Consider the following 144,179-nt stretch of genomic DNA (forward strand, 5'->3'; position numbering starts at 1 on the left):
AGGTGTGAACACACGCAAATAAAGTGGGCATGTGGGTGGAAAAGGGATTTAGGGTTGGCCCAATCCTAGCCCTTGGTGAACCCTATATAAAGGGCAGGAGGCTTCACTTTTTGTAACACAACATATAACACTTGAGGGTGAAGGTTAAGCCAACTTTGGAGTGGCTGAAATAGAAGGTAATATAAAAGCTTTCTATACATCTTCTGCTCTTGCTCTCTCTCATATATGTTGCTATATCTTGCCATCAACTATTTATTTCGTTGTGTATACTCCCCATTATTTTGACACATTAGAAGGGATGAAGAATTTATAAATTGATCACATTACCTTAGGACCAGATTACCCCCCGGAGAAGATACTAATACCTGACCATACCCACATCAATAGAAGGATGTAAATTTTATTGAAATTTTTCTTAATTCTAGTTCATTTCTCTTGTTATGTTAAAACTCTTTATTTTGAAAGTGGTATTTCATTGTCTTTATGATCGTACATGAAGTTGATTTCTCCATTTTCTAAAATTTTTACGAGATGGCATTTGCATACGAAATTTGTCCTATAAACAATTTGTCCTTAGTGAATAATATTTCCAATATTTCTATGCCAAAGTTTTACCTTCCAGATAGTGATTTAAACACTTTACAAGTAAGCTTTTCATCTCTTATCCTACAATAGTGATCATGCGCTTAAGAATTTTATATAGTCATAAATCAAAAGTTATGTATGAATTTATAATCCGTTCACATTCTTTCTCGTTTTTCTTAATGTAAAGTATTATTTCAATTGAATAAATATATATAAAGGTACGTTTCTCTACTCTTGAATTTTGTGTCTATTATGTAAGTTTATGTCAACTTCAAAAGTAGATTAACCTTTAATCATCTTGACTTGTTCCATCTACTTTCGATTTATAATTACACATATCCTTGAGTGTCAAAATTCTTTTGATCGATAATTTCAATGACACCAACAATGGAGGTATGTATACATATTCACCTTCTTTTATATAACTTTTTCATAAGTTTTTCTATAATCTCTTTTTAACCTAATAATCTAATTAATAAACCTTACATTAAGATTAGTTCAAGTTCAATAAAATAAATGAAATTTCTAGATAGAGAAAAATTGTGTTAGAATTTAAGTTTCAGAGGGAGCTGGCCACTCTGCCTCAAACTTTTATTTTGAAGAAGGAAGTGATGTGTGAATTTAATCTGGTGGTATGGGACATCATATTGGTTTCATATACTTACTCCAAACACATTTATGTCTTCTATCTTTCTACCATCCTATGTGTGTATGTACAACGCGCCTATGTGGTATGGGACACATAGACTCGTCTTACATACATTCATTTGATTGGTTCACTGTATATGCATTTTGTGTAAATCTAGTCTTCCACACCAATCATGAAGCAATCCTCTCATGCATTTATACAACTGTATATCAGGGATGCTCGTATATGGTATGCTGCGTGCCCTCGCTGTTTATTTCAGTTGGTTCATATGGAGGGGTAATCCCCTGGGTACTTAAGCCTAGCAAAGATATGTGTGGCTACCTTCACTGTTTGTTTCAGTTGGTTCGTATGGAGGGGTGATTCCCCGGATACTTACACCTGGTAAACATGTGTATGGTTGTTATTTAATTATGTATGGGTTGTCTATATCTTTAGATGACATGGGTACTGTGTGAGTATAGTCCAGCCTCTCCCATGGGTCCAACCACCGTAGTGATGGGATCCAATTAAGAATTTCAACAAGAAGTGTGAGGATACCGATTAAGGTGTCGCACTGCATGAGATGTGCGAGGGTACCGATTGAGGTGTCACACTATACGAGGGTACCGATTGAGGTGTCATATGGTTGGTGGATTAAGAGATCATGTGAAGATGATGATGATCATTTTTCTTTTGTATTAAACTTTTTGTATATGTTATGTTGATTTGATAATCAATGTGACGAATTTTGGTGTCGCACGAGTTTTCTTGATTGGTATTCCATGTCCATGAGAACCTCTGAGCCATGCCTTTATGCCTCTGAGCTATGTTCAGACCTCTGAGTTTACCTTGCAGGTTATGACATCAAAATATTGTTCTTGTGAGATCCCACTACCCCCTCTCCGCACCGGATTCCCGGTTGGTAGCAGCAGAAGCAGCTTCCTCTTGCGCGGGGCAGGGTTTCCCACTCAGGGCCTCGCTCTCGAATGTCCGGGCAGCACGAGACTAATCTGGTGGTCATTCCAAAACCGAAACCGGGAAAATTTCCCATGCCCGGAAAATGGGGACGATTCCACCTTTTTGAATTAACGAATTTTCTAACAGGGTCAAGAGACTAAACTAACCTTCATCTGATTAAACCAGATAGAAGGAAAATTTATAACAACAGAGTTAACTTGAAGGAATCAACGCTTTTTCCCTAATTGAATCAGGCACAACTGTTGATCTATTCATTTGAGAAGTCTTCAGGCTTTTATTTAACTACTCAAGTTCTAAGCGTATTCCTATTAATCAATTTTATTATTAAAACTCTAAACCCCATCCGGCCCATGGGTTACCGCCCAACCACTGGAATTGATAGAACCAGACAAGTACGCACCCACCCATAATTGAATGCCTTTCTTAACTTTAGCTTTAGAAAACAGGATCGCACACACTCCTCTTTAACACTTGAACTTATAAAATGATCCATTGAACAAACAGTTACTGATTACAGATATCATAACTCAAAATTTCCATCCAGTTCCTTGTTTCTAAAAAAAAAATAGAATCACTCTGGACTCTCCGTAAAGACCAACTGGTCAGCAAGAGATCCAGTAATAGATTACAATAAACATTGATCCATCATACAATATCTTCTACGACATACGCATGGGTGTCCTCGACACCGCGAGCCCGTGCATCGCCTGGTCCAGGATCCTCTTTAGGTCTCCTGACACTTCACTCAGGGATCGCTTCGTCGGCCCTCGTCCATCATACCGGAAGCACACCATTTTAACCGTACCGAGGCTGGTCAAGACCTGGGCAGGCTTTGCCACGTGAGCTTTCCTTTCAACACTCCCTACCAGCTGTTGCAACCAAACTTCCCTTGGAAAAACACATATACCAAATGCTCCCTCCAGCATTCTGGCATAAGACAGTCGTTTAGGAAAACAGGATTCTATGCAAGTTTTCAATTTTGATCTTCTTTTGAATACAATGAGTATATCTTAAATCCGTATCCAAGGCTTCTAGATTGCAGGTCTGAATTCCAAATAGAATTCCTCGAATTCTAACCTTGATCCTCAAATCAAAATCAAAAGGGCCTCAACACTTAGTTTCAGATTTGGTGGGTGTTTTGAGTGTATTTTTCCTGAACTGGTCACATCGTCTCTCCTTGTTGAAACTGACGAAGGAGTTTGGTCTTGGTCATAGCCTGATTCAAGATTTGAGTCTTGTAAGGCTCTTATTGAAATATTTTTCTCAAAAGGGGGGTGATATTTCAATCACTATTTTACTGAATTTCATTCATTGAATATTCACTTAACCGATTTCCAAACTAATCACAAATTCCTATGAGGAATAAATTAATCAATTTATCTAAATTTTCGACTTCAATAGATTTTTTGAATTTTTCTCATTACCATCCGAGTGAATTTGAAATGATAGAATTTTCTCTCACAGTGTATTTACTTATTCATTTATCAATTATTCATGGAAATTAAACATAGAATCAAAGAGAACTCTAATTTTGATATAAAACTTCTTTATGCATAAAATCCAACTTTAATGAAAATAACACTTTTATATAAAAGAAAATCCTTTTATTCATCTAATTATGCATAGAAATTAAATCTAATGAAAATCACACTTTTATAATTAAAAAAATATCCAATATGCGTCTTTCTATGCATAGAATTTAAATCTAATGAAAATCACTCTTTTATATTAAAAATTATCCAATATGCATCTTTCTATGCATAAAATTTAAATCTAATGAAAATCACACTTTTATAATAAAAAATATCCAATATGCATCTTTCTATGCATAGAATTTAAATCTAATGAAAATCACTCTTTTATAATAAATTTTATCCAATATGCATCTTTCTGTGCATAGAATTTAAATCTAATGAAAATCAATCTTTTATAGTAAAAATTATCCAATATGCATCTTTCTATGCATAGAATTTAAATCTAATGAAAATCACACTTTTATGATAGAAAAATATTCAATATGCATCTTTCTATGCATAGAGTTTAAATATAATGAAAATCTTACTTTTATAATAAAAAAATTTCTTTTATGCATAAAAATTAATATTGGAAAAAGTAACACTTTTATGATAAAAATATTTCCAATATGCATCTTTCTATGCATAGAAATTAATTCTTATAGAAATAAAGCCTTTATAATAAAAGTATTTTCAATATGCATCTTTCTATGCATAGAATGAAAATAACACTTTTAGAATACACAAACGAAGGGGATTACTCTTTTTGAATAACATAAAGATAAAACTTATTTCCACAAAATTTAAGAAAATTTTGCCATAACCTCCTTTGTATGGCTGACCATTTCTCAATTTTTACATTCTAAATCTACTTAGAATTTACCCCAAGATGAATTTAGCACTCTATTCTAATCAATTCACATTTTTTTGAAGAGTAAACAGTATGAAAAGTTTAACTCTATTTATTTGATTACACATCTTGGATAAAGAAGGGCTGAATTCACAATGAAGAGAAGGGGGAAGCCTTTCCATCAAGGCATAACATCCAATTTCAAATTAAAAGAAGCAAGAAATTAGAAAACCATAGAATAGAATTTTTTAAAAAAAGTAGAATTTCTAACTTACATGGAGTTTTGTGAGCTTTCCTTTGGCTTGAGGGATTGAGGGTTCTACTCTTGCTTGGATCAAGAGCGGCCACCAATTCTTTGTAGAGGAAATAGTCAAAAACAAGTGAATTATCAAGGAATTCAATGTTTTTGGCTCTGGGAAGGAGTAGAGTAACAGTTCATAAAACACTATTAAGCTTCTACAAAGGGGGAGGCTTCTATTTATAGGGAAAAATGATCCTCTAACCAAGCAAATTGATTCTAGAATTTTCGAGATCAGTTTGGTCAATTTTTGACTATTTTTGGGTTAGTTTAGTTCACTTTTTGGATCCAGTTTTGAACTAGGAGAAAGAAGAAATGAATTGTCTTATTTTATTGATTTAGAATTGAAAAGCAATGATGGGAAAAAGGCATCTACTTCATGAGGGGGAATCCCTATCCTGAGGTGTCAAAAATCTATTTTTAAACTATTTTCCTTGGTCCTTAGTCCACTCTTCATCTTATGTGAACATTAACTCATTTTTGGGGGGTTTTCCTTTTATTTTTCAATTTATCTCCTCCCCTACATTCGGATTAATCTTATTGGTCCATAGGAACCTTAATCTAAAATTTTCAGAAAATCTGGACTCTTAGGCTAAGGCCTTTTGAATAGATTATAATTTATTTCTAATGCACCTTATGAAATTCTTTTTGAACTTCTGTTTCCGGAGAATTTATTTTAATAAGAAGAGATATTTTTCCATCCAAAAATATTTCTAAAAATTGAATAATCTCTCTCTAGAATATTTTCTCTCTCTAAGCCAAAATAGGTAGAAACAAGATCTTTTATTATTCTGAAGAGGGGATTGATTACAGGGGAAGATACTGGACATCTTGAGGGCTGGGGAGGAATCTTACATTCTCTCCCACTTGAAAAACGCGAGATGTCCTCATCTCGCAAACTGGGGGTAATCCCGCAACAGTTCAGCTTCTTTCTCCCAGGTGGCATCTTCAAAAGGATAGAACTTCCATTTGACCAATAATTCTCTCCGAATTCTGTTCCTGAGAACATTCTCTCAAACATCAAGGATTTCTTCAGGTTGGAGTTCCATCTGCCCTTGGGTTGAAGAAGTTAAGATTTCATCAAGCACACGATTCGGGCTTAGTACATACTTTTTAAGTAAGAACATTTAGGACGTGAGCTTGATAGTCATCTGCATTCTTTGAGTAAATCAGAATATCATCAAAGAAAACAAGAACAAAATCATCCTAGTATTCTTTGAGAATGTCCTGCATTAGGTGATTGAATGTAGCTAGGGCATTTTTCAATCCAAACGGCATGACCGCAAATTCATAATGCCCATAGCGAGTATTGATGGCTGTCTTCCAGATATCTTGATCATTAATCCTGATCTGGTAATACCCTGATTCCAGATCTTTGTAAAGACCTAGGCTCCATTTAGCCTATCCAGTAGCTCATCAATTCTGGGGATAGGATATTTATTCTTAATTGTCAGCTGGTTGAGACCTCTGTAATCCACACAGAGTCTTAATGTTCCATCCTTCTTTTTCTGAAAGAGAACTGGCGCTCCCCAAGGTGAAACATTGGGTCTTATAAACCCTTGTTCTGACAGCTGTCTAAGCTATTCCTTGATTTCGATGGCTTCAAGAACTGGCATTTTGTATGTGTGCTGGGCTACTAGGAGAGCTCCGGGGGTCAATTCTATCATATGATCTACTTCTCGAATCGGAGGCATCTCAAGTAGGTCTGTTGGGAATAAATCATCATATTCACTCAACCATTCTGGTTCTTTAGCCTTTAACTTTGTGTCTACCATATTCATCTTGACAACATAAATGAGCTGCTTCTTTCTAAGTCCTTTTAGTAACTTAGAAGTTTTTACTAATTGCAGACTTGGGAATCCTGAAATTTCGATTCCTTGAACTTTTTTTCCGCGAAGGTCATGGAAGGAAATAGTTCCATTATGACAGTGAATGTCAGCTTGATTTTTGTGGAGCCAATCCATTCCAAGGATCCCCTCGAAAACTCCCAAAGGTATGACTTTGAACTGACAGTCAATTATATTACCATCTAGATTGAACTGAATACGATATGTCTCATGTGGTGAGTGAAAAGAATCTTCCCACTGGCCAATTAAACATGCATTCCTGATTTCTGGTCTAAGACTAGCTTACGCAAGCATCCTGGGGAAATAAGTGAATGAGTACTGCCTGAATCAATCAAAAGCTTAAAAGGCTTACCCTGATACATACTCAGCTGGAGTATGGATGACGGAGAATTGACGATTTGGCCCTCGGTTTTCAATTGCGGCATATATCTGTCCTCTTTCCGCTTCCACTACTTCTGCTATTGTGACTGCTCTGGCTGTTTGCAGATTGGGGTTGAACTCTCTCTTTGGTTACCCGAGTTCTGGAAAGACTACTCTGAGCAGAGGCAGATGGCTGAGCTGGAGTTCTACTTGGATTGCCTTGATTTTGGTGAGACGGACGCTGATTTGATTGATACGAAGGGTTTGGTCTTTGCACTCTCGGTCCTTGACTTCCCTGTCCCCTTGACATGGCAAGAGTCGGGCAGTATTTCAACATCTGGTGACCAAAACCTTGACATCCAAAACACTTCTGAGCTCATCCCTCTGAATCCTTGAAAGAGGTGGGGCTCTTGAGAAAGTGTTCTGTGGGAAGGTTCTTCCTTCACTTCTGAATCTCCCAGTATCTTGATTTTGATTTGGGCCTTGTTTCCTCTTTGGGGGTGGAAAGTCTGAAGTACTTCCCGAGGTTTGGAATCTTTTAAAGTTAGAGGGTCATGCTTTGGCCGAACCTTAACAACACAAAGGCTTTGGCAAAGTCCTTTGCCATTCTTACAGCTTCGGCCATTGAGTCAGGTTTGGCATTCTTCACTAAGGTGTCCAATGGCTCGCTCATTCCTGGAATGAATCTAGCCATTAGCTGCTCTTCATCCAATTGGGGGAATATTTGAGGAGAAGGGCAAAGGCCTGATGGTACTCTTCAATTGTCCAGCTATCCTGCTTTAGTTCTAAGAGCTCATTCATTTTGGTTTCAAGGAAGCCCGGAGGATAGAACCTTTTCTTGAGGAATGTTTTAAGATTTGACAAGGTCGGGGTATTTTTGTTGAGATGGTTTGTCTTGCAATGGTTCCTCCATGCCACCCTGACCCTTTCCACAATCTTTAATCTGGCGAGAGCCATCTTGCTTCTCTCGTTGTAGCCAGTCACATCAAAGTATTCTTCCATTGCTTCACTACTCCAGTTGGGATCTGTGTAGGGCTTTACGAACATCCGGATTGAACTCTTCCTCATCGGTTAGAGGATTTCGTTGCCTTGCACGGGCCGCGCGCCTCATGATTTTGACAAAACGAGTTTTTTGTCAACTTAACATTGACAACAGATTTATGATTATTTAATTTTTACGATTTATTTTTTAAACAGATAATTATTTCATCATACTTCTTGAAATAAGATTTACTCAGATAATTTTATTAGCCATATTCACAATCATGAAAAAAATTTAGATTTTTTTTTTGCAAAACATCGTTTATTATGAAAAGTTTGACATATATACATAGAGCATCACGGCTCCAAAGTCACTGCCTCAATCGCGTACGCATAAAGAAGCAAAACTGCGAAGGAGACATGCCATGATAAACACAATTCATCACTGAAAGAGGTGCTGTAATTCTACTTCTAGGGATAAAGCAACTAAGAAGCCTAAAAACTTGGCAAGAAATTCTAAAATTCCTTGGTGAATGATTAAAGAGTTGTACATAATGAACAACCCCTAGCCTTATCAAGATCATGGCTAAGGAAATATTTTGCCTGAATCTCTAACGTTGATTGGTATTGACGTTAATACATCTTCCTCTAGAGAACCACATATACCGACGTCGCTCTATAGGATCAGGGAAGTAAAGATCCTCAAAGTGACGGGCAAGCCTCACTCTGCTTACATGGGTTGTAGCGGAGTTGACGAGATGTTTAAAGGCAAAGGTGATCATATCCTGACTCTGGGAAAGTTCACGAAAGCTCGATAGATTTGGGGTATCCATCTAATTTATGAGTTTTCAATTTATGAATTCATTTCAAACATAATCTTAGCAAGTGAAAACATTTTTTTCGCAGATTTACTTTAGAATTTTAGGCAATTTCTACTGCTGTGTCATAAGTTTACGACAGTGCTTTGATACCAGCTGTGAGATCCCAGTACCCGCTGGCGGATTCTCAGTTGGTAGCAGAGCAGAAGTAGCTTCCTCTTGCGCGGGGCAAGGTTTCCCACTCGGGGCCTCGCCCTTGCATGTCCGGGCATGAGACTAATCTGGTGGTCATTCCAAAACCAAAACCGGGAAAATTTTCCATGCCCGAAAAACGTAACGATTCCACCTTTTTGAAATCTTTAACGAATTTTCTAATGGGGTCAAGAGACTAAACTAACCTTCATCTGATTAAACCACATAGAAGGAAAAATTATTACAAACTTAACTTGAAGGAATCAATGCTTTTTTTCTAATTGAATCAGGCACAGCCGGTTGATCTATTCATTTGAGAAGTCTTCAGGCTTTTATTTAACTACTCGAGTTCTAAGCGTATTCCTATTAATCAATTTTATTATTAAAACTCTACTGATTCCAGCCTATCGGGCCCATGGGTTAGCCACCGCCCAACCAGTAGAATTGATAGAACAACCAGACAAGTACTTACCCACCCATAATTGAATGCCTTTCTTAACTTTAGCTTTAGAAAACAGATACACACACTCCTTTTTAAAACTTGAACTTATAAAATGATCCATTAAACAAACAGTTATTGATTATAGATATCATAACTCAAAATTTCCATCGAGTTCCTTGTTTCTCAAAAAAAAAAAATAGAATCACTTTGGACTCTCCATTAAGACCAGCTGGTTAGCCAACGAGATCCAAAAAAAGATTACAATAAACATTGATCCATCATACAATATCTTCCACGACATATGCATGGTTGTCCTCGGCATCGCGATCCCGTGCATTGCCTGTTCAGTGTTGCCATATATATATAGGCAGTGATGTGTGTGAACACACTTAGGACCGCCGGGGCACTTTTTCCCTCTTTAGGAGGTTTTTTCCCTCGGCTTGTATATACACCCATCCTTCTAGGGCTAACTTATCTTTTGTACATTGACACAATCTAACACTTTGTGTTGTGTGCATTCTTGCTTCTTCTTCTCCAAGCTTTGTGTGCTTTCCTGTAGCCCTAATACCAACAATTGGTATCAGAGCAGGCATCGGCTCCCAGGGCTACACCGCCAGCACCCTCCGACTCACGTTCTCCGATTGAGGTGTTTTCGTCATTTTCTGCAGAAATTTTGACACTGCAGTTTTCTGCAAAACAGGCATACGTGTTCTATTGTGGACCATGCTACATAGCACAAGTTGTCTTCTGTTCAGTCTTTGCTTCATTACAGGTAGCTTTTGCATCAGTTTCAGTCAATGGCCATGGCTGATAACAGCAATGATGTATTTCGCATGTTGTCTGCTGAAGACAAACTGGTGGATGGAGACAGCAACTACTTACTTTGGGCATACATGATGCAGCATGTTTTGGTTGCAAAAGGAGTGTGGAACATTGTGCAGGGTACGGATGTACGTCCAGGTTCTGTGGATGTAGGATCTGTTGAGGATGTTGCAGGTTCTAGCAGCTCTACTGTTGCTCCTCTTTTACCCACTACTGAACAAGCTCGTTGGGATGGTAAAGATGCGCAGGCTCATGCCTTGATTGCACTTTCTGTCAAATGTAACATCACCCCACATATTCGTTCAGCTAAAACAGCAAAACAGGCTTGGGATATTCTAGCTGGTTTGTATGCAGGTCGTAACGAGGCAAAAATCGCTTACCTGCGTAAAGAGCTAGAATTAAAGATTATGCAAGAAGATGATGACATGAATGTTTTTCTTGCTCAGATTAAAGATTTCAAAGAACATTTGATTTCTGCAGGTGAGATTATTCCTGATCATTCTCTTGTGCAGACTGTTCTTGATGCTTTACCTGAGACATATCAGACTTTTGCTTCCACGTGGAGACTTCTTAATGAGGACAGACCTGATGCTGTCAAGTATGATACTTTAGTCAACAAGCTCTTGCAAGAAGTGCAGTCCAGACAAAACAGGGCCAGGCAGCGTGTAGTTGATCAAGCATTTATTGCTGCCCAGCAGTAGAGAAGAAGTGGTAAGGCAGTCCCTTCCACTGTTTCTTCTCTTATTAGTAGGTCTGCAACTTCTTTTCCTTCCACAGGTAGCAACAATAAGTCTGAGAAGGCTCTTGATAAAGGCAAGAAAAAGACCAGGTGCAACTATTGTAAGGCAAATGATCATGTCATTAAGAATTACCCTAAGCTAAAGGATAAAGAGGCAAAGAAGAAAGAGTCAAATGCAGCCACAATAGCGGATGCTTCTACAAATGCAGATTCTGCAAATGTTGTGCAGGATACGGTGATAGTATGGCATGGGGTGACGGGGCTTCATAGCTCTGGGGCGTGGTGACGGCATGGCACAGGTTTGAAGTGGGCGGCATGGTTACGGGGCATCATGGGTGCGGGGCCGGGGGGCTATGCATCGTCGAGGTGTGTGACGGAATGGCACGGGTGCCGGGCGGGTGTGTCCCATTGCTTGAGGGCGGCACAACATGGGGCTGCTAGGGGGCGTGACGGGGCGGGGTGGCACAGGTCTAGGGCTGGTCACGGCTCAGGGTTGTGACGGCACCGCACAAGCGGGCTCGTAGGGCGGTGGCGTGTGGCACGGCTCACGGGCGTGATGGTACGGCACGGCGGCATGGGTCCGTGGGTGGCAGGGCTAGGGGGCATCATGGCTTGGAGGCATGACGTGGCGGCACCATGGAACGACGATGACGGGTTCGGGAGGGGGGCGTCATGGTAGCGCATGAGTCAGGGTCGAGGGGCATCACGACAGCATCACGCGAGTTCGAGGCGAGGGGGCATCATGGCGGCGGCAAGACACGAGTCCGGGGCCGTGGGGCATGTCACGGCTCGAGGGAATCATGGCACGGGTACGAGGCCGAGGGGGGGATCATGGCACGAGTCTGAGGTGGGGGGCGTCACGGCATGCGTCTGGGGTGGGGGGGCGTCATGGCACAGGTCCGGGGGCATATGACGACACGGGTCTTTGGATGGGGGTGGTCTCACGGCACGGGTCTTGGGTGGGGGTCGTCTCACGGCTTGGGGGCGTGACGGCATGGTACGGGTTCGGGGTCAGGGGGCGTCTCACGGCTCGGGGGCGTGACGGCACAGCATGGGGGTCTCGGACGACCCAAGGGGCGTGACGGCACGGCACGAGGGTCCGAGGCTTGGGGGCATGCAGGTACGGCATGGGGGTCTAGGGCTCGGGGGCGTGACGGCTCGGGGGCGTGTGGGTACGAGCAGCCGAGCGGCACACGTCCAGGCCGAGGGGCGTCATGGCACGACGCGAGTAGACTCGGCAGGGACGTCTCCATGCGATGGCCAAGGCGTGGGGAGGGGGGCTTTGCAGCCTTGTTCGGCGGGTGATGACAGCACGCCTCGAGGAGGGGTTATTTGTTTGACGGTATGGCCCGGGGGGTTCTTCGGCACTGCCCAAAAAAGGGAGCAGCACCAGGACTTCCCGAGAGGTCACCCATCCCAGTACTGTTCTGGCCTAGGTGAGCTTAACTGCGGAGTTCTGATGGGATCCGGTGTATTAGCATTGGTATGACCGCACCACATCAAGGAAGCGAACCCGAGACACTACAACACAAACAGAGGAGGAGGTTTCCCATATTGTAAACATTCCACGTTTCCAAGGCACCGAACGGGGTGTTCTCGGATGAGAATAGTCCTCCGCGCAAATCCACCCCCCTGCGGGGGACACTTAGACAAATACTCATGCGCACATCCACCCAAGTCTAGCACTGTGCAGAAATTTCGACAAACACTCCTAGGTACATCCGTCCAAGTGCATGCAAGCACGTTTTGAAGTGCAGGCACCGACCCAGCACGAACACTTAGAGATAGCAGAGTCCATTCCACTCATTTCCACCCCACGAGCATTCTCACAATGTCCCCCCTCTACCCCTTACATGGTGGCCAATCTTAATATGGCGGGCGGGTCTTGGGGTGTAGGGGTTACACACTGCCAGTTCCACAAAATTGAAGAAATGAACTAAACCCTTCTCTGATTAGCTGGAGAATGAGTGTGCCATACTTCGGCAGCTTGGGAGGCCGTCCAAAACTCCTTGAAATTTGGCACTGATGTGGATGCCAGCAAGGATAGAAGGTGTGCAATGTTATGGCAATGTGTAAACATCTGAGCACCTAGATCCATTGTGTAAACATGGTGCTATTGGTTTGTTTTTGGTTGAATATGGTAGACGCACTGTCAGTGTGTAAACATGCTGTATTGGTTTGTTTTTGGTTGAATGGAAGACGCACTGCGAGTGTGTAAACCACCCAAGTCTACGTAGAAAAATGACGATTTTGGCAGCTTGCAGTAAAGGACTGTTCTAAGCTACCAAACGTTGCATCGGCTGTGGCATAATGCCAACGTGGTAGCAGAGAGAGTGTGTGTGTGTGGACCAAAATAGCCATAACCCTTTTTTTAAAGGTAATGCGACATTGCGATATGATTTATTGATACCCACGCACATGCTACACACATAAAGTTAGCTTCGACAGGCGTGGCATCAATTGGGCTAGAATTGCAACACTGCAGGTGATTCTACATTCACTAGGCCCACACATATTGCCATGACCCCTGCTGCTGGCAGATATCTCCATTTGCCATCAGCTTTTGAGCGTAGCGCTACAAAGTTGTAGACCTGAAAATGGAATACCGACCCTTTTATTCACGGGGAAAACCAAAATTAAGCTTAGCAAACAAATTTTCCTATTTCTCATATATAAAATTTAGAAATTTTTCCGCTTTCCAGGTTTTGAGGGCCGAAAAGGCCAAATTTCAGCACTGCTGATTAGGGTTTGAACGAGGGTTGTGCATGGCGTCTTGCAAGGTTGCTCCGCACATCTGCCGACTGGGCGCTTCCCTCTTGCACCATGCAAGAGGCTTCTGCCACAAGGTCGATGGTGTCTCAGTTCTGGATCTCGAGAGTCCTCTACCGAGAACATCGTTAAGTCTCCTCGGGATTCTAGAGGAGCACGTGATGGGCTCCGGGAAGCATCTTGTTTCCATCCTGAGGGAACGTCTGAAGGAGGAGAAGGAGAAGCAGGAGAAGGAGAAGGAGCTTCATCTTCTCCTTCAGAAGCAGAAGCAGAAGCAGAAGCAGGTGGAGCAGAAGGAGAAGCATCTCCTTCTCCTTCTGAAGGACAAGGATACGCTGCTGGAGGTGCAGGATTCGCTTCTCAAGAGCGAGCGAGAGCTCCGGGCTAGAGGCAGGTTGGACCTGCTGAGAGCGAGGGGGCTAAACGACACCCGTGGCCTCTTCGAGCTACTGCAAGAGCGCCTGGCCGTGGAGCACGTGATCAAGAGTGCCAGCATTAAGGCCCAACCGAAGGGCACGGATTTGTGGGAAGCGATTCTGAAATCCGATGCTACCTTGGCAGCCAGCATTGAGCGGTGTACCAAGGTACCCGCAGCAAACACGGCCAAGCAAGCGCTGCACTGCTATAATGTGTATGGTGTGTTGTCGCAGCACGTAGACGCCGGAAAGCTGTTGTCTGAGCTCCAGGTCGCCAAAGGAGGAGCAATAGAGTTTGAGAGAGGACCTCTGTCGCCAGAGCAGGTGGAGGTTTTTCTGTGCATGGGAGCGGCGGCGAGAATTAAGATTGCAGAAAACACATCTTCGTATACCAGCAGGTAGACCTACTATTCTTCTTTGTCCTTGTATGTTTATTGTTTCAATGTTGCTCTTATTTGTTCATTGTTTGAATGTTGCCCGTATTCACTTTATTATTATCGATCGGACAGGTGCTTCTGATCAAAGGATGCTGAAGAATGTCTTTTTGTGGCCAGCTTAGGGTGTAGGGTTAATTGAGTAATATTTTTCCTTAAAAAGGGACTCGACATAATACTATTTTTTGCTGTAGTTTTGTACTGTTGTTAGTTTTGCTGTAGTTTTGAAGACCCCTTTTAAGGAGGTACTTATTAGTGGATCTGCATATGTTAGGATGCCTTGACAAGATTATGTTATACACATGTTTTTGATGCTGTATTGCTGATGGCTAGCTGCACAGGTTTGTATGGCCTTTCTTAACATATGCATTTTTTTATACGCTTTGATGTTTTCCCTTAAATATGTAGAGTGATTACGATGTAAGGCTTTGATCGCATGCCGTTTGACTTTGGCAAGGTCTCGCCGTTTGACTTGGCAAGGTCTCGCGCTTACATTTGTTTATGTGGTATGTTCACGCAAAATGGAGCACTTGTCATTACCATTTTTTTGTCCTGCATTTTTTAATGTCTTTTATTTTTTAAATATATTCTCGTGTTGCCTTCACCCTCAAAAGCTCATTGTGCACTAGGGTTGCCTTTTGATGAGTGGCCTTGCCTCCCTTTCCCTTCCATTTTTTATAATTTCAATGTTATTTTTAACAGGCAAAATTAAATGGTGCAGTATAAAATGGCTGAAAGCCCTCCATATCTGCAGAGGCACAGACAGGCCGTCAAAAATGTACAACTTGAAAGAATTTCAAATTTTACAAGCTATAATCATGTATTATATAGTATAGTCACATGGCATTTCATTTTTTACACCTCACTGACTTCTAAATCAGAAGTCTCCTGTGCGACCACCAGGATGGACTCATCCTGCTCTTGTGAAGATGAAAGAACAGGGGGATCATAGACAGCAAGAAAAGCAATCTTGGCATGAGACTTCGTACTCTCCTATGTTGAAGTATCTGAGCCATCTGTCATTGATGAAGTATCTGAGCCATCAGAGGAGGATTGCTGCTTTGCGTGAGCTTTGGCTTTAGCTTTGTGGGAAGCAGCCTGTCGAGCAAAACATTTGGCCACTGAATGACCAAGGCAGCCACAAAACTAATAGGAGTCTTTCATCCTTGAACCTTACCCTTGTCCTCGGTAACAAATGCAGATTTCGGCTTCCCTTTGCCTCTCATCAAGCACTTATCATGTAAGTACCTCAGGACCTCCTCAATAGAGGGGAGAGGTTCACGAAAATATATGACATCTTTCAAAGTATCAAAGAAAGAAGGAAGTTTACCTACTAACTTATGGACGGGGTTATTGATAGCGCTTCTAAATTCTTTAAGTTGTCATATAAGCCGAGAGAACTCCCAAATCTTCTCAGGGACATTGTTGGAATCACTGATCGCCATGAACTTCTTAAGGTCCGTTTCTAACTTGGCAATCTTTATGGAAGAAACAGGATCATACCTCCTCTGAATCTCTAGCTAGGTTTATTGTCCGTCCCTCTCGTAGTCTAATCAAATTCATTCGGTTTAGTTCTAATAACAAGGATTTCCTTCAGATAAACATCTATTTTTTAGTAAATACCAATTTAGTGATTTAACCAAATAAAATATCTAAAGATATTATTTCTACCATTTAATTTCTCAACCTTAATTCCTTAGGTAGAATTATGGTGGAAATTCATCTTTTGACACTAAAAATTAATTCAAATTCTTCTCTTCTTAAATATCATAAAAATTCTTCTTTTAACTAAATATCAAATTTTTTTTTTGAATAAACTTGAAATACCTCCTTGTCCCATTTAATAAGTGCAATCCAAATGTCATGGGAATTTTTATTTTATCATAAATTAAATCTATCTAAATTTTTTTTTAAATTAAATAAAAATATTCAATATTTTAAATATATCAAGAATTTTTCTTTTTTCATTTAAATGATTGAATTTCAAATATGATGGGAATTTCTCTTTCATCATCATTTAAATCTATTCATGCATAAAATAATTTTAACTAAAATTTTTCTTGAAAATTACATAAAAATATCCATTAATACTAATATGATACGAATTTTACTTTTTTCATTTAAATGATTGAATTCCAAATATGATGAAAATTTCTCTTTTATCATTTAAATTTTTCATGCATAAAAATAATTTATCTAAAACTCTTTTTTAATTTTAAATAAAATATCTATTATTTTAATATTTTAGTTTTTCTCTTTCTTCATTGAAATACATGGATCTCCATTAGCATGAGAATTTCTCTTTTATCATAAAAATAAAATTACTAGAATTTTTTTTCTCTAATTAACTATTTATGCATAATCATTAAAAATTAATTTTTCATGAATATGATGAGAATTATTCATTTAATATAGGATGACCAATCCTAAAATATGGTAGGAAGTCCTCTTTTCACATTATGCATAAAAATGATTTATGTGTTAATTTTTAAAAATTTTGTCATAGCTCCGTTGCTATTACTGATAATTTTGAATAATTTTGAAAAGCATAAGGTTTAGTAATACAATATGATAGAATAACTATCATTTAGACCAATATCCAATCTATGGACTTGATTCCTAAGTTTATCATAATTTAGGTAACATAAAAGCATTAAAAAGCCACTTCTTTGACCTCTAGCTTTGACTAGCATAGAGTTGGCTTTTAGATTTGAGAATTGCTTCATGAGAAGCATCATTTGAATATAGAATTGGTCATAAGAATGACCATTTCTTAGGGGAGAGAGAGATATGCTTAAAAAACATTCTAATTAAGCATAAATATAAACTGTTTATGGTTAATCAGTAGAGAGCTTCATTTGCATTGAAAAACCATTCAATTGAATGCTTCTCAAGCTTGAGAGGGGTTGAGAAGTGAAAAACATTTATAAGATTAAGAAAAAAGACCATAAAGTCACACTTTACCTTTCGTTTTGCTTGATTCTCTAGTCTTAAGAGAGGTCCCCAACCAATCAATTGGTTAGTATGTTGAGGAAAGCTCCAAAGAAGGGTGAAGAGAGAGAGAAGCTCCAATCTCTCCAAATTGTAGAGGGTTTTTAGAGGATAATAGAAAGCGATCATGGTGGATAGGTGGCTTTAACTTCCATCTCTCTCCCCCTTCTCTATTTTTCTCACCTTTGATGATGTTGGATCTGTGTGTGTGTGTGCATGTACGTTATAAAGAGCTTCACAAGAAGATTTCTATCTTTACCTGTGCACATGTGCATTATGGAGAGCTTCATAAGTATAATTCTCTCTCTCCATATGTGTGTGTGTGTGTGGGTGTGCATACGCGCATTATGAAGAGCTTCGAATAAGCAGGGGGATGCATAAGGTAATAGAGGATTAGGGTTAGGGTTGAAGGGAGAAGAGAGTGACGGAGAAGAAGGAGAGAGAGAGAGAGAGGAAGGGGGAGGAGGAGGAGAGAGAGAGAGAGAGGGGTCAAAAGAGGGTGCTTGTCGGGGTGAGTTTAGGTTGTCCCCCAATGACACCCGTGTCTATTGTCTCATGATGTTATGCCTTGCTTGAGGGCTAATCAACATGCGTTTGCACTGAACATCATTTCTTGTAGGGAAATCCAACCATACCATGTTAGAGTCTTCCAAAGGAACCAATGAACAAAACATTGAAGTTCCAGGTTACTTTAGATACACTACTCGAAAAATCGATGACGATATGGAATTTACATTCCATGTCACCCTAGATTCCCTTCAGTATGATGTCATCATTGGTGGACCTTGGATAAGTGAAACGTTGTATTCACTCGATGAATTCATGATGCAAACAGTCACCTTGAACACTCCTGCTATATGCAATGTACAATTGCTATTCTGAAAGGAAGAAACCTTGCAAGAGTTGGAACTTCTAACATATCTTACTGAAAAGATCCTTAGGATCTTGGTGGGATTGGAAATTTCAAATGAAATCACCACAGCTCAATCACAACTTTATCCAAAACGAGAACATTGTCTCATGACTCTCGACGAGCTATGGGATTTGTTAGGTCAACCAACACTCACGGCACATCCTGAAAGAATGCCATGTCGGGGGTACTCTAAACACACAATGTATATTGAAACTAACCCCCTCACTTGCAAGTTTTTGGTGGTTGAGTATGTGTTGGAAGCAAATTTGATCTTGGGGCATACATGGACTATTGCTGACCAAGCACCACTGTGCTTTGCTAGTGATAGAGTCATCATGATGGTCAACGACAAAAAGTTGATAGTACCATACTACGATTCAACTTTAATGGATATCTATGATGCTGAACGCAAAAGGATACAAGCCTCTTCCACAAAAGCCCCTCTACACCATGACCTACCATCTACGTCAACAACAACTAACTCCGATAAAGCCTCTACTCCTTCAACCTCATCCTCACCTATGAAGTTCGATGCCAAAACCTTGCAATCAATAGCTATTCCTAAAGAATTTCCCAGAGCTCCCAACCATCTAACTCTAACAGGGAACTCAAAGGAAAGACTCCGACTCCTATGCATCTGCGTCAACAAACCTTCGCTTGCAAAGGAGACAACCACATGCTCCCAGGCCTTGTCATCGACAGTCACTCCACAAGAGACTCTGACCTCATCATCAACAATGCCAATGAGTCTCAAACATGCAACCTTAGTGCCAACCAAAGTTAAGGAGGGTCCCAAATCTTCCACATCAACCCAAAAGAAAACTCCCCCAAGACTACCACAATCAGGATATCTTAATAGTATCAAAATGTGGATGGAGAAGCAACTACTTGTAGCTCAAGGCTACTACGAAGGTTCCAATCGAATTTGGGTGCCTCGACAGTCAAAACCTCTTTCTCAACAAAGCACTCAAAAGCCAAGGAAGAACAAGAATACTCCACAACATCGTCCACAAAAGCCTATGCGAGTTGCGAGTTCCTCAAAGAACTCCACAAATGCAACAAGTGTGGGTGCCAAAAACATTGCTACTGCAAGCACAAGGGTACTACCAAAGAAATACCAAAGCTTGGGTCCCCAAGTGCATCACAAAATCCGCTAAGCTCGTACAAATAAGGAAGCCTCAACACCAAGCACATCGGCAACAACCACATTACAGTGTTGATCAAAGATGGGTCCCTGTGTATGTACTTCAACCACATTACAGTGTTGATCAAAGATGGGTCCCTGTGTATGTACTTCAACAACAAGGATACTATGATGGTAATTCTATCATATGGTTGCCAAAATCGAGCAATGTGAAGAAAACCTCACCCCACCGACCTCAACCCCAACAACTTCACTCACCTATAGTTCGACAAGAATGGAGGCCCAAGAAACAGCAAGCAAATCCCTCAACCACTCTCGTGCATCCAATAGCAACACAAAAGCTTGTCTGTTCAAGCAAACAATCAGCACTCTTCCCTACTACCTTGACATCATTTCAGCAACAAATTCAAGATCAAATATTGAGACTTAAGAGCACATCAAGAAAAAAATAACAATGCTCATCACCCCTCTAGAAATGATAAATGATCTATCCTAAGCAAGTGCAAACACAGTTGGTTAGTCCCTGCAGATTCACGTTATGACTTTCACGTCTGTAATTTCATGTCATAACTTTTACGTTTGTAATTTTACGTCGTGACTTTCACGTTTGTAACTTCACATCATGACTTTCATGTCTGCAACTTCACGTCATGACTTTCACAGTGCAATTTCATGTCATGACTTTCACGGCTATAATTTCCAGTCATAACTTTCACGTCTGCTATTTCATATCATGACTTTCACGTCTATAGTTTCACGTCATGACTTTCACGTCTGTAGTTTCATATCATGACTTTCATGTCTTGGATCTTCACATCATGACTTTCACGTCCGCAACTTCACATCATGACTTTTACGTTTACAACTTCATGTCATGACTTTCACGTCTGCTAATTCACGTCATGACTTTCACGGGATGCAATTTCACGTCATGACTTTCACGTCTTCTATTTCACATCATGACTTTCACGTCTATAGTTTTGCGTCTACTCTTTCACATCTTGGACTTTCACAACTACTCTTTCATGTCTATAATTTCACATCTTAATCCTTCACGTCTAATAATTCACGTCTACACTTTCACATCTGGTCTTTCAGGCCTCAGTGATTCACGTCTTAGCAGTTTATGTGGAGAAAAAAATGAGGTCAAAATTTGTAAATTCAAGGAGTCCATCTCAAGGCTTAAGAACTTGCTCTCATCATGGATTAAGCCATATCACACAATAGCCACTATATACTTGTTAAGTTTATTGCTTTACTATTCTTTTGGCTAAATTAATGTAGCAATTGCTCCATGAGTATGAATCCATAACTCATGCACTGGAGAACATTTGCACCAAAACCTCACCATCAACAACTTCCAGGTACATCTCTGGATAGGGGGGCCATGGTGGGCAAAAGCCTTGTCAATGGTACAACCCATCACCTGAAATTTTCCTTCAAATTACAAACCTCTCCAAATGATGCCACTATCTTCAAAAATCAATGATCTTCAATCCTTAGTGAAGATATCTATATTAGCCTGCAAGTGGACGTAATTCTTTCAATCCTCACCAACAAGTGGCTACGTCAATATAGAGCAGTTCAACAAGAGTCTATATGACTCAATTCTTGGACTTCATGTAAATCTCCTTCTAAGAGCACTTAAATATACATAAAAACATAAAAAGCACATTGGAAGAAGAAGACAGGACTAGGTCCTACTCAGCAACATTTGAAAAGAATCCTGCCACACAAAAGGGACATCATCACAAGCCGTTAACTTCAAATGATGAATGTCGCTTCAATGAATCAAATGAAGAACTAAGAATCACCATCTCGTTCTAATGATTATGTCTACGTTCCTCTGGATCCTTCCCTCTCTTCTCTCCCATTATTAACAGCTCTTAGTGTCCCCACTAACAAAAATCACATGTAACCTTGTCGATGATTGCCAAAAACAACGTGAGCCAAAAAAAACAAACAAACAAACAAATGTTCACACAAATATAAAAATGCAATCACTCGCAAAAACCCCCCACCCTGTTAGGAATTCCTAATACATAACTAACCTCTTCATTCATTAACTAGCTTTTCTTATTCCTTCCAAAGGAACACAGACCATTGAATATCATTCAACATCAAAGCCATCGACAAAGCTTGTTCATTCTCCCCACACAAAGGTCTTCAACACGATCACGACGAGGACGCGATCGTCATCAGGAAGGGGGGAATGTTAATCCTTTTCTAGGAGATTAACAAGAGCTACCTCCATTATCTTACATCAAGGAGTCACGATAGATACACCAAAGGGTCATACATTAAGGATATCAAGCAATAGTGTCCAAAGCCTAAACTTGGACGGGCACTCGCAATGGTGTGACGGAGTATTTATGGTGATTTTCGCTTCAAGAGTGTGTGGTAGCAAGTTAGTATGAAGTCCCAAGTGATGTACTTCATGGATATATTATGAGAGCAGTCATTGTAATGGCATTAGGCCTCCTATAAGCCTAAATTTCCCAGTCGGCCACAGTATAAGTGAGTGTAAACACTTATGGCCATGTATATAAGTGAATTTCTCTCATAATACAACATACTCTCCCATTGTGAAATTGAGTCTTGCTCTTGCTAATCTCTCTCCCTTATGGCCATGTATATAAGTGAATTTCTCTCATAATACAAAATACTCTCCTATTGTGAAATTGAGTCTTGCTCTTGCTAATTCTCTTGCTAATCTCTCTCCCTAATGCATGCTAGTGAGTGTGTGTGAGTGAAGTGAGATGGGAGGAGGGATAAGGACCTATAGTGCAATGCGGCGGTGTGACAATGCTCGCGGGAGACACGGTGGAATTGCTTCTCAAGGAGTTGTAGAGCTTGGAGACCTTGAGGGTTATGAGCTCGGCCATTGGAAAGATCCTCACGACAGTTGCGGTTCACCAAGTAAGCTCTTATTGGATGTATTTCAAAAGGAGGGTTAGGGTGAGCCTTAACAGGGTCACACAATAGCTACAGATGGGCAAGGAGAATAAATGGTAGGAGAGGCCTCTTTGCTTCCTAGCACCCTTAGTCCTGAAAGAGAGAGAGAGAGAGAGAGAGAGAGAGAGATGGAGACATAGGGTGTTACAGGGAGAGAGAGTGATAGAGAGAGGTAGAGGGAGTCTAAGAAAACGGTGGAAAAGGACTTGATTTTTAACAAGCTTCAATTTGCAAAACCTAACCTTTATGAAGCATTTCCTTAGTGCTTTCTTACATCACTTCAAAAGTCGTTCTTTCTTATCCAAAATCAACACATTCCATTTATTTATTGACCATTTTGTACTTTGAATGTATTTCTCTCTCCTTCAGTTACATTACTATAATCATTCTCCTAGTTTTCATTTTTGGTTCTCATAGTAGTCAATAAAAGGAAAACAATATAGATAGGTACTCTACCATTTCATCATAAAACTATATGTTTATCATAGAAAGCATGATGCCTTTCTAGTGCTGAAAAATATAAGCAAAATCCCTTTGCCAATTATAATTGAATACATAAACAATAATTTAGTGATCTAAAACATAATCAAACAGCTCATTATACAAATTGTGATTGAACACATAAACATTAACTTAGTTATCTTATGTATTTGCATCTAGATACAATGCAATTTCATTGTTTTTACAACTATACCATGTGATGAAATATATACAAAGAAGAAGACAACAATTAGAACAGGAAGATCAAGATATTTCATCACTTTCCTGCTCCAAATTCAATATAGTACATATGTACTTTTCCTTCTCATTTATGATTTCTATCATCACATAGCTAGTACAAGCCTGGTAGATTACTCTTAATATAGAAGTTTGATTAAACAATAAGGGAGGCTTTCCCTCAGCACTATATGGCATGGGGTCATTAATGAGCCCTAAGATGGTGGCCTTCTTATCTTATTATACAATTCCTTGTACTTTTTCCATGCTTTGATCCTTTATACGGTCATGCCTTAGCCCTTTTCTTCCATAAGCAAATCATTTCTAAAAATTATGAACCAACATACTACATTTCAAATCTCTATCTAATAGTATAAAATATTACTTTACGTTTTCTATTATGAATTCATGAGACTCTTCTTACCTAAAGCATGTCTAATAACCTTTCATCTTAAACATTATCTTCTTCATATTAACAAAAACAAGTCTATATCTGTACAAGCATACTGAAGTGAGGAATACAAGGAGAATTTAGTACTCAATGACCTTTGTTCTTTCAAACATTTACTTAGTTCTCATTGGTTTGGCATAGTATTCTTTCTGAAAGATGATTTTCTCATGGGTGTTTAACATACTCCTTTGCATCGCAAAATCAAGTGGGCCACCACAATCCCAACCATAGCACCCTTTTGGCTATGGTATCGCCCAAAAAGAGGCCAACCGCTAGTCCCACATGCGCTTGTTCAAAAATTTTGATATTACAAACTATTTAATCCTATCACAAACAAGGTCATTGTTTCAAGGGATGTAGTGTTTGATGAGAATTCAATTCATCCTTTGGTCACAATTATGTCAATGTTGACATTTTGAAGGATTATTTCCTTCTATTCTACCATCTTCTTCTTCTTCTTCTGCCACTCAGTCGGATTTGCAGCAAGGGAATTTTACATCATTTTGAGGCTGCAACACCTTCTACCAGTGCTTTCATTCCAAATCAGCTTGAACCACTTGATGATGAAGCTCAAGACGAGCTTGAAGAGGAAATTTGCAAAGACAGAGAGATAAAAATGAAATAGAGCAGTTAATGCCAAAATGGTTGCATAGAACTTTGAGGGACATCAAATTGACTGCACCACTACCAAGCAAAACAATCTCAAGTTCTCGTACCTAGACAACTAAGTCAACAAACATTGCTTCCTCGTTTTTTTTTTCTTTCTTGTTTTCATGATGCCAACAAGCTTAAGTCTTTAGAAGAGGCTCAAGATGAAACCAAATTGGATGCAATCCATGCGTGCAGAGATTTCTTCCACTAAGAAGAATCAAACTTGGGATTTGGTCAATTTGCTAATTGGAAAAAGGGCAATCAGAACCAAGTGGGTTTACAATGTCAAGAGAAAGACTGATGGATATTTTGATCGTTTAAATGCCAGACTAGTAGCAAAAGGTTATGCTCAGAAGAAGAGCATTGATTTTGAAGAAACTTTTGCTCCCACATCCCAGATGACTACCATCAAGTTAGGTACTGCAATGGCTGCACATTTTGGATGGAAAGCACACATCAGCAAAACAACATTTTTGAATGATGATTTGTAAGAGGAAGTGTACGTAAGTCAACCGACAAGATTTACTAAACGAGGTCAAGATTACAGATCTTGTTGCCTCAAAAAGGCATTGTATGGTTTGAAGCCAGCTCCAATAGCTTGGTACTAGAAGATTCACATGTATTTGACCAGCAAAGATTTCAAGAACAATCCAACAGAAAGAACATTATATGTCTGTAAAGATGGAGATGATTTTCTCATTATCATACTTTATGTTGACGACATGTTTGTCACTAGCACAAAGGAAGATAAGGTTTAGGCTTTCAAAGTAGAACTAAACTCTTCATGTGATATGATAGCTCTTGATCTTTTGCTCTATTCCTTAGGCATGGAATTTGAGCAACATGATGTTGAATTTCAATAAACAAGAAAGGACATCCATTCCATACTTAAGAGGTTCAACATGGAGAACTAAAAACCCATTTTGATGCTAGTTGAATTGATGCTAGTTGAACCTAGAGTCAAATTATGTTTGCATGACAAAGGTAAGCCATTGGAAATAATCTTGTATGCTATTGGATGCCTTATTTTCTTGTGCAACACACGACCAAATATTTAGTATAGTGTGAGTCAAGTGAGCGAATTTGTGCACAACCATGGAACTAAACATTGGCAGCAATCAAACACATTTTTTGGTATCTAAAAGGAACCATGAATTTTGGTTTATTTTACTCCAAAGGGGGTGATTTATCTTTGCTTGCATTCAACGTACTAATGCTCTGTGACGAAGAAGTCGCCTCTGCCAATTAGAATCAATCACATGACCTGGAAAAAAATGAGCATGCTTAATGATAAAGGTGGGCATGTGGAGGAAGGCATGTTACAACTACTCTTATGCAAAGATAGATTTTAAACAATTACAAAACAAATGTGACTATGCACGCTAACATTAAACTATATACTGTTCCAAAATGTTGACTTTAGTTACATTACAAAATGACCCAAGAAGCAAAGACTCTTTCCATTTGATTCTAAAAAGACGCAACAAAATGTGCTAGCACAGGTATCGGAATGTGGTGAAATTAGAATGCATTGATCTAGATCAACCACGTGGTAGAGCTAGAATGCACTGTTCTAGCTCAACCATGTGGTAGGGCTAGAATATTTTTAAATCTAGTTCTACCATGTGATAGAGCTATATCAAAGTATTCTAGCTCGATCCCATGGCAAAATTAGAAATAATATTTGAAGTCCAGCTTTAGCACGTGGTAGATCTGTATCAAAATATTTTAGCTAGACCCCATGGTAGAACTAGAATGGTTTGAGGTCCAACTCAACCATGTGGTGACGTGGAAGAGCTAGAATGCATTGATCTAGCTCTACCATATGGTAGAGCTAGAACGCTTTCAAGTCTAGCTCTACCATGTCGTGGAGCTAGAATGCTTTGAAGTCTAGCTCTACCATGAGGTGGAGCTAGAAGGCATTGATCTAGCTCTACCATAGTCCAAATATGTAGGAATTAAAATCATAAGACAAAGATCAAGCTTCCATACATTTTCAAATTAGGAGGCTCCTTATAGTAGAGTGCACTCCAACATTTATAAAATTATCTGAAGAGTAATACATTTGCCACTACTTTAAGAAAAGGACAAAATTTCTTGTCAATTCATGACTACAAAAAGATAAAATTCCTCCAAAAAAATACAATCCTTGTGAGACGAAATGGCTTCTTTAAGTGATCTCACGCACATCTTCACTCTCATTAAGCTGCAATAAATAAGGGAGCAGCTCATCAATGAGAATATTGTCGACCATCTTTTCTTCATCAAACTTTGCAGGATATATACAATTATTATCAAGAGAAGCACATCCCTTGTATGGAGAGTCATCACAATCAAAACATGAAGCGATTTTTGACAATGGCTTGAACATTGCCTGAACTGTTGGATTATCAGGTCTAGCTATTTTACCACTTTTATCCTTCTCGCAAGCCTCTTGAGCCCAAACTACAAAAAAAGGCAATATCTCTCCTGCTTTGTCTTGTAATATTCTCAATATTTGAAGAACATTACTCTTTGTCGCTGTTGACCAGATCCCAACATTAATATTTTTTAATAAGATCTTCAAGAATTGGATACATCCTGGCCTTAGTACAATATATTGTTTTGAATCCATTTGAATAGTTTCATGTATTGAAGATGGTTGTTGACAACGTTTCAATAGGAGACCATTCAGGTCCAACACAATTGTCAACACTGATTTCTTGGAGATAGCAGTGTCGGTACTTCTTGGTACTTCTTCTTCAGGCTGGAAACTCTCACCCATTGCTTCATTTGTTGGAGATTTAGGTATCCCAATTTCATTGTCAGCATTTGTCTTTAAACCTTCTGGATGGACATCACTGAATGTGTGGGAGAAGCTCTCATCCACAGTTTGATTGTGGCATTCCGTAGCTACTTCACTTGGTGCTACTATCTCAATTTCGGGATCTAAAAGTAAAAAAAGTAACATTGACTCAACAATCTTTCAAACTAAAAGAATTTACAATTATAACACTCACTCTTAACACATGTTTATTGGTGTAATCCAAAAAAAATCATGTTTGGCTACCAATTATCAATTCTACTTGCTCAATCTAGAATTGGAGGGTTTAAAATGGATTTCCAAATACACCCATTATTCTAGCTCTACTGTTTGGTAGAGCCAGTTTTCAAGGGAGCTCTTGTTGGAAGTAGGCCTTGAGATCCACCCTTGAGCTCCAAGGGTAGGTGGAGGTGAGAAACACAAAACCACTCAACTATATGGTAAAGCTAAAATTTTAGATGTTTTAGATTTTCCATATGGTAGAGCAAGAATTTATAAGTCTTGCTTTACCACGTGGTTGAGTTGGGGATCAAGATAGCTTCTTTGTGGGTAGAGCCAGTAGACTTCCATAGGTTCTAGGTCTAGACTTCAATGGGTTCTAGCTCATCGTGCGTGACAAGAACCAAGGAGCTAGAATTGCATTTGAACTAGCTCTACCATGTGGTGGAGCTAGAAATGCATTGGCCTAGCTCTACCATATGGTAGAGCTTGACTTAAATGAAACTTAAATGGATGCTCTGCAAAAACTGTCTTTGGGGGGGTGCATTGGCCTAGCTCCACCACTTTGAAGAGGTGGGTAGACTTTAATGGATTCTTGGTCCACCACTTTGATCAGGAACATGTGCTAGTCCTTGAAAGGCATCTCCCTTGCTGAAAAACACTAAGGATGTGAAGAACTCTGTTGCACCAATGCATCGGTTATCACGTCGAAAATGCAATGCCCCATTATACTGTTCCTTTGCTATGCCACTCAAATTTTTTAAAGCATTTTGCAAGTGAATAAAATCTGTAATATTTAGAAAGCAACACATATTGGGATGGCAAAGATCTACCAGCTGCTGTAATGATCATAATGCCGTTCAAAAGATTGTAAAATGATTCCACATCCCAATGCATATTTCTTCCCAAATCTTCAGTGTTATCCAGAACACATAACCCAATGGAAATTGGATTGTTGAGGTGGCGCTTCAACTAGTAACTCCCGTCGAATGGAAGACTCACAATATAAATACACCAAGGAAGATCCAAGGACAAGGTTGAACTTTCTTTGCTAAGGCTGATATTCCACTCCACATATTGCCTTGCTTCTACTGGAAAATCAATCTTCTTTGATCCAACCTGTAGCTTTGACTTTATATACACATCACATAACTTCAAAAGAACTGAGTATACAACCTCATTGATGCTATAGGAGATGATAGTCAATTCTGACCAATCTTGACATTGTTTGTCCTTGTTCAGAGTGTTGAACTCTACAAGCAATGCATCTTGAATAATTTTATCTTGCTTGAGCTGCTTGATACGCTCTGGCATGTCAATTTACATCTACATCCTTAGTACCCTTTGAAAGAATAATTTTTCCAGACCTGATTTCTGATTGTATTTGTTTGACTTCTTGTTCATCTAGCCCAGCAAGACATCTGAAAACTGTGGTAGTTGGTTTCTTGTTTTGCTTCTCCATGATGTCAAGCCAGCCTTTGAAAACTTCATCAGAGTAAATAACCATGTGAGACTGCTTTGAAATGAAGGATGCTCCCACCGTAATTCTAGCCATTCACAAAAATTTCTGTAAAGAAATAAAAGAAATAAAAGATCAAAATCAAGTATTTTTTTCAAAACATATAATTATAAGAGAGCAAGGGATATGGACATACATCCCAGTCTACACGAGATGATGAGCCCTTTGTTACTCCAGAGGCTGGCCTTGACGGAGAATTATTGAAGATCCACTGACTCCTCAAGTGCTGCAAGACATCATAGTATGGTTGTTTGACATATAATGATTGGGCCTCTTCATTAGCTATAGCAGATATGGTCGCAGATATGGCCGTCGTAACTTGTGGCTCTGGATCTACAACAATTCGAGCCTTTCTTTTTTCATACACTTGTATCAGGTCTTGAGCATGACCATCTTTTTCCATTTCTTGATACCGTAAGAATTTTGCAGCATAGATGGAATGTTGGCCATCAATAATCCAATATGAATACTCAGCGAGTTTCTCCTCTGTTACCTCACTTAGTTTCATTGGAATTCCTTTCTTTTTGCCAGCATTCTTTACAGGCATCAAGTATACACACGCTCCTGGCCTGTTTGCACTTGCACCAAAAAATAACACGCATTTATCCACACGGTGAGGTTCTATTTGACGAGAGTTATAGTGATCAGGAGCTAGCCAGCATTGATCTATAGGGATCTCATACTCTTTTTACTTGAATGGAAAATACTTATAGTATTTTTCCATACCCCTTGTATCACTCTTTAGTGCCTTTTGTACCTCATTTTCCAAAACTTTGCGATCCACAAATCTTATTTTTGTTGAATTTTCCAAGTCTGTTTTCTCTATTGTACATTTAAGAACTGCTTCATCTACATCCATAATACCTGTACTGCTTTTTGTCTTTTTTTGAATTGGATTTTTAGTGGGCATTTTCTCTTTTTTTTGTTTGCCTTTCACACAATAAGCAATGGAAGCTTGCAACTCTTCAAGAGTTATTTCTTGACTTACACAATCTAACTTCCACCCTCGAGAGAACATAGTATCTTGTTTATCTCTTACTATTCGTTCAATAATGAATGCCTTGGGATCTAGTTGATACTCATGGATCCCAGGTATCCCAATATTTATGCATTCAATATCGGGATGAGAATCAACTACAGAAATATAAGATAGAGTCATTGGTCCTAGATCCTCAAATGTATCCACGCACACATCACTAGCAACAAATAGATGAATTTTGTTAAATTGTGAACCCTGAAAACCCCAAATATCTAAGTACCACTGTCGTCGTTGAATCAGGAGAGGCAAAGTTAACACTGTCCGGAACTTCCACCACTTTTCTTTTCTGAGACATCTTTCACCTGCAACAAAAACCACAATTGTTAATTATAGTCATTGTATTCTTACACTTTAAAAAAAACTTAAAATATCATATTCAAAAATCACAATATATATCCATGAAAACACTGTGGAGGAGATGAAGAGTATTTCCATCTTGGAGATCTCAATACATTTGTTAGTCTTGCTCTACCACATGATGGTAGAGTTAGATAAATGCATTCTAGCTAGACTTCAAAGTATTCTAGTGCTGGTTTTTTAATGGATATTATCTCTAACGGGTGGCAGAGCAAGATTAATAAATGTATTGACCAGAACGCTTTGAAATCTAGCTCTACCATGTGGTGCAGCTAGAATGCATTCTTCTAGCTCTACCATGTGGTAGAGCTAGACTTCAATGAATGTAACTAGCTAAGGTTAAATGTAACTGTGGTAGAGCTGCATTCTACCTAAACCACATTGTAGAGAGAGAATGCTTTGAGGTCTAGCTCTACCATGTGGTGGAGCTAGAATTGCATTTGAGGTCTAGCTCTACCATGTGGTGGAGATAGAATCGTAGAGGTAGAAAGCTTTGAGGTCTAGCTCTACCATGTGGTAGAGCAAGAATGCATCAATCTAGCTGTGTTCCATACACATCAACAAAACCAATTACTCCAAGAACAGACCTACTTCACATGACAATAACCAAGGAGCTAGAATTGCATTTGATCTAGCTCTACCACGTGGTAGAGCTGTATTCTACCTAGACCACATCGTAGAGCTAGAATGCTTTGAGGTCCAGCTCCACCATGTGGTGGAGCTGGAATGCATTCTTCTAGCTCTACCATGTGGTAGAGCTAGACTTCAATGAATGCAACCGGCTGAGGTTGAATGTGACTGTGGTAGAGCTGTATTCTACCTAAACCACATTGTAGAGATAGAATGCTTTGAGGTCTAGCTCTACCATGTGGTGGAGCTAGAATTGCATTTGAGGTCTATCTCTACCATGTGGTGGAGCTAGAATCGTAGAGGTAGAAAGCTTTGAGGTCTAGATCTACCATGTGGTAGAGGAAGAATGCATCGATCTAGCTATGTTCCATACTTATCAACAAAACCAATTACTATAAGAAGAGACCTACTTCACATGACAAGAACCAAGGAGCTAGAATTGCATTTGAGGTCTAGCTCTACCACCACGTGGTAGAGCTGTATTCTACCTAGACCACATAGTAGAGCTAGAATGCTTTGAGGTCCAGCTCTACCACGTGGTAGAGCTGTATTCTATCTAGACTACATCATAGAGCTGGAATGCTTTGAGGTCCAGCTCTACCATGTGGTGGAGCTAGAATGCATTCTTCTAGCTCTACCATGTGGTGGAGCTAGAGTTGTAGAGATAGAAAGCTTTAAGGTCTAGCTCTATCATGTGGTAGAGCAAGAATGCATCGATCTAGCTATATTCCATACACATCAACAAAACCAATTACTCCAAGAAGAGACCTACTTCACATGATAATAACCAAGGAGCTAGAATTGCATTTGATCTAGCTCTACCACGTGGTAGAGCTGTATTCTACCTAGACCACATCGTAGGGGTAGAATGCTTTGAGGTCCAGCTCTACCATATGGTGGAGCTAGAATTGCATTCTTCTAGCTCTACCATGTGGTAGAGCTAGGCTTCAAAGAATGTAACCGGTTGAGGTTGAATGTAACTCTGGCAGAGCTAAATTTTACCTAAACCACATTGTAGAGATAGAATGCTTTGAGGTCTAGCTCTACCATGTGGTGGAGCTAGAATTGCATTTGAGGTCTAGCTCCACCATGTGGTGGAGCTAGAGTCATAGAGGTAGAAAGCTTTGAGTTCTAGCTCTACCAGGTGGTAGTCTAAGAGCAAGAATGCATCGATCTAGCTGTGTTCCATACACATCAACAAAACCAATTACTCCAAGAAGAGACCTACTTCACATGACAAGATCCAAAAAGCTAGATTTGTATTTGATCTAGCTCTACCACGAGGTAGAGTTGTATTCTACCTAGGCCACATCGTAGAGCTAGAATGCTTTGAGGTCCAGCTCTACCATGTGGTGGAGCTAGAATTGCATTTGAGGTCTAGCTGTACCATGTGGTAGAGCTAGACTTCAACGAATGTAACCGGCTCAGGTTGAATGTAACTGTGGTAGAGCTGTATTCTAGCTAAACCACATTGTAGAGATAGAATGCTTTGAGGTCTAGCTCTACCATGTGGTAGAGCTAGAATTGCATTTAAGGTCTAGCTCTACTATGTCACTGGAGCTAGAATTGCATTTGAGGTCTAAAACTTTAAGGTCTAGCTCGACCATGTGGTAGAGCAAGAATGCATTGATCTAGCTATGTTCCATACACATCAAGAACACTAATTACTCCAAGAAGAGACCTACTTCACATGACAAGAACCAAGGAGCTAGAATTGCATTTGATCTAGCTTTACCACGTGGTAAAGCTGTATTCTACCTAGACCACATCGTAGAGCTAGAATGCTTTGAGGTCTAGCTCCACCATGTGGTGGAGCTAGAATGCATTCTTCCAGCTCTACCATGTGGTAGAGCTAGACTTCAATGAATGTAACCGACAGAGGTTGAATGTGACTGTGGTAGAGCTATATTCTACCATGGTAGACCTAGTCTAGCTCTACCATGTGGTAGAGCTAGACTTCAATGAATGTAACCGACAGAGGTTGAATGTGACTGTGGTAGAGCTATATTCTACCTAAACCATATTGTAGAGATAGAATGCTTTGAGGTCTAGCTCTACCATGTGGTGGAGCTAGAATTGCATTTCAGGTCTAGCTCTACCATGTGGTGGAGCTAGAGTCATAGAGGTATAAAGCTTTGAGGTCTAGCTCTACCATGTGGTAGAGCAAGAATTCATCGATCTAGCTGTGTTCCATACACAACATCAACAAAACCAATTACTCCAAGAGGAGACCTACTTCACATGACAATAACCAAGGAGCTAGAATTGCATTTGATCTAGCTCTACCACGTGGTAGAGCTGTATTGTACCTAGACCATATCGTAGGGCTAGAATGCTTTGAGATCCAGCTCTACCATGTGGTGGAGCTAGAATTGCATTCTTTTAGCTCTACCATGTGGTAGAGCTGGACTTCAACGAATGTAACTGTGGTAGAGCTAAATTTTACCTAAATCACATTGTAGAGATAGAATGCTTTGAGGTCTAGCTCTACCATGTGGTGGAGCTAGAATTGCATTTGAGGTCTAGCTCCACCATGTGGTGGAGCTAGAGTCATAGAGGTAGAAAGCTTTGAGTTCTAGCTCTACCAGGTGGTAGTCTAAGAGCAAGAATGCATCGATCTAGCTGTGTTCCATACACATCAACAAAACCAATTACTCCAAGAAGAGACCTACTTCACATGACAAGATCCAAAAAGCTAGATTTGTATTTGATCTAGCTCTACCACGAGGTAGAGTTGTATTCTACCTAGGCCACATCGTAGAGCTAGAATGCTTTGAGGTCCAGCTCTACCATGTGGTGGAGCTAGAATTGCATTTGAGGTCTAGCTGTACCATGTGGTAGAGCTAGACTTCAACGAATGTAACCGGCTCAGGTTGAATGTAACTGTGGTAGAGCTGTATTCTAGCTAAACCACATTGTAGAGATAGAATGCTTTGAGGTCTAGCTCTACCATGTGGTAGAGCTAGAATTGCATTTAAGGTCTAGCTCTACTATGTCACTGGAGCTAGAATTGCATTTGAGGTCTAAAACTTTAAGGTCTAGCTCGACCATGTGGTAGAGCAAGAATGCATTGATCTAGCTATGTTCCATACACATCAAGAACACTAATTACTCCAAGAAGAGACCTACTTCACATGACAAGAACCAAGGAGCTAGAATTGCATTTGATCTAGCTTTACCACGTGGTAAAGCTGTATTCTACCTAGACCACATCGTAGAGCTAGAATGCTTTGAGGTCTAGCTCCACCATGTGGTGGAGCTAGAATGCATTCTTCCAGCTCTACCATGTGGTAGAGCTAGACTTCAATGAATGTAACCGACAGAGGTTGAATGTGACTGTGGTAGAGCTATATTCTACCATGGTAGACCTAGTCTAGCTCTACCATGTGGTAGAGCTAGACTTCAATGAATGTAACCGACAGAGGTTGAATGTGACTGTGGTAGAGCTATATTCTACCTAAACCATATTGTAGAGATAGAATGCTTTGAGGTCTAGCTCTACCATGTGGTGGAGCTAGAATTGCATTTCAGGTCTAGCTCTACCATGTGGTGGAGCTAGAGTCATAGAGGTATAAAGCTTTGAGGTCTAGCTCTACCATGTGGTAGAGCAAGAATTCATCGATCTAGCTGTGTTCCATACACAACATCAACAAAACCAATTACTCCAAGAGGAGACCTACTTCACATGACAATAACCAAGGAGCTAGAATTGCATTTGATCTAGCTCTACCACGTGGTAGAGCTGTATTGTACCTAGACCATATCGTAGGGCTAGAATGCTTTGAGATCCAGCTCTACCATGTGGTGGAGCTAGAATTGCATTCTTCTAGCTCTACCATGTGGTAGAGCTGGACTTCAACGAATGTAACTGTGGTAGAGCTAAATTTTACCTAAATCACATTGTAGAGATAGAATGCTTTGAGGTCTAGCTCTACCATGTGGTGGAGCTAGAATTGCATTTGAGGTCTAGCTCCACCATGTGGTGGAGCTAGAGTCATAGAGGTAGAAAGCTTTGAGTTCTAGCTCTACCAGGTGGTAGTCTAAGAGCAAGAATGCATCGATCTAGCTGTGTTCCATACACATCAACAAAACCAATTACTCCAAAAAGAGACCTACTTCACATGACAAGATCCAAAAAGCTAGATTTGCATTTGATCTAGCTCTACCACGAGGTAGAGTTGTATTCTACCTAGGCCACATCGTAGAGCTAGAATGCTTTGAGGTCCAGCTCTACCATGTGGTGGAGCTAGAATTGCATTTGAGGTCTAGCTGTACCATGTGGTAGAGCTAGACTTCAACGAATGTAACCGGCTCAGGTTGAATGTAACTGTGGTAGAGCTATATTCTAGCTAAACCACATTGTAGAGATAGAATGCTTTGAGGTCTAGCTCTACCATGTGGTGGAGCTAGAATTGCATTTAAGGTCTAGCTCTACTATGTGGTGGAGCTAGAATTGCATTTGAGGTCTAAAACTTTAAGGTCTAGCTCGACCATGTGGTAGAGCAAGAATGCATTGATCTAGCTATGTTCCATACACATCAACAAAACTAATTACTCCAAGAAGAGACCTACTTCACATGACAAGAACCAAGGAGCTAGAATTGCATTTGATCTAGCTTTATCACGTGGTAGAGCTGTATTCTACGTAGACCACATCGTAGAGCTAGAATGCTTTGAGGTCCAACTCCACCATGTGGTGGAGCTAGAATGCATTCTTCCAGCTCTACCATGTGGTAGAGCTAGACTTCAATGAATGTAACCGACAGAGGTTGAATGTGACTGTGGTAGAGCTATATTCTACCATGGTAGACCTAGTCTAGCTCTACCATGTGGTAGAGCTAGACTTCAATGAATGTAACCGACAGAGGTTGAATGTGACTGTGGTAGAGCTATATTCTACCTAAACCATATTGTAGAGATAGAATGCTTTGAGGTCTAGCTCTACCATGTGGTGGAGCTAGAATTACATTTAAGGTCTAGCTCTACCATGTGGTGGAGCTAGAATCCTAGAGGTAGAAAGCTTTGAGGTCTAGCTCTACCATGTGGTAGAGCAAGAATGCATCGATCTAGCTATGTTCCATACACATCAACAAAACCAATTACTCCAAGAAGTGACCTACTTCACATGACAAGAACCAAGGAGCTAAAATTGCATTTGATCTAGCTCTACCACGTGGTAGAGCTGTATTCTACCTAGACCACATCGTAGAACTGAATGCTTTGAGGTCGAGCTCTACCATGTGGTGGAGCTAGAATTGCATTTGAGTCTAGCTCTACCATGTGGTAGAGCTGTATTCTACCTGGCTACATCGTAGTGCTAGAATGCTTTGAGGTCCAGCTCTACCATGTGGTGGAGCTAGAATGCATTCTTCTAGCTCTACCATGTGGTAGAGCTAGACATCAATGAATGTAACCAACTGAGGTTAAATGTAACTGTGGTAGAGCTGTATTCTACGTAAACCACATTGTAGAGATAGAATGCTTTGAGGTCTAGCTCTACCATGTGGTGAAGCTAGAATTGCATTTCAGGTCTAGCTCTACCATGTGGTGGAGCTAGAGTCGTAGAGGTAGAAAGCTTTGAGGTCTAGCTCTACCATGTGGTAGAGCAAGAATTCATCAATCTAGCTGTGTTCCATACACAGCATCAACAAAACCAATTACTCCAAGAGGAGACCTATTTCACATGACAATAACCAAGGAGCTAGAATTGCATTTGATCTAGCTCTACCACGTGATAGAGCTGTATTCTACCTATAGACCATATCATAGAGCTAGAATGCTTTGAGATCCAGCTCTACCATGTGGTGGAGCTAGAATTGCATTCTTCTTGCTCTACCATGTGGTAGAGCTAGACTTCAACGAATGTAACTGTGGTAGAGCTAAATTTTACCTAAACCACATTGTAGAGATAGAATGCTTTGAGGTCTAGCTCTACCATGTGGTGGAGCTAGAATTGCATTTGAGGTCTAGCTCCACCATAAGGTGGAGCTAGAGTCATAGAGGTAGAAAGCTTCGAGTTCTAGCTCTACCATGTGGTAGAGCAAGAATGCATCGATCTAGCTGTGTTCCATACACATCAACAAAACCAATTACTCCAAGAAGAGACCTACTTCACATGACAAGATCCAAGGAGCTAGAATTGCATTTGATCTAGCTCTACCATGAGGTAGAGTTGTACTCTACCTAGGCCACATCGTAGAGCTAGAATGCTTTGAGGTCCAGCTCTACCATGTGGTGGAGCTAGAATTGCATTTGAGGTCTAGCTCTACCATGTGGTAGAGCTAGACTTCAACGAATGTAACTGGCTGAGGTTGAATGTAACTGTGGTAGAGCTGTATTCTAACTAAACCACATTGTAGAGATAGAATGTTTTGAGGTCTAGCTCTACCATGTGGTGGAGCTAGAATTGCATTTAAGGTCTAGCTCTACTATGTGGTGGAGCTAGAATTGTATTTAAGGTCTAAAACTTTAAGGTCTAGCTCGACCATGTGGTAGAGCAAGAATGCATCGATCTAGCTATGTTCCATACACATCAACAAAACCAGTTACTCCAAGAAGAGACCTACTTCACATGACAAGAACCAAGGAGCTAGAATTGCATTTGATCTAGCTCTACCACTTGGTAGAGGTCTATTCTACCTAGACCACATTGTAGAGCTAGAATGCTTTGAGGTCCAGCTCCACCATGTGCTGGAGCTAGAATGCATTCTTCCAGCTCTACCATGTGGTAGAGCTAGACTTCAATGAATGTAACCGGCAGAGGTTGAATGTGACTATGGTAGTGCTATATTCTACCATGGTAGAGCTAGTCTAGCTCTACCATGTGGTAGAGCTAGACTTCAATGAATGTAACCGACAGAGGTTGAATGTGACTGTGGTAGAGCTATATTCTACCTAAACCATATTGTAGAGATAGAATGCTTTGAGGTCTAGCTCTACCATGTGGTGGAGCTAGAATTGCATTTAAGGTCTAGCTCTACCATGTGGTGGAGCTAGAATCCTAGAGGTAGAAAGCTTTGAGGTCTAGCTCTACCATGTGGTAGAGCAAGAATGCATCGATCTAGCTGTGTTCCATACACATCAACAAAACCAATTACTCCAAGAAGAGACCTACTTCACATGACAAGAACCAAGGAGCTAGAATTCCATTTGATCTAGCTCTACCACGTGGTAGAGTTGTATTCTACCTAGACCACATTGTAGAACTGAATGCTTTGAGGTCCAGCTCTACCATGTGGTGGAGCTAGAATTGCATTTGAGGTCTAGCTCTACCATGTGGTAGAGCTGTATTCTACCTGGCTACATCCTAGAGCTAGAATGCTTTGAGGTCCAGCTCTACCATGTGGTGGAGCTAGAATGCATTCTTCCAGCTCTACCATGTGGTAGAGCTAGACTTCAATGAATGTAACCGGCTGAGGTTAAATGTAACTGTGGTAGAGCTAGACCTCAAAGCTTTCTACCTCTACGATTCTAGCTCCACCACATGGTAGAGCTAGACCTCAAATGCAATTCTAGCTCCACCACATGGTAGAGCTAGACCTCAAAGTATTCTATCTTACTTACTCCATCTTGGAGCTCTCAATGCATTTATTAGTCTTGCTCTACCACATGGTAGAGCTAGAAAAATGTATTCTAGCTAGACTTCAAAGTATTCTAGTGCTTGTTTTTCAATGGATATTATCTCTACCAGGTGGGAGAGCAAGATTAATAAATGTATAGACCAGAATGCTTTGAAATCTAGCTCTACCATGTGGTGGAGCTAGAATGCATTCTTCTAGCTCTACCATGTGGTAGAGCTAGAATGCATTCTTCTAGCTCTACCATGTGGTAGAGCTAGACTTCAATGAATGTAAGTGGCTGAATGTGACTATAGTAGAGCTGTATTCTACGTAAACCACATTGTAGACATAGAATGCTTTGACGTCTAGCTCTACCATGTGGTTAATCTAGAATTGCATTTCAGGTCTAGCTCTACCATGTGGTGGAGCTAGAGTCGTAGAGGTAGAAAGCTTTGAGGTCTAGCTCTACCATGTGGTAGAGCAAGAATTCATCGATCTAGCTGTGTTCCATACACAACATCAACAAAACCATTTACTCCAAGAAGAGACCTACTTCACATGACAATAACCAAGGAGCTAGAATTGCATTTGATCTAGCTCTACCACGTGGTAGAGCTGTATTGTACCTAGACCATATCGTAGGGCTAGAATGCTTTGAGATCTAGCTCTACCATGTGGTGGAGCTAGAATTGCATTCTTCTAGCTCTACCATGTGGTAGAGCTAGACTTCAACGAATGTAACCGGCTGAGGTTGAATGTAACTGTGGTAGAGCTAAATTTTACCCAAACCACATTGTAGAGATAGAATGCTTTGAGGTCTAGCTCTACCATGTGCTGGAGCTAGAATTGCATTTGAGGTCTCGCTCCACCATAAGGTGGAGCTAGAGTCATAGAGGTAGAAAGCTTCGAGTTCTAGCTCTACCATGTGGTAGAGCAAGAATGCATCGATCTAGCTGTGTTCCATACACATCAACAAAACCAATTACTCCAAGAAGAGACATACTTCACATGACAAGATCCAAGGAGCTAGAATTGCATTTGATCTAGCTCTACCACGAGGTAGAGTTGTACTCTACCTAGGCCACATCGTAGAGCTAGAATGCTTTGAGGTCTAGCTCTACCATGTGGTGGAGCTAGAATTGCATTTGAGGTCTAGCTCTACCATGTGGTAAAGCTAGACTTCAACGAATGTAACCGGTTGAGGTTGAATGTAACTGTGGTAGAGTTGTATTCTACCTAAACCACATTGTAGAAATAGAATGCTTTGAGGTCTAGCTCTACCATGTGGAGGAGTTAGAATTGCATTTGAGGTCTAGCTCTACCATGTGGTGGAGCTAGAATCGTAGAGGTAGAAAGCTTTGAGGTCCAGCTCTACCATGTGGTAGAGCAAGAATGCATCGATCTAGCTGTGTTCCATACACATCAATAAAACCAATTACTCCAAGAAGAGACCTACTTCACATGACAAGAACCAAGGAGCTAGAATTGCATTTGATCTAGCTCTACCATGTGGTAGAAATGTATTCTACCTAGACCACATCGTACAGCTAGAATGCTTTGAGGTCCAGCTAATCCATGTGGTGGAGCTAGAATGCAATTTTCTAGCTCTACCATGTGGTAGAGCTAGACTTCAACGAATGTAACCAGCTGAGGTTGAATTTAACTTTGGTAGAGCTTTATTCTATCTAAACCACATTGTAGAGATAGAATGCTTTGAGGTCTAGCTCTACCATGTGGTGGAGCTACAATTGCATTTCAGGTCTAGCTCTACTATGTGGTGGAGCTGGAATTGCATTTGATGTCTAAAGCTTTAAGGTCTACATTAGGGAAAGGTTGAGGTCTATAGGGGCCCTTTAAGATGCCATGTGATTAAAAGGTTATTAAGGAAAAGAGCCAATCATGTGATGCCATGTACACAAAAATGTTGGGTGATTAAAGGTGGTCAAAAGATTCTCTAGAAGATGCCTTTTTGCACTTTTCATTTCCAAAAAGTGGGGGGGGGGGAGTTTTTGAAATTTCGAACGTCCATAACTTCTACATATGAGCTCAAAATTTGTCGAAGTTTATATATCCAGAATCTACTCGTCGAGCTCTTTCCATAGATATGTCACATGATATAGTTTTGCTCGCTCGATTTCAAACTCAATTTTGGCGGAAAACTTTGAAATTCAAACTTCTAGCCGTTTGAAGAACAAGAAGGTATCTAAAGTCAAAGAAACTTAACATTTTAACAAAAAGTCATTAAAATCATAATATGGTAGCTTAAAGGGTCCCTATAGACCTCAACCTTCCCCTAATGAGCTCTACCATGTGGTAGAGCAAGAATGCATCGATCTAGCTGTGTTCCATACACATCAACAAAACCAATTACTCCAAGAAGAGACTTACTTCACATGACAAGAACCAAGGAGCTAGAATTGCACTTGATCTAGCTCTACCACGTGGTAGAGCTGTATTCTTCCTAGACTACATCGTAGAGCTAGAATGCTTTGAGGTCCAGCTCTACCATGTGGTGGAGCTAGAATACATTCTTCTAGCTAGAATGTGGTGGAGCTAGAATGCATTCTTCTAGCTTTACCATGTGGTAGAGCTAGACTTCAATGAATGTAACCGGCTGAGGTTGAATGTGATTGTGGTAGAGCTGTATTCTACCTAAAGCACATTGTAGAGATACAATGCTTTGGGGTCTAGCTCTACCATGTGGTGGAGCTGGAATTGCATTTAAGGTCTAGCTCTACCATGTGGTGGAGCTAGAATCGTAGAGGTAGAAAGCTTTGAGGTCTAGCTCTACCATGTGGTAGAGCAAGAATGCATCGATCTAGCTGTGTTCCATACACATCAACAAAACCAATTACTCCAAGAAGAGACCTACTTCACATGACAAGAACCAAGGAGCTAGAATTGCATTTGATCTAGCTCTACCATGTGGTAGAAATGTATTCTACCTAGACCACATCGTACAGCTAGAATGCTTTGAGGTCCAGCTAATCCATGTGGTGGAGCTAGAATGCAATTTTCTAGCTCTACCATGTGGTAGAGCTAGACTTCAACGAATGTAACCAGCTGAGGTTGAATGTAACTGTGGTAGAGCTTTATTCTATCTAAACCACATTGTAGAGATAGAATGCTTTGAGGTCTAGCTCTACCATGTAATGGAGCTAGAATTGCATTTCAGGTCTAGCTCTACTATGTGGTGGAGCTGGAATTGCATTTGACGTCTAAAGCTTTAAGGTCTACATTAGGGGAAGGTTGAGGTCTATAGGGGCCCTTTAAGATGCCATGTGATTAAGAGGTTATTAAGGAAAAGAGCCAATCATGTGATGCCATGTACACAAAAATGTTGGGTGATTAAAGGTGGTCAAAAGATTCTCTAGAAGATGCCTTTTTGCACTTTTCATTTCCAAAAAGTGGGGCGGAAGTTTTTGAAATTTCGGACGTCCATAACTTCTACATATGAGCTCAAAATTTGTCGAAGTTTATATATTTAGAATCTACTCGTCGAGCTCTTTCCATAGATATGTCACATGATATAGTTTTGCTTGCTCGATTTCAAACTCAATTTTGGCGGAAAACTTTGAAATTCAAACTTCTAGCCGCTTGAAGAACAAGAAGGTATCTAAAGTCAAAGAAACTTAACGTTTTAACAAAAAGTCATTAAAATCATAATATGGTAGCTTAAAGGGTCCCTATAGACCTCAACCTTCCCCTAATGAGCTCTACCATGTGGTAGAGCAAGAATGCATCGATCTAGCTGTGTTCCATACACATCAACAAAACCAATTACTCCAAGAAGAGACTTACTTCACATGACAAGAACCAAGGAGCTAGAATTGCATTTGATCTAGCTCTACCACGTGGTAGAGCTGTATTCTACCTAAACTACATCGTAGAGCTAGAATGCTTTGAGGTCCAGCTCTACCATGTGGTGGAGCTAGAATGCATTCTTCTAGCTAGAGTGTGGTGGAGCTAGAATGCATTCTTCTAGCTCTACCATGTGGTAGAGCTAGACTTCAATGAATGTAACCGGCTGAGGTTGAATGTGATTGTGTAGAGCTGTATTCTACCTAAACCACATTGTAGAGATAGAATGCTTTGAGGTCTAGCTCTACCATGTGGTGGAGCTGGAATTGCATTTAAGGTCTAGCTCTACCATGTGGTGGAGCTAGAATCGTAGAGCTAGAAAGCTTTGAAGTCTAGCTCTACCATGTGGTAGAGCAAGAATGCATCGATCTAACTGTGTTCCTTACACATCAAAAAAACTAATTACTCCAAGAAGAGACCTACTTTACATGACAAGAACCAAGGAGCTAGAATTGCATTTGATCTAGCTCTACCACGTGGTAGAGCTGTATTCTACCAAGACCACATCGTAGAACTGAATGCTTTGAGGTTCAGCTCTACCATGTGGTGGAGCTAGAATTGCATTTGAGGTCTAGCTCTACCATGTGGTAGAGCTGTATTCTATCTAGACTACATCGTAGAGCTAGAATGCTTTGAGGTCCAGCTCTACCATGTGGTGGAGCTAGAATGCATTCTTCTAGCTCTACCATGTGGTAGAGCTAGACTTCAATGCATGTAACCGCCTGAGGTTGAATGTAACCGTGGTAGAGCTAGACCTCAAAACTTTCTATCTCTATGATTCTAGCTCCACCACATGGTAGAGCTAGACCTCAAATGCAATTCTAGCTCCACCACATGGTAAAGCTAGACCTCAAAGTATTCTATCTTACTTACTCCATCTTGGAGCTCTCAATACATTTATTAGTCTTGCTCTACCACATGGTAGAGCTAGATAAATCCATTCTAGCTGGACTTCAAAGTTATTCTAGTGCTGGTTTTTCAATGGATATTATCTCTACCAGGTGGGAGAGCAAGATTAATAAATGTATTGACCAGAATGCTTTGAAATCTAGCTCTACCATCTGGTGGAGCTAGAATGCATTCTTCTAGCTCTACCATGTGGTAGAGCTAGACTTCAATGAATGTAACCGGCTGAGGTTAAATGTAACTATGGTAGAGATAGAATGCTTTGAGGTCTAGCTCTACCATGTGGTGGAGCTAGAATTGCATTTCAGGTCTAGCTCTACCATGTGGTGGAGCTAGAGTCGTAGAGGTAGAAAGCTTTGAGGTCTAGCTCTACCATGTGGTAGAGCAAGAATTCATCAATCTAGCTGTGTTCCATACACAACATCAACAAAACCAATTACTCCAAGAGGAGACCTATTTCACATGACAATAACCAAGGAGCTAGAATTGCATTTGATCTAGCTCTACCACGTGATAGAGCTGTATTCTACCTATAGACCATATCATAGAGCTAGAATGCTTTGAGATCCAGCTCTACCATGTGGTGGAGCTAGAATTGCATTCTTCTAGCTCTACCATGTGGTAGAGCTAGACTTCAATGAATGTAACTGTGGTAGAGCTAAATTTTACCTAAACCACATTGTAGAGATAGAATGCTTTGAGGTCTAGCTCTACCATGTGTGGAGCTAGAATTGCATTTGAGGTCTAGCTCCACCATAAGGTGGAGCTAGAGTCATAGAGGTAGAAAGCTTCGAGTTCTAGCTCTACCATGTGGTAGAGCAAGAATGCATCGATCTAGCTGTGTTCCATACACATCAACAAAACCAATTACTCCAAGAAGAGACCTACTTCACATGACAAGATCCAAGGAGCTAGAATTGCATTTGATCTAGCTCTACCATGAGGTAGAGTTGTACTCTACCTAGGCCACATCGTAGAGCTAGAATGCTTTGAGGTCCAGCTCTACCATGTGGTGGAGCTAGAATTGCATTTGAGGTCTAGCTCTACCATGTGGTAGAGCTAGACTTCAACGAATGTAACCGGCTGAGGTTGAATGTAACTGTGGTAGAGCTGTATTCTACCTAAACCACATTGTAGAGATAGAATGTTTTGAGGTCTAGCTCTACCATGTGGTGGAGCTAGAATTGCATTTAAGGTCTAGCTCTACTATGTGGTGGAGCTAGAATTGCATTTAAGGTCTAAAACTTTAAGGTCTAGCTCGACCATGTGGTAGAGCAAGAATGCATCGATCTAGCTATGTTCCATACACATCAACAAAACCAGTTACTCCAAGAAGCCTACCTACTTCACATGACAAGAACCAAGGAGCTAGAATTGCATTTGATCTAGCTCTACCACGTGGTAGAGGTCTATTCTACCTAGACCACATTGTAGAGCTAGAATGCTTTGAGGTCCAGCTCCACCATGTGCTGGAGCTAGAATGGATTCTTCTAGCTCTACCATGCGGTAGAGCTAGACTTCAATGAATGTAACCGGCAGAGGTTGAATGTGACTATGGTAGAGCTATATTCTACCATGGTAGAGCTAGTCTAGCTCTACCATGTGGTAGAGCTAGACTTCAATGAATGTAACCGACAGAGGTTGAATGTGACTGTGGTAGAGCTATATTCTACCTAAACCATATTGTAGAGATAGAATGCTTTGAGGTCTAGCTCTACCATGTGGTGGAGCTAGAATTGCATTTAAGGTCTAGCTCTACCATGTGGTGGAGCTAGAATCCTAGAGGTAGAAAGCTTTGAGGTCTAGCTCTACCATGTGGTAGAGCAAGAATGCATCGATCTAGCTGTGTTCCATACACATCAACAAAACCAATTACTCCAAGAAGAGACCTACTTCACATGACGAGAACCAAGGAGCTAGAATTCCATTTCATCTAGCTCTACCACGTGGTAGAGCTGTATTCTACCTAGACCACATTGTAGAATTGAATGCTTTGAGGTCCAGCTCTACCATGTGGTGGAGCTAGAATTGCATTTGAGGTCTAGCTCTACCATGTGGTAGAGCTGTATTCTACCTGGCTACATCCTAGAGCTAGAATGCTTTGAGGTCCAGCTCTACCATGTGGTGGAGCTAGAATGCATTCTTCCAGCTCTACCATGTGGTAGAGCTAGACTTCAATGAATGTAACCGGCTGAGGTTAAATGTAACTGTGGTAGAGCTAGACCTCAAAGCTTTCTACCTCTACGATTCTAGCTCCACCACATGGTAGAGCTAGACCTCAAATGCAATTCTAGCTCCACCACATGGTAGAGCTAGACCTCAAAGTATTCTATCTTACTTACTCCATCTTGGAGCTCTCAATGCATTTATTAGTCTTGCTCTACCACATGGTAGAGCTAGAAAAATGTATTCTAGCTAGACTTCAAAGTATTCTAGTGCTTGTTTTTCAATGGATATTATCTCTACCAGGTGGGAGAGCAAGATTAATAAATGTATAGACCAGAATGCTTTGAAATCTAGCTCTACCATGTGGTGGAGCTAGAATGCATTCTTCTAGCTCTACCATGTGGTAGAGCTAGAATGCATTCTTCTAGCTCTACCATGTGGTAGAGCTAGACTTCAATGAATGTAAGTGGCTGAATGTGACTATAGTAGAGCTGTATTCTACGTAAACCACATTGTAGAGATAGAATGCTTTGACGTCTAGCTCTACCATGTGGTTAATCTAGAATTGCATTTCAGGTCTAGCTCTACCATGTGGTGGAGCTAGAGTCGTAGAGGTAGAAAGCTTTGAGGTCTAGCTCTACCATGTGGTTGAGCAAGAATTCATCGATCTAGCTGTGTTCCATACACAACATCAACAAAACCAATTACTCCAAGAAGAGACCTACTTCACATGACAATAACCAAGGAGCTAGAATTGCATTTGATCTAGCTCTACCACGTGGTAGAGCTGTATTGTACCTAGACCATATCGTAGGGCTAGAATGCTTTGAGATCTAGCTCTACCATGTGGTGGAGCTAGAATTGCATTCTTCTAGCTCTACCATGTGGTAGAGCTAGACTTCAACGAATGTAACCGACTGAGGTTGAATGTAACTGTGGTAGAGCTAAATTTTACCCAAACCACATTGTAGAGATAGAATGCTTTGAGGTCTAGCTCTACCATGTGGTGGAGCTAGAATTGCATTTGAGGTCTATCTCCACCATAAGGTGGAGCTAGAGTCATAGAGGTAGAAAGCTTTGAGTTCTAGCTCTACCATGTGGTAGAGCAAGAATGGATCGATCTAGCTGTGTTCCATACACATCAACAAAACCAATTACTCCAAGAAGAGACATACTTCATATGACAAGATCCAAGGAGCTAGAATTGCATTTGATCTAGCTCTACCACGAGGTAGAGTTGTGCTCTACCTAGGCCACATCGTAGAGCTAGAATGCTTTGAGGTCCAGCTCTACCATGTGGTGGAGCTAGAATTGCATTTGAGGTCTAGCTCTACCATGTGGTAGAGCTAGACTTCAACGAATGTAACCGGTTGAGGTTGAATGTAACTGTGGTAGAGTTGTATTCTACCTAAACCACATTGTAGAAATAGAATGCTTTGAGGTCTAGCTCTACCATGTGGAGGAGTTAGAACTGCATTTGAGGTCTAGCTCTACCATGTGGTGGAGCTAGAATCGTAGAGGTAGAAAGCTTTGAGGTCTAGCTCTACCATGTGGTAGAGCAAGAATGCATCGATCTAGCTGTGTTCCATACACATCAACAAAACCAATTACTCCAAGAAGAGACCTACTTCACATGACAAGAACCAAGGAGCTAGAATTGCATTTGATCTAGCTCGACCATGTGGTAGAAATGTATTCTACCTAGACCACATCGTACAGCTAGAATGCTTTAAGGTCCAGCTAATCCATGTGGTGGAGCTAGAATGCAATTTTCTAGCTCTACCATGTGGTAGAGCTAGACTTCAACGAATGTAACCAGCTGAGGTTGAATTTAACTTTGGTAGAGCTTTATTCTATCTAAACCACATTGTAGAGATAGAATGCTTTGAGGTCTAGCTCTACCATGTGGTGGAGCTAGAATTGCATTTCAGGTCTAGCTCTACTATGTGGTGGAGCTGGAATTGCATTTGATGTTTAAAGCTTTAAGGTATAATTATTAGGGGAAGGTTGAGGTCTATAGGGGTCCTTTAAGATGCCATGTGATTAAAAGGTTATTAAGGAAAAGAGCCAATCATGTGATGCCATGTACACAAAAATGTTGGGTGATTAAAGGTGGTCAAAAGATTCTCTAGAAGATGCCTTTTTGCACTTTTCATTTCCAAAAAGTGGGGGGGGGGGAGTTTTTGAAATTTCGAACGTCCATAACTTCTACATATGAGCTCAAAATTTGTCGAAGTTTATATATCCAGAATCTACTCGTCGAGCTCTTTCCATAGATATGTCACATGATATAGTTTTGCTCGCTCGATTTCAAACTCAATTTTGGCGGAAAACTTTGAAATTCAAACTTCTAGCCGTTTGAAGAACAAGAAGGTATCTAAAGTCAAAGAAACTTAACATTTTAACAAAAAGTCATTAAAATCATAATATGGTAGCTTAAAGGGTCCCTATAGACCTCAACCTTCCCCTAATGAGCTCTACCATGTGGTAGAGCAAGAATGCATCGATCTAGCTGTGTTCCATACACATCAACAAAACCAATTACTCCAAGAAGAGACTTACTTCACATGACAAGAACCAAGGAGCTAGAATTGCATTTGATCTAGCTCTACCACGTGGTAGAGCTGTATTCTACCTAGACTACATCGTAGAGCTAGAATGCTTTGAGGTCCAGCTCTACCATGTGGTTGAGCTAGAATACATTCTTCTAGCTAGAATGTGGTGGAGCTAGAATGCATTCTTCTAGCTCTACCATGTGATAGAGCTACACTTCAATGAATGTAACCGGCTGAGGTTGAATGTGATTGTGGTAGAGCTGTATTCTACCTAAACCACATTGTAGAGATACAATGCTTTGAGGTCTAGCTCTACCATGTGGTGGAGCTGGAATTGCATTTAAGGTCTAGCTCTACCATGTGGTGGAGCTAGAATCGTAGAGGTAGAAAGCTTTGAGGTCTAGCTCTACCATGTGGTAGAGCAAGAATGCATCGATCTAGCTGTGTTCCATACACATCAACAAAACCAATTACTCCAAGAAGAGACCTACTTCACATGACAAGAACCAAGGAGCTAGAATTCCATTTGATCTAGATCTACCATGTGGTAGAAATGTATTCTACCTAGACCACATCGTACAGCTAGAATGCTTTGAGGTCCAGGTAATCCATGTGGTGGAGCTAGAATGCAATTTTCTAGCTCTACCATGTGGTAGAGCTAGACTTCAACGAATGTAACCAGTTGAGGTTGAATGTAACTGTGGTAGAGCTTTATTCTATCTAAACCACATTGTAGAGATAGAATGCTTTGAGGTCTAGCTCTACCATGTAATGGAGCTAGAATTGCATTTCAGGTCTAGCTCTACTATGTGGTGGAGCTGGAATTGCTTTTGACGTCTAAAGCTTTAAGGTCTACATTAGGGGAAGGTTGAGCTCTATAGGGGCCCTTTAAGATGCCATGTGATTAAAAGGTTATTAAGGAAAAGAGCCAATCATGTGATGCCATGTACACAAAAATGTTGGGTGATTAAAGGTGGTCAAAAGATTCTCTAGAAGATGCCTTTTTGCACTTTTCATTTCCAAAAAGTGGGGGGGAAGTTTTTGAAATTTCGGACGTCCATAACTTCTACATATGAGCTCAAAATTTGTCGAAGTTTATATATTTAGAATCTACTCGTCGAGCTCTTTCCATAGATATGTCACATGATATAGTTTTGCTTGCTCGATTTCAAACTCAATTTTGGCGGAAAACTTTGAAATTCAAACTTCTAGCCGCTTGAAGAACAAGAAGGTATCTAAAGTCAAAGAAACTTAACGTTTTAACAAAAAGTCATTAAAATCATAATATGGTAGCTTAAAGGGTCCCTATAGACCTCAACATTCCCCTAATGAGCTCTACCATGTGGTAGAGCAAGAATGCATCGATCTAGCTGTGTTCCATACACATCAACAAAACCAATTACTCCAAGAAGAGACTTACTTCACATGACAAGAACCAAGGAGCTAGAATTGCATTTGATCTAGCTCTACCACGTGGTAGAGCTGTATTCTACCTAGACTACATCGTAGAGCTAGAATGCTTTGAGGTCCAGCTCTACCATGTGGTGGAGCTAGAATGCATTCTTCTAGCTAGAATGTGGTGGAGCTAGAATGCATTCTTCTAGCTCTACCATGTGGTAGAGCTAGACTTCAATGAATGTAACCGGCTGAGGTTGAATGTGATTGTGTAGAGCTGTATTCTACCTAAACCACATTGTAGAGATAGAATGCTTTGAGGTCTAGCTCTACCATGTGGTGGAGCTGGAATTGCATTTAAGGTCTAGCTCTACCATGTGGTGGAGCTAGAATCGTAGAGGTAGAAAGCTTTGAGGTCTAGCTCTACCATGTGGTAGAGCAAGAATGCATCGATCTAACTGTGTTCCTTACACATCAAAAAAACTAATTACTCCAAGAAGAGACCTACTTTACATGACAAGAACCAAGGAGCTAGAATTGCATTTGATCTAGCTCTGCCACGTGGTAGAGCTGTATTCTACCAAGACCACATCGTAGAACTGAATGCTTTGAGGTTCAGCTCTACCATGTGGTGGAGCTAGAATTGCATTTGAGGTCTAGCTCTACCATGTGGTAGAGCTGTATTCTATCTAGACTACATCGTAGAGCTAGAATGCTTTGAGGTCTAGCTCTACCATATGGTGGAGCTTGAATGCATTCTTCTAGCTCTACCATGTGGTAGAGCTAGACTTCAATGCATGTAACCGCCTGAGGTTGAATGTAACCGTGGTAGAGCTAGACCTCAAAACTTTCTATCTCTATGATTCTAGCTCCACCACATGGTAGAGCTAGACCTCAAATGCAATTCTAGCTCCACCACATGGTAGAGCTAGACCTCAAGTATTCTATCTTACTTACTCCATCTTGGAGCTCTCAATACATTTTAGTCTTGCTCTACCACATGGTAGAGCTAGATAAATCCATTCTAGCTGGACTTCAAAGTATTCTAGTGCTGGTTTTTCAATGGATATTATCTCTACCAGGTGGGAGAGCAAGATTAATAAATGTATTGACCAGAATGCTTTGAAATCTAGCTCTACCATGTGGTGGAGCTAGAATGCATTCTTCTAGCTCTACCATGTGGTAGAGCTAGACTTCAATGAATGTAACCGGCTGAGGTTAAATGTAACTATGGTAGAGATAGAATGCTTTGAGGTCTAGCTCTACCATGTGGTGGAGCTAGAATTGCATTTCAGGTCTAGCTCTACCATGTGGTGGAGCTAGAGTCGTAGAGGTAGAAAGCTTTGAGGTCTAGCTCTACCATGTGGTAGAGCAAGAATGCATCGATCTAGCTGTGTTCCATACACAACATCAACAAAACCAATTACTCCAAGAAGAGACCTACTTCACATGACAATAACCAAGGAGCTAGAATTGCATTTGATCTAGCTCTACCACGTGGTAGAGCTGTATTCTACCTAGACCACATCGTAGGGCTAGAATGCTTTGAGGTCCAGCTCTACCATGTGGTGGAGCTAGAATTGCATTCTTCTAGCTCTACCATGTGGTAGAGCTAGACTTCAATGAATGTAACCAGATGAGGTTGAATGTAACTGTGGTAGAGCAGTATTTTACCTAAACCACATGGTAGAGATAGAATGCTTTGAGGTCTAGCTCTACCATGTGGTGGAGCTAGAATTGCATTTCAGGTCTAGCTCTACCATGTGGTGGAACTAGACTCCTAGAGGTAGAAAGCTTTGAGGTCTAGCTCTACCATGTGGTAGAGCAAGAATGCATCGATCTAGCTGTGTTTCATACACATCAACAAAACCAATTACTCCAAGAAGAGACCTACTTCACATGACAAGATCCAAGGAGCTAGAACTGCATTTGATCTAGCTCTACCATGAGGTAGAGCTGTATTCTACCTAGGGCACATCGTAGAGCTAGAATGCTTTGAGGTCCAGCTCTACCATGTGGTGGAGCTAGAATTGCATTTGAGGTCTAGCACTACCATGGGGTAGACCTAGACTTCAACGAATGTAACCGGCTGAGGTTGAATGTAATTGTGGTAGAGCTGTATTCTACCTAAACCACATTGTAGAAATAGAATGCTTTGAGGTCTAGCTCTACCATGTGGTGGAGTTAGAATTGCATTTGAGGTCTAGCTCTACCATGTGGTGGAGCTAGAATCGTAGAGGTAGAAAGTTTTAAGGTCTAGCTCTACCATGTGGTAGAGCAAGAATGCATCGATCTAGCTGTGTTCCATACACATCAACAAAACCAATTACTCCAAGAAGAGACCTACTTCACATGAGAAGAACCAAGGAGCTAGAATTGCATTTGATCTAGCTCTACCACGTGGTAGAGCTGTATTCTACTTAGACCACATCGTAGAGCTAGAATGCTTTGAGGTCCAGCTCCACCATGTGGTGGAGCTAGAATGCATTCTTCTAGCTCTACCATGTGGTAGAGCTAGACTTCAATAAATGTAACCGGCTGAGGTTTAATGTAGTTATGGTAGAGCTGTATTCTACCTAAACCACATTATAGAGATAGAATGTTTTGAGGTCTAGCTCTACCATGTGGTGGAGAAAGAATTGCATTTAAGGTCTAGCTCTATCATGTGGTGGAGGTAGAATTACATTTGAGGTCTAAAGCTTTAAGGTCTAGCTCTACCATGTGGTAGAGCAAGAATGCATCGATCTAGCTGTGTTCCATACACATCAAAAAAATCAATTACTCCAAGAAGAGACCTACTTCACATGACAAGAACCAAGGAGCTAGAATTGCATTTGATCTAGCTCTACCACATGGTAGAGCTATATTCTACCTAGACCACATCGTAGAGCTAGAATGCTTTGAGGTCCAGCTCCACCATGTGGTGGAGCTAGAATGCATTCTTCTAGCTCTACCATGTGGTAGAGCTAGACTTCAATGAATGTAACCGGCGAAGGTTGAATGTGACTGTGGTAGAGCTGTATTCTACCTAGACCACATTGTAGAGATAGAATGCTTTGAGGTCTAGCCCTACGATGTGGTGAAGCTAGAATTGCATTTAAGGTCTAGCTCTACCATGTGGTGGAGCTAGAATCATAGAGGTAGAAAGCTTTGAGGTCTAGCTCTACCATGTGGTGGAGCAAGAATGCATCGATCTAGCTGTGTTCCATACACATCAACAAAACCAATTACTCCAAGAAGAGACCTACTTCACATGACAAGAACCAAGGAGCTAGAATTGCATTTGATCTAGCTCTACCACGTGGTAGAGCTGTATTCTTCCTGGACCATATCGTAGAACTGAATGCTTTGAGGTCTAGCTCTACCATGTGGTGGAGCTAGAATTGAATTTGAGGTCTTGCTCTACCATGTGGTAGAGCTGTATTCTATCTAGACTACATCGTAGAGCTAGAATGCTTTGAGGTCCAGCTCTACCATGTGGTGGAGCTAGAATGCATTCTTCTAGCTCTACCATGTGGTAGAGCTAGACTTCAACGAATGTAGCTGACTGAGGTTGAATGTAACTATGGTAGAGCTGTATTCTACCTCAAACACATTGTAGAGATAGAATGCTTTGAGGTTTAGCTCTATGTGGTGGAGCTAGAATTGCATTTGAGGTCTAGCTCTACCATGTGGTGGAGCTAGAATTGCATTTGAGGTCTAAAGCTTTAAGGTCTAGCTCTACCATGTGGTAGAGCAAGAATGCATTGATCTAGCTGTGTTCCATACACATCAACAAAACCAATTACTCCAAGAAGAGACCTACTCCACATGACAAGAACCAAGGAGCTAGAATTGCATTTGATCTAGCTCTACCATGTGGTAGAGCTGTATTCTACCAGATCACATCGTAGAGCTAGAATGCTTTGAGGTCCAGCTCCACCATGTGGTGGAGCTAGAATGCATTCTTCTAGCTCTACCATGTGGTAGAGCTAGACTTCAATGAATGTAACTGGTTGAGGTTGAATGTAACTGTGGTAGAGCTGTATTCTACCTAAACCACATTGTAGAGATAGAATGCTTTGAGGTCTAGCTCTACCATGTGGTGGAGCTAGAATCGTAGAGGTAGAAAGCTTTGAGGTCTAGCTCTACCATGTGGTAGTGTGAGATCCCTGTCCCCACCACGCGACCGATTCAATGCTAGCAGTGGAATTAGCACATCTAGCGTGGGCCAGGGTCCTACACTCAGGGCCTCGTCCCACGGATATCCGGACAAGAGACTAATCCGTCGGTTTTTCCAAAACCGAACCTGAAAAAACTTTTCTTATCTGGAAAGCACGGGCGATTCCTCCAGGATAACTTTTTACTCTTACGTAGTCAAGACCATTAGTTATCAAACTGATCTGACTGCACCTATAAAGATACTCGGTCAAATCAAGGAAGAAACTTGCACTTCGATCATTGGGATCAACGCTTTTTTCCCCACCATCAAGAGGCACAGTCGTTGATTCCTATCCATAGAACAATTACTATTCGGGATTTACTTCATCTATCGTAATAACAGAATTTGAGTCTCGATTTACGGATCAATGTATATAATTTAAGTCACTGTACTAGGTTATTTATAAAATTTAAATTATATTATAATAGATTTATATAAATTATAAGTTATTTATAAACTTAAATTATATGGGTTTATATATAAATAGGTTTGATTTATATAGCTATATAAAGTCTATAAATAAGTAAAGTATAATTGTAAACTATAAACATGCTTTAAGTTACTATAGTTAACCTACATTTTTAAATATAGCTTTCATCCTATTTAAATAATCGCTTCACGGCCCATCGCTTCACAGCCCATCGCTCGCCTCTCTCTCCCATCCAGGCTGCTGCTGCGGGCTAGGCCAGCCATGCCCTCCGCTCACCTCTCTCTCCCTTGCGATTCTGCCCCCGTGCGCACACATGGCAATCTCTCTCTCTCTCTGCTCCATCTTCCACCGCCATAGCTAGGCTCCTTCATTCAAATTTCAAATTTGAATTTCCCTCCCTCCAGTCAAGGGGCCATTCCCACATGCCACTTCCACAAACACTAGGGTCTTTTCACATTACAATTAAAAAAAGACCTAACGAGGCTTGAAAAAGGTAAGTTGAAGAAGTTATAAATATCTATACCAAATAATGATCAAAACTAGGGCAATGTTCAGTCTCAATACCTGTTAACCTGAGGCTCTTGATCATCAATTAATACACACATAAGCATAAATTTGTTGGTGGTTCTAGATTTAGAAGGTGAGATGGGGCCACGTATCAACTTGACCCATGCCCAACACATGACCTCAAAAACATCATATTCGACACAAGCCTCACCTTATTGTTATAATTATTCCTATGCTTTACAAGGGTTATCACAACCCTTTTTTGCAACCCGTGAGTTGGAATAAGTGCCTATAGGCACGGTGAGTTGGAATAAGTGCCTACGAGCATAAATCCCAAAAAAAAACTTAACCCTCGCCTTCTTAAACTTATCTAGTTTCAATTGGAGCTCCAGGTTCACTAAATCAATTATAGAAATCTTATATGCCCCCAGATACACTTCTAGTGCAAGCATAATTGTGTTTGCTAGGTCACCCATGACAAACAATCGAGCACCCTTAATGCAACCACATGAGACATGGTAATTTTCCACCCACATATAACACCTCTCGGGGATTACACTAAAGGTATGCTTCAAATATTAAACCCATAGGAAGGGGTTGGGCATGTAGGTAGTCCACACAAATTAGAAATCCACATGCAAAACTAACACATATTGCCACATGCATGAACAAATTTGATGGAACAAGAAACAAATTTCAACATTTAGAGTTGTTTGATAACTTTTAGAAACCCCCTTTACATTAACACTTAAGGCAAGGTGATCCAATGGTTTGGATCACCTTTTAGAAACTCTAATTAACAAAATTAAAGTTTCAATTTTAAACTGAATCGCTGCAACCTTATCACAGTATAAATTTGGCAACCACCTTGGAACCAAACAACTAAAAAGTTACAAATTGTAATCTAGTTTAGATTGATGATTACCATTTGGTAACTTTGCACTAGTAAAAATTTACCAAATGATAACTCACCTTTTAAGAAAAATTACCATTAGGGTTTTTCTATAAGCCTATATGATGCATGCTTAACAAGGCTCAAATTGATAACTTGAGGTTCACCAAGTAGAAATCACTATAATATCTTGCTATTTTTTCCAAGTTCTCTCAGTTCTCTCAATAACTGATAGAAATAGCTTTAATTTTTTGAAACTCATACAACATCTAGCATGTATGAAAGAAATGAAGAAATCTTTGGAAACTTTAAGATATAGAAAATTACCAAACTGTAACTCAAAATTTGGTATATGTTACCAATGGTAATTTTATGAAAATCTCTTATTCGTAACCTTATCCAGCGCACGCATGTTCGTGGGGGTGGCTCTCTCTCTCTCTGCAGGTCTTCTCTTACTTGTTTGCATGGCCGTTGTAGGCTTGCGTGGCCTGCCTCTCTCTGTAGGTTTTGTGGGCGGCTCTCTCTCTGCAGCCCCCCTTATGCACATCTTCTACCCCACCTCGTAGGCATACCAAAGTTCCACGGTGACCCCCTTCAGCATCTCTATCCACTCGATGCCTAGCATTATGTACACCTGGGGTTATTTATCTAAGCTTATCCGTCCCTCCACAGCCATGCAATCTGGATTCTAGCAGGTATATGGGCATCTCTAAAACTCTAATTTTCTCATTTTCTCTTCAGACGATAAAAAAGATAGAGCTCGTAGTTTCATTAGCAACCATGTAGAGCATTGTAGGTCATAAAGGGCAATAAACAGGCCATAGGGGACCAAAGGCAACCAGTTGGAAGCATGTAGGTACCCCTACCTAAGCACTAGGTGCCTTGCTCTCCTACGCAGCATATGCTCTCTGCTTGCAGGCAAAGAGCCATCTCTCATGCTTGGTTTTCTTTAGGCATCTCTTATTGCTGAGCATAGTTGCACGCCACATCTTCTAAAGCACCGCAGACAGAGCAGCTAGCATAAACTTGTCTACGCAGGTCCATTCCTGATTTTCTCTTCAGGTTTTTTCTCTTCAACCATTCCTGATTTTTTGAATTCTTGCATGCTTTTATTTTCTACTCTATGTCAATGTGTATGATCTGATTTTTAATTGACATGTTCAAAACTTTAAATCTAATCATAGATAATGATTTAATACGAGACAAAAATATGTGTACCTTGTTGTATCGTTGAATTTGATAATGGATGCGGTGATGTCCAAGTGCTAGTTGTCAATGACAAGATGGGAAAGTAGGTTTGTATTACATAAGCGACATGGACGTCAAGGAAAATTTAAAAAAATAGCAAGACCATTTTAAATTCTTAAAGGGCGGGATAATTTGAATTTAAAATTGGGCAGGATAATTTGAATGCTCTACCACATGCTAGAGCTGGAGAAATGCATTCTACCACATGGTAGAGCTGGAATTGAAATGACTTAAATTAGTGCAAGATTACTTGAAATGAAAAACCATCCATCTAGTATCGTACCTCTATTCATAGCAGCATAGCTTCTCCCTTCTCTCCTTGCTTGAAATTGTACTTTCTTGCTCTTACACTCTAAGCATGAGATCTATGCAAGAGAGCTCTCATAATTATGCAAGATGTAGCTCCTAATGCAAGTCCTAGCTCTATGCATGAGAACTCTTTCACTTTTTACATGAGATCTATCCATGGGAGCTCTTATAATAATGCAAGATATAGCTCTATGTATGAGAGCTCTTATAATAATTAATGCAAGATCTAACTCTATGCATGCAATCTCTATGTATGAGAGCTCTTAATGCAAGACTTAGCTCTATGCATGAGAGCTCTTTCACTCTATACATGAGATCTATCCATGGGAGCTCTTATAATAATGCAAGATATTATAGCTCTATGTATGAGATGTATGTAAGAGAGCTCTCATAATAATTCAAGATCTAACTCTATGCATGTGAGATCAATGTATGAGAGCTTTGAATGCAAGACCTAGCTCTATGCATGAGAGCTCTTTCACTCTATACATAAGATCTATCCATGGGAACTCTTATAATAATGCAAGATATACCTCTATGCATGCGAGCTCTATGTATGAGAGATCTTAATGTAAGACCTAGCTCTATGAGTGAGCGCTCTAATGCAAGACCAAGCTCTATGCATGGGAGCTCTATGTATGAGAGCTCTTAATGTAAGACCTAGCTCTTTGCATGAGAGCTCTAGTGCAAGACCAAAATCTCTATAGCTCTCATGCATGATATGAGAGATCTATGCATATGAGAGCTATTAATGCATGAGAGCTCTTACAATGCAAGAGGGATCTCATGCATGAGACCTCTTAGAATACAAGAGAGCTCCATGCATAAGATCTCATGTATGATAACTCTATATGCATGAGATATATATGCATGACAGCACCCTATGCATAGGAGCTCTCACAATGACTCGCACTTCATAATAGCTGATCTATATGCATGAGAGCACCCTATGCATAGGAGCTCTCACAATGACTCGCACTTCATAGCTGATCTATATGCATGAGAGCTCTCTATGCATGAGATTTGCGATCTATATGCATGGGAGCTCTCACAATGAATCACACACAATGATAGCTCTATATTTATGAGATCTGTATGCATGGATCTCTCATGGAAGAGATCCACGCTTGAGAGCTTTATGTAAGATCTCTCACAATGCATGAAAACTCTCTATGCATGAGAGCTCTCACACCTTGCATAGATATATCCTAGATCTATATGCATGAGAGCCCTCTATGCATAATCGATAGCACATGCATAATAGTAAATAAAAGTATGTAAATAATTCTGTATTGTGTTATTCTCTTGACCTCACGTCCTGACCATGCTTTGGTGTAAGGTCCTCACCACCTACCGAGTTGTGGTAAGCTCTAAACCCAATGCTCTCTTTTTTATGTTGCAACCCATAAGGGTGCTATGGGAGTTTTTTATAAGAGCATTAGAGATCTCATGGCTACGAGAGATCTCTATGCATAAGATATCTTATTTTCATCTATTTGCATTGAGTGTACGAGCTCTCGTGCACTGCATGATATCTCTATATGCATGTGAGTTCTCTATCCATGAGAGCTCGCATTTATTAAGAGCTCTTTTTGCATGAGAGCTCGCATTTATTAAGAGCTCTTTTTGCATGAGACGTCTCATTTGCATCTTTTTTGAGAACCCGAATTCGGATAGTTAGAAGTCGAGGATCCGGAACCCCATCAGAGAACGGACCACACGGACTTGTGCTAGGGAAGTTGCTCTATGTCCACATCACTCCGTGCACGAGAACCCGGATTCGAACAGTTAGAATCTAAGGATCCGGGACCCCATCAGAGAACAGGCCACACGAACTTGTGCTAGGGAAGTTCATCTATGCCCACATCACTCCGTGCATGGGTTTGGGCATTGCAATCACTTCTCCCAGTGCGTCAAAGTTCGGTCCCGACGAAGATAGTGCAAAATAGCCATAACAAAGTTTCGGATCCGAAATGAGTCCGAATCGCATTTGAACACAACAAGAAAGATCCGGGTTGCTTGCCACACATTTATCCATGCATGATTCAATTTTCATGCCTCTTCGGCACCGTTTGGGCTACGGTTGGAAATTTCTGCCATTTAGCACGCTCGTGCATCTTTTTCGAGAACCCGGATTCGGACAGTAGGAAGTTGAGGATCTAGGATCCCATCAGAGAACTGACCACAAGTAGCTCTATGTCCACATCACTCCGTGCATGGATTTGGGCATCGCAATCAGTTTTCCCAGCACGTCAAAGTTGGGTCCCGACGAAGATAGTGCAAAATCGCCATAACAGAGTTTCGGGTCCGAAATGAGTCCGAATCGCATCTGAACACAACAAGAAAGATCCGGGTTGCTTGCCACACATTTGTCCATGCATGATTCGAATTTCATGCCTCTTGGCACTGTTTGGGCCACGGTTGGAAATTTTCGCCATTTGGCACCCTCGTGTATCTTTTTTGAGAACCCAGATTCGGTCACTTTAGAAGTTGAGGATCCGAAATCCCATTAGAGAACGGACCACATGGACTTGTGCTAGGGAAGTTTCTCTATGTCCACATCACTCCGTGCATGGATTTGAACATCGCAATTAGTTCTCCCAGCGGGTCAAAGTTGGGTCCCAGCCAAGATAGTGCAAAATCGCCATAACAGAGTTTCGGATCCGAAATGAGTTCGAATCGCATCTGAACACAACAAGAAAGATCCAGGTTTCTTGCCACCCATTTGTCCATGCATGATTCGATTTTCATGCCTCTTTGGCGCCGTTTGGGCCCCTGTTGGAAATTTCTGCCATTTGGCACGCTCGTGCATCTTTTTCGAGAACTCGGATTCGTATAGTTAGAAGTTGAGGATCTGGGACCCCATCAGAGAATGGACCACATGGACTTGTGCTAGGGAAGTTGCTCTATGTCCACATCACTCCGTGCATGGATTTGGGCATCGCAATCAGTTCTCCTAGTGCGTCAAAGTTGGGTCCCAACCAAGATAGTGCAAAATCGCCATAATAGAGTTTCGGATCCGAAATGAGTCCGAATCACATCTAAATACAACAAGAAAGATCCGCGTTGCTTGCCACACATTTGTCCATGCATGATTTGATTTTCATGCCTCTTCGTCGCCGTTTGGCTCCCTGTTGGAAATTTCTTCCATTTGGCACGCTCGTGCATCTTCTTCGAGAACCCAGATTCGGACAGTTACAAGTTGAAGATCCGGGACCTCGTCAGAGAACCGACCACACAAACTTGTGCTAGGGAAGTTGCTCTATGTCCACATCACTCCGTGCATGGATTTGGGCATCGCAATCACTTCTCCCACCGCGTCAAAGTTGGGTCCCAGCAAAGATAGTGCAAAACTGCCATAATAGAGTTTCGGATCCGAAATGAGTTTGAATCGCATCTGATCACAACAAGAATGATCTGGGTTGGTTGCCACACATTTGTGCATTCATGATTGGATTTTCATGCCTCTTCGGCACCGTTTAGGCCATGGTTGGAAATTTCTGCCATTTGGCACGCTCGTGCATCTTTTTTGAGAACCCGGATTCGGACAGTTAGAAGTTGAGTATCCGGGACCCCATCAGAGAACGGACCACACGGACTTGTGCTAGGGAAGTTGCTCTATGTCCACATCACTCCGTGCATGAATTTGGGCATCGCAATCACTTCTCCCAGTGTGTCAAAGTTGGGTCCCAATGCCATTCATTACACTTGTTTATCTCCTTGGTTCTCGTCATGGTCTCTTCTTGGAGTACTTGGTTTTGTTGATTTACATGGTACACAGCTAGATCAATGCATTCTAGCTCTACCACATGGTACACAGCTAGATCAATGCATTCTAGCTCTACCACATGGTAGAGCTAGACCTCAAAGCAGTCTAGCTCTACCACATGGTAGAGCTAGACCTCAAATGCAATTCTAGCTCCACCACATGGTAGAGCTAGACTGCTTTGAGGTCTAGCTCTACCACATGGTAGAGCTAGACCTCAAATGCAATTCTAGCTCCACCACATGGTAGAGCTAGACCTCAAAGCAGTCTAGCTCTACGATGTGGTCTAGGTTGGATACAGCTCTACCATGTGATCAAATGCAATTCTAGCTTCTCGGTTCTTGTCATGTGAATTAGATCTCATCTTGGAGTAATTGATTTTGTTGATCTGCATGGTACACAGCTAGATCAATGCATTCTAGCTCCACCACATGGTAGAGCTAGATCGGATGCAATTGTAGCTCCTTGGTTCTCATCATGTGAAGTAGGTCTCTTCTTAGAGTAATTGGTTTTGTTGATCTGCATGGTACACAGCTAGATCCAGGTTTCTTGCCACACATTTTTCCATGCATGATTCGAATTTCATGCCTCTTCGATCGCCGTTTGGGCCACGGTTGAAAATTTCTGCCATTTGGCACGTTCGTTCATCTTTTCCGAGAACCCAGATTCGAACAGTTAGAAGTTGAGGATCCAGGACCCCGTCAGAGAACGGACCACACGAACTTGTGCTAGGGAAGTTGCTCTATGTCCACATCACTACGTGCATGGATTTGTGCATCGCAATCACTTCTCCCAGTGCGTCAAAGTTGGATCCCGGGCGGTGAAGATAGTGCAAAATCACCATAACAGAGTTTCGGATCCAAAATGCATCCAAATCGCATCTAAACACAATAAGAAAGATCCGGGTTGGTTGCCACACATTTTTCTATGCATGATTCGAATTTTGTGCCTCTTCGGTGCCGTTTGGGCCACGGTTGGAAATTCCTGCCATTTGGCACGCTCGTTCATCTTTTTCGAGAACCCGGATTCGAACAGTTAGAAGTTGAGGATCTGAGACCCCATCAGAGAACGGACCACACGGACTTGTGCTAGGGAAGTTGCTCTATGTCCACATCACTCCGTGCGTGGATTTGCGCATCACAATCACTTATCCCAGCGCGTCAAAGTTGGGTCCCGTGATGACGAAGATAGTGCAAACTCACCTTAACAGAGTTTCGGATCCGAAATGAGTCCGAATCACATCTGAACACATTTTTCCATGCATGATTCGAATTACATGCCTCTTCGACGGCGCCGTTTGGGCCATGCTTGGAAATTTTCGCCATTTGGCACGCTCGTTCATCTTTTTCGAGAACCCAGATTCGAACAGTTAGAAGTTGAGGATCTGGGACCCCATCAGAGAACGGACCACACGAACTTGTGCTAGGAAAGTTGCTCTATGTCCACATCACTCCGTGCATGGATTTGTGCATCGCAATCACTTCTCCCAGCGCGTCAAAGTTGGGTCCCTACGAAGATAGTGCAAAATCGCCAATTATAACAGAGTTTTGGATCCGAAATGAGTCCAAATCGCATTTGAACACAACAAGAAAGATCCGGGTTGCTTGCCACACATTTTTCCATGCATGATTCGAATTTCATGCCTCTTCGGCCACGGTTGGAAATTTCTGCTATTTCGCTCGCTCGTGCATCTTTTTCGAGAACCCGGATTCGGACAGTTAGAAGTTGAGGATCTGGGACCCCATGAGAGAACGGACCACACGGACTTTTTCTAGGGAAGTTTCTCTATGTCCACATCACTCTGTGCACGCATTTGGGCATCGTAATCACTTCTTCCAGCGCGTCAAAGTTGGGTCCCGGGCGATAGTGCAAAATTGCCATAACAGAGTATCGGATCCAAAATGAGTCCGAATCGCATCTGAACACAACAAGAAAGATCCGGGTTGCTTGCCACACATTTGTCCATGCATGATTCGAATTTCATGCCTCTTTGGCACCGTTTGGGCCCGGTTGGAAATTTCCGCCATTTGGCTCGCTTGTGCATCTTTTTCGAGAACCCGGATTCGGACAGTTAGAAGTTGAGGATCTGGGACCCCATGAGAGAACGGACCACATGGACCTATGCTAGGGAAGTTGCTCTATGTCCACATCCCTCCGTGCATGGATTTGGGCATCGCAATCAGTTCTCCCAGCGTGCCAAAGTTGGGTCCCGCCAAAGATAGTGCAAATTCCCCATACCAGAGTTTCGGATCTGAAATGAGTCCGAATCACATATGAACACAACAAGAAAGATCCGGGTTGCTTGCCACACATTTTTGCATGCATGATTCAATTTGCATTCCTCTTCGGCGCGTTGTTTGGGCCACGGTTGGAAATTTTCGCCATTTGCCATGCTCGTGCATCTTTTTCGAGAACACGAATTCGTACAGCTAGAAGTTGAGGATCCGAGACCCCATCAGAGAACGGACTACACGGACTTGTGCTAGGGAAGTTGCTCTATGTCCACAGCACTCCGTGCATGGATTTGGGCATCGCAATCACTTTTCCCAGCACGTCGAAGTTGGGTCCCAGCCAAGATAGTGCAAAATCGCCGTAACAGAGTTTCGGATCCGAAATGAGTCCGAATCGCATCTAAATACAACAAGAAAGATCCGGGTTGGTTGCCACACATTTTTCCATGCATGATTCGAATTTCATGCCTCTTCAGTGCCGTTTAGGCCATAGTTAGAAATTTTCACCATTTGGCATGCTCGTGCATCTTTTTCGAGAACGCGGATTCAGATAGTTAGAACTTGAGGATCTTGGACCCCATGAGAGAACGAACCACACGGACTTGTGCTAGGGAAGTTGCTCTATGTCCACATCACTCCGTGCATGGATTTGGGCATCGCAACCAGTTCTTGCAGCGCGTCAAAGTTGGTTTCCGGCCAAGATAGTGCAAAATCGCCATAACAGAGTTTCGAATCCGAAATGAGTCCGAATGGCATCTAAATACAACAAGAAAGATTCGGGTTGCTTGACACACATTTGTCCATGCATGATTCGATTTTCATGCCTCTTCGTTCTGTTTGGGCCCCTGTTGGAAATTTCCGCCATTTGGCATACTTGTTCATCTTTTTCGAGAACCTGGATTCAGACAGTTAGAAGTTGAGGATCTGGGACCCCATGAGAAAACGGACCACACAGACTTGTGCTAAGGAAGTTGCTCTATGTCCACATCACTCCGTGCATGGATTTGGGCATCGCAATCAGTTCTCCCAGTGCATCAAAGTTGGGTTCTAGCGCCATTCGACACACTTGTTTATCTCCTTGGTTCTCGTCATGGTCTCTTCTTGGAGTAATTGGTTTTGTTGATTTACATGGTACACAGCTAGATCAATGCATTCTAGCTGTACCACATGGTAGAGCTAGACCTCAAATGCAATTCTAGCTCCACCACATGGTAGAGCTAGACCTCAAAATAGTCTAGCTCTACGATGTGGTCTAGGTTGGATACAGCTCTACCACGTGGTAGAGCTAGATCAAGTGCAATTATAGCTTCTTGGTTCTTGTCATGTGAAGTAGATCTCATCTTAGAGTAATTAATTTTGCTGATCTGCATGGTACACAGCTAGATTGATGCATTCTAGCTCCACCACATGGTAAAGCTAGATCTGATGCAATTGTAGCTCCTTGGTTCTCGTCATGTGAAGTAGGTCTCTTCTTAGAGTAATTGGTTTTGTTGATCTGCATGGTACACAGCTAGATCCGGGTTTCTTGCCACACATTTTTCCATGCATGATTCCATTTTCATGCATCTTCGGCGCCGTTTGGGCCACGGTTGGAAATTTTCACCATTTGGCATGCTCGTGCATCTTTTTCGAGAACCCGGATTCGGACAGTTAGAAGTTGAGGATCCGCGACCCCATCAGAGAACGGACCCCATCAGAGAACGGACCACACGGACTTGTGCTAGGAAAGTTGCTCTATGTCCACATCACTCCGTGCACGGACTTGGGAATCGCAATCACTTCTCCCAGTGTATCAAAGTTGGGTCCCGGCGGTGAAGATAGTGCAAAATCGCCATAACGGAGTTTCGAATCCGAAATGAGTCCAAATCGCATCTAAACACAACAAGAAAGATCCGGGTTGGTTGCCATACATTTGTCCATGCATGATTTGAATTTCATGCCTCTTCGGTGCCGTTTGGGCCACTGTTGGAATTTTCTGCCATTCACCATGCTCCTGCATGTTTTTCGAGAACCCGGATTCGGACAGTTAGAAGTTGAGGATCCGGGACTCCATCGGAGAACGGACCACACGGACTTGTGCTAGGAAAGTTTCTCTATGTCCACATCACTCCGTGCATGGATTTGGGCATCGCAATCAGTTCTCCCAACGCGTCAAAGTTGGGTCCCGACGAAGATAGTGCAAAATTGCCATAATAGAGTTTCGGATCCGAAATGAGTCTGAATCGCATCTGAACACAACAAGAAAGATCCGGGTTGCTGCCACACATTTTTCCATGCATGATTCGAATTTTATGCCCCTTCGGCGCCGTTTGGGCCACGGTTGGAAATTTCAACCATTTGGCACGCTCGTGCATCTTTTTCGAGAACCCGGATTTGGACAGTTAGAAGTTGAGGATCCGGGACCCCATGAGAGAACGGACCAGTCGTACTTGTGCCAGGGAAGTTGCTCTATGTTCACATCACTCCGTGCATGCATTTGGAGATGGCAATCACTTCTCCCAGCGCGTCAAAGTTGGGTCCCGAGACGAAGATAGTGCAAAATCGCCATAACAGAGTTTCGGATCCGAAATGAGTCCGAATCGCATCTGAACACAACAAGAAAGATCCGGGTTATTTGCCACACATTTTCCATGCATGATTTGAATTTCATGCCTCTTCGGCGCCGTTTGGGCCACGGTTGGAAATTTTCGCCATTTACATTGCTCGTGTATCTTTTTCGAGAACTCGGATTCGGACAGTTAGAAGTTGATGATCCAGGATCCATAAGAGAACGGACCACACGGACTTGTGTTAGGGAAGTTGCTCTATGTCCACATCACTCCGTGCATGGATTTGGGCATCGCAATGAGTTCTCCCAATGCATCAAAGTTGGGTCCCAGCCAAGATAGTGCAAAAACGTCATAATAGAGTTTCGGATCCGAAATGAGTCCGAATCGCATCTGAACACAACAAGAAAGATCCGGGTTGGTTGCCACACATTTTTCCATGCATGATTCGAATTTCTTGCCTCTTCGGTGCCGTTTGGGCCAAAGTTGAAAATTTCTGCCATTTTGCACGCTCGTACATCTTTTTCGAGAACCCGGATTCAGAGAGTTAGAAGTTGAGGATCTGGGATCCCATGAGAGAACGGACCACACGGACTTGTGCTAGGGAAGTTTCTCTATGTCCACATCACTCCATGCATGTATTTGGGCATCGCAATCAGTTCTCCCAGCGCGTCAAAGTTGGGTCCCGGCCAAGATAGTGCAAAATCACCATAACAGAGTTTCGGATCCGAAATGAGTCCGAATCGCATCTCAATACAACAAGAAAGATCCGATTTGCTTGCCACACATTTTTCCATGCATGATTCGATTTTCATGCCTCTTCGGCCCGCTGTTGGCAATTTTCGCCATTAGGCACGCTCGTGCATCTTCTTCGAGAACCCGGATTCGGACAGTTAGAAGTTGGGGATCTGGGACCCCATCAGAGAACGGACCACACGAACTTGTGTTAGGGAAGTTGCTCTATGTCCACATCACTCTGTGTACGGATTTGGGCATCGCAATCAATTCTCCTAGTGCGTCAAAGTTGGGTCCCAGCGAAGATAGTGCAAAATTGCCATAACAGAGCTTTGGATCCGAAATGAGTCCAAATCGCATCTGAACACAACAAGAATGATCCGGGTTGGTTGCCACACATTTTTCCATTCAGGATTCCATTTTCATGCCTCTTCAACGCCGTTTGGGCCACGGTTGGAAATTTCTGCCATTTGGCACGCTCGTGCATCTTTTTCGCTCGAGAACCCGGATTCGGACAGTTAGAAGTTGAGGATTCAGGACCCCATCAGAGAACGGACCACACGAAATTGTGCTAGGGAAGTTGCTCTATGTCCACAGCACTCCGTGCACGGATTTGGGCATCACAATCACTTCTCCCATTGCGTCAAAGTTGGGTCCCAATGCCATTCAACACACTTGTTTATCTTCTTGGTTCTCGTGATGGTCTCTTCTTGGAGTAATTGGTTTTGTTGATTTGCATGGTACACAACTAGATCAATGCATTCTAGCTCTACCACAAGGTAGAGCTAGACCTTAAATGCAATTATAGCTCCACCACATGGTAGAGCTAGACCTCAAAGCAGTCTAGCTCTATGATGTGGTCTAGGTTGGATACAGCTCTAACATGTGGTAGAGCTAGATCAAATGCAATTCTAGCTTCTTGGTTCTTGTCATGTGAAGTAGATCTCATCTTGAAGTAATTGATTTTGTTGATCTACATGGTACACAGCTAGACACTATAAAACAATGCTGCCATACACGCGTTTCATACACGCGATAAATTACGAGCGCGTGTATGGTCGCGCATGTATTTGAATAGAATCGGGCACGTGTATTTGAATAGAATCGGGCACGTGTACTTTGGCATTTAAATTTGCGCGTATATTTGTATTTATCAACACGTGTATAAGCACGTTTATATACACGCAATAATACACGCATCAATACACGCTGCCATACACGCATCAATACACGCTTGGTAAAAAAAACTGAATTCCTTTACAAAATTAAAGACTATTTTCTTTAAACCATCTCATAGTACATATAGTATATATCATTACACAATCCCACTACATGCATTTACAACAATGAAATATATTCAAAAATAAATCATGAGATGATAATTAAAAGACAACACATACAATAGAAATGTCATCAATTTAGAACGATACAGTGATAGATTGGTTAGGGTTCGATCTCATCTTCAATACGATCCATCCTTGCCAAACGATCAACATCAATATCCATTTGATCAATTTGTAAGACTACGATTAAATTTATTCCACTATCGATATTCTGTACTCCATTGATAATGGTATCGATGTCCTGATCATCCTCATCAACATCACCATCATCCTCAATGGTAGGGTCATTCTCATGATCATGAGAAATGGCACGCTCATCCTCATTATCATGATCATCTCTTATTTCTTGATCATCGATCACAACATCTTCATTGGCATGTTCGACATCATCTTCATTGCGGCTTGTTACATCCTCCATATGCTCCATATCAGTGAATGTATTATACATCACTTTGGAACGTGGTACAATAGGGATGACGTACCACCATTTAATGTCATGCACCATTGGTAGATAGATAACCTACTCAAATACACATACTACAGTAATTAATTAGCATATCAAAAGTCAAGGGGTACGCGAGCTTAGATATATATGTACATGAAACACATTAGTAAAAAAATGCATACCTCCTCACATTGTTGTGGCAATACGAGCCTATCTTTCTTTATTTGCCAAAACTTTGTAGAGTCAATAGTTACATAGCCACTTGCATGACGTTTTATCGTTGCATCAGGCCCTTTTTCCACCATGTTCATTTGCCATTTGACATCCAAAACATACACAAAGAAGCGATGAAAGTCAAGCCTAAATATGTCTTGGATTGTGCCACAATAATCATCCATTTTTCCATTAGCTCCCTCAAAGCTACTAATGACACCGCAATCTTGTGTATTCCTCTTTTCATCAATTCTTTGTGTTCGAAAATGCTTGCCTTCACACCACATAGCATTGAACATAGTGCACTGGACCAAAATAGAAGCAATATTTGTGTAAGCAATGTGAATAAATATTAAAAGCAAATCACTTACAACTAATGCAAAACATTAGTTCTATGTACCTTTAACATGCATCCTCGTGCATACTCCCATTCTTCTGCCATGATATGCAGCCCCTCGTCGCTCTCTGCTCTCTCCATTTCCTCATGCAACCAATCAACATGGATATCATTCGGAAGTGTTGCTAGATGCTTAGGGTACGCCTTACGAGAGCCATGTTGCCTCCGAGAAAGAGAGCTCTTTCTGCTTGCCTTTTTGTCTTTGCATCCTCATATCTTGTAATCCATCTGCTCATCACATCACTATTAAGGATGCAAGTGAAATTAAGATCATCAATCAATGTTCTGTCAATTACTTTACTCTGTCCTTTTCCTTGAGGCACAATAGAGGTCATCCTCAAGTCCTCTTCATTGCTCCATAGTCGTGGCAAAGAGCTGTCCACCTGACCAAGAAATTCTGAAATATATACAAGAGACTCTTGTATCAACCAAAACCCTCGGCCATGCTTCCTTCAGGCCTTGCACTTTGCCTCACAAAGTCTTTTAAGGTCTTCATGAAGCGCTCTAGGAAGAACATCCAACGTGCATGCACAGTGCCACATAAAGCGATTTCGTCCACTAAATGCACAATGAGATATAGTTGACTTGTGAGAATGGTTCGCGGAAAAGTCTCCTCTACCAAACAAACCACCTCTACTGCCATAACATGCGCATCATCCAACGTGGCTGGATCAATTGCTTTGGAACTAACATATCTGAAAAATAAATAAATAGTACGTTATACCTCATGCACGTTCATTTTGCAAGGTATAATGAAGGGTGATCTGACATGGGTTTTACATACCTCACAAGCTCGCCCATCTTATAAATACATTTTTTGAAACTCTTATTTGCACAATGATTGATGCTAGTAGGTAGTATGAACTGCGCACATAAGAGCACATGTATGTATGGTTTATGGCATTACAAAATTTAATTTCAACGTACAAGACTTGAAAAACACTTACTTGGAGCATCTTGTGCCAATCGTGGGACTTCAACCCATATAGTTGCTCAATGCCTCTTTTCTTAGTGGTTGTAAAGGCTCCCTTCAATGATCTCATGCATCCAGTGGGAGTACGCAAAGTGGTGATGGCCTCCTTTACCTACTTCTCCTCTTTCTTTGATATAATCCATGGTGCAGGCGGAAGACGAACGTGCCCACCCACCTCTCGTGGCCAAGCTTGATGCATATGTCCTGCGACCCGCAAGTCCTCACGTACGCTAACATTGTCTCGTTTACCAATAATATGTTCCCAAATACCAGATCCCACATTCTTGAAGATGTGCATGGGATCAAGAAGATGGTTGATCTTAAGATGGGTCCAATATGGTAGCCAAAAAAAATGGAGTACCTACACAAGGGATTGCTCTATGTGACCTTTAATCCAATTAGAGACTACACAAAACAAGATTGAAAAAACATTACTATACATGTTCATGCCATCTGGAGGAAGAATATTTGTAGACTCCCAAATACGCTTCCAATCTTTTGCACGAAGTGTTTGTGGAAGAATGTTACTCTTACTAGCAACATATTTAGGATGATCTGAGGGGAGAAATCGATGATGATTATCGAATATGGTCTTACACAAACCGTCAGCATACTCATGTACTAACGAAGGGCCACAAACAGGACATGCATGTTTGCCCGATGTTTTCAAACCTGTTAAAATATAAATAAAAGTTAGAATAATAAAGTCAATATTTATAATTAATATATATAGCCAATAGTATTAGAGTAGGGAGGTAATTAGAATTCTGACCAGAACAATCGCTGTATCCTGGAAAGTCATAATGTCCACCACCACAACACCTCTCCATAGTTCCTCCAACTCATCAATCAACGGTTCAAGATAAACATCCATATGCTTGACTTTATGTTTCCCTGGAATTATAACGGATAACATAAGATGTCCCTTCTTGATCGCCATTGATGGTGGAAGGTTGTAATTCACCAACACAACTGGCCATACGCTATATGTGGTGCTTTTGAAACCAAATGGATTCACTCCATCCATACCTAGGCAAGTCTCAAGTTTCTGGGCTCTGTTTTAAAGCTGGGCCACTCATCTTCAATATGCTTCCAAGCACGAGTGTCTGCAGGAATTCTCCACATGCCATCATCCGATCGATGTGAGGAATGCCATGACATGAGCTTTGCTATGGATTTGCACTTGAACATGTGTTTGATGCGAGGAATTATAGAAAAGTGTCGCAAGACTTTATGAGCTACATCAAAACTCTTCATATCTGTTCTATACCTTGCTTCACCACAAGTGGGACAATGTCGAGCCTCCTTATGCGTCCCACAAAAGAGAATGCAATCATTGATGCATGCATGTATGCGATCATAATCCAATCCTCCAAGAGATGTCGCATAGCGCCTCGCTATGTGTCTTGAGGTGGGTAGTCTATTTCCCTTTGGAAGCATGTTTTATAATAGCCTACATCCAATATCATCAATTATAATTAGTCTTAAATCTTAAACCTTAAACCACTAATTCAAATTTGTAAGTTAGAATGCTTACTTCAATAATGCGTCAAGACTTGCATTGCTCCATCCATAAACTGTTTGTATATTGAGTAGTTCAAGTGAAGCAGGTAAAATAGAGAATGTGCACCCTTCAAAAACCGGTATCGATGAAGCCTTGTAAAGATGCTCTTGTTCCATATCATCGTCATTCATACCTTTGGGATCATCCTTAAAAAGATTCTGCACCATATCATCAAACACTTCCTCTTCCACAACTTCGTGGGGTGCAGGGCTATTGTCATCCCTTTCCCACTCATCTCTGACAATAGATCTCGAAGCTCCAGCATCATCTCGTCGACGCTTTGCGTGCTCTCGTCATGCGTAGGGCACCATGTTAGGGTGTGGTACTACATCTTGCTTCAATTAGAGTTTATATATTACAACTCTATTAATTTAATTTGGATAACATGAGTCATTTGAATACCATCAATTTACATCTACTCACCTCTAAACCTGTTTGATTCCATTCTCCATACATGGAGATATGATTCAAGGTAATTCGACGTGCTCGTACAATGCATCCTTGACATCGATTACACATACATTTGATCCGTTGTCCCAACCACACATCGTGATTACGATGTCGCATTGTCTCATCTTCCCCAGAACTGCTTGAGGAGGTTGATGACATCCTATGTACAAACCAGAAAACACAAAATCATAATATGTTTTTAATGAAAGTATAAAAATCGCGTGTATTAACGCGGCTATTTTCTAAAAATTGCGTGTATTAACGCGGCTATTTCCTAAAAATCGCGTGTATTAACGCGGGTAATTCTTGCAAAATGCGTGTATAAACGTAGCTAAATTATCATACACGCGAACATACACGCGACGATCTGTTTAAACTAAAAATAGCCCGCCTTCCCCAAATAAAGATTTTGAAATAACATATCTGTTCTCTTTCGTTTTCGCCTCTTCCAACAGAAACGAAACCTAAGTGCAAGGAGGGAGCAGAGAAGGAGCACACACGGGAGGAAACCGAGCAAGAAAGAAGACTCACTTTTTCAGAGGTGAGTTAGTTTGTCCTTTGCCTTGTCTCCTTTCTCAGATTTGTTTATGCTATTCTCTCTTTGCTTTTTGGGTTTGTCTCCGTCCTTTTGCTTCTGTGGTTGCGATTTTGGGTGAACGATTCTGACAGGGGTGACAATGGGCCTTTTATAAGGACACATTGTCAAAGGTCGGTCGCTTTCAAATTTTTTTTGCACAGGTCGCGTGTAGAAACGCGTGTATAAACGCGTGTATCCTGTCTGCACCACAGACTGTTCACGCGGATAAACACGCGTTTTTGGACGGGTGTATACACGCGTTTTTGGACGGGTGTATACAGTATACACGCGTTTTTTGATGGGTGTATACATGCGTTTTTGGACGGGTGTATACACGAGACTGCGTTTCCTGTTTCTATGGTTTGCAGGCTGATAGGTGACTTGAATGATGATATTTGTGTGAGTCAAGAGACAGCCCATGATGTACATGAGGATTATTTTTACAGATTCTTTATGGATATTCCAGGTTCTTCATCCGATCCATTTGCGTACTGATGGAGATGCTAAATCATTTTGGGCGCCATCTTGGTCTAGTTGAGCTTACAGAGTACATGTATGCCCATCCCCCTCCTTCCATGCCTGGTGTCTATACCCCTACCGCAAGTATCCAGGGCACTCCACTGCCGTCTATGCCTACGAGTCCGATGAGATGGCATGTAGCTTCTCCTCTTCCACGTCCACCGAGGAGACATACCTCGTCCCAGACACACTCACGCACACCCTCCCAAAGCACCATCACGTCAGGGCTCACAGCCACCATCACATGCTCCCTCAGAGCCACCGTCACGTCAGGGCTCACAGCCACCTTCACGTAGACAATCCCCCACTCGTGACTCCACCCACAGCAGTAGGAAGAGTGGGAGTGGAGGATGCGGCAGGTGCTTTGGTGGGGGAGGTGGGGGAGGTAGTAGGGCACGTGGTGAGAGAGGAGATAGAGGGAGAAGAGTTAGAGGAGACAGTTCGAAAGAGGATGAGATGAGAGAGGTGGAGGGAGTGATCTGCTATGATGTGACGGATAGGGGCGGGAAAGTGATGGATGCGAGAGGGAGGGAGGTAATGGAGTACATGCGTGGGGTAGTATCAAACTTGTATAGAAATTGTTTTATTAAATTTAAAGATCAAAATAGCCGATTAGTTGGGGAGGTGATAGAGGCTGTACATAGTCGGTACCCCAATCCCCCACATGCTACATTCTCGGATGTATGGGGAAGGACGCGAATAAGGGAGATCTTAAGTAATAAAAGATCTCACCTTAAAAAACTCGCGTACGATGATGGGCTAAATGTAGCTGCGGCCCTGGCTATCCTGCCGAGAAACCTGCCACCACTGCGCACAAACGCGAGTGGAAGGAGGCAAAGAAATGAGTAGAGGGTGGCATGAAGAGCAGGCAGCATCATGTGGAGGCACGCGGATCCAGATGGAGACCATTGGATCTTCGCATTTCGGATTTAGCGGCGTCGAGTCATGGGAGGCAGAATTCGTAAGTATCTTGCCACTTTATTTGATTGTTTACTTAATTCATTGATTCTATGATTGTTTTAATCTTACAAATTGTGTTGATTATGATACAGCGAGATGGGTTACGGGGAGGAAGCCCACAACCCACGATACTGCGTATGCTCGCCGGCATAGCAGACGTGACATGTGGGTCATCTTTAGAGCCAAGGGACGTATTACGGACGCGCAGTTTGAGATGGCCATGAGACCATACGGTCGACAGGTACTTGAAAACTCTAAACGAATGATTTTGGTTTATTGAATTACATATATATATACTTATATACTATATATTACTTGAACAGGCACAAGCTGGTGATGATCCACCCGTCGCCACTGCAGAGGGTGGACGTGAGCACTACTCATCGGACATTCCGACCGATGTGAGCTCATCTGAGCATGGAGGGAGCACCGAGTCATCATCTGGATCTGAGTAGTACTCAGACTTATAGTATAGATCCCTCTTTTCAAGCGCTTTCCAATGATATGTCACATGATAGGGTTTTGAGAAACTTATAGACATGTTAATCGGGTCCCACCTTTTTAGTATTACAAAAATGGAACTTGGGAGATTCCCAAACTCACGAATATGGTGTTATACATCCTTGTACATTCCTTTCCACCAATATCTTTCCTTTATTTTGGTAAAGGTGGCCCACACACTTCGATGTCCAGCCCAGAGACTCTCATGGAATTCTTTCATGAGCTTCCCTTGAGTCTCTTTATCACATATAACTCTCTGTGGCATAGCATTCCTCTGCTTAGGATGCTTCCACAGGTACCCATTCTTTAGAAAATACCCATATGCCTTTCTATAGATCCTCTTGAATTCTAAGTCAGACCAATTTTCCTGCCTTGTCAAGGTACTCAAGTATTGGCCAATAAGCAACCAATATCCTTCATACATTTCCTCAGTAAAAGACTCAAGTGCATTTGATAAGCAAGCATGGTCCCCTTTTGCATGTGCAGTAGTATAGAACTTTGTGCCTACATCGTCAATGTCACTAATCATCCCTTCTTCATCTTCATACCTGGCTCTTGATAGCATATCTGCAAAACTGGGTTGTCCTTCCCTGCAATATGCTTAAACTCAGGATTTAGTGACTTAATATAGGCAATCCACCTGAGCATAGCGATATCTAGAGTGGTGCAGCTTGCAATCATCCCAGGATAATTTCGTTGGCGAATGCTCAGTACCTTTGCTCCAAACCTGATTACATACCTGTGATCATCCTCATCATCTTGCCCTACTGCCCATCCTATCCCAGTAGGACTAGTATCAATTGTTACAATCACAGGCATGCCACATTCATAATCTACCTTCCTTAGAGTAGGTGATGATTGGAGCAGACATTTCAGCTTCCGCATAGCTTTAATATGTGCGGCACTCCATAAAAATCTCTGATTTTTCCTCAAAAGTTGGTAGAGAGGATCTGCTACATGTGCATAATGTGGGATCCATATAACATAAAAGACACATGCACCAAGAAATCTCCTCACCTCTCTAACATTAATGCATATCTCTTTCATTCTTTGTATCGCATCTATCTTGGCTGGACAAAGTCTGCTCCCATTAGTACTACAAAGATGCCCCATGACTAGTACTTCACCAACCCCAAACACTGATTTCAATCCAGACAAAGTAAGATTCACCTCTTCAAGCCTGGTAAGAATTTTAACACAATCTTTTATATGATTTGCCACAAACTTGCGGCACCCTTTCGAATCCAAATCCCCATCTTTATCTTTTTCATCATAGCCTTTTATGGGCACATCATCGAGAAAAGGCATAGTTATTTGTGGTATGAAGTCTCATAAGACTTTATTCATTCCATTCATCATATGTGCCACTAAGTTGGTGGCTCCCTGTGGTTAGGTGCACATCCTTACCAAACCCAAAGGAGTTCTCATTGTGGTCATGTCCCTGCTTTGTATATCCAACTGGAAGTGATCATATCCCGAATACAGATCACCCATAGAGTATATAGCTTTCCCTGTAAATGCTTCTGCAAACTCGTCCACAATCGGACCTGCTCCCACATTCCTGATTGTGACCTTGTTTACAGGTTGCATGTCTTGAATGAAGCGTAATGCTCCATTTTTCTTTGGCACGGTAAACCATCTATTAGAGTATGGAGCCCATGATGGCTCCAGACTCCAATAGATGGCTCCATTTTTCTTTGGCACGGTAAACCATCTATTGGAGTATGGAGCGCATGATGGCTCCAAAATTCCCATCCTGATCTTTTCTTTTAGTAATTCCATCAGCTTTGGCAAGAGAGCTTTTGGTACTGGAATCGGCCGCTGCAAGTTCCAGGGCACATGTGGAATAGTGAAGATCACCATTGGCGCTATTACACTTGGATCAACACAGCCTATCTCATGCGGCTGAAAAGCAAAGGCCTTCCCATGTTTTACAAGCATCTCCTCAAAGCATTCCTTTTCAACTGGTAACAGGAAATCCTTGTCACCGATCTTCAGCTCTTTTAGGGTTTCCTGTGTAAACTTATGCCCAATTTTCTTCGGATCTCTGAGATTCAGTTGCATAGAGGCTTCATCTATCTTCTCCTTGCTTTCTGGTGGCAGGGGCAAGGCAACTGGTTTCACCTTCTTTGCAACTGTTTTATACTTTGTATCAACACGAGCATCCATCTCACAATACATGTTTTTACATTCCATTCCCTCAAATTCCCAGATTATATCATACATCCCCACAGATGACACTTTTACCATCTCATTTCCACCCTGTAAGCATGCGCTTTCCATGGCAAAAAGCTCACCCATAGTATCCACAAATGACACATCGTCAAGCACACCTGAAATAAACTCATTTTTCTCCAAAAGACCACACTGCTCAAGACTTTTTTGTATATTTTGTACATATCGACGCATACCACGCTTCAAATTCTTGCTTTTTACAAAGACTATTGACCCATAGCTAGAGAATCTCTGAAAGTTTGTTGAAAAGTTATTTACATTGATTGAGTCCTGCGAGAACTCATTGCCCCTTGTACCATTGCAATCCCGCTTTACAATGGCACCTGGCCAAAATCCCTCATCTCCCTGTAGTTCATGAATTCTCTGTTTATCTTTGGGAGTGACTGTTCTCGAAGAGACTCGCGGTTCCTTTCATGGTTAATGCAAACTGTCAAGAACTGAACAGCTTTTTTGCCATCTTTGCTCCTTATTCTTGCATATGCTGAGCCATCATCCAAGACTTTTGTCTCCATCCTCACAGCTGTAATATAGGGTTGCCCAAGGATAAGGGGATACGATGACATCTCTTGGACGAAGAAGTTCTGGTCATCTTTCACATCCCCTATAGTTACTCTTACATTTGGACAGGCTGCATAGAGCTCTCCAGATGAGTTATTAGCCGCCTTAATCATCCACCCATGATCTACATCCATTGGCCACTTACATTTGTTGTAGAGGTTTTTAGCCATAAGATTTATTTCAGACCCATGATTGATTAAAGCGACATACGGCTCTTCCAAGTCTCCTATCTTGACAAGGGTTTCAGTGGTGGCCCTTGCCCAATGGTTCCTAGAGTAATGACTTTTGCAAGAACTTCTTTTTCATCACCCTCATCCACAAAGCGCACTTGTCGTGCCCCTCCAGTAGAGTGACTGCATTCCACCACATTCTCTCTCTCTTCCTTTTGCTGTACCTATACTCCATGAGTCTTGGAAGTGCTTGTCTCCCCTTGTGATGGAATAGATTCAATTATGGACTGCCTTTTCCTTCGTATAATATCAATTATCTCATCATGGAATTCTTTCTTTGCAATCCCCAAGACTTCCCCTAATGTAAATTCCACCCTACTGTTTAGAATCCTTTCTTCTAGCACCTTTTTGAGATCCGTTGCGGCTTCAATATCAGATTGGAGCTTGTAGAGCGAACTTTTTCCTTTACCCTTCTCCTTCTCATGCTTCATCTTTGCTGGCACTTCTTCCATTGATACTTCCTGTGGAGGCTGGTTATGTGGCGGAGGCACATGTGATGGCCCAGGGTCCTTCTTTCCACTACCACGAGTGACCCTTTTTGATGACCCTCCTTCCTTATTTTCCGTCTTATGCTTTTCCTCTACGTATGCCTCATTATTCTGGCATTTTGCAATGTAGGCATGAACAGATAAAGAATCCACAGGTTCTTCCCAGCCAGTCTTAAGACGTATACAGTCTCCTGCCTCATGCAAAGCCTGCTTAGACACCTTCTTTGACGCAATTAGCTCCATTGTTGATGGCCAAAAATCTTCATTCTCATAGTCTTCATCCTTCTCAGATTCCTGCTTTGATTGACTGGCCTTTAACCCATAGGTTGCTGCCTCAACCATAGAGATGGCATGGCTGGCAGCCATATCTTCAACCACCTTTTTCATCCCTCCTTTCCCAAAGTTTGTGCTTAATGGAAGACCAGTCTCTGTAAGGTGGATTTTTCCATCTTTAAAAAATACAAGTTGGTTTCTGAGGGCTTCCTTATAGCTAGCTCAGTCTTTTTTTTGCATGTTCTGGGTCATCACACCATATACATCTGAATGTAAACCCTTCCTTTCTTTGAGGCTTTTGCATAGAAGCCCACCCTAATGGTAGCCCTTTTTCCTCAATCCTGGACATCTTCAATTTTAGGTCTCGTATGCCCTTAATAAGCTCATCCATCGGCCCTTCTACCTTTGGGATTGCAGCAGTAGGTTTTGATAGATTCTCAGGGGTAACAGTTATAGGAGTTGCCGAGCTCATCACCATTTTATCCCTCCTTCGTTGCCGCTTTGCTAGCATGGTGACCGCATCCTCGACATCATTCCAATCATTCTTTAACCCCTGCTCTGTATCCTTATCCTCAAGGAGAATTTCCAGTTTTTCTTGGAGATCTTTCCCAGCTGCTTGTAAGAAGAGCTCTGTTTTTTCCCTATCTAAGGTTGTGTGTTCTATCCTTGACAGCTGGGCATAGTGCTTCTCAAACTCTCTTAGCAACTCTGTGTGGCTGAAATTCCAATTTTGGGTTTTGAACCCACTCCAAGAAAGTTCGCTTGGTCACCCGCTCGGAATCCTCCATGAAATAATCATCCTTCAAAGCAAGCTTGAACTCCTCCCAATTTCTGCCACCATGTGCTGCGTGTAATCCTCTTATGCGCTCTCTTATTTCCGGAACACATACCAGCTCAAAGCTTTGAACCATATCCTCCTCAGTCACCCTTTTTAGCTCCATTTCCTTTGTGTAATTGCGCAGGTACTTTGTGATGTCTTTACCATCGAATTGATCCACCTTCTTCACGATTGACTGCAATGCTTTAGTCGTGGAAATTTGCCCCCTCTCAGCCACTTGCTGCTGTTGCATATACATAGTAAACATCTGAAACATTTGCATAACCCCAGGGTCAAAACAAACCCCCTGTCCCTCAGGATTCTCAGCCATAGCTTGCACTGTGTATTTCACCACTAGCAGTTTCACATCGGGTTCACCAAAGCTATCGTGACGTGGGCGGTATTGCTGGGCAAGTGCGAGACTTCTGGCTGTGAGAGTCGTTTCAAATCCCAGCAAGGAAACAAAATATATATCTCTTCAAAGGGCACCACCAGCAGAAGCCCTTGCTCGAATCAAGCCAAAGATAATCTTCCTTGTTTTTTGAGTATTAAGTCGAATGATGTAGATAGCCTCTCCATCCAAAGCCAAAGAAAAGGCTCCAACAGCCCTCTCAACTGCACTCTAGAAATTACCAGGCGAATCAACACTTCATACAAGACGGCCACCTTTTCTTCACAAGGCGGCTGTGTCTCTCTCTCTCTAGCGCCTCAGCCCAAACAAAACAAGGCGGCCACGCTCTTCACCAGCCCTTCCGGCTCTCTTCCAGGCAGTTCCTTCTAGATCCGATAGCCCTTACTTCAATTCCAGTCGTCGTCTGCAGAACCCAGGGCCTTTGACGCGAGCTAGCTCTCTAGCACCCCTTTATCTCTTTGATCCTCAGCCCAAACACCCCAAAAAAAAAACCACAGCCCAATGGCCCCAGAATTATGAGAGATCTTCCCAACAGAGATTAAAATAGAAATAGCCCCGATACACTTGACAACCAGTCGAGAAGCACCTTCACTACCACAACAGATTCAGCCTACTCACAGCTGTTGGGGAATGATTCCTAGCTTTCTAATAACCACCAAAAATGACACCACAATATACCAACAATAAACTGGAACTCAACAAAGAGTATTTGCCACCTTACACCCATCATGGCTGAGATGCCTTCATTTTATAGTTTGCAGATCGATCTCAGAGACAGATCCCAGTAGCATTTCACCTTCTTTCTCAGGCTGCGATAACTTCTTCACACTCCACGATCACACCAAAGCCAACAATGGATGCAACACTTCTTCACCAATAATGGGATGAACAGATCTTCCCCATCCCGAATGCTCTCATGCATAAAAGCGCTCTCTTTTTTTGGTTTTTCTGCTGGTTTCTTCTCTCTCCATTCTAGTACAAGCTCCCACCGCATCTCGGCCTTTTTTCTCTCTTTTCCACTCGCTCACCCACCTTCCAGCGCCTTCGCTACCTTCTAGACAACGTGCTAGCAGCCAATAAGGCCTCCACTTGGCTCTTTATTAAGGTGGTGACATGCATTATATTTTCTTATTTATTTTTTTAAAGCTTCATAATGGTCACCCCGCTCTACATCACCTTGTTTCATTTGATTCACGTGCGGCGCCCATACTTTCCTTCCAAAATAGATGCAATATCTGCCCACAGCTCATAGTCATCAGCATCAACTTACCAAACATGAGTTGCCATCGATGCTATGCATTGCCGGCTGTCAGGCTAAAATCTGAGAGGGTTTTTTGGTCAATGTACATATGGTGCGTGTGGTGTGTGAATAAATTTTGCCCTCAATGCCCTGGCAAGTGTACAGGCCGAGTGGTTTGGTTGTAAGCTGGTTTATGCACGTGTTTTTTTGGGAGCAGACGCTGGAGATCTGGGAGTTTTAGTGCAACTGTGTGGTGTGCGGATGGTTACTAAAAAGAGGGCACCGACGACTGGAATGATTATGTTTGAAAACAATGATGCTGATGAAGACTGCGGGCAGTTCTTGTCATGCTTGGAAAGTGTGGGCGCAGTATGTTCATCTGAATGCAAGGAGAAGAGGGGGCCCTTGTAGCATTGTATGGCTATTTTGAGGCTTTAATCAAAAATAAAAAATATATATTCAAATGGCCAATTTAGAGAAGGCCACGTGGGAATTGTAGGGGCTGCCAGCTTGTTATCTCGAAGGTGGCCAGCACGTGAAGGGAAGCGGCCTCGAAGAAGTAGAAGACACGGGGAGAATCACCAAAAAAAGGAGAGGAAAAAAACCAGGTAGGAGTCGCCGGCGCTTGTAGAGAGAGCTGGAGGCGACTAGAGAGGGTCGCTGGGGTGGCTCTACTCCAAAGGCTTGCTGGAGCTAGCTAAGACAACAAGGGAGAGCCAGCGCGTGTGAGCCAGCAGGCCGCCGTGTTGTGAAGCAGCTGGGACGAGTAGCAACAAAGAGAGAGCATCCGTGTGTGTGAAGAGCCGACTAGTAGGGTAGCTGCTGGGTGCATCGGTATGGTCAGCACATGAAGGGGAGCCGTCTAGTTGATGGACAGCATGGCTGGAGGCGACTGGGTGGGCACGTAAAAAGTGAAGGGTCAAGCTAAAGGGCTGGAGTACAGCCGAGTGAACAAGAAGAAGAGGCTGCAGGTCTCTTGGGTGATGGTTTAGTGTGGGCATCTGATTTAAGCAGCAAGGGAGGGCTGTTGTTAGGAAGGGATTGAGTGATGTGGCTTGGGCTAGATATCTGAGGATGCTGCGGTGAGCAGTGGTTCGTGGTGCTGAGGATTGTGCAAGGCTCTGGGGGTTGGTGAAGCTGCTGGTCACGACATACAGAGAGTGGGAGCTGCTGAGTCGAAGGTTAGCTGGTGTGGGCGCCTTCTGGAGAGAGTAGCGAGTCTTGTGTGGGCGGTGATTGCAGGCAGTGCGTGGATGCTGACGAGAGAGGGAGCCTTGGATTTTTGTGTGTGTGGATGCAGTTGAGGTGCTGATGTGTGGGCTGGAGATAGTGGACTCGCCTACGACAATTGGCAGGTAGCAGCAGACAGAGAGTAGCCAGGCTACATAGGAAGTGAAGAAGGGTTGCTGGTGTGGGCGCCCTCTGGAGATTACAGGGACTGGGAAATAGAGGCTTGGTCGTCAGACGCAAGGGTGTGATTCCCTTGGCAGTAAATCCTGGCCAAAGTCCTGGTCTTTGGTGTATTTGCTGAGTTTGTACATGGTTGATGCTGTATATGTTTTTTGCTGAATGATCATCTGTCCTTCGTGGTTTTGAGCTGTCTTATGGTGTGGGTGGGTGGCGAACGTTGAGAGAGTGTTCCAGCCGGTGGGGCTGGTGGTGCCCCGTTCGTGGTAGTTTTTCCAAGTTTGGGAGGTGGAAGAGCTATAGAGGCAGGCTTTTCTTTCTTTTTTTCACCTCACATCCTTCTGGTGCCCCCACTGAGGATTTCTCAAGCATTGTTTGACTGAGGAGTTGCTCAGACATTGTTTGACTGAGGATAGCTCAGGGATTTCTCTTACGAGGGTGTATGCCCCAGAGTGAGAGATTGAAGGAAGGTGTTTTTGGGTTTTTCTTGGGATTGAAAGTGAAGTTTTAGGGTTAAGATGATGTCTTACCCAGAGTTTTATGGTGGTCCGAATGAGGATGTGGTAGATTTCTTGGAAAGGATGGAGGTTGCATGTATAAGCAACCATATTAATGAGTCGGTACAGGTGTTGCGGCTACTGAGCATTTGTTTGAAGGGAGATGCAAGGACCTGGTACAGAGCTTATGAGGAGTCATTAAGGGATGCTGTTCCACGCATTGAGATGACTGAGGATGGATTAAAGACAGCACTTAGCAATAGGTTCAAGAAGGTGGAAGACCCTGACAAGGTTTGGCATGAGGTGCAAGCTCTGACACAAGGTGAGTTTGAATCAATAGATGATTATATGAAGAAATTTTCTTTGCTATGGGAAACTCTATGCAGGGCTTTAGGGGAAGGTCAGGTGCCGCCTGATATGATGAAGAAAAACAAGTTTGTAGCCGGGCTTAAGAGGAGTATTCGCTGGAAAGTGGAATTGAAGAAGCCCAGGTCTTTTGAGGATGCGGTGGAAATTGCTAAGTCAAAAGATTGGAAACTGCAGCGGATGAATCAGCTGGGAATGATTCCAATTGTAGCACAACCGAAGATTCGTAGAGTGGAGGCTACACCCATGAATGCAGTGATTGAAAGGATGAAGCCCACTGAAGCCCAAGCCATGCAGATGGTGCCACAAGCTAGTCAAGGAGTACCTATGGTTCCTGCAGGTTCTCATGAGGGATTGCGGCAGGATATGAAGCAGATGGTTGATCTTATGAAGAATTTGAGCCTAAATTTAATGGGAAGTACAGGTGGTGGACGTGGTAGAGGCCGTGGTGGCAATAATCCTGAAGGGGGAGATGGACAAGCAGGGTATGGACGTGGTCGCGGCAGGGGCCGTCATTTCATTCCTACATGCTGGAACTGTGGTGAACTAGGTCATCTGAGTACAGATTGTGATAAGCCTCAGCGAATGGGTGGTGATATGTACCCACTACCTTCACAGCTACCTAACAGGTCAAATGATTATGGTATTGATATCAGGGATCAAGCAGGTCCCAGTGGAATCACAGCTGAGGAGAAAGGAAAAATTAAGGTGATAGATGTGGTCACCCTTGAGAAGACGAAGGAGGCAGAAGCTGATGTGATGCCTTTGGGGAAACGGATGCCACAGGAAAGGGAAAGCAAGGATGCTGCAGGGCCCAGCAAGAAGAAAGGAAAAGTGAAGAAAGGAGAAGATATAAAGGTCAAGCAGAAGAGGAAGCCTCGTAGGAAGTTTCAGGTAACTGATTTTCCACTAGGGGGTGGGCAGGATAGCTACAGTTTGCAGGAAGACATGGCTGGAAGGAAGGTTAACATTACTTTTGGGCAATTGATAGAGTTAGCTCCCAATTTGAAGCGTCAGTGGAAAAGACTTGTGAATCCGAGAGAGAAGGAGCCTGCCAGGGGGATAGTGACTGTTCTATCTGTCCAGGAGTTGCCTGATATATGTCCTGTGGTGAATGTTTGGTATAAAGGGAAGAATCTGGGAGAGGCATACATAGATGGTGGAGCACAGATTTGTGTGATCACATTGGCAGCTCTGGAGAGGCTTGGTCTTGATTTCGCTGAAGCATCTGGATTTCGTATTCGGCTGGCAAATCATCAGAAAGTCAAATGCTTAGGTATGATTAAGGAATTAGAACTGGAAGCTTTTGATGTAAAGGTGCTTGTGGATTGTCATGTTATGCCTGCAGGAATGGGTGCATTCCCCATTATTTTGGGAAGACCATGGCTGAGAGCAGTGAAGGCTATTCAGGATTGGAGGAAAGGGGTCATTACTCTGTATGACAGGAGAGGGGATAAAAAGCAATTTAATATGGATAACCAGAAGCCTGTCAATGATGAAGAGGAGAGTGAAGCTGATTCGAGTGATGATACGACCAGTAGCACCACTACTAGTGAGGGAACAGAGGATACTTCATCGAGTGAAGAGGATGCAGAGATGGATGCCCTGGTTATTGATGAAGAAGTGCTTAGTGATGAAGTTGCTGAACAAGAAGAAGCCATACATGAGGAATACGAGGAGGTACAAGTGGATTATGAGCAAAGGTATGCCTGTGATGTGAAAGAGCTTGCTTTTAAGTCTTTGGATAATGAACCTGTGTGGGATGAGTGGGAAATAGACAGTCTACAGGATGATGAGCCTGAGTTGGAACTGGATGATGAGATGTGCATAAATGTTAAGAAAGCCATGATTAGAATTGAGGCTATGAAGGAAGAGAAACACCAGAAGATTTTGAATGATGCTGCTGCTATGGATGAGTCTATGGATGAATCTCTTGGTGGTTTTGATGAAGATGAGCATACAGGAACTGAGGTGGATGCTTTGGCAATGGTGCCTGTTGAAGAGGAGTTTGTTTTGCCTGTGGTGGTTGGTTTTGATGGTGAGGCTTTCTTATGCTGAAGGACAGGAAAATGTTATGGTACAACCGGGTTTTTTTGATGAGGCTTTCATCAATTTTTACCCTCAGCAGGAGTTGCTGCACTGGTTCTCTGATATTGGTGTTGATCGTATCAGTGATTTTGGAGTTGAGATGAGACGGGATGGTGTGTATGTCAGAAGCTTTGTTTCCAGAAGCTCTGGTATTGTGTTGTGGGATATGGGATGGAAAATTGTGCCTGTGGAAGATGACAGAATTTCTTTGATCACCTGGAATAGAGATGTGCTGGTTACACTGTATGATGCTCAGAGAATTGACGGAGGGAAACGTGGTCATATGCTTTCTGCTGATCATAAATGATTCAGCAGGCTAGGGGTTGGGCAAAGTATGTCAGGCTAAAATCTGAGAGGGTTTTTTGGTCAATGTACATATGGTGCGTGTGATGTGTGAATAAATTTTGCCCTGAATGCCCTGGCAAGTGTACAGGCCGAGTGGTTTGGTTGTAAGCTGGTTTATGCACGTGTAAGCTGGAGATCTGGGAGTTTTAGTGCAACTGTGTGGTGTGCGGATGGTTACTAAAAAGAGGGCACCGACGACTGGAATGATTATGTTTGAAAACAATGATGCTGATGAAGACTGCGGGCAGTTCTTGTCATGCTTGGAAAGTGTGGGCGCTGTATGTTCATCTGAATGCAAGGAGAAGAGGGGGCCCTTGTAGCATTCTATGGCTATTTTGAGGCTTTAATCAAAAATAAAAAAATATATATTCAAATGGCCAATTTAGAGAAGGCCACGTGGGAATTGTAGGGGCTGCCAGCTTGTTATCTCGAAGGTGGCCAGCACGTGAAGGGAAGCGGCCTCGAAGAAGTAGAAGACACGGGGAGAATCACCAAAAAAAGGAGAGGAAAAAAACCAGGTAGGAGTCGCCGGCGCTTGCTGCAGAGAGAGCTGGAGGCGACTAGAGAGGGTCCCTGGGGTGGCTCTACTCCAAAGGCTTGCTGGAGCTCGCTAAGACAAGAAGGGAGAGCCAGTGCATGTGAGCCAGCAGGCCGCCGTGTTGTGAAGCAACTGGGACGAGTAGCAACGAAGAGAGAGCATCCGTGTGTGTGAAGAGCCGACTAGTAGGGTAGCTGCTGGGTGCACCGGTATGGTCAGCACATGAAGGGGAGCCGCCTAGTTGATGGACAGCATGGCTGGAGGCGGCTGGGTGGGCACGTAAAAAGTGAAGGGTCAAGCTAAAGGGCTGGAGTACAGTCGAGTGAACAAGAAGAAGAGGCTGCAGGTCTCTTGGGTGATGGTTTAGTGTGGGCATCTGATTTAAGCAGCAAGGGAGGGCTGCTGTTAGGAAGGGATTGAGTGATGTGGCTTGGGCTAGATATCTGAGGATGCTGCGGTGAGCAGTGGTTCGTGGTGCTGAGGATTGTGCAAGGCTCTGGGGGTTGGTGAAGCTGCTGGTCACGACATACAGAGAGTGGGAGCTGCTGAGTCGAAGGTTAGCTGGTGTGGGCGCCTTCTAGAGAGAGTAGCTAGTCTTGTGTGGGCGGTGATTGCAGGCAGTGCGTGGATGCTGACCAGAGAGGGAGCCTTGGATTTTTGTGTGTGTTGGATGCAGTTGAGGTGCTGATGTGTGGGCTGGAGATAGTGGACTCGCCTACGACAATTGGCAGGTAGCAGCAGACAGAGAGTAGCCAGGCTACATAGGAAGTGAAGAAGGGTTGCTGGTGTGGGCGCCCTCTGGAGATTACAGGGACTGGGAAATAGAGGCTTGGTCGTCAGACGCAAGGGTGTGATTCCCTTGGCAGTAAATCCTGGCCAGAGTCCTGGTCTTTGGTGTATTTGTTGAGTTTGTACATGGTTGATGCTGTATATGTTTTTTGCTGAATGATCATCTGTCCTTCGTGGTTTTGAGCTGTCTTATGGTGTGGGTGGGTGGCGAATGTTGAGAGAGTGTTCCAGCCGGTGGCTGGTGGTGCCCCGTTCGTGGTAGTTTTTCCAAGTTTGGGAGGTGGAAGAGCTATAGAGGCAGGCTTTTCTTTCTTTTTTTCACCTCACACCGGCCATCTCCACATTTATGCTAAAAATGGAGTGCCATCTCTGCATCCAGAATCCGCTCAGACTGACGAACCATCATCACATTCGGAATTCCCGTAACACTTTCACGTGCAGGCATCACCATCAGCTCATTAAAAAAAAACCATAAAACCACCCACTATGTACATTTGCCAGGGCATTCAGGGCAAAGTTTATTCGCAAATCACGCATCCCATATGTACACAAGCACAGGGACTTCTGCTTGCCCTCGGAATATCATGTACACTGTGGCACTTAATCCCATGCATCTGGATTTGCATTTAATGGCCTCACATGCATGGTTTCACACCATAGACGTGCCATGGCACGACACCGGTGTGTGTCAATATCTGCATGGAAACACAGGGGTATTGAGGAGAGGCCTACAACATGCTCGTGAGGCAAGAGCACTACTTGATGAATTTGTGAACATGAACTATGAGCCTGCGCCACACAAAAGTAGAACAATGCTAGATGGCTCAAGGGAAACCAGGTTGTTGATTCCATCAATATTCAAGCAAGTTGACATTTTAAATGAAATCAACGCAACACTTGAGCAGTTGGACATGAGAAGAGGCTATCAAAGTCATGGTTTAGTAGAATTTGGAATAAAGAGTACCCACAAGTGTCCCTAACAAAGGCAAGTGAGTTCTCCAAGTGTACCTTGTGTAGTGGTCTCAAGGCAAAACTAGAAGCCAAACCTAGTCTAGAAGAAAGAGCAAGGCTCCTCAGTGAAAGAGATATTCACATGCAACAACAACAAAGTTGCAGGAGCTTATACTATGCATGGTGCATATTTTCGGAAACCCAACCACAAAAGTATGTATGCATCATCCATGACAAGATGGATCAAAAGAAAACAGCCATTCCCAGACTACGGGTCCTTCCCAAGGGTGTGGATTCGGGATAAAATTTACCAATTGCATTGATTGGTATGATCACTCATGGCCATGCAGAAGGTCATTATGGACACTTTATTTTGAATGGTTTATGGCCATCTGATCCCAATCTAACAATTGGCTCAATTGCAAGTTGTTTACATAACTTAGAGAGGATGGATAAGCATCCTCTTGGTGATCTAGTAACAAATGGGCTTCCAAGGAGCAATGTTTCACTTCTACATGCTTTAAATTCAAGGACAGCTTTAGACAACCACAATATGAGTGATGGTAAATATCCCATTGTTGAACCATGTATAAATGAGGAAGACACAATGAATTGGGTTTCCTCATTTCGCAAGTTGCCAGAAAACTTGTTGCTACAACTAGATAATTGTGTTGGAGAAAATAAAAATCGGTACTTATTTGCCTATTTGTCATTGCTTATTGCACGAGGTGCTTTCAAAACTGTACAGTAGGGATTTCTAATGGTTGGACATACACATGAGGATATAGATGCCATGTTTAGCAGGTTTTCAGAGAAATTAAGAGTGGGGCAAACCTTTACTTTACCACATTTGATGGATACTTTAAGAACCAGCTCAACTTCTTCTCCAGCTCCCTTTTTGCTTACAGAGGTCCCTGACTTCAGGGCATATTGTGATGGCTACATTTGTGATGGGCAAGAAGCACTTATAGGTCACTCCAAACCACTTCTATTCAGGTTCTTCATGGAAGGAGACACACCGGTAATGCAATTTAAGGCACATGTAGCTAGTCATTATTGGAGTGGAAGTATCTGTCTTTGGGAGACAGTCAGTGAAGGTAAACCAAGGATACCAAAAGGAGATCCACCTCTACTACCAATGGCAGAGCATATAAAGATGCATGCAGAAGTAATATCAGGATTGAAGGGTTACATAAAATTTTGGCAAAATCTAAGTAATGGTTCATTTGTGCCAAGATATTATAGGCCCGTGATAGATTATTGGAGTAATGTAATCGAAGAGCTTGAAAAACCAATATAATCAGAGGCAAGAAAGTACACAGATTCTTGGCCAAAATCTAAAGGGTCCCATCAATTAGATGATATGAATGTTAAACAATTGCAGGCGCAAAGATTCTTAGGTATTGAAGAACATAATGATCATTATTGTGGGCCTGCACAGGATAAACCAAGGGAGGCATTTAACCCTATGCTACATGTTCAGCAAGGATACTTTGTCATGCTGCACCCAGATGACACAAACATCTATCCAGTTTGGCTTGCTATGGCTGAATCGGATATTGATGATGAGCCTACATCACCAAATTACAAGAAACTCTTGATTCAATATTGGGGACCTTGTGCAAGGAAGAAAGGTTTGACAGATACTCAAGCTTATGTTGATTGTTGGAAGGGATATTGGCAAATTAATGAGGCAGAACAACAAGTATGGGAAAATGCTGATGCAATTCTTTGGTCGTGGAGACCAAGGAATCCACCACCATACAAAAGAATCAAGATAGCAGAAAAGGAAGTCCGTAAAGCAAAAGCATGCTTAGGCTTGGCTTGTGAGGATGAAGCTCATATTGATGGTTCCTTCAATGAGGATTAGCATTTGTAGATACAATATTGACAATGTGGATTTTTAGGTTATAACTCTAATATCCAAAAGAGATGTACTTTGGTACTATCTTCTTTATTTTTTATTTTCACTTATTGAATGAAATTTTTCTTTGTGCCTCCTACATTTTTTTGATATAATAATGTTTCTATCTTATTTGCTGAATTGTTTCATAAATTTTATGTAGTGTAAAACTCAATTGGTGCAGGTGCTTGCAAAGAAACAAATACCACTTTCTTATTAATGGTGTTTATCAACACCACCTTCCTACATGATTATCAAACTCCTTTCAAATATGTTTATACACAAATACTAATTATACCACTTTTTTGGTTCGAACAGTGATTATCTCAACACTACCTTCCTCGGTTCTATATTAAGAAACTCCACAATAGCTTTTCCCACATTAAGTGGGAAATTCCCATAATACATGAAACCTCTCAATTTCAAAATTCCCATAATACATGAAACCTCTCAATTTTAAAATTCCCATAATGCGGGATTTTTTCCATAATACCTAATACGGTCTTGAGTGATTTTCATTAGATTTAAATTCTATGCATAGAAAGATGCATATTGGTTATGTTTTTATTATAAAAGAGTGATTTTCATTACATTTAAATTCTATGCATAGAAAGATGCATATTGGTTGTTTTTTTATTATAAAAGAGTGATTTTCATTAGATTTTATTTCTATGCATAGAAAGATGCATATTGGTATTTTTTTAATTATAAAAGAGTGATTTTCATTAGATTTAAATTCTATGCATAGAAAGATGCATATTGGTTATTTTTTTATTATAAAAGAGTGATTTTCATTAAAATTTAAATTTTATCCATGGAAAGATGCATATTGGTTAATTTTTTATTATAAAAGAGTGATTTTCATTAGATTTAAATTCTATGCATAGAAAGATGCATATTGATTATTTTTTTATTACAAAAGAGTGATTTTCATTAGATTTAAAGTCTATGCATAAAAAGATGCATATTGGTTATTTTTTTTAATTATAAAAGAGTGATTTTCATTAGATTTAAATTATATGCATAGAAAGATGCATATTGGAAATATTTTTTTATTATAAAAGTGTTACTTTCATCAATATTGATTTTTATGCATAAAATGATTCATAAAAGATTTTTTTAATATAAGAGTGTTTCTTTCACCAATATTGATTTTTATGCATAAAATGATGCATAAAAGAATTTTTTAATTATAAAAGTGTTACTTTCCCCAATATTGATTTTTATGCATAAAATGATTTTTTTAATTATAAAAGTGTTTCTTTCATCAAAATTGATTTTTTTATATGAAAGGATTTTCTTTTATATAAAAGTGTTATTTTCATAGAAGTTGGATTTTATGCATAAATAGATGCATACAAAATTTTTATATCAAAATAAGAGTTCTCTTTAATCCTATGTTTAAATCCCATGAATATTGGTAAATGAATAAGTAAATACTCTGTGAGAGAAAATTCTACCGTTTCATTTTCTCTAGAATGGTAATGAGAAAATTCAAAAAAACTATTGAAGTGAGAATTTTAGATAAATGATTAATTTATTCCTCATAGAAATTCATGATTAGTTTTAAATTCAGTTAAGCAAAATACTCAATGATTGAAATTCAGTAAAGTAGTAATTGAAATATTACCCTTCAAGAAAGTTAGTTCAGGGAGAACCTTTCCAGACTCAAACCCTAAATCAGACTATGACCAAGACTTAATCTCCTTTTAGTTTTCAAGAAAAGACGATGTGACCAGCTCAGGAAAATTTTACTCAAATCACCCACCGAATCTGAAATCAAGTTGAGACCCTTGATTTTGATTTGAGGATCAAGGTTATAGAATTCAAGAAATTCTGTTGGCATTTTAGACCTATGATCTAGAAGTATTGGGATACGGATTTAACCCATTGTATTTAAAAGAAAATCAAAACTGAAAACTTGCATAGAAACTTTGTTTTCTTAAAGGATTGTCTTACGCCAGAATGCTAGAGGGAGCATTTGGTATATGTGTTTTTCCAAGGGAAGTTCGGTTGCAAACCAGCTGGCAAGGAGTGTTCAAAGGACGGCTCACGCGGGCAAAAACCTGCCCAGGTCATCTTGACCAGCCTGGGTATGCTGAAAAACGGTGTGCTTCCAGTACGATGGGCGAGGGCCGACAAAGCGGTCCCTGAGTGAAGTGCCACGACACCTAAGGAGGATCTTGGAGGGTTCTGACCAAGCGATGCACAGGCTCGCGGTGCTTAGGACACCCATGCGTATGTCATGGATAATATATATATGTATGATGATGCGAAAATTATTGTAATGTGTTACTGGATCTCGTTGCTGACCTGTTGGTCTCAACGGAGAGTCAAGAGTGATACTGTTTTGTGAGAAACAAGGATTGAATGGAAATTTTAAGTTATGACATCTGTGACCAATAATTGTTTGTCAATGGATTGTTTTAGATGTTAAAGTTTAAAGAGGAATGTGTGCGTATCTATATTCTAAAGCAAAAGTTAAGAAAAGCATTCAATTATGGGTGGGTGAGTACTTGTCTGGTTCTACCAATTCCAGGTTGGGCGGTGGCTAACCCATGGGCCGGATACTGGAATCAGTAGAGTTTTAATAATAAAATTGATTAATAGGAATACGTTTAGAACTCTAGTAGTTAAATAAAAGCCTGAAGACTTCTCTAATGAATAGATCAACGGTTGTGCCTGATTCAATTAGGAAAAAAGGGTTGATCCCTTCAAGTTAAGTGTGTAACTTCCCTTCTATCTGGTTTATTCAGATGAAGGTTAGTTCAGTATCTTGACCTCGTTAGAAAAATTCGTTAAGAAATTCAAAATGGTGGAATCGTCCCCGTTTTTCGGGCATGGAAAATTTTCCCAGTTTTTATTTTCAGAATGACCACCACCAACTTAGTCTCGTGCCCAGACATTTGAGGGCGAGGCCACGAGTGGGAAACCCTGCCCCGCACATGAGGGAGCTACTTCCGCTGCCAACTATCGAGAATCCGGTGTGCGAAGGGGGCAGTGGGATCCTACAGTTGGTATCAAAGTGCTGTTGTAAATTTACGTAACATCAACAGAAATTGCTTAAAATTTTAAAGTAAATCTGGGAAATAATGTTTTCACTTGTTAATATTATGTTGAATGAACTTCAAAAATTGAAAAACTCATAAAATGAATTGGAAATTTATAGATGGATACCCCGAATCTATCTGGCATTTGTGAACTCTCCTAGAGTTAGGATATGATAGCCTTTGCATTCGAGCACCTCATATCAACTCTGCTATGACCCGAGTAAGCAGAGTGAGACTCGCACATCATTTTGAGAGTCTTTACTTTCCTGATCCTATTGAGCGACGTCGGTATATGTGGTTCTTTGGAGGACGATGTATTAATGTCAGTACCAGTTAGCGTCAGAGGCTCAGGCAAAATATTTCCTTAGCCATGATTCTAATAAGGCTAGGGATTTGTTCAGCATGTTCAACTCTTTGATCATTCACCCAGGAACTTCAGAATTTCATGCCGAGTTTTTAGGCTTCTTAGCCGCTTTATCCCTAGAAGTAGGATTATAGCACCTCTTTTTGTAATGAATCATGTGTACCATGGTATGTCGCCTTCACAGTTTTGATTCTTTATGCATACGCTGTCGTGCTGTGGCACGTCCATGTAGGGAAAATCTTCTCTGTGATCAATTCACATGAATTCAGAGACAAGGACATGCAAGTAGTGATGTATAAACTGTACATGGGCTTGATATGCTAGTACTCTGTAAATAGGAGTTCAAATATAGTGTGATTTCAATTATAAAGTGATACACTGGCATGGTTGATTTCTTTTGGGGTATACAGGGCATTTAGAGATGGGCCTTGAATGTGTGGGCGTCCCCAAGCATGAGCGGGCATCGTGGATTGTGATAGAAGTATGTGGAGCATGGGAAATAAAAGATTATTGATATGGTTGATGTATCTTTGAGAAATGGTGTGAAATCAAGGCTTGAGGGTGGCCATCTTTAGGCCTTAGGGAAAATAAAGAATAATAATATAATAAAATGTGGCCATAAAAGGCCTAGCCACGTGGGAGCTCTACAGTGCTGGCCAGCACGTGAAGGAAGGTGGCAGAAATGAAGAAGTCGGGAGTTCACCTTGTGGGAGAAGACAGAGGGGGCTCTCGGACGCGGAAGGTGGGCAGCGGCGGCAGATAAACACAGAGGGGGCCGGTTCGTGGAAAGAGGGCTGCAAGCTGAGGCTGTAGGGACAGGGCGCTGCAGCTGCTGCAGAAGAAAAGAGGTGTAGCCTTGTGTGTGGGAAAGGGGACTTCGGGAACACTGTCAAGCTGGCGCAGCTGCATGATAGAGCCTTGGGAAGAGCTGCTGGGGGCTCTGATTGATTGGCGTAGGAGAGGGCCTGGTCATTTTCTGCAGGGAAGATAGCGTGGAGTGGCCGTCGTGTAGAGGAGGGGAGGCTTCTCCAGCAGAGCAGTGGACACACAGGAAAGAAGTGTGGGCTGGCATGTGGGAGCCGTCGCAGGTAGACGTGTAAAGAGAAGCGAGAAGGCTCTCTGGCGCAGCAGCTGGAAAGAGGGGAAGAAGCTCTTGGCGTGTGCCGCCACCCACAGGCGTAGGCAACGTGTGGGTGATGAGCAGCTGGCGAGCTGGCGCAAAGTATGGTGGTCTTGTACGTGTAGAGGGGGGAAGAAGCTTCACCAGGGGGCAGCAGCCACAACAAAGGATGGCCAGGTAGGAAAGTCGGCAGCAACTGTGAACAAGGACAGGGTTTTTGGGGGCTGTTCCAAGCTGTGATTCGCATACTCGCAACTGACTGTGGACAGATTGAAGGCGACTGCACCTACTGGAGATTGCTGCGCTGATTTCTTGCTGAATTTTGCACCTCCCAAACTGAATTTCACACTTTTTTGGGCTGTTATTCGCATTCAGATTTGCAGCTACTCTCACAGCCAGAAGTCTCGCACTTTCCTTGGCGAGCTACTCTCACAGCCAGAAGTCTCGCACTTTCCCGGCTAGACCGTCCACGTCACGACAACGTGATTGAGGAAGTTATTTTGGGAGCCGTGATGCTCTATGTTTATATCGAAAACTTTTGATAATAAACGATATTTTGCGAAAAAATTCTAAATTATTTTCATGATTGTGAATATGGTTGATAAAATTATTAGAGTAAATCTTGTTTCATGAAGTATGATGAAATAATTATCTATTTAAAGAATAAATCGTAAAAATTAAATAATCATAAATCTGTTGTCAAAGTTAAGGTGACAAAAATCTTGTTTTGTCAGAATCATGAGGCGCGCGGCTCGTGCAAGGCAACCGGATCCTCTAATCGATGGACGAAGAGTTAGATCCGGATGTTTGAAAAGCCCTGCACAGATCCCAACCTGGTCCCTTCCAAGGGTGAAGGAGAGCAGTTAGGTGAAGTAGTGGAGAAGTGGATTGAGGCTATGGAAGAATACTTTGATATAACTGGCTACAATGAGAGAAGCAAGATGGATCTCACCACGTTAAATGTAAGATTCCTCCCTTTGTCTTTTGAGGTGTGTAGGTGTAAGAACCTCCCCTTCTAATCTTATAATTATTCCCCTCTCTGAAATAAAAGAAAGATCCTGTTTTACCCTGTTTTGGCCTAGAGAGAGAAAATATTCTAGAGAGAGCTTATTCAATTTTTAGATATTTTTAGATGGAAAAATGTCTCTTCTTATTAAAATAAATTTCCCCGAAATAGAAGTTCAAAAACATTTTCAGAAGGTGCATTAATCAATTATAATCTGTTCATAAGGCCTTATCCTCCTAAGGGTCCAGATTTTTGAAAATTTTTAAATTAAGGTTATGAGGGGCCAATCAGATTCATCCAAATGTAGGGAGGAGATAAATTGAAGAAATAAAGAAGATCCCCCCAAAAATGAATAAATACTCACATAAGATGAAGAGTTGACTAAGGACAAGGATATTAGTTAAAAAAGAAGAATTATTTAGAGAAATGATGCATTTTTGACATCTCAGTGTGGGGGAATTCTCCTCAGGAAGGAGGCACCTATTTTTCATGTGTGGGTGAGTTTTAAACTCACAAATAATGAGATATTTTCATCTCTCCTCTCTCCTACTTCAACTAGATACAAAAAGTAAGCTAAACTGACCTAAAAATGGTCAAAATTGACCAAATTGATCTGGAAAATTCTAGAGTTAGTTTGCTTGGTTAGAGGCTCACTTTTTCCGATAAATGAAGCCTCCCCCTTTGTAAATGGTTAATAGTGTTTTATGCACTGTTACTCTACTCCTTCCTTGAGCCAAAAACTGTGAATTTATTAATAATTCATTAGTTTTTAACCATTCCCTCTTCTAAAGAATTGGTGGCCACTCTTGTTGCAAACAAGAGTAGATCCCTCAAACCATCAAGCCAAAGGAAAGCTCCCAGAAATTCATGTAAGTTAGAAATCTTACTTTTTCTTATTCCTTTTAATGGTTTTTTTATTTTTGTTTTGTTTTAAAATGTAAAATGATGCTATGCCCTGCTCGAAAGCCTTTCCCCCTCTCTTCTTCTTAAATTTAGCCTTTTTTAATCCTAGATCAGTAATCTAATTGTTCGAATTAACCTTTTCATATTATTTCTCATTTATAAGTGAAATTTGATTAGTTTAGAATGCTTTAAACCATTTGGGGATAATTTTTAAGTAACTTAAGGGTAAAAAAATTTCAAAAATGGTCAGCCATACAAAGGAAGTTATGGCAAAATTTTCTTTAATTTTGTGAAATAAGTTTTATCTTTTATTATTCAAAAAGAGTAATCCCCACCGCTTGTGTATTCTAAAAGTGTTTTTTTATTCTATGCATAGAAAAATGCATATTAGAAATATTTTTATTATAGAAGTGTTATTTTCATTAGAATTCATTTCTATGCATAGAAAGATGCATATTGGGAATATTTTGATTATAAAAGTGTTGCTTTCATCAAAATTGATTTTTATGCATAAATAGATGCATAAAAGATTTTTTTATTATAAAAGTGTTACTTTCATTAAAATTGAATTTATGCATAAATACATGCATAAAAGAATTTTTTAATTATGAAAGCGTTACTTTCATCAAATTTTGATTTTATGCATAGAAAGATGCATAAAGAAATTTATTTTTATTTCAAAAGAGTTATTCTCATCAATTTTGATTTTATGCATAGAAAGATGCATAAAAAATTTATTTTTATTTCAAAAGAGTTATTCTCATCAATTTTGATTTTATAAATAATAGAAAGATGCATAAGGAATTTTTTTTTTATTTCAAAAGAGTTATTCTCATCAAAGTTGAATTTATGCATAGAAAGATGCATAAAAAGGTTTATTTTTATCTCGAAAGTGTTATTCTCCTTAAAATTGAATTTGTGCATAAAAACAGATGCATAAACGGATTTTTATAAAAGTGTTATTTTCCACTGAAGTTGTTCTAAAGAATCTTAATATCAATAATGAGAATAAGAGGTAGATAGATGTGATGATATGTGATATGAAGCAGATAGATGAGAATGAATAGAGAATGGATGTGATGAGAATAGAAGTAATGAGAATAAGAGGTAGATAGATGTGATGATATGTGATATGAATCAGATAGATGAGGAGAATGAATAGAGAATGGATGTGATGTGAGAATAGAAGTAATGAGAATGAGAGGTAGATAGATGTGATGATATGTGATATGAATCAAATAGATGAGAATGAATAGAGAATGGATGTGATGGGAATAGAAGTGATGAGAATGAGAGGTAAATAGGTGTGATGAGATGGGAGGTGAATCAGATAAATATGAATGAATGATAAGGGATGTGAATTGAGATGTGAATGAATGATAAGGGATGTGAATGAATGATATAGGATGTGAATGAATGTGATAGCATATGAATCAGGATGTGAATGAATGATTAGGGATGTGAATGGATGTGATGTGATGTGAATCGGAATGTGAATGAACGATAAGGGACGTGAATGAATGTGTTAGCATGTGAATCAGGATGTGAATGAATGAGATGTGATGTGAAATGAATGTGAATAGATGCGATGTAAACTAGATAGATGTTAATGTATGTGAAGTGATGAGATATATGGGTAGATGCAAGTGGATGAGATCTGATGAGGATAAATGAGAAAATAAGTGATGAGATAGAAAAAGATGTGATTCGAAGAGAATGGGAATACTTATGAAATGAATGTGGATTGATGTGTGGATAATGTGGAGTGATGTAGATGGACGTATGGATGATGTGGATGGATGTATGGATGATGTGGATTGATGTGTGGATAATGTGGATTGATGTAGATGGATGTATGGATGATGTGGATTAATGTGGATTGATGTGTGGATATTGTGGATTGATGTAGATGGATGATGTGGATTGATGTGCGGATAATGTGGATTGATGTAGATGGATGTATGGATGATGTGGATTGATGTGGATGATGTGGATTGATGTGTGGATAATGTGGATTAGTGTAGATGGATGTATGAATGATGTGGATTGATGTGTGGATAATGTGGATTGATATAGAGGGATGTATGGATGATGTGGATTGATGTGGATGCTGTGGATTGATGTAGATGGATGTGGATGCTGTGGATAATGTGGATTGATCTAGATGGATGTATGGATGATGTGGATTGATGTGTGGATAATGTGGATTGATGTAGATGGGTATGGATGATGTGGATTAATGTGGATTGATGTAGATGGATTTAAATGGTGAGCTTTCGGTACAGTGGATGAGGGACCAAGGAAGCGGCCTATGAGTGAAGCGCTAGGTGACCTGTGAAGGATCTTAGAGGGTGCTGACCATATAGTGCTTGGGCTCTGGTTACCGAAGATACCCATAAGTACGTCTAGGAAGATATTGGAACAATAAGTAAGAGTTGTTTTCTGAATTCGGGCATGGATCTGGTTGATTGAACTTGCTGGTCCTCAATGGATGAGTCCATGGCTCTTTTATATGGATCTATTGGTTGATCTTGTTGATCATTGATGGAGATTCCATCTGGATATTTTTATGTGATTATATTGCCGAGTACTATGAGCTAGGAACTATTGAAAAGGCCCCTAAGTGAACAGGTGGTGAGCGTTCTGGTTGCCAATGATGCCCTATGTACATTGATGAAGGAATGAATTGGAAATTAGGATTCAACTAGATAATTAGAGGACTATGATCAGTAACACTATGGTTTCATTAAATGATTGTTTTAAAGATTGTTGAATCTGTGAAAAAGGCAAGTTCATATTGGGTGTGTAAGTGGTGTGACTAGTTTTATGTTTGCATGAATATTTGGCTAGGGGGCCTAGGAACTCTTTTCCCTGGTACCTGGGAAAAACCTAACCGAATTCCTAATTGGATGCCATCACTAACAGTAGTTGGGATAACCCATGGGACTGTATGGGGTTAGGCTACACTGATGGATCTGTAAAATGAGACTCAATTTTTGTATAGTACGATAGATGAGGTAAATCCTGGATAAAAATTGTTCTATGGAAAAGAATCAATGGCTGTGCATCTCAGTGAGGAAAAAATTATTGGTCTCTATGATCCAAGTACAATATTTTCCCTGATCTGACTATGGGACTTACGGGTTCGGTCAGAGCAGTTCAGTTAGTTCAGGCTTTTAACTACGTTAGAGAAAAGTTATCATGGAGGAATGGCCCGTGCTTTTCGGGCAAGAGAAGTTTTTCTAAGTTCCGTTTTGGAAGAACCGATGGATTAGTCTCTTGTCTGGATATTCGTGGGCGAGGCCTCGAGTGTGGGACCCTGCCCTGAGCAAGAAGTGATACTTCCGCTGCTAGCACCCCCAAATTCATTGCGCAGTGGAGTCAGGGATCTTACATCTTCTACTCGGTATCAGAGCAAATTGGCTGTATAGTAGACCAACCGAGAAGCCAAAAATGTCAAAAATTTATGAAGAAGTAGTAAAAGGTTATAATTGTGTGATAAAACTCATACAAATTGATATTCAAACTGAAATTCGTAAATTGGTAATTGGGTCTTCAGATGGAAGTACCACAATTGTATGGAATCCCTGACTTGCTTGAGGCCTAGACATGATGGTATTTACCTTATAATTCCAAGGACCGTGACTACTTGTATACACTGAGGATATAACTGCAACTCTTTACTGGCAGGATATACGAGTAAATCTAAGACTTGAAATTATAAGCATTAATACTATCTAGATGATGAATTTGAATGTGGTTGATATGATTTTAAATTCTGATTGAGAACTAATGAGTTGATTTGGATTCTGATTGAAAAATGAAGATTCCTGAATTTTGGTTGAAATGTAATAAACTAAGCAAAACCACAATGAGGATGAATGGGACGAGTCCCTATGATAATGTTCGTAGAGCTAGAATGACGTTAATGACTTCAGCAAATCACTATGAGATTAGTGGATTGTGCTGGGGCAGATTGCTGCTGTTAACACTTGGCCCAGTGGATCAAGTAAAGGGATGTCAAATTAAAAATCTATGTAATTGAAAATTTCCATGACTGATTGTTCAGAGAGAAATTTCAGTCTAATGGACCATTATTATGATAAGGATTGAATGTTACGTTCTGAGTGAATTATTATCTGATGATGAGTTTTATATAAGGGATCTTTATCCTAGGATTCTATTGGGTTCACCAGACTATAAAGAACTCCAAAATATTTGGATCTTAAGGAAAAGAGTTCTCCTCTAATTTTGCGAGATGAGGACATCTCGCGTTTTTTAAGTGGGGTAGGATGTGAGATTCTTCCCTCCGGCTTTTGAGGTGTGCGGGTGTAAGAACCTCCCTTTTGATCTTATAATTATTCCCCTCTTTGAAATAAAAGAAAGATCCTGTTTTACCATGTTTTGGCTTGGAGAGAGAAAATGTTCTAGAGAGAGGTTATTCAATTTTTAGATATTTTTGGATGGAAAAATATCTCTTCTTATTAAAATAAATTTTCCCTAAACAGAAGTTCAAAAAGATTTTCAGAAGGTGCATTAGAAATCAATTATAATCTGTTCATAAGACCTTATCCTAAGAGTCCAGATTTTTGAAAATTTTTAAATTAAGGTTCTGAGGGGCCAATGAGATTCATCCAAATTTAGGGAGGAGATAAATTGAAGAAATAAAGAAAATCCCCCCAAAAATGAGTAAATACTCACATAAGATAAAGAGTTGACTTAGGACAAGGATATTAGTTAAAAAAGAAGAGTTATTTAAAGAAATGATGAATTTTTGACACCTCAGTGTGGGGGAACTCCCCTCATGAAGGAGGCACCTATTTCACATTCTCCTCTCTCCTACTTTAACTAGATCCAAAAAGTAAGCTAAACTGACCTAAAAATGGTCAAAAATTGACCAAACTGATCTGAAAAATTATAGAGAAGTTTGCTTGGTTAGAGGCTCACTTTTTCCTATAAATGAAGCCTCCCCCTTTGTAAATGGTTAAAAGTGTTTTATGCCCTGTTACTCTACTCCTTCCAGAGCCAAAAATTGTGAATTTATTAATAATTCATTAGTTTTTGACCATTCCCTCTTCTAAAGAATTGGTGGCCACTCTTGTTGCAAACAAGAGTAGATCCCTCAAACCATCAAGCCAAAGGAAAGCTCCCAGAAAATCATGTAAGTTAGAAATCTTACTTTTTCTTATTTCTTTTAATGGTTTTCTGATTTTTGTTTTGTTTTAAAATGTAAAATGATGCTATGCCTTGATGGAAAGGCTTTCCCCCTCTCTTCTTCTTAAATTCAGCCTTTCTTTATCCTAGATAAGTAATCTAATTGTTGGAATTAAACTTTTCATATTATTTCTCCTTTAAAAGTGGAATTTGATTAGTTTAGAAATATTTTTATTATAAAAGTGTTATTTTCATTAGAATTAATTTCTATGCATAGAAAGATGCATATTGGGAATATTTTGATCATAAAAGTGTTGCTTTCATCAAAATTGATTTTTATGCGTAAATAGATGCATATGCATAAAAGATTTTTTTATTATAAAAGTGTTACTTTCATTAAAATTAAATTTATGCATAAATACATGCATAAAAGAATTTTCTTTATTATAAAAGCGTTACTTTCATCAAATTTTGATTTTATGCATAGAAAGATGCATAAAGAAATTTATTTTTATTTCAAAAGAGTCATTCTCATCAATATTGATTTTATGCATAGAAAGATGCATAAAGAATTTTTTATAAATTTCAAAAGAGTTATTCTCATCAATTTTGATTTTATGCATAGAAAGATGCATAAAGAATTTTTTTTTAATTTCAAAAGAGTTATTCTCATCAAAGTTGAATTTATACATAGAAAGATGCATAAAAGGTTTATTTTTATTTCGAAAGTGTTATTCTCCTTAAAATTGAATTTATGCATAAATAGATGCATAAACGGATTTTTAAAAAAGGATCCATTCTCTATTCATTCTCATCTATCTGATTCATATCACATATCATCACATCTGTCTACCTCTCATTCTCATTACTTCTATTCTCATCACATCTATTCTCTATTCATTCTCATCTATCTGATTCATATCACATATTAGCACATCTATCTACCTCTCATTCTCATTACTTCTATTCTCGTCACATCCATTCTCTATTCATTCTCATCTATCTGATTCATATCACATATCATCACATCTATCTACCTCTCATTCTCATTAAATACCATATTAGTGAATTTGGAAATTTCCCAATTTCCATTTTTGAATACTTAAAAAAGGGGACATGGATAACATGTTTTTAAGTTTCTCAAAACCCTATCATATGACCTATCGTTGGAAAGCGCTTGAAAAATGGAATCTAAAGAGCTATAAAGCGCTCATTTTGGATTAGTGGTGTTCAAGTTATGGCTAATCCAAACTTTTGACCACGTGTCCCAAACTTGTGGGAAATTCCCATATTCCCCAATATGGTGTTATTATTAATATAAAGATTCTTTACACATCTATTTATGCATAAGAACAACTTCAGTGGGAAATAACACAATCAGATAAATGTGAATGAATGATAAGGGATGTGAATGAATGTGATAGCATGTGAATCGGGATGTGAATGAATGTGATAGCATGTGAATTGGGATGTGAATGAATGATAAGGGATGTGAATGAATGATATAGGATGTGAATGAATGTGATAGCATATGAATCAAGAAATGATAAGGGATGTGAATGGATATGATGTGATGTGAATGAACGATAAGGGAGGTGAATAAATGTGTTAGCATGTGAATCGGGATGTGAATGAATGAGATGTGATGTGAAATGAATGTGAATAGATGCGATGTAAACTGGATAGATGTTAATGTATGTGAATTGATGAGATATATGGGTAGATGCAAGTGGATGAGATCTGATGAGGATAAATGAGGAAATAAGTGATGAGATAGAAAAGATGTGATTAGAAGAGAATAGGAATACTTATGAAATGAATTTGGATTAATGTGTGGATAATGTGGATTGATGTAGATGGATGTATGGATGATGTGGATTAATGTGAATGGATGTATGGGTGATGTGGATTGATGTGTGGATAATGTGGATTGATGTAGATGGATGTATGGATGATGTGGATTAATGTGGATTGATGTGTGGATAATGTGGATTGATGTAGATGGATGGATGGATGATGTGGATTGATGTGTGGATAATGTGGATTGATGTAGATGGATGTATGGATGATGTGGATTGATGTGGATAATGTGGATTGATGTGTGGATAATGTGGATTGATGTGTGGATAATGTGGATTCGTGTAGATGGATGTATGAATGATGTGGATTGATGTGTGGATAATGTGGATTGATGTAGATGGATGTATGGATGATGTGGATTGATGTGTGGATATAATGTGGATTGATGTAGATGTCTCGGGGCCGTGAAACGATACGACACAGGTGGATGATGTGGATGATGTGGATTGATGTAGATGGATGTATGGATGATGTGGATTGATGTGTGGATAATGTGGATTGATGTAGATGGATGTATGGATGATGTGGATTGATGTGTGGATATAATGTGGATTGATGTAGATGTCTCGGGGCCGTGAAACGATACGACACAGGTTCAGGGGATGGGGGGCGTTACGAGACGGCATGACACGGCTCCAGGGGTGGGGGGCTTCATGGGGTAGCACAAGTCTCTGGTTGGGAGGCGTAACGGCACCACGACGTGTGTTTGGGACAGCGAGGGGGCATCATGGCTTGGGGGCATGACACAGCACGACGACACGGGTCCGGGTAGGGGGCATCATGGGTAAGGAATGGATTCGGGGCGGGGGGGGGCGTCATGGCTCGAGGATGTTTAACGGCACGAAATCGGGTCGGGGCGGGGGGCGTTACGGCAGCAGGGGTCCGGGGATGATCATGGCTCAGGACTGTAACGGCATGGCACAAGCGGGCTTGCGGCGCGGCGCGGCTAGGGGTCACGTGCGGCTCGCAGGCATGGTGACAGCACGGCATGGGGTGATGGGGCTTCATAGCTCTGGGGCGTGGTGACGGCATGGCACAGGTCTGAAGCGGGCGGCGTGGTGACGGGGCATCATGGGTGCAGGGCCGGGGGGCTATGCACCGTCGGGGGGGTGTGACGGAACGGCATGGGTGCTGGGTGGGGGGTGTCCCATTGCTTGACGACGGCACAACATGGGGCGGTTGGGGGGCGTGATGGGGCGGGGCGGCACAGGTCTAGGGCTGGTCATGGCTCAAGGGTGTGACGGCACCGCACAAGCGGGCTCATAGGGCAGTGGCATGTGGCACAGCTCACGGGCGTGATGGTTCAGCACAATGGCATGGGTCCATGGGTGGCGGGGCTAGGGGGCGTCACGGCTTGGAGGTGTGATGTGGCGGCATGAGGGAACGACGATGATGGGTTCGAGCGGGGGCATCATGGTAGGGCACGAGCTAGGGGCGAGGGGCATCACGATGGCATGATGCGAGTTCGAGGCGAGGGGGCGTCACGGCGGCGGTAGGACACGAGTCCGGGGCCGTGGGGCGTGTCATGGCTCGAGGGAGTCATGGCACAGGTCCGAGGCCGAGGGGGGGATCACGGCACGGGTTTGAGGCGGGGGGCGTCACGGCATGGGTTTGGTGTGGGGGGCATCATGGTGCGGGTCCGAGGGTTTGGTGTGGGGGGGCATCATGGTGCGGGTCCGAGGGCATCTCACGGCATGGGTCTTGGGTGGGGGTGGTCTCATGGCATGGGTCTTGGGTGGGGGCCGTCTCACGGCTTGGGGGCGTGATGGCATGGCACGAGTTTGGGGTCGGGGGTGTCTCACAGCTCGAGGGCATGACGGCACAGCATGGGGGTCTGGGACGACTGAAGGGGCATGACGGCACGGCACGAGGGTCCGAGGCTTGGGGGCATGCCGGTACGGCATGGGGGTCCGAGGCAAGGGGGTGTGACGGCTCGGGGGCGTGTGGGTACAAGCGGCCTCACGACACAGGTCTAGGCCGAGGGGCATCATGGCAGGACGCGAGCAGACTCGCAGGGACGTCTCGATGCGATGGCTAGGGCGTGGGGAGGGAGGGACTTTGTGGCCTTGTTCGGCGTGTAATGACAGCACGACTCGAGGAGGGGTTATTTGTTTGACGGTATGGCCCGGGGTGGTTCTTCGGCAGCCCAAAAAAGCGAACAGCACCAGGACTTCCCGGGAGGTCACCCATCCCAGTACTGTTCTGGCCTAGGTGAGCTTAACTGCGGAGTTCTGAATGATGGGATCCGGTGTATTAGCATTGGTATGACAGCACCACATCAAGGAAGCGAACCCGAGACACTACAACACAAACAGAGGAGGAGGTTTCCCATATTGTAAACATTCCATGTTTCCAAGGAACACCATATTAGGGAATATGGAAATTTCCCAGTAGTTTGGGACACGTGGTCAAATCTTTGGATTAATCATAACTTGAACACCGTTACTCCAAATTGAGTGCTCTATAGCTCACTAGATTTTATTTTCCAAGCGCTTTCCAACAATAGGTCACATGATATGGTTTTCAGAAACTTATAGGCATGTTATCCAGGTCCCACCTTTTTGGTATTCAAAAAATGGGAGTTGGGAAATTCCCAAACTCATGAATATAGTGTTAAGGCATCGAACAGGGCGTTCTCGGATGAAAATATTCCTTCGCGCAAATCCACCCCCCTGCGGGGGACACTTAGACAAATACTCATGCGCACATCCACCCAAGTCCAGCACTGTGCAGAGATTTCGACAAACACTCCTATGTACATCCGTCCAAGTGCATGCAAGCGCGCTTTGAAGTGCAAGCACCGACCCAGCACGAACACTTAGACATAGCAGAGTCCATTCCAGTCATTTCCACCCCGCGAGCATTCTCACAATGTCCCCCCTTCCCCCCTTTTGCACGAACCTCCCGCTATCTTTGGCATCGAATAATCAATGCGCTTTGTGTTGGGGTGTGTGTTATTTTGTGGAGAATAAATTTTGAAGTTCTGCTTAAATATCAGAATCTCCCTTTTTGGCAGAATCATCGAGAATCGCCATTTTTTTCCCAGACCAAGGGAGTTTACACATGGCCAAATGAGAATGGCAGGCTGTCCAAAACATAGCGGCCAATTTTAATATGGCGGGCGGGTCTTGGGGCATACGGGTTACACACCGCCAATTCCACAAAAATGAAGAAATGAACAAAACCCTTCTCTGATTAGCTGGAGAATGAGTGTGCCATACTTGGGCATCTTGGGAGGCCGTCCAAAACTCCTTGAAATTTTGCACTGATGTGGATGCCAGCAAGGATAGAAGGTGTGCAATGTTATGGCAATGTGTAAACATGTGAGCACCCAGATCCATTGTGTAAACATGCTGCTATTGGTTTGTTTTTGGTTGAATGGCAGACGCACTGCCAATGTGTAAACCACTCAAGTCTACGTAGAAAAATGACGATTTTGGCAGCATGCAGCAAAGGATTGTTCTAAGCTACCAAAAGTTGCATCGGCTGTGGCATAATGCCAACGTGGTAGCAGAGAGAGTGTGTGTGTGTGGACCAAAATAGCCATAACCCTTTTTTTCAAGGTAATGCGACATTGCGATATGATTTATTGATACCCACGCACATGCTACACACATAAAGTTAGCCTTGACAGGCGTGGCATCAATCGGGCTAGAATTGCAACAGTGCAGGTGATTCTACATTCACTAGGCCCATGCATATTGCCATGACCCCTGTTGGCAAATATCTGCATTTGCCATCAACTTTTGAGCGTAGCGCTACAAAGTTGTAGACCTGAAAATTGAATACTGACCCTTATATTCAAGGGGAAGGCCAAAATTAAGCTTGTAGCAAACAAATTTTCCTATTTCTCATATATAAAATTTAGAAATTTTTCGGCTTTCCAGGTTTTGAGGGCCGAAAAAGCCAAATTTCAGCACTGCAAACTTGTGAGATTAGTGTTTGAACGTGTTCTTTGCAGGGTTGTGCATGGCGTCTTGCAAGGTTGCTCCGCACATCTGCCGACTGGGCGCTTCCCTCTTGCACCATGCAAGAGGCTTCTGCCACAAGGAGTTCTGGATCTCGAGAGTTCTCTACCGAGAACATCGTTAAGTCTCCTCGGGATTTTAGAGGAGCACGTGATGGGCTCCGGGAAGCATCTTGTTTCCATCCCGAGGGAACGTCTGAAGGAGGAGAAGGAGAAGCAGGAGAAGGAGAAGGAGCTTCATCTTCTCCTTCAGAAGCAAAAGCAGAAGCAGGTGGAGGAGAAGGAGAAGGATAAGCGGTTGGAGGTGAAGGATTCGCTATCGGCAGGTTGGACCTGCTGAGAGCGAGGGGGCTAAACGACACCCGTGGCCTCTTCGAGCTACCGCAAGAGCGCCTGCCGTGGAGCACGTGATCAAGAGTGCCAGCATTAAGGCCCAACCGAAGGGCACGGATTTGTGGGAAGCGATTCTGAAATCCGATGCTACGTTGGCAGCCTGCATTGAGCGGTGTACCAAGGTACCCGCAGCAAACACGGTCAAGCAAGCGCTGCGGGTACCTTGTGGTGTGTATGGTGTGTTGTCGCAGCATGTAGACGCCGGAAAGCTGTTGTCAGAGCTCCAGGTCGCCAAAGGAGGAGCAATAGAGTTTGAGAGAGGGCCTCTGTCTGCCAGAGCAGGTGGAGGTTTTTCTGTGTATGGGAGCGGCCACGGGAGTTAAGATTGCAGAAAACACATCTTCGTATACCAGCAGGTTAATACTCTTTTTTGCTATAGTTTTGAAGACCAGGTACTTATTAGTGGATCTGCAAAGTCTGTGTATTGACATCAAGCTTAAAAAGCTTAAGGCATAGGAGCCGTATTTCCTTACACTTGCTGCCAACAGAACCTGGTATTCATACCAGGGAAGCTACATGGTGAATTGGTGTTAGAATAATATGGCCAATATCGTGTTTCATGCAAATTTTCTTCCAGGCATAATATTGTTTGTTGATGCTTGTCCATTGAATGTGTTAGGATGCCTTGACAAGATTATACACATGTTTTTGATGCTGTATTGCTGATGGCTAGCTGCACAGGTTTGTATGGCCTTTCTTAACATATGCATTTTTTTTCTACGCTTTGATGTTTTCCCTTAAATATGTAGAGTGATTACGATATAAGGCTTTGATCGCATGCCTCGCGTTTACATTTGTTTATGTGGTATGTTCACGCAAAGTGGAGCACTTGTCATTACCATTTTTTTGTCTTGCATTTTTTAATGTCTTTTATTTTTTAAATATATTCTCGTTTTGCCTTCACCCTCAAAAGCTCACTGTGCACCAGGGTTGCCTTTTGATGAGTGGCCTTGCCTCCCTTTCCCTCCCATTTTTTATAATATCAATGTTATTTTTAATGGGCAAAATTAAATGGTGCCAGTACATCTTCTTAAATTCAGCCTTTCTTTATCCTAGATAAGTAATCTAATTGTTGGAACTAAACTTTTCATATTATTTCTCTTTTAAAAGTAGAATTTGATTAGTTTAAAATGCTTTAAACCGTTTGGAGATAATTTTTAAGTAACTTAAGGGTAGAAAAATTTGAAAAATGGTCAGCCATACAAAGGAGGTTATGGCGAAATTTTCTTAAATTTTGTGAAATAAATTTTATCTTTTATTATTCAAAAAGAGTAATCCCCACTGCTTGTGTATTCTAAAAGTGTTATTTTTATTCTATGCATAGAAAAATGCATATTAGAAATATTTTTATTATAAAAGTGTTATTTTCATTAGAATTAATTTTAATGCATAGAAAGATGCATATTGGGAATATTTTGATTATAAAAGTGTTGCTTTCATCAAAATTTATTTTTATTCATAAATAGATGCATAAAAGATTTTTTTAATTACAAAAGTGTTACTTTCATCAAAATTAAATTTATGCATAAATAGATACATAAAAGATTTTTTATTATTGTAGAAGTGTTACTTTCATTAAAATTTTGATTTTATGCATAGAAAGATGCATAAAAAAATTTATTTTTATTTCAAAAGAGTTATTCTCATCAATTTTAATTTTATGCATAGAAAGATGCATAAAGAAATTTATTTTTATTTCAAAAGAGTTATTCTCATCAATTTTGATTTTATGCATAATAGAAAGATGCGTAAAAAAATTTATTTTTATTTCAAAAGAGTTATTCTCATCAAAGTTGAATTTATGCATAGAAAGATGCATAAAAGGTTTATTTTTATTTCGAAAGTGTTATTCTCCTTAAAATTGAATTTATGCATAAACGGATTTTTATAAAAGTGTTATTTCTCCCATTGAAGTTGTTCTTATGCATAAATAGATGTGTAAAGAATCTTTATATCAATACTGAGAATGAGAGGTAGATAGATGTGATGATATGTGATATGAATCAGATAGATGAGAATGAATAGAGAATGGATGTGATGAGAATAGAAGTAATGAGAATGAGAGGTAGATAGATGTGATGATATGTAATATGAATTAGATAGATGAGAATGAATAGAGAATGGATGTGATGAGAATAAAAGTAATGAGAATGAGAGATAGATAATTGTGATTATATATGATATGAATCAGACAGATGAGAATGAATAGAGAATGGATGTGATGGGAATAGAAGTGATGAGAATGAGAGGTAAATAGATGTGATGAGATGGGAGGCGAATTAGATAAATGTGAGTGAATGATAAGGGTTGTGAATGAATGTGATAGCATGTGAATGAATGTGATAGCATATGAATCAAGATGTCAATGAATGATAAGGGATGTGAATGGATGTGATGTGATGTGAATGATAAGGGATGTGAATGGATGTGATGTGATGTGATAAGGGATGTGAATGGATGTGATGTGATGTGAATCGATATGTGAATGAATGATAAGGGACATGAATGAATGTGTTAGCATGTGAATCGAGATGTAAATGAATGAGATGTGATGTGAAATGAATGTGAATAGATGCGATATATGGGTAGATGCAAGTGGATGAGATCTAATGAGGATAAATGAGGAAATAAGTGATGAGATAGAAAAAGATGTGATTAGAAGAGAATGGAAATACTTATGAAATAAATTTGGATTGATGTGTGGATAATATGAATTGATGTAGATGGATGTATGGATGATATGTGGATTAATGTGGATGGATGTATGGATGATGTGGATTGATGTGTGAATAATGTGGATTGAGATAGATAGATGTATGGATTATGTAGATTAATGTGGATAATGTGGATTGATGTAGATGGATGTATGGATGATGTGGATTGATGTGTGGATAATGTGGATTGATGTAGATGGATGTATGGATGATGTGGATTGATGTGGACGATGTGGATTAATGTAGATGGATGTATTTGATGTGTGGATAATGTGGATTGATGTAGATGGATGTATGGATGATGTGTGGATGATGTGGATTGATGTAGATGGATATATGGATGATATGGATTAATGTGGATTGATGTGTGGATAATATGGATTGATGTAGATGGATGTATGGATGATGTGGATTGATCTGTGGATAATGTAAATTGATGTAGATGGATGTATGGATGATGTGGATTGATGTGGATGATGTGGATTGATGTTTGGATTAGTGTAGATGGATCTATGAATGATGTGGATTGATGTGGATTGGTGTAGATGGATGTATGGATGATGTGAATTGATGTGGATTGATGTGGATAATGTGGATGGATGTATGGATGATGTGGATGGATGTATGGATGATGTGGATTGATGTGGATGATGTGGATGGATGTATAGATGATGTGGACTGATGCGTGGATGATGCGGTTGGATGTGATTTGATGTGGGAATGATGTGATGTGATAGGAATTGATGAAGAAAATAAAATTGTGGGAAGATGAGAAAAGATGGGGACTAATGTGAAATGATATGGAGTAATGAGAAAAGATGGAAATATTGTTGGAACTATATTTGTATGTAAAAACTATTTTTCAATGAGTGTTTTATGTCAAGAATGCTGGGAAAGCATTCTTGACCGTCTTGTGAATGAGGTCGTTGGAGACCTATCTGTTAAAGTTGCAAGTGCTGAGAACGGAGAGTCATCGGAGGACATCTCGTGTGTAGCAAGGTCTTGACCAGCCTCAGTGTGTTTTAAATGGTGAGCTTCTGGTACAGTGGATGATGGACCAAGAAAGCGGCCTATGAGTGAAGCACTAGGTGACTTGCAAAGGATCCTAGAGGGTGTTGACCATACGGTGCTCGGGCTCTGGGTCGTCGAAGATACCCACCACAAGTACGTCCGAGAAGATATTGGAACAAGGAGTAAAAGTTGTTTTCTGAATTCAGGCATGGATCTGGTTGATTGACCTTGCTGGTCCTCAACGGATGAGTCCATGGCTCTTTTATATGGATCTGCTGGTTGATCTTGTTGATCTTTAACAGAGATTCCATCTAGATATTTTTATGTGATTATATTGCTGGGTACCGTGAGCTAGGAACTATTGAAAAGGCCCCTGAGTGAACAGGTGGTGAGCGTTCCGGTTGCCAATGATGCCCTAGGTACACCGATGAAGGAATGAATTGGAAAAATTAGGATTTAACTGGATAATTAGAGGATTATGATCAGTAACACTATGGTTTCATTAAATGATTGTTTTAAAGATTGTTGAGTCGTGAAAAAGGCAAGTTCATATTGGGTGTGTAAACGGTGTGACTTGTTTTATGTTTGCATGAATATCCGGTTAGGGGGCCTAGGAACTCTTTTCCCTAGTACCCGAGAAAAACCTAACTAAATTTCTAATTGGATCCCATCACTACAGTGGTTGGGCTAACCCATGGGACTGGATGGGGTTAGGCTGGACTGATGGTGGATTCGTAAAAGGAGACTCAATTTCTGTATAGTACGATAGACGAGGTAAATCCTGGAAAAAAATTATTCTATGGAAAAGAATCAATGGTTGTGCCTCTTAATGAGGAAAAAAGTGTTGGTCTCTATGATCCAAGCACAATCTTTTCCCTGATTTGACTAGGGACTTATGGGTTCGCTTAGATCACTTCAGTTAGTTCAGGCTTTTGATTACGTTAGAGAAAAGTTATCCTGGAGGAATCGTCCGTGCTTTCTGGGCAAGGGAAGTTTTTCTGAGTTCGATTTTGGAAGAACCGATGGATTAGTCTCTTGTCTGGATATGGACTCTGCCCCATGCAAGAAGTGCTACTTTCGCTGCTAGCACCCCCAAATTCGTTGTGTAGTTGGATCAAGGATCTTGTATTAAAGATTGTGGAAGCGGCCAGGGTCGCTTGGAGGAATCCTGCGAGACTAACAGTCTTGACCGGAATACCCAGACCTGGATTGATCTTAAATTTCCTTAGAAAGAGGTTTTTTCCTCCGTGCTTCCTTTAAACTAAAACGAATGAGTTCTTGGAACTAAAGCACGATAGCCAAAAAATTGAAGATTACCATCAAGCTTTTGCCCTTCTCCTCAAATATTCCCCGCAATCGGATGAAGAGTAGCTGATGGCCAGATTCATTCGAGGAATGAACGAGCCATTGGACACCTTAGTGAAGAATGCCAAACCTATCTCAATGGCTGAAGCTATAAGAATGGCAAAGGACTTTGCCAAAGCCTTTGTTGTTAAGGTCCCACACCAAAGCCTGCACCCTCTGACTTTAAAAGATTCCACACCCCGGGAAGTACTTCAAACTTTCCTCCCCCAAAGAGACAGCAAGGCCCAAATCAGAATCAAGATACTAGGAGATTCAGAAGTGAAAGAAGACCTTCCCACATAACACTTTCTTAGGAGACCCATCTCTTTCAAGGATTCAGAGGGATGAGCATAGAAGTGAGAACCGATGTTTTGGATGTCAGGGTTTTGGTCACCAGCTAAAAGACTGCCCGACTTCTTTCATGTCAAGGGGACAGGGAAGTCAAGGACTGAGAGTGCAGAGACCAGTCCCTTCCTATCAATCAAATCAAGGTCCATCTCGTCAAAATCAGAGCAATCCCAGGAGAACTCCAGCTCAACCATCTGCCTCTGTCCAGAGTAGCCTCAGAACTCCGTTCCAGAACTGGGGCAACGAAAGAGAAAGAGTTTCGCTTGAGATTGCACCAGCCAAAGTAGTCACAATAGCAGAAGTAGTGGATGAGGAAAGAGGACATAGTTATGCAGCAATTGAAAACCAAGGGCCAAATCACCAATTCTTCATCATCCATACTCTAGGTGAGTATCAGGGTAAGCCTTTTAAGCTTTTGATTGATTCAGGCAGTACTCATTCTTTCATTTCCCCAGGATGCTTGCGTAAGCTAGTCTTAGAGCAGAAATCAGGGAAACCTATGCAAGTTGAATTGGCCAGTGGGATTCTTTTCACTCACCTTGAGACAGATCGTATTCAGTTCAATCTAGATGGGAATATAATTGACTGTCAGTTCAGAGTTATACCTTTGGGAGTTTTCCACCGGATCCTTGGAATGGATTGGCTCCACAAAAATCAAGCTAACATTCACTATCATAATGGAACCATTTTCTTCTGTGACCTTCACGAAAATAAAGTTCAAGGAACTGGAATTTCAGGATCCCCAAGTCTGCAATTAGTAAAGGCTTCTAAGTTACTAAAAGGACTTAGAAAGAAGCATCTCATTTATGTTATCAAAATGAATCCAGTACACACAAAGTTAAAAGCTAAAGAACCTGAATGGTTAAGTGATTATGATGATTTATTCCCATCAGAATTAATAGAGATGCCTCCAATTTGAGAAGTAGATCATGTGATAGAATTGACCCTCGGAGCTCAGCCACCCAGTAGCCCTACACACGTACAAAATGCCAACTCTTGAAGCCATCAAACTCAAGGAATAGCTTAGACAGCTATTAGAACAAGGGTTTGTAAGACCCAGTGTTTCACCTTGGGGTGCACTAGTTCTCTTTCACACTATAAGGGATCGGGCTCATACCCGTGCTCCTAGCCGCTAAAAATGACATGGAAAAAAAGTAATGGGCCCGTGTATCAGCGCATGTATCACCGCGGCCAGAGACATGCGTGTAAAAGCGCGTGTATAGAAGCAGTTAGACGCGCTGATACGAGGGAGTATACACGCGTTTTGTCAGTTTAGGTGCGCTTAGATGCGCTGACACGAGGGTGTATACACACGTTTTGTTAGTTTAGCTGCGCTTATACACTCGCATTCCACAGAGTATCCGCGTATATACACGCGATGTTTTGCAGAGTTGACATGTCAATACACGTGAACAGAGAGCAAAAAAATAATCCAGAGAGTGCTATTTGGTACGTGAATGCTGTTCCCATTCCAGCACCCAATAACACTCTTTGGATTTTTTTTTTGGGTGCATTGCACCATCCACGAAGAAGATTTAAGACAAGAACAACATGAATGCATACATTGTCAATACACGATTCAAGACAGACATGAATGCAATACTATCAATTCACGATTCAATATTACTATCAAAATTTTATGTGTACACATATATACAAGGGAGTCTATATGTCGAAGTAGCCCATGGTTTTACACATATATACAAGGGAGTCCATATGTCGAAGTAGCCCATGGTTTTAGTTACAAAAATATATATACAACCACAACCTCAATATGGAATGTGATACTATAAGTCTGAGTACTACTCAGACCCAGATGATGACTCGCTGCTCCCTCCATGATCAGATGAGCTCACATCGGTCGGAATGTCCAATGAGTAGTACTCACATCCACCCTCTGCAGTGGCGGCAAGTGGATCAGGTGCAGCAGAGCAGCTTGTGCCTGTTCAAGTAATATATAGTGTATAAGTATATATATATGTAATTCAATAAACCAAAATCATTCGTTTAGAGTTTTCAAGTACCTGTCGACCGTATGGTCTCATGGCCATCTCAAACTGCGTGTCCGTAATATGTCCCTCGGCTTTGAAGAGGGCCCACGTGTCACATCTGCTATGGCGGCGAGCATACCCAGTATCGTGGGCTGTGGGCTTCCTCCTCGTAACCCGTCGCTGTATCATAATCAACACAATTTGTAAGATTAAAAAAATCATAGAATCAATGAATTAAGTAAATAATCAAATAAAGTGGCAAGATACGAACTCTGCCTCCCATGACTCGACGCCACCAGATCCGAAATGCGAAGATCCAATGGTCTCCATCTGGATCCGTCGTGCCTCCACATGCTGCCTGCTCTTCACGCCACCCTCTGCTCTTTTTGCCTCCTTCCACTTGCGTTTGTGCACAGTGGTGGGTGGCAGGTTTCTCGGCAGGATAGCCACCTGCAGCTACATTTAGCCCATCATTGTATGTGAGTTTCTTAAGGTGAGATCTTTTATTACTTAAGATCTCCCTTATTCGTGTCCTTCCCCATACATCCGAGAATGTGGCATGTGGGGGATTGGGATACCGACTATGTACAGCATCTATCACCTCCCCAATTAATCGGCTATTTTGATCTTTAAATCTAATAAAACAATTTCTATACAAGTTTGATATACCCCACGCATGTACTCCATTACCTCTTTCCCCCTCGCATCCATCACTATCCTGCCCCTATCTGTCACATTATAGCAGATCACTCCCTCCACCTCTCTCACCTCCTCCTCATCCTCACTGTCTCCTCTAACTCTTCTCCCTCTATCTCCTCTCTCACTGCGTGCCCTACTACCTCCCCACCAAAGCACCCGCCACATCCTCCACTCCCACTCCTCCTACTGCGGCATTTTCTCTCCTCTGTATTGCGGGTGGAGTCACGACTGGGCGATTGTCTACGTGACTGTGGCTATGAGGGAGTACGTGATGGTGGCTGTGAGCCCTGACGTGACGGTGCCTGGGAGGGTGTACGTGAGTGTGTCTGGGACGGGGTATGTCTCCTCGGTGGTTGTGCAAGAGGAGAAGCTGCATGCCATCTCGTCAGACTCGCAGGCATAGACGGCAGTGGAGTGACATGGATACTCGGGGGCGGGGTATAGATACAAGGCAATCCAGGAGGGGGATGGGCATACATGTACTCTGTAAGCTCAACTGGATCAGGATGGCACCCAAAATGATTTAGCATCTCCATCATCCAAGTGCTATACGCAAATGGATCGAATGAAGAACCTGGATCCATAAAGAATCTGCAAAAATAAAAGTATATACATGATTGCATCAAAGCACAAATGCAAGCTAGCACATATGATTTGTGAAGGCAAGCCATATGCAGATGGGATCATCTCTCTGAAGAACTTGGATCGCAAGCATGGGTGAAACACAGTCACGTGTATACACCCGTCCAAAAGTGTGTGTATATGCACGTGAACGTCTGTGCAGACAGGAAACACGCAGACATACACGCGTTCCTACACGCGGCCTACACAAAAAAATTTTTAAAAGCGACCGACCCTGACAAATCGTCCTTATAAAAAAAGCCCACTGTCATAATCATTCACAAAAGTACTACCACAGAAGGACACGGACGAAGACAAACGCATAAAGGAAAGAGACAATAGCATAAACAAATGGAAGGAAAGAGACAGGACAAAGGATAAACTGGCTCACCTCTGAAAAAGTGAGTCTTCTTTTTGGCTGGTTTCCTTCACCCGTGTGTGCTCCTTGTCTGCTCCTTGCACTTAGGTTTAGTGCTTTGTTGGAAGAGGCGACGATGAAAGAGAGCAAATCTTAGTTTGAAAATGTTTATTTGGAGAAGGCGGGTTATTTTAGGTACAGACAGATCGTCGCGTGTAACAGCGCGTGTATTTTCGCGTGTATAATAAATCAGTCGCGTTTATACACACGATTTTTAGGAGGTAGCCAGGTTTATACACGCGATTTGCAGGATGTAGCCACATTTATACACGGGATTTAAGGATGTAGACACGCTGATACACGCAATTTTAAGGATATAGATACGCTATTACATGCGATTTATAGAAATTTTTGTACTTTCATTAAAAACTGATTATGATTTTCTGTTTGCTCTTTTGTACATAGGATGTCATCAACCTCCTCAAACAGTTTTGGTGAGGATGAGACAATGCGTCATCATAATCGCGATGTGTGGTTGGGACAAAGGATCAAGTGTATGTGTATTCGATGTCAAGGATGCATTGTACGAGTGCGTCGAATTACCTTGAATCACATCTCCATGTATGGAGAATGGAATCAAACAGGTTTAGAGGTGAGTAGATGTAAATTGATAGTATTCAAATGACTCATGGTATCCAAATTAAATTAATGGAGTTGTAATATATATACTCTAATTGAAGCAGGATGCAGTACCACACCCTAACATGGTGCCCTACGCGCGGCGAGAGCATGCAAAGCGTCGATGAGATGATGCTGGAGCTTCGGGATCTATTGTCAGAGATGAGTGGGAAAGGGATGACAATAGCCCTGCACGCCACGAAGTTGTGGAAGAGGAAGTGTTTGATGATATGGTGCGGTATCTTTTTAGGGATGATCCCAAAGGTATGGACGACAATGATATGGAACAAGAGCATCTTTACAAGGCTTCATTGACACCGGTTTTTGAAGGGTGCACATTCTCTATTTTACGTGCTTCACTTGAACTACTCAATATACAAACAGTTTATGGATGGAGCAATGCAAGTCTTGACACATTATTGAAGTAAGCATTCTAACTTGCAAATTTCAATTAGTGGTTTAGGGTTTAGGGTTTAAGACTAATTGATGATATTGGATGCAGGCTATTATCAAACATGCTTCCAAAGGGGAATAGACTACCCACCTCAAGAGACATAACGAGGCGCTATGTGACATCTCTTGGAGGATTGGATTATGATCGCATACATGCATGCGTCAATGATTGCATTCTCTTTCGTGGGACGTATAAGGAGGCTCGACATTGTCCCACTTGTGGTGAAGCAAGGTATAGAACAGATGTGAAGAGTTTTGATGTACCTCGTAAAGTCTTGTGGCACTTTCCTATAATTCCTCGCATCAAACACATGTTCAAGTGCAAATCCATAGCAGAGCTCATGTCATGGCATTCCTCACATCGATCGAATGATGGCATGTGGAGAATTCCCGTAGACACTCCTGCTTGGAAGCATATTGAAGATGAGTGCCCCAGCTTTAAAACAGAGCCCAGAAACTTGAGACTTGGCCTAGGTATGGATGGACCGAATCCATTTGGTTTCAAAAGCACCGCATACAGCATGTGGCAAGTTGTGTTGGTGAATTACAACCTTCCACCATCAATGGCGATCAAGAAGGTACATCTTATGTTATCCCTTCTAATTTTAGGGAAACATTAAGTCAAGCATATGGATGTTTATCTCGAACCGTTGATTGATGAGTTGGAGGAACTATGGAGAGGTTTTACGGTGGTGGACATTATAGTAGGTCTCCCTCCTCTTGACACTTCGACTTAATGGCAGTGTTGATGTGGACAATGCATGACTTTCTAGGATACAGCGATTGTTCTGGTAAGAATTCTAATTACCTCCCTACTCTAATACTATTGGCTATATTAATTATAACTATTGACTTTATTATTCTAACTTATATTTATATTTTAACAGGTTTGAAAACATCGGGTAAACATGCATGTCCTGCTTATGGCCCTTCGTTAGTACATGAGTATGCTGACGGCTTGTGTAAGACCATATTCGATAATCATCATCGATTTCTCCCGTCAGATCATCCTAAATATGTTCCTAGTAAGAGTAACATTCCTCCACAAACACTTCGTGCAAAAGATTGGAAACGTATTTTGTAGTCTATAAATATTCTTCCTCCAGATGGCATGAACAGGTATAGCAATGATTTTCAATCTTGTTTTGTGTAGTCTCTAATTGGATTAAAGATCACATAGAGCAATCCCTTGTGTAGGTACTCCATTCTTTTTCGGCTACCATATTGGACCCATCTTAAGATCAACCATCTTCTTGATCCCATGCACATCTTCAAGAATGTGGGATCTAGTATTTGGGAACATATTATTGGTAAACGAGACAATGTTAGCATATGGGAGGACTTGCAGGTCGCAGGATGTATGCGTCAAGCTTGGCCACGAGAGGAGGGTGGGCACGTTCGTCTTCCGCTTGCACCATGGATCATATTAAGAGGAGAAGCAGGTAAAGCAGGCCATCACCACTTTGCGTACTCCCACTGGATGCATGAGATCATTGAAGGGAGCCTTTACCACCACTAAGAAAAGAGGCGTTGAGCAACTATATGGGTTGAAGTCTCACAATTGGCACAAGATGCTCCAAGTAAGTGTTTTCCAAGTCTTGTACGTTGAAATTAAATTTTGTAATGCCATAAACCATACATACATGTGCTCTTATGTGCGCAGTTCATACTACCTACTAGCATCGACCATTGTGCAAATAAAAGTTTGAAAAAATGTATTTATAAGACGGGCGGAGCTTGTGAGGTATGTAAAATCCATGTCATATCACCCTTCATTATACCTTGCAAAATGAACGTGCATGAGGTATAACATGAGGTATAACGTACTATTCATTTATTTTTCAGATATGTTAGTTCCAAAGCGATTGATCCAGCCACGTTGGATGATGCACGTGTTATGGCAGTGGAGGTGGTTTGTTCGGTAGAGGAGACTTTTCCACGAACCATTCTCACAAGTCAACTACATCTCATTGTGCATTTAGTGGACGAAATTGCTTTATGTGGCACTGTGCATGCACGTTGGATGTTCTTCCTATAGCGCTTTATGAAGACCTAAGAGGACTTTGTGAGGCAAAGTGCAAGGTCCGTCAAAGGAAGCATGGCCGAGGGTTGGTTGATACAAGAGTCTCTTGTATATATTTTAGAATTTCTTGGTCAGGTGGACAGCTCTTTGTCACGACTATGGAGCAATGAAGAGGACTTGAGGATGACCTCTCTTGTGTCTCAAGAAAAAGGACAGAGTAAAGTAATTGACAGAACATTGATTGTTGATGATCTCAATTTCACTTGCATCCTTAATAGTGATGTGATGAGCAGATGGGTTACAAGATATGAGGATACAAAGATAAAAAGGCAAGCAGAAAGAGCTCTCTTTCAAAGGCAACATGGCTCTCGTAAGGCGTACCCTAAGCATCTAGCAACACTTCCGAATGATATCCATGTTGATTGGTTGCATGAGGAAATGGAGAGAGTAGAGAGCGGTGAGGGGCTGCATATTAGGAGGCGACGAAAGAATGGGAGTATGCACGAGGATGCATGTTAAAGGTACATAGAACTAATGTTTTGCATTAGTTGTAAGTGATTTGCTTTTAATATTTATTCACATTACTTACACAAATATTGCTTCTATTTCGGTCAGTGCACTATGTTCAATGCTATATGGTGTGAAGGCAAGCATTTTCGAACACAAAGAATTGATGAAAAGAGGAATACACAAGATTGCGGTGTCATTAGTAGCTTTGAGGGAGCTAATGGAAAAATGGATGATTATTGTGGCATAATCCAAGACATATTTAGGGTTGACTTTCGTCACTTCTTTGTGTATGTTTTGGATGTCAAATGGCAAATGAACATGGTTGAAAAAGGACCTAATGCAACGATAAAACGCCATGCAAGTGGCTATGTAACTATTGACTCTACAAAGTTTTGGCAAACAAAGAAAGATAGGCTCGTATTGCCACAACAATGTGAGCAGGTATGCATTTTTTTACTAATGTGTTTCATGTACATATATATCTAAGCTCGCGTACCCCTTCACTTTTGATATGCTAATTAATTACTACAGTTTGTGTAATTGAGTAGGTTATCTATTTGCCAATGGTGCATGACATTAAATGGTGGTACGTCATCCCTATTGCACCACATTCCAAAGTGATGTATAATACATTCACTGATATGGATCATATGGAGGATGTAACAGGCCGCAATGAAGATGATGTCGAACATGCCAATGAAGATGTTGTGGTCGATGATCAAGAAATAAGAGATGATCATGATAATGAGGATGAGCGTGCCATTTCTCATGATCATGAGAATGACCCTACCATTGAGGATGATGGTGATGTTGATAAGGATGATCAGGACATCGATACCATTATCAATGGACAGAATATCGATAGTGGAATAAATTTAATCGTAGCCTTACAAATTGATCAAATGAATATTAATGTTGATCATTTGGCAAGGATGGATCTTATTGAAGATGAGATCGAACCCTAACCAATCCATCACTGTATCGTTCTAAATTGATGACATTTCTATTGTATATGTTGTCTTTTAATTATCATCTCATGATTTATTTTTGAATATATTTCATTGTTGTAAATACATGTAGTGGGATTGTGTAATGATATATACTATAATGTACTATGAGATGGTTTAAAGAAAATAGTTTTTAATTTGGGAAAGGAATGGAGTTTTTCTTAAGAAAAAGGTCGCTTGTAATAATGTGTGTATATTTGCGTGTATATTTGTACTGATACACGCGTTTTTGAAACCAGTATACATGCGAATTTAGATGCCAATATACACGCGTTGGTAGACACATTTTTGAAACTTCAATACACGCGAATTTAGATGCTAATATACACGCGCCCGATACTACTCATATACATGCGCGACCATACATGTGCCCATAACTTATCGCGTGTATTGAATGCGTGTATGGCAGCAGTGTCTTGTAGTGTCAGAAAAAGAAAGATGGAACGCTAAGACTATGTGTGGACTATGGAGGTCTCAATCAGCTGACAATTAAGAATAAGTATCATATCCCTAGAATTGATGAGCTTTTGGACAGGCTAAGTGGAGCCCAGATCTTCATAAAGATAGATCTCAAATCAGGTATTATCATATCAGGATTAATGAGCAAGATATCCCAAAGACAGCCATCAATACTCGATATGGGCATTATGAATTCACTCTCATGCCGTTTGGATTGACAAATGCCCCAGCTACATTCAATCGCCTAATGCAAGACATTCTCAGAGAATACTTGGATGATTTTGCTCTTGTTTTCTTTGATGATATTCTGATTTACTCAAAGAAAGCAGCTGACCATGAAGCTCATGTCGGAAAAGTTCTTGAGATACCAACTCTTTGCAAAAAAGAGCAAATGTACTTTCTTTACCGACCATGTTGAATACTTGGGCTTTCTGGTATCCAAAGATGGGATTTCTCTAGATTTCATAAAATTCCAAGCAGTCCTAGACTGGCAAGAACCAAAGACACTGAAAGAAGTCAGAGGATTCTTAGGATTGACTACTTGGTATAGAACTTTTATACCAAAGTATGGTCTCATAGCTTCCCCCCTAACTTATCTTCTCAAGAAGAATATCCCATTTCAATGGTCTGCCAGGTGCCAGAGTGCTTTTGATAAGCTAAAGACCACCTTGGTAACCAATCCCATTCTAAAGTTGCCAGATTTCTCTCTACCCTTTGAGGTAGTAACTCATGCTAGTGATTTTGCCCTGGGAGGTCCACTCATGCAGGAAGGTCATGTAGTGGCCTATGAATCTCAAAAACTCAGAACACATGAGAGAAATTATGCTGTCCTGGAACTACTTTCAGTAGTATATGCCCTAAAGTTTTGGAGACATTACCTACTAAGTCAAAGATTCACTTTGATGACAGATCATTAGAGCTTAAAGTGGATCTTCACTTAGAAATATCTCAACATGCGCTAAAGAAGGTGGATGCAGACTCTGCAAGAATTTGATTTTGAAATCAAGTACTGCCCAGGCAAAGAAAATGTGGTAGTAGATGCCCTCAGCAGAAAAGCCTCCTTGCTTGCAATTACTGTAGTGTCAAATCCTTTGATTATGGAAGCAAGAGAGAAGATTATGCAGGATATATTCTTTGGCCCTATTGCTACCCTACTTATGCAGGAAAGCAAAACTCCACATGAGTTGAACCAAGTTCAAGGGTATAGCTTGGATGATGGAATTATATATTATAATGTAGGCTATGCATTCCCAATGATGAGGGAACTAAGGGTCGAATTCTGAATAAAGCCCATGACAGCCTTATTGCAGGTGTTGCGTAACGAGTGGTGATCAATGCAAGGATACAACACAAAGATGGAAGCAAGAAAATAAGAGAATTGTCATTCTTATTTAGGGCTCTTGTAGAGAGTTCCAAGTTGTGGGTGAGTGTGGGAGTGGGCTTGAGAATAATCCCACATGGGAAGTTTTGGGAGTTTTAGGAGTTTTAGTATAAATAGTGGCTCATTTGAGAGCTCAGACACACATTGAGCAAAACTCATGCTTGAGCTCTCTTGAGACTAGCTCTCCCTCTTATTCATAGAGGTGCAAGCTCTTCTCTCTCCCCATCTACACTATTGTATGAGCAATGCTCTTCTAATTCAATGCAACATAAATTAGGCATGAACATTGTTTGTATTGATCCTGAAGAGGACGTTGTTGAGGGTGTCTTGAACACTTGTTTATGGTTATGTCATGTTCATATTTTTTGTATGAAAAAAGAAAGAAAGAAGGCGAGAGCAATGCTTGTTAGAGATTTCCAATAAAATATCATTGATAGTTTAACAATGATTATACTAAACATGTTGTAAAAAGCAATAAAGAATTGACATTTTTTGTATTGTGGATGAATAAAGTAGTGTTAAGTTTGTAGAATTGAAGAGTAGAGAGAGTGAGCGAAGAGAAAGAGTCATAGAGAGTGAGCGAAGAGATAAATAGAGAGAGAAAGGGGAAAGAGAAGAATAGAGAGAGAGATAGAGGGAGGATAGAGAGAGAGTGAGCAAAGAGAAAGATAGTGAGAGAGAGAGAGAGAGAGAGAGCGAGCGATGGAGGGTAGAGAGAGAGTGAGCAAAGAGAAAGATAGAGAGAGAGTGAGCGAAGAGATAGAGAGAGGGTAAAGAGAAGGATAGAGAGAGAGTGAGTGAAGAGAAAGATAGAGAGAGAGAGAGGGAGGATAGAGAGGGAGTGAAGAGAGAGAGAGAGAGAGAGAGAGAGAGAGAGAGAGAGTAAAGAGAAGGATAGAGAGAGAGATAACAGATAAAGAGAGTGAGCGAAGAGAAAGATAGGGAGATAGCCAATTGTAAAGAGTGAGCAAAGAGATAGATAGAGAGAGAGAGAGTAAAGAGAGAGGGAGGATAGAGAGAGAATGTGTCTCACACAATAACGATAATCCTAGGAGCCTAGAGAGTTCAACCATCCGAACAAGTCACAGGGAGGTCTAGGAAAGAGAGGGAGGATAGAGAGAGAGAGAGAGTGTCTCACAACAACGATAATCATGGGAGCCAATAAAGGTTGAGTACGGACTCAAGGGTGTGGCCAGGACACTAAGAGCTAGTGGCCGGGCACATGTGAAGGGCCTATGGGCTAATAAAAGCAAATAAGTCCATGTGTAGTGGGTACCTATGGTTTTCTTGGCTATGGCTAGGTGGTGATTGAGGAACTCTCAGCCCTATGCAAGAAGGAGTTTATGTGTATCCATGGTAGATGCCCTATTGCTGGTATCAAAGAATGTTTTATCCTGCAACCACCATCATTGTCAACTAGCCCCCACAGATTTTTCCTCATGAGCAGATACATGGTTTTTGTCTACCATGTGTAAAACTGCTCCCCATTAAATTTGGCTATCTCTTCTGCCGTACTCATGATGATGTGAAGGGGGTCTTACCTCTTGATCCAATTTCAAGATTACAACTCAATCTGGTGTTTAGGTGATGATTACAACCAGATTTATCAGCATAAATTCACCAGAAATTACTTTAAACCAAGGGTAACAAATCTGTACGGAATGGTTAGAGTATCAAACCATCTCCGAATTGCAATCTGAAGTTATAGGGATTTGTATGAGATACCCAATGGTTAATTTGAACCCTCAAATGCACCAAAATATAGTGATTAGTATTGACAGCCACCACGTGATCCTCTGTGCTGACATATACCAGATCTACATCTCCTGCTCTGCTAGAACCTTCTCCCTCATAAAGAGTATGCAGGGAGTCCAGATCTGGGGCCTTAGAGTTCAAATGAGCTCAAATCCTTTCAAGGCCATCAATAGAAATTAGTCTAGTAGAGGATTAAGCCAAGAAACACAAGATTTGACCAAACATTGAATGCTTAATCTCTGTTTTACCAAATTGGTAGCTCCAGTAGGCGGTTTGACGCGAATTGTTTTGAATGGGCTGGAGCATGAGGCTTGCGGCTATGTGTGGCTAAAATCTTGGAGGCTATTCATCTTCACCTCGTAGCAATTGAGGAAGAGTTATGTGGCTAGAAACTTATGCGCATAAGCACATCAGCCCAGAATTTTTGAAACAGTCTCATATGTTTACGTTTTCAACCAAGCAAATGAGGAAGTACCGTATGACAAATTTCCTCGAAGGCAAAGGGCTATGGCATTTGGCTATAGGTAAGGAGATAGAACCAAGGGTTCCCCAAGTAAATGCAGCACCCACCCAACTTACAACACATCGGAATTGGATAGAGAGGGCCTTCAAAGTGATGCACTACTTCTTGATTTGTGTGGAAAACACCATGGTATGCCATATTCAGGATGCACATAATCCCAAGGATGCATGGGATACTCTAGTAAAGTTATATGATATAACTACAGCACCAAAGAAGATGCAGCTGAAGCAAAAGATTCATGGGGTGACTTACAATAACAAGAACATTAATGATTTTGTGCAGGAGATCAAAGAATGTGTTAATGCACTTGCATCCATTTGTGCCCCTATGGATGATGATTATTTGGTAGAGCTATCACATTGAATGGCTTGGGTAAAGAATACAAAGCCTTTGAAACCTCTATCAAGGTTAGAGGTGGAGACTCCTAAGACTTGCATGGGATGATCTCTTTACTTATCATGGAGGAGATGAAAATTGGATTAGGTGCTTCATCTACTATCAATTGACATGCAAGGGATCAAGCATTTTACTCTTATAGAGATGCTAGAGGCAGGGGGAGATCTAGTCCAAGTGGACATACAGGTGGACATGGTTGGCGCAGGATAAGTCACCACAGTCTCAACACAATTTTCAGCCATCATTTGGTGGTCGTGGGGGGTTATGGACCTCAAAGAGGTAGAGGTAATACTCAAGGCCAACAACCATCTATGAAAAATGTGGAATGTCATTATTGTGGAAATTTTGGGCACATGGCTCATGACTGCTATCGCAAATAGAATGATTTGAGAGGGGGTAGAGGACATGGTGGTAATTTTTCCTCTTGTTACAGGACCCTTTTTGTACTTCTTGAAGAAATTCTTGAAGAAATAGTTAAATACTCACAAAATACATCAATTATTAAAACAAAGACTTGAACTTAAATTAAAATCAAAAAACGTAACATATCATTAAACAAAGAAAATAAAATAACATCAAATAAAATAGGATCATCATTATCAAAAGATAAGATAAAGTGTACCACACACACTGTGGGTGCAATCTCCCCCCCAAGCATCGTGTATCCACCATATATTTATAAAAATAGCCTAAGGAGCTAAGAATAGATGAGTGTACAAATTGGCTTCCTTCTCCCACTTTTGGGTATTGCTTTACACATTTTTAACCATATAAAATCTCCTACGGTTTGTACATATAAAAACATTTGCCCAAATAAAATTGCTAGAGGGCCTTGTTACATAAAAATGACTGTGTACATTTACACCTATACATAAATCTTGTCCCACTTTCACATTTCATTAAGCTGAATCCTGCACAAAACCTGAAGAATTTCTCAAATGAGTAGATTAACGGCTGTGCTTGATTTCGGTTAGGAAAAAAGCATTGATTTCTTCAAGTTAAGTCAGTAATAGTTCTCCTTCTATTTGGTTTAATCAGGTGAAGGATAGTTTAGTCTCTTAACCCCGTTAGAAAAGTTGTTAAGAAAATCAAAAAGGTGGAATCGTCCCCGTTTTTCGGGCAAGGGAAATTTTCTTGGTTTCGGTTTCGCAATGACCACCAGATTAGTCTCGTATCCGAACATTCGAGGGTCAAGCCCTTAGTGGGAAACCCTGCCCCGCGTCAGAGGAAGCTACTTCCACTCTGCTGCTATAGCAATCGAGAATCCGATGCGCAGAGGGGGTAGTGGGGTCTCATAGCTGGTATCAGAGCGTTGTTGTAAACTTACAAAACTGCAGTAGAAATTGCCTAAAATTTTAAAGTAATCTAGGAAACAATGTTTTCACTTGTTAAGATTATGTTTGAAATAAACTTCCTAAATTTAAAACTCATAAATTGAACTGGATTTTTAGATGGATACCCCAAATCTGTCTAGCATTCTTGGAATCTCCCAGAATCAGGATATGATCGCCTTTGCCTCATCAACTCCGCTTCAACCCGAGAAAGCAGAGTGAGACTCGTGTCTCTTTGAGGATCTATACTTTTCCGATCCAATAGAGCGATGTTAGCATATGTGGTTCTCTGGAGGGCAAAGTATTCGAATCAATACCAATCAACGACAGAGACTCAGACACAGAATATCTCACTAGCCATGCTCTTGATAAGGCTAGGAGTTGTTCATTATGTACAACTCTATAATCATTCACCTCGGAATTTTAGAATTTCTTGCCGTATTTTTAGACTTCTTAGCCGCTTTATTCCTACTAGGAGAAGAATTACAGCACCATTATCAGTGAATCATGTATATCATAGCATGTCTCCATCATAGTATCGCCTTTTTATGCATACACGATTGAGACAGTGACTTTTGGAGCCGAGATGCTCTATGTAAATTAAAAAACTTTTGATTAAATAATGATGTTTTGCAAAAGGTTCCAAAATGTTTTTCGTGGTTATGAACATTGGTTAATAAAATTATCAGAGTGAATCTTGTTTTCAAGAATTATGATGGAATATTTGTTTGTTTAAGAAATAAATCTCAAAAATTAAATAGTCATAAATCTGATGACAAAGTTAAGTTGACAAAAATTATCATTTTGTGAGAATCATGAGGCGCACGGCCCGTGGTAGGCAATCGGATCCTCTTATCGATGATGAAGAGTTAGATTCGGACGTTCATAAAGCCCTGCATCAATCCTAACCTGGTCCCTTCAAGGGTGAAGGGGAACAGTTTAGCAGAAGTAGTGGAAAAATGGATCGAGAAAATGGAAGAGTATTTTGATGTAACTGGTTATAATAAGAGGAGGAAGATGGCTCTCGCCAGATTGAAAATTGTGGAAACGGCCAAGGTCGCATGGAGGAACCATTGCGAGACAAACCATCTCGACCAAAATACCCAAACTTGGTCAAATCTTAAAGCTTACCTCAGGAAGGGTTCTATCCTCAGGGCTTCCTGAAAACCAAAATGAATGAGTTCTTGGAATTGAAGCAGGATAGTCGGACGATTGAAAAATACCATCAGGCATTTGCCCTTCTCCTCAAGTATTCTCCACTTTTGGATGAAGAGCAACTAATGGCCAGATGTGGCAGGGAACCCAAGAAGTGGCTAAGCTATCTGCACCTAGTCCAATTTGCCTACAATGCTTCTTATCACCGAAGTATCGGGATGAGCCCTTTCAAAGCTCTGTATGGACAAGATTGCCTAATACCATTAACTTGCTCCCGACCCGTTGATTAGGGTCGAGATTTCCAGATAGATGCTTGACGACATGGAGCAGCAGATGCAGTCAATCCGCAAGGATATAAAAGCTGCCGAGGATCGACAAAATCAGTATGCAGATAAAAAGAGGTCAGGCATAAAATTCAAAGAAGCAGATATGGTCTTCATTCGAGTACGCCCCAAAAGAAGTTCTCTATCTCTTGGGAAATACAAGAAGTTATCTCCCAGATACTGTGGGCCACAAAGAAAGTAGGTGACTTAGCGTATGAACTTCTTCTGCCTCCTCATCTCAAAGTACATAATGTATTTCATGTCAGCCTACTTAAGAAGTATGTACCGAGCCACCCGAATCATGTGCTTAATGATGCTCTTAACTTCTTCAACCCAAGGGCAGATGAAACTCCAACCTGAAGAAATCCTTGATGTTTGAGAGAAGGTTCTCAGGAACAAAATTATGAGAGAACTATTAGTCAAATGGAAGTTCTATCCTTTTGAAGATGCCACCTGGGAGAGAGAAAAAAGTCGAACTGATGCGGAATTACCCCCAATTTGCGAGATGAGGACATCTTGCGTTTCTCAAGTGGGAGAGGATGCAAGATTCCTCCCTGGCCCCTCAAGATGTTGAGTTTCTTTTCCTGTAATCAATCCCCTTTTCAAAATAATAAAATATCTTGTTTCTACCTGTTTTGGCTTAGATAGAGAAAATGTTCTAGAGAGAGATTATTCAATTTTTAGATATCTTTGGATGAAAAATATCCTTTTTTATTAAAATAAATTTTTCTAAAATAAAAGTTTAAAAAGAAATTCCTAAGGTGCATTAGAAATAAATTATAATGTGTACAAAAGACCTTAGTCGAAGGATCAAGATTTTTAGAAAATTTTGGATTATGGTCCAATTAAGGTTCCTATGGACCAATAAGATTAATCCAAATGTAGGGAGAAGATACATTGAAGAATAAAAGAAAACCCCCCCAAAAATTGAGTAAATGCTCACATAAGAAGAAGAGCGGACTAAGGGCCAAAGAAAAGAATTAAAAAACTGAATTTTGACACCTCAGAGTGGGGATATCTCCTCATGAAGTAGGCACCTTTCTCTCATCATTACCCCCAATTCTTAATCAATAAAATGAGATATTTTCATCTCTCCTCTCTCCTGTTTCAAAACTAGATCCAAAAAGTAAGCTGAACTGACCCAAAAATGGTAAAAAATTGACCAAACTTATCTGAAAAACTCTAGAATCAGTTTCCTTGGTTTGAGGCTCACTTTTTCCTATAAATAAAAGCCTTCCCCTTTGTAAAAGCTTAATGGTGTTTATGCACTGTTACTCTACTCTTGTCCTGAGCCATCTACATTGAATTTTTTTAATAATTTAATTGTTTTTGCCTAATCCTCTCCAAAGTGAATTGGTGGGTGGCCACTCTTGCAAGAGTAGAACCCTCAATCCCTCAAGCCAAAGGAGAGCTTCCAAGCTCCATGTAAGCTAATTTTCTTACTTTGTTTAATGAAAAAACTATGGTTTTCTTGATTTTTATGTTTTGCAAATGTTTTAATTAAATTCAAATGTTATGCCTTTGATAAAAAGACCACCCCCTTCTCTTCTTTACATTCCAACCTTTCTTAATCCTAGAAAGATTAACTAGTTGATTAATTAAACTCTTCTTATTGTTTTTACTCTTCGATTTAAAAAATTGTGTAGACTAGAGTTTTATAATTCTAATTTGGGTTAATTAAGTTAAATAAAGAAAGATAAAATTGAGAAATGGTTAGCCATACAAAGGAGGTTATGGCAAAAGTTTGTTTTTGTTATTCCAAAAGAGTAATTCCCACCATTTTTCATCTAAAAGAAATATTCTAATTACTCCATCTACATATTCACCTATGAATATGCATGGATATCACTGATTTTATTTATTAAAATTTGATTTCTATGCATAGAAAGATGCATAAAGGAAAATTTTTATTATAAAAGTGTTATTTTTTTTAAATCTGATTTCTATGCATAGAAAGATGCATAAAGGATTTCTTTTAATTACAAAAGTGTTATTCTTATTAAATTTGATTTCTGTGTATAGAAAGATACATAAAGAAAATTGTTTTATTATAAACCTGTTATTCTTATTAAATTTGATCTCTATGCATAGAAAGATGCATAAAGGAAATTTTTTGATTATGAAAGTTTTATTTTTATTAAATCTGATTTCTATGCATAGAAAGATGCATAAAGGAATTTTTTTATTACAAAAGTGTTATTCTTATTAAATTTGATTTTTATGCATAGAAAGATGCATAAAAGAATTTTTTTATTATAAAATTGTTATTCTTATTAAATTTGATTTCTATGCATAGAAAGATGCATAAAGAAAATTTTTTTACTACAAAAGTCTTGTTCTTATTAAATTTGATTTTTTATGCATAGAAAGATGCCTAAAGAAATTTTTTATTATAAAAGCGTTATTCTTATAAAAATTTATTTTTATGCATAAATAGATGCATAAAGAAATTATTTTTATTTTAAAAGTGTTATTCCTATTAAATTTGATTTTATGCATAAATAGATGCATAAAAGGATATTTTTTTAAAAGTGTTATTCCCTTTGAAGTTGATTTTTATGCATAAATAGATGCATAAAGAATTTTTATATCAAAATTAGAATCCTCTTAAATTCTATGTTTAAATTCTATGAGTACTAGATAATGAATAATTAAATACTCTAAGAGAGAAATTTCTATCATTTTATATACACACGGATTGTAAAAAGAAAATTCAAGAAATCTATCAAGATCGAAATATTCATATAAATGATTAATTTATTTCTCATTGGAATTCGTAACTAATTTAGAAATCAGTTAAGTCAATATTCAAAGAAAGAAATTCAATAAAATAGTAACTGAATTATCAAACCTTTTCGAGGAATAAAGTTCATGAAAAATCTTATCCGACTCAAACCTTGAATCAGATTATGATCAAGACCAAACTCTTTCGTCAGTTTCGAGAAAAGAAGATGTGACCAGTTTAGAAAAATACACTCAAAACTCTTGCCAAATCTAAGTTTAAGACCCTTCGAATCGATCTGTGGATCATTTTATAGAATTCGAGGAATGTATGAAATTCAAACTTCCGATCAACAAGTTTTGGGGATACTAATTTAAGAAATACTCCTTGTATTCAAAAGAAAATCAAACTGAAAACTTGCATAGAAACCCTATTTTCTTAAAGAACTGTCTTACACCAGAATGCTGGAGGGAGCATTTGGTATATGTTTTTTTAAGGGAAGTTCGGTTGCAACAGCTAGCACGGAGCTCACGTGTGGCAAAGCCTGCCTAGGTCTTGACCAGCCTTGGTGGTATGGTTAAAAAATGGTACACCCTCATTCAGACGAAGTGGTCCCTAAGTGAAGTGCTAGGATACCTAAGGAGGATCGTAGAGGGTTCTGACACCAAGCAATGCACAGGGCTCGCGGATGGTGTAAATTTGACAATGTTAGGTTAAAATGTAATAAATATTTAGAAGTTATTATCAAAAGCAGAAGATCAAGTTTGGTTTTATAGGTTATAGATGCATACAAGCCTCATAAGGTAAAATATCTCTTTTTATTATGTTTCCTCTCTTATGCTTTTACATGTTATATGGTTTGTAAGTTTTAAAGCTTTTACGATTAGGGCTTTTTATGTTTCTTCCCTCTATGGATAGTCTTTTGAGAGCTATGCTTCTCTCAAGAGATGGCCATATGCCTTAGCCTCATGCATGAGGCCAAGGCATTAAATCTTATGCATGAGGCTAGTACATAAGCATCATGCATGAGACTTATGCATTAGCTATATGCATAAGTCCATATGCATAAGTCCATATGCATTAGCTATATGCATAAGTCCATATGCATAAGTCTCATGCATGAGACTTATACATAAGATACATGTGGTTTATGTATCAGGCTAATGAATAAGCCATATGCATGAGACTTGTGCATAAAGCCTCGTGTATAAAGCTTATGCATGAGACTTGTGCATTAGCCATAAGCCTCTATACATAGCCTTTAGAGAGCTATGTGCATCCCTCAAGAGGTGGCCATATGTCTCATGCATTTACATTTATATGAAGCTAATGCCTAAAGCTTATAAATGCATAAATCTTATGCTGCATAGCCTCATGCATGAGACTTATGCATTAGCCATATGCATAAGCCTCATACATAAGGCTAATGCATAAGCCTCATATAAATGGTACTTCATGCATGAGGCCCAAACATTAGCCATATGCATAAGTGTGAGACTCCCGCCCCCCTATGGTGATGCCCCCTCTGGGGGTGCTAGCGGGGGCAGAAGCAGCGTCAGCCTCTCACGCGGGGCAGGGATCCACACTCGGGGCCTCGCCCCCATGGATGTCCAAACAAGAGACTAAAAAAAACGTCTACTTGATATAGCTCCCCCTCCTTTACCAAAGTGTCAAAAATTCATCATTTCTTTTAAATCTCATTTTTCACTAATATACCTTAAATTTTAACTAATAAACCTTGTACTCACTCAACTCATCTTATGTGAACATTTATTGATTTTTGGGTATTTTTTTCATTCTTTGAATTTATCTCATCCCAACACTTGGATTAATCCTATTAGCCCATTGAAACCTTAATTGAACCATAATCCAAAAAATTCTGAAATGTTCACCCTTAAGATAAGGCCTTTAATACATATATTTAATTGATTCCTAATGCACATTGAAAAATTTATTTTAAACTTCTATTCATAGAAATATATCTTAGATATTTAAAAAAATTATATTCAAAAATATCTCAATATTGAATTACCTCTCTAGAACTTTTCCTCTCTAGACCAAAACAAGAAAAAACAATATTTTTTTGCATTCTAAAATAAGAGATGATTACAGGGGATTGAAGTAAAAGCATTTTCATTATTCACGCTGAGGAGAAATCTTACAATAAGCCTCGTATATACAACTTATGCATAACCCTGATGCATACGCTCACATTAGTAACGACGAGCCCATCAATGGATAGATTCAAGAAGCTTTGTTTTGGGATGCCATTACTTAAAAGAGATTTGAGAAACATAAAAGATTACTCGATTCAACCCATTTGTTGATTTGCCCCAATTTGACTTAAACATTTACTATCAGATCCCATCTAAGTGAAACAGATTTGTGTGACATCGTATCAAATCCATGGAGTGATTAACATAGACAGTAGAAAGCTTCACGAATAAGAAGAATAAATTTCATGTATATTAGCAACAAGTTGCATTCATTCCACTTGCAATTACTAAGTCGAATAATTACTTGTAAGATAGCAAGTTCTCTATCTTGGATCACCATTGTGTGCTCAAGTATTTCTTGTCTCAACTAAACAAATCAAAGTTGGAGATAATGTGTTGGTAGATTACTCATGTTCCGAATTGTCAAAGATAACTCTTTTTTTTAGTGTGAAAGATTATTTTTTTAATGTGCATTAATAATGATGGCTAATAATCTTAAGATTAATTTAAAAGACTATTTTTATGTGCACTATTACTGATAGATAATAACTTTAAGATTACTTTTCTTAAAAAAGATGTGTATTTTGGAGACTCACTCTATCAAAAGAGAGTTTTGGTTGTATTTTGGGAGTTACAACAGTTTCAGGAAAAGCACCCATGTAACCCTATGGGAATCAATGTGAGGATCAATTCTTGTTTTTGGAAGGTTTTTATTTGGAGAATGTACGCCCAAGTTATAAGGGATTTAACGAAGCTGTCTTGAGTTATGCGCTACTACAAAGGAGACTTTCTTCACAAAATGCTATAAAAGCATACAAGAGAGTTCATAATTTCACACATCTCACTTCTCATCAAAGAGAGCCATAGCATTGTATTCATCTAAGAGGTAAGCCCACACTCCACCACTAGCATATATACAAAATCCGAGACCCGATGTAAAAAATGAAATGCCATGTGACTATACTATCTAATACATGATTACAGCTTGTAAAATTTGAAATTCTATCAGGTTATACATTTTTGACGGCCCATCTGTGCCTCTTCAGATATGGAGGGCTTTCAGCCATTTTATAATGGCACCAGTTAATTTTGCCCATTAAAAATTACACTGAAATTATAAAAAAGGGGAGGGAAAGGGAGGCAAGGCCACTCATCAAAAGGCAACCGTGGTGCACAAACGAGAATATATTTAAAAAATAAAAGACATTAAAAATTGCAGGACAAAAAAATGGTAATGACAAGTGCTCCATTTTGCGTGAACATACCACATAAAAAATGTAAGCGCGAGACCTTGCCAAGTGGAAACGGCATGCGATTAAAGCCCTATATCGTAATCACTCTACATATTTAAGGGAAAACATCAAAGCCTAGAAAAAATGCATATGTTAAGAAAGGCCATACAAACCTGTGCAGCTAGCCATCAGCAATACAGCATCAAAAACATGTGTATAACAGAATCTTGTTAAGGCATCCTAACACATTCAATGGACAAGCATCAACAAACCTTATGCCTGGAAGACATTTTGCATGAAACACGACATTGGCCATGCAGACCACAAAGCTACTCCATTATTCTAACACCAATTCTCCATGTAACTTCCCTAGTATGAAAACCAGGTTCTGTTGGCAGCAACTGTAAGGAAATCCGGCTCCTATGCCTTAAGCTTCATAAGCTTGATGTCAATACACAGACTTTGCAAATCCACTAATAAGTACTTCCTTAAAAGGGATCTACAAAACTACAGCAAAACTAACAACAGTACAAAACTACAGCAAAAAAGAGTATTATGTCGAGTCCCTTTTCAGGAAAAATATCACTCAATTAACCCTACACCCTAAGCTGGACACAAAAAGACATTCGTCAGCATCCTTTGATCAGAAGCACCTGTCCGATCGATAATAATAAACTGAGTACGGGCAACATTCAAACAATGAACAAATAAGAGCAACATTGAAACAATAAACATACAAGGACAAAGAAGAATAGTAGGTCTACCTGCTGGTATACGAAGATGTGTTTTCTGCAAGTCAAGTTTCTGCAATCTTAATTCCCGCCGCCGCTCCCATACACAGAAAAACCTCAACCTGCTCTGGCGACAGAGGCCCTCTCTCAAACTCTATTGCTCCTCCTTTGGCGACCTGGAGCTCAGACAATAGCTTTCCGGCGTGTACGTGCTGCGGCAGCACACCATACACATTATCGCAGTGCAGCGCTTGCTTGGCCGTGTTTGCTGCGGGTACCTTGGTACACCGCTCAATGGATTTCAGAATCGCTTCCCACAAATCCGTGCCCTTCGGTTGGCAAACGTTGTTCACGTGCTCCATGGCCAGGCGCCATTCCAGTAGCTCGAAGAGGCCACGGGTGTCGTTTAGCCCCCTCGCTCTAAGAAGGGCCAACCTGTCGATAGCCCGGAGCTCTTGCTCGCTCTCGAAAAGCTCTTCCTTCACCTCCGACAGCTAATCCTTCTCCTTCTCCTCCACCTGCTTCTGCTTCTCCTTCTGAAGGAGAAGGTGAAGCTCCTTCTCCTTCTCCTGCTTCTCCTTCTCCTCCTTCAGACGTTCCATCAGGATGGAAACAAGATGCTTCCCGGAGCCCATCACGTGCTCCTGTAAAACCCTGAGGAGACTTAACGATGTTCTCGGTAGAGAACTCTCGAGATCCAGAATAGAGACACCATCGACCTTGTGGCAGAAGCCTCGTGCATTTGCAAGAGGAAAGCGCCCAGCCGGCGGACGTGCGGAGCAACCTTGCAAGACGCCATGCACAACCCTACTTGAGATGCAAAGAACACGTTCAAAGCCTAATGTCGCAAGTGGAAAGCGGAAAATTTTCTAAATTTTATATATGAGAAATAGGAAAATTTGTTTGCTAAGAAGGCCAAGCTTAATTTTGGCCTTCCCCTTGAATATAAGGGTCGGTATTCAATTTTCAGGTCTGCAACTTTGTAGTGCTACGCTCAAAAGCTGATGGTGGCAAATGCAGATATCTGCCTACAGGGGTCATGGCAATATGTGCGGGCCTACTGAATGTAGAATCACCTGCAGTGTTGCAATTCTAACCCAATTGATGCCGCGCCTGTCAAGGCTCACTTTATGTGTGTAGGCATGTGCGTGGGTATCAATAAATCATATCGCAATATTGCATTACCAAAAAAAAAAAGGTTATGGCTATTTTGGTTCACACACACTCTCTCTCTGCTACCACTTTGGCATTATGCCACAATCAATGCAACTTTTGGTAGCTTAGAATAGTCCTTTGCAAGCTACCAAAATCGTCATTTTTCTACGCAGACTTGGGCGGTTTACACATTTTTCTACGCAGACTTGGGCGGTTTACACATTGGTGGTGCGTCCGTCATTCAACCAAAAACAAACCAATAGCAACATGTTTACACAATGGATCTGGGTGCTCTCATGTTTACACATTGCCATAACATTGCACATCTTCTATCCTTGCTGGCATCCACATCAGTGCCAAAGTTCAAGGAGTTTTGGATGGCCTCCCAAGCTGCCCAAATATGGCACACTCATTCTCCAGCCAATCAGAGAAGGGTTTAGTTAATGTTTGTCAAGAAACAAAGTACCTACTATAAAGACAAATGAACTGAGTATAATTTCTTATAGAATCAAGGCTTTTCCCTAATATGCTAATTCGCATAGTCATTACCTAAAAGTAACATCAGATTTGGCCACTCAACATTCATCTATGTCCTCATGATTGGTTCTCTTTGTATCCCAGTGGACAAACCAATCCTCCCTTTGGGCCTTGCATGCAAATATAATTTTCATTTTCTTCAAACCTTCACAACTTGCAAACAAGTATGCAAAATAGCCAAATGGAATAAACCATCTCAAGTGAACATCTTTTGAGCGAGTAACTAGTTTCATAGAAGCTAACATGCCATTTGCAAGCTTCACCCAACAAGATTCTATTAGGTCCATGTTAGATGTTGGAACATTGTAAAGAAGACAAGGGTAGGAGTGGTATAGGCTCTAATAAGCCATAAATATCATTATGAGATGGTACAAGATACATAAAATCATAAAAGAAGATAATTTGGGCCACTAAAGAGTTAGTATTCTTATTCTCAAATAGCAACACTCTAATTTCAAATTGAAGTTTTTTTTCACTGAGGCACTCTACTAATTTCCATTCTTCAATCCTTGATGGATACAAAGAAGGAAAAATTATACCATGATAAAGATATAAAAAATGAAATAAAAATTTAAGAAGACACATTATTTAGTCATATTATAGGTCAACATCAAATCACATACTCACCATTTGAACTGTGATTAGGGATCTTGACAAAAGGATGGCATGGATATCTTTGTGTATATATGCATATTGAATAAGTACCTATGTTCCCTAGAATGCTATCTAAAACCCATTATCCTTCCCTTTTCCAATGATTTCTCCAATCTTCTTTGTCCTTGCTCTTGACTTTGAATGATTCTTTGGTGCTTGGATACATTAGCATCACTTCACATTATGAATCTGCTATCTCAACTGAGACTTAGGAGCACTAGTATCTGTATTAAACAGCTTTACCAAAGTATCCCATGCATCCTTGGGATTCTTAGCATCATGTATATGTATGAGTATAGCATCCAAGATACATATAGACAAGTAATGCAAAACTTTGTATGCTCTCTCTGACCACTGTTTATGAGCTACAACTTGTTGTTGTGTAGGTTGTTGGGGTAGATCCGGCTCTGGCTCCACACTTGTAACAAGATTCCAAAATCCGTTTCCTTTTATAAAGCTTTTAATCCTATACTTCCATGCCTAGAAGTTCTTTCTATCCAACTTCTCACCCACAATCTGTACTGGGTTGTCTGACATATTTGCTCAATGCAAATGCACCTTCCGCACACGTCCAATTCTATAAATGAGCCTTCCTTAGCTCACCCACACTCTAATAAGTGTTCCAAAGACTCCAAAGTACTCAACAAACTTCACTGTTAATGTAGAAAATCACATTGATTGCATTCAAATTAAATTGGCATACGCAGTCCAAAGTACCCTATTTTGGCACGCTTTCCAAGGCTTCAAATTATAATAGAATGGTTCAATCAAGTATGGATAACTTTCATTGACACCCAAACAAGCTCAATGTTGCACATTAAGACCAACCACGGTGCATACATACTAGAAATATCAAATCCCCTTCTCTGTTTTGAGAAAAACTAGTAAAACCAGTAAAAACTAGAAGGAAAAGTACTCTGTTTTCTTCAATTCTTGTCCAAATTTGGGGGACCAGGCATTCATTAGCTTAGTAATGATGTCTACTAACTCCATGTAAAAGGAATTAGACCAATTGTAAAAGAAATTAGACCAATTGTAAAAGTTGAGAGAGTAATTAGCTAATTAATGATCCTCTATTTGACTAATCATTGTTTACATCCTTTTTAATTAGCTCATAATCTATTTGACTAATCATTGTTTACATCCTTTTTAATTAGCTCATAATTAGCTTCAAAATGCATAATTGCTCCAGCCAACCACATAGCAACCTTCTCCTCTGTGTGTACCACATAGCAACCTTCTCCTCTGTGTGTATCACAGAATTGCTAAGAAGATTTTGAGATTAATCAATCACAAGACTAATATTTGACCTCCACTTTGCAAGACTATCAAAAATCTTCCTTGTTTCTGGCCTTCAGGCTACGCCGCCTGCTGTTGGAGGGATTTGGCAAGTTGGTTGTGACTATTGAAGGTACGTGAGGGTTCCCAACACTCCTAGGCATGCAACCAAGCCACCAATGTGTTGATTTTTGTAAAAGACTAGCTCCAATTGCATAAAAATGAACCTCTATTCTCTGTTTTTGTGAGGGCTTCAAAATAGTAATTTTTCAATCACTTCAATGCATCAAACTTGATCCAAATTCATTCTAGGGCTTGCACATGAGTTGCCAACACATTCCCATTTTCTAGATACATGAATCTTTGCTAGATTTGCAACCATTTTCCTCATACATTCACCACAATCAAGCTTCAATGAAGAGCTTGCAAAACAAAAATTTTTCCTTTGCTTTTGGCAACTCAAACCTAATGTTGTTTGTGTTTTTTGCACCTGCAATCCGCTCAAGGATGTTTAGTGTTCCTTAGCCACCGGTAGTCGAAGCTCTCAGATTTGGTGAAAATCAATGTGCTCCAAGCTTCATAGCTCTAATGGCAAGCTCCACAGTTTTTCTTCACAGCTTCTTTTCCCTCTTCTCTCACTCACTCATAAACCCTAATAGAGAGCACGAGGCTCTGATACCATGATGAAAAATAGGCAGAGGGAGAGGAGACACACACACAAGAGCAAACCCTAATGTATTAATCAAACCCTAACCATAGAGGGAAGCCATGTCCCTTCTCACACAATGCATAAAGCCATGATCCACAAGCTACAACACACTACTGTTACATGTGTTGTGTCCACACATAGCTAACCCTAGCTACTGTCCACACACTATGACTTGCTGGACGCGGTCATTTATGTCTCACACATGTTACTACCTAACGTGCCAGCACATCGAGCTTGAATCTCAACAAAGCCCTGGTCACTTCAAGAGCAAAGGAAATAATAATAGAGCTAGCACTTTTTGGAGATCACGCTGAAGATGCCAAGCTATCTGCTAACAAGACGGGTTAGGTGCTAGCAAAATTGGCACCCAAACTTGACAAAAGAAAATTGTCACATTAGAGGAAAAAAGCACAAGCAAAGCATGCCAACCACCACTGACTTCTAGTGGACTATGATGCAATCTTTAGCTTAAAAAATGTTTACTTTTTTACTACTTCCAATGCAGGGCCTTTCCTGGACAGTTAGAGTTTTAGGCTTTGAAAGGTGTCATGTAATCAAAATGTCAACCCAAGGGCCAAGTAATGGTGTGGAACTGGTTAATAAAATGAGACCAAGTGGTTAATTAGGGAGCTATTGGATTTGCTTTAACTTTATTAAGAGGATGCAAGAATGGAAAACAATGGCTTACCATGTTTATATCCCCTATGTCCCAACAAATGCAAAGCATAGAAATTGGAGACTTCAAGGTGGAGGGCACAGAAGTACAAAATCTTTTTTTGGAACCTATTGACTAGAGTCATGGAGATGGAGGGTTACAAAAAGGCAAAATTTATGGGATTTATGGCTAATGCGGCTCAAGCAAACTTTCAAGCTATGAGGACAGTTTTCGATGGGGGGGCTGGCAATGTTATGGTAAGACAAGAAAGATCTAGGGATTTATGGTTGATGAGGCTCAAGAAAATTGGTGAGCCATGAGAACAACTTTCGATGGAGGCCTTGACAATGTTATGGCAGGACAAGAAAGATCTTGCTCATTCCATTGACAACAAAGCATGTAGCAGAAGCACACAAAAATGTATTCCTCCCTGTAGCAAAGAGGAGTTCAAATTGAGGTGTTAGGCATGGAAAACATCACCCTTTGAAGAGGCTACTGAAATAGAACTAGACAACCTATGGAAGTGGTTGAGAAAAGGACATATAGACAAGACTAAGATCTCTTTCCTTGAGACATGGTTTGTGTGGTTGCATGCTAGAGTTACACATTGGGGTGAATACATGATCAAGGTGAGTCAACTAGTTTTTTGAAGATAATCTCAATTGAAATATTTTGATAAGTACGTGATGCCATGAGAAAATTTAGTAGAGTCTGTGCATGGCAACTAGATGGCTTCCAATGATGGGGTTAAATATATTTCTCTATATAGTACCTACTATGGTGATCTTATGACAACTCTTATACAAAAATTAGAAATATACCTCCTATCTTAAGGGTGGAAACCTTGGGGATGTGGTCCAAGCATTGAGAAAATTTAAAAAAGATGGCCTTCAACAAGTGCAATTCCAATAGCACCTAGATATGTGGTGGACCTTACTAACGAGGCAATTGTGGAGCTCAACGTTGCAAATAGAAGGCTTTAAGCGATGCAAGGAGAGTGAGGCAAAAGCAACAAGGGGGGGGGGTTCAAATTCCTATCAGGGATGGAGATTCACATTGGCCTGAATTGAGTATGTTACATGAAGTGCACTAACCATGCCCTCCTCATAGCTTGTATGGAAGAAGAGGCAAGGTGGAGATGGAATTTCACCCCGTAATGTGGGCTATTAGAAGGACAAAGCAGGTAGTGGAGTGCAGTGCCAAGGGAACTTGCGTAACAATGAGAAAAGAAAATGTAATAAGCTAATTGATAAAAAGAGTGGAGGGGGATTATTAAGGAGTGGCATTAGTGCCCTGTTTTGAGGGTCTCATTGAGATCCCTTCAGGCCGTAAAAAACAATTTATATGGTTTTGTGGCAGCAACATTGATCATACATGGGAGTCGAATGAAATTGTGAAGGAGAGACCAATAAGATGTCCTATTTTATGGTTGATTGCATGGAACATCCTTGGATTTTGTAGAGCTAGAAGCATCATATTTTTGAAAGATGATTTACTCCTAACATTCATCTCATAAGCTTTCCATAGCTCTCTCTCTCATTTCTCCCCCACGCATATGTAAAGTTTCTTTGTGGGTGGTGATGATAAGGGAGGCAAGGTTGAGGACCCTAGCTCTCCATAAGAGAGTTACTTCATAAGAGAGTTACTCTACCAAAATAGTGGCTTGAGGTGTAAATTGATATGACCCTTGCATTCCCCTATCCTTCTCTCTCCCTTGTAAGGATTAAGTGTCCTCTTTCAACTCTTCTAGGAAAGTTTCTTAGGACTCCGTTGCTTTTCTTTGCATTTGGAGTATTGATATAGCCCAATTGGAGTGCAAATCCACCAATTTTAACTCTTGTTTGTTGTTGTTTTATGGTTTATTTTGCTTACCTTGATTTATTTTGTTTTATGGTTTATTTTGCTTACCTTGATTCAATGGAGCCTAGAGAAACCCTTTGGCCTTAAGTTGCATGGATACAAGGAAGTGTTGAATCAAATTTTCTTTGATTTTGATTGATTCCTTCTTGCATTTGTAACTTTTTGAGTTTTTGTTCATTTTAGGGCTTAATCTCACACCATTAATCTTTGTATAAAAACCACTAGGTTACATTGTGTGCATCATTTAGATAGGTTATGGAAAGCTAAAACATGCTATCAATTCAAAAATAAAAAAATATGCATCATTAAGGAGAAATTAGAGGACAAAAAATTGATTTTTGGTTTGCCTTCCTACATGCTCAATTGGGTTTGGGTACATATGCTCAAAAAAAGTTTGAAAGCATGTTCACAAGTTTGACAACGAAGATCTGTACAGTATTCTCATAGGAAGGGTCATATAATATTCTTCACATAAATTCTCATAATGATAAAAAATGGTTGAAAACTGACTATCACACATGGCCGTGATTTTCGTGATTTCCACCACTACGTGGCAGACCTATCAAAATTTCATGCGTGCATACCACTGTGGGATTTCATATTCTCATGTATAAATGTACATTCATAAGTCTTGGCCATGGATGTCCCTAACTTTCCTGGCCATGTACGTTCCTATCTTGGAATGTACATTCACAAATCTGCTAACTTTCCTGGCCATACATGTACATTCCTATCTTGGAGTGTACATTCACAAATCTACTAACTTCACGTGGCCACACACATTCTCATGTCCCCATATATGTTCCAAACGATGCTATGAACATACGTTCAAAAGTCTAACTAGGACCTAGCCATTCACATTCCCAATTCACTTATAGCCATGCATGTGCCTACTTGAAACACACATTCCCAATTCACTTATAGCCATGCATGTGCCTACTTAAAACACACATTCACAAGTCCGTCTGAGCCAAAAACTTAAAAAACAATCAGCTCAATCTAGAATATATAGGGCCACTATTGTACTTAGGGAGACTGCTCTAAGTAGATCACCCTTATATAAAAATGAGGTCATGTAGGAGTTCTGGATTGAATCCCATACTAGAGGAGAGTGTCTTGAATGGCGTTGGATCAAGAGCACCTTAAGAGGAATCTCTACATACTTCATAATCCCTAGGACCTCACAAGAGCCAAGCAACCCTAAAAATCAAGCATTCAAGTGATAGAAATGAACATGTCACCTTGAGTGAGGCCTTTTATTAGGAACCTATCTCTTCAGAGACATGTATGGACCAAGAAGTTAGAGTACGTAACTCCCCCACAACTACTCAAAGGAGTTTTGTAGACGTCATTATCATAGGTGATCTAACTGAGGAGTGGGAGTCAAAGACTCATCAAAATATCTAATAAGGGAGAGATTGTTTGTTATAGAAAGACCAAGCACGAAGGCCTCCACTCCTTATATAGGACCCTAACTAGTCTAGCTCGGGAACTAGAAGCATCAATTTAATAAAGAAAGAAGTAATCCTTCCTAAAACCAAAATTGGAATGGTTGGTAAGATAGTAGTTATATCTATAGCTTTTGGCTCGTGATGACCATCTCATAGAACACAAACCTTGGAATGTTTACAGAACAACTTTCGGTTTCAAAATATCATCAGACCTAATATGAGAAGTGTAAGGGGCTTTAGGTTCAACATGACCACATAAACCATTTAAGTCACTAAGGTTGAGGAATCAATTCAAGCTATCAAATATGTAACCATGGGAACCTTACAGCATGGAGGAGGGAGATATGGCCTCCTAGACCTAACTCTAGGAGGAACATGCCATAGTATGAACTAGCCTTACACAGCTATGTCTACAAGAGGCCAAAGTGGCCTATGAGACAAAAGTACCAATACATCGAAAGCACACCCTTACCGACTTCTTCAGAGCAGCAGAGCGACCCCAAGCACCATTGACAACAAGTCGATTGGGCCCACATAGACACCACAAGGAGTCACCCTGGACAGAGCTAGAGAGCTATGTAGAGCACAACGTCCATCACCCTCTGGGCCACAGCCCCAACCAAGACATTATCAA

General features: G+C 40.8%; 1 protein-coding gene and 2 pseudogenes across 1 annotated transcript; 1 reads left to right on the top strand and 2 right to left on the bottom strand.

The window, feature by feature from the left end:
• Positions 1 to 12,432: 12,432 nt before the first annotated feature.
• Positions 12,433 to 12,551, bottom strand: LOC147624430 (5S ribosomal RNA; annotated as a pseudogene).
• Positions 12,552 to 13,815: 1,264 nt separating this feature from the next.
• LOC147624431 (uncharacterized) lies at positions 13,816 to 107,838 on the top strand. The gene is made up of 3 exons (XM_086819962.1): positions 13,816 to 14,637; positions 14,749 to 14,918; positions 107,658 to 107,838. Exons 1-2 carry the CDS (start codon positions 13,820 to 13,822, stop codon positions 14,756 to 14,758), a joined length of 828 nt encoding a protein of 275 aa, XP_086676088.1. The 5' UTR covers positions 13,816 to 13,819; the 3' UTR covers positions 14,759 to 14,918; positions 107,658 to 107,838.
• On the bottom strand, positions 105,059 to 105,181 carry LOC147624432 (5S ribosomal RNA; annotated as a pseudogene).
• Positions 107,839 to 144,179: the final 36,341 nt, after the last annotated feature.

Source organism: Cibotium barometz, chromosome 25, assembly GCF_041138505.1.
Source record: "Cibotium barometz isolate CiBa-2024 chromosome 25, ASM4113850v1, whole genome shotgun sequence".
NCBI lineage: Eukaryota > Viridiplantae > Streptophyta > Polypodiopsida > Cyatheales > Cibotiaceae > Cibotium > Cibotium barometz.

Excerpts from the sequence above, each read along its gene's own strand:
- LOC147624431 (XM_086819962.1), top strand. The coding sequence starts at position 13,820 with ATGGCGTCTTGCAAGGTTGCTCCGCACATCTGCCGACTGGGCGCTTCC.